Raw genomic sequence first — 144179 nt, 5'->3', positions numbered from 1 at the left:
TTCTATCTGTGCTTATACTTAGTTTTCAGTTATTACATTCCTTTTATTTAACCTTTTCTAATTTGTGAAATGTAACTATCATATAAAAAAGAACATAAAATCTTAATCCACAATATAATAAATAATATTTATATATAAATACCCATGCAACCACCTCCTAGGTTGAAAAAATGAACATTGTCAGTATCTCAAAAGGTACCATATTGTCATTTTCCAAATCAACCCTCCTCAGGATTTCCCTGACCTTTTCATGTGCTTGAATTTTATGGTAATTACAAGCATGTGTTCCTTTACAGTTTTACCACTAGGTATATATCACTAAATAATATAGTTAAGATTTTCCTGTTTTAAATTTTATATAAATTCTGCGTGTATTCTTTTGCATCTTGCCTTTTTTTTTTTTTTTTGGTAGGTGAGCTCAATATTATCTTTTCAACATTCTACCATGTTGTACTGTGCAATGGTACTTTCCTTATTTTTATTGCTATATGGTATTCTATTATATGAAAATATTATGACTTATTTAATCCAGTCTTATAATAAAGGTTATTTGTGTTATTTTAGGTTGAAAGTAATACAAACAATGTTTCTCTTGTAATATTCTTTACAATCTTCTGAGGTAAGCCTGATTGTCTTTGTTTTTCAGACAAAGAAATAAATAGAGAGAGGAAATATAATTTACTCAATATCATTCAGCTGAGCTTTAACTCAGCTGTGACTCCAGCATCCACGTTCTTCATTTCTTCATTAGGCTCTTGCAATAAGAGATATGAGATTACACTAAGATAATGGCAATTGAGATGAAGAAAATGTACAGATCCAACCAATTCTAAGAAAGCAAATTCACTAGGATTTGGTGTAGGAGATGGAACAATCAATAATAACATCACTGAATAAACATCTGGCTTGAATAGGTAGTTGGTGATGTCATTTATGGAAATAAATACAGAAGACCCAAGTTGGGAAATGGAGAATTTAGTTTGGACTTGAACATACTCCTTTTCATACTGGCAAGACAATCTAGTGATTAATAGTAATAGCTAACATTTCTTGAGAACTTAAAATTTTCCAGGAACTGTTTTAAATTCTCTATCTACATTAACTCACTTAAGTTCCACACAAACCTATAAGGTAGATCATAGTCATGTGTCCATTTTATAGATGATGAAGAAGAAGCAAAGGGAGGCTCAATAGTATCCCAAAGTTATAAAGCTAGTAGATGAGTCAAGGTACATACATGAGCAACTGCTTCTAGAGCTTGTGTTCTTTTTTTGTTTTTGTTTTTTCTTTCTCCTTTCTTCTTATTTTTTTAGAGTTCATTTTCTTAAGTATCAAAATAAAATGTCTCTTGATAAAAAGACACAGCCAATAGATAGTTAATTATACAGATTTGATGATTAAGCAACAGATCTGGGCTGGAAATATGGACCTAAAACCTGGCAGTATATACATGAGAATGGATGCATGGAAATGGATGAATTACCCCTGAAAAAGTGGATAGTGTGACCAGAGTCGTGGGCTTCATATGGGACTCGTGGGATGTGAGGAAGAAAGAATGACACATTACAGCTGTCCAGAATTAGAAGCAGGTGGGCTTTTATACTCTCGTGCCGGTGGTTCTCTATTGGAGGTGATTTTGCTCCCCCGGGGATGTTTGGCAGTGTCTGGGGACATTCTGAGGGCTGGGATTATTGGTATCTAAGTGGGTAGAGGCCAGAGATACTGCTAAACATCCTACAGTGCACAGAACAGACCCCCACAACAAAGAATTATTCTGTCTAAAATTATCAATAATACCAAGGTTGAGAAACCCTGTCCTGCACAGATCACCCATTGGATGTGGGCCCACCTAGGAAAGGAGAGCACTGCAGCTGAGAGGTGTTTGCTGACAGCAGCTGGGAGAAGTCATTCATCTCTCTAACTAGGAATGCAGCAGTGCATCACAGCATCTGCCATGGCTGCGGAAGGGAGATAAGGAAGCCTGCTTTGGGCCACCTGCTGGGATCAGCAGTGTATTAATCACACCCTTTCTGTAATTCCAATGCTTTGACATCTTGAAGCCTTGCTGACCCTGGAGAGATGTGCCTGGCAGGTGCTAGCCAATTCCTAGAGGTAGTAAATGATGAGGCCAGGAGAATGCCTTTCATATGCAAACCAACCAATCCAGAGTCTTCCCACCCCACCACCTTCTCCCTTACTCTCAAGGCCACTATCTCCCTACTCTAATCACCCCAGAGTTGGGTACTAAACAGTTTCTGACAGCCCCCGCACCCCAGAGCCCACTGAAATTATTCAGTCCAGTCAACCCTAAACCTGCTTGCCCTGCTATGTCTGTTCCTTGCCACGGAAACCACACTAAAGGCTCTTACCCACGTTTTCCCCTTGTAACCTCTGTTTCCTGACCAATACTGGTGCTTCCCTGAGGGACCCCATGAAGGCATGCCTTGCCTCCGTCCTGGGAACTGTGAGTAAAAACTATCTTCTCCATGGCAGTCATCTCTTTTACTGTTGGACTCGCCATATTAAATAATTATACCTACATTTTATAAAATAAGCAGATGATTGATTTTTCTTTATATTTAGTTTTATTTCTTCTTTCCTTTCTTTGGTGTGCTTTGTTTTTTTTTTTTTTTTTGTTTGTTCTTGTTTTTTGTGGTGGTGGTGGTTTGTTTGTTTATTTTTGGTATTAAAAGCCTTTAAAAATAATTTGGCTGCATTAATTTTTAAATTTAAAAATAAGTTTAAAATAATTTTGTTTTGGCTGCAGACTGCTTGCTACATTTTTAACTACACCCATGCACATTTTTCTTTTTTAAAAATCTGCTTGTTTTTTGGGTGCCTGGATGGCTCACATGGTTAGGCATCTGCCTTTGGCTCAGGTCTTGATCCCAGGACCTTGGAATTGAGCCCCCATTGGACTCCCTGCTCAACGGGGAGGCTGCTTCTCCCTCTCCTTCTGCCATCCCCCTCCCTGTGTTCTCTCTCTCTCTCTCTCTCTCTCTAATAAATAAATAAATAAAATATTTCAAAAAAAATCTGCTTTTTTCCATGATGAAAGAATATTCATATATTGTATTTTTTATAGATTTTTATTTATTTATTCATGAGAAACACAGAGAAAGAGGCAGAGACATAGGCAGAAGGAAGAAGCAGGCTCCCTGCAGGGAGCCCGATGTGGGACTCGATCTCAGCACCCCAGGATCACGCCCTGGGCCAAAGGCTCAACCGCTGAGCCACCCAGGCGTCCCCACATATGGTGTTTGACCATAAACATTAAAGGTGTATTTCCCTAGTGCTAATCACTATCTACCTAGCTGTTAATTCATCTCATCTTATAATTTTAAGCCAAATAATTTGTAGACATAAAGCTTCTATCAAATATTTAATAAAGTATTCTCATTTGTACTGCTTTGTAAACAATCAGTAATCCATCCCCCTTGATCCATGTTAATGAGCCATGCATTGTTTATTTCCAAATAATTAATTTTCAACTTTTGTTATTAATGACTATTATTATGTTCTGATCTAATACCATGGCATACCCAATTTCAGCTTTTCTGTAATTTATTTAAAATACTTTTCTTTGTGGCTGATTAGATGTTCAGTTTTTGTAAATGATCCATTGACTTTTAGAAGAAAGTGTATGTATTGCATATTTGAAACACATTTGGACTCTTTTAAATTATAAATTAAAGTATTATATACCCTGTATATTTTTACTTTTTTCTACATGGTTCGTCAGAACTTGAGAAATGTGTCTTCAAAGCTACTTTTTTCTTCTTTTCTAAGTTTTTCTTGTAAAGTTTCATAGGGTAGTTTTTACTCTAAATATTTTGTACTGTGTTATTTGTCATACAAAGGCATATGCTTTGAATATCTCCCGTAATTATAGATCCAAAACTTACAATTTTTATATAAAATGACAGTCAGTTTTTGATTGTATGATGACTTATTTACCTCAAGATCTAATATAATTGATTTTAATATTATACTCTTTTGTTTTCTTTACCCAATACATCTCTGACAGTTCTTTTTTCTTTCAATTTTCTGTGTCATATTCCCCGTAGCTATGTCTCTTGGGAATAACATAGATTGAACTTTGTCTTCAATAGAACAGTTTGATTCATCCAACCTCAAATCTTTTAAACCTGTTATGCCTGAAAAGCTTGTTTATTTGCCCTTTCAATTTTGACATTTTTAAATACATCTTTATCTTTCCTGTCTGATTCTTCATGGGCTATGGGGCTATGTTTTTACTATAATTTTTGCTAGCGCTTTATAAAACATATCTTATTTTAAATTTAACAGATATATACATGTTAAAAATGAATTATAATAATCAAAATAACAAGTAAAGTAGTGTTTTGATACTATCTGATGTAGTTCTGGATTCTCGCATTGCTTTATTTTGCTTCCTTCATCCCTCCTTCAGTTGTCTGTTGGATAATATGGGATTCACCTCTTTCAATTGTCTGTCTGTTATAATCTGGAATTTGAAGCCAGATCCTTATTGTTATTTTTACACTTTGTATATATGATTTCAAGAATTACTTTTGTATTTTTTCTCATAACCTATCAATAACATTTAATTCAACATACTGTGTACACTGTTTCTAATGCCTAATACCATGTATTATTGAGTCTTTTACTTGAGCTCATTGCTTAGCTGGATTTATGCATTTTTTAAAAGATTTTATTTATTTGAGAGAGAGAGAACATGAGCAGGAGAGGGTTGGAGGGAGAAGCAGATTCCCTGCTAAGCAGGGAGCCTGTTGTGGAGCTCCAACCCAGGACCCTGGGATCATGACCTGAGCTGAAGGCAGATGCTTAACCAACTGAGCCCCACAGGAGCCCCTTTATGTATGTTTTTAATATTTTTTTGTGTGTGTGGAGAGTCTGTTATTGCATTTTTGTTTTTAATTTCTACCTTCTTCTCAATTAGTGTCCTTTTCTTGTCAATCTATTGCATTTTCACTTCACATTTTTACCTTTTAAGTCAGAGTCCATGTTTTCTTAAATTATATTAAGGACACAAAGCAGATGCTCTAAGAAAAAGTGATCAATATTTCTGATAGAAAGCCGTTTCCAATCTCTTCCTCTTTCCAAAGATATGTCCTTGCAGTTTAAATACCATTATACTTCTTTTATGTCAATCATATCTTTTACATTTGCTTTTTCTGATAAGGAAGACTGTATCCAAATATGGTATTTGTCCATAAACATTGTGGATGAATTAATGGGCCATCTGACTCTATTATAATCTCCCTTGCATGGACTTTGAGACACAGAGTTTATGTGCAGAGTCTTTATCAAAATTTCTTACATTCAGAAAACATTTATCTCTTGTAGCTATCTGGTTGTCTTTTGAAAAGGATCATTTATACTTTAATGATTGAAAATATTATTTTTATCTTCCCTTGCTAGACAATGACGATAACAGCACACAGCATACACTGCTCCATTGCTTCCCATCATGGTTCCTCCCTCCTGATCCTTCCACATTCCTGAAGAGCACCAACACCTTCCATGTCTGCCTCTGGCTAAAATAGAAATTTTATTTCCAGAATGAACAGAGAGAACTACAAATGAGAGAAATTGGAGGATTTTGTGGTCTTGTATGTTTTAGAAAACAACTCTTTCCTCCACATTAGAGGAAAACAAGTTTCGTGTTATGGTTCATATAGACATTTGGACTCTGAGGCCAAGAGTCTACCTGTGGTAAAACTGTGAAGATGAATGATCTTTAGGTTTACACGTTCGTTATCTCCTATGATAGTTAATTCTATGTGCCAGCCTGACAGGAGATGCCCAAATTTCTGGTTAAACATTATTTCTGGATATATTTGTCAGATCATTTACAGATGTGATTAGCATTTGAATCTGTGAACTTGGTAAAGTAGATGGCCTTCCCCAAGTGTGCATCATCCAATCTATTGGAGGCCTGAGCAGAACAAAAAAGAGGAAAGAGAAATGTGCACCTTGTCTGTCCCACTGCTGGAGCTGGAACATTTCATCTCATCTTCTTCTCCTGGTTGGGATTTAACATCATCAGTTCCACTGGCTCTCAGGCTGTCAGACTTAGACTGAATTATATCACCAATTTTTCTGGATCTCCACCTTGTAGATAGCAGATTGTGAGATTTCTCAGCGTTCATCATCACATGAGCCGATGCCTCACAATAATTCTGTATCTGTATATCTATATCAGCTCCATCTTACCTATCTATAGCTATCTAACCTATTGGTTCTGCTTCTCTGGGGAATACATCCCTCAAAAAAGCAAAGTGTGTCTTAGCATCACCCATTAATTATAGTTTCTCATTCAGTTCAAAGAAACGTGTAATTTGTGTAGATAATATTAGTGCATTGATAATATTAGTGCATAGTTACAGATGCTTATGTTTAATTTCTTTATAGATATTATAGTTGGAAGTTGGGAAAGATTTGATCCGGCACTGCTAACTGAGGTGATTCTGGTGCTTGTACCCATCACTTTAAATCTGCAGCACACATCCTTGGCACATTTAAGTTTCTGTAGTGACATTTGTTCCATAACGCAGATTGCACCATATCATCCAGTGATTTAAAATACAAAGCATTTTTTTACCTGGAGGTACCTACCAGCTTCTGCTCTCTGATCTACCACCATTGAAGATTCCTAAGCCACACCCACAGCACTATGGGTTCTAAGAGAGAAGCCTAATGACTCCTAGCCCCACCTTCTGACACTAAGCCTTGTCACCTGTGCCACTGGTCTTGCCATACTTTTGAAACCTTTGCCTTGGTTTTATTCTTACATATGAGTTCTGAAGACTGAGCTGTGCCTTTTCCTCTGTGAGTTCAAATCCCTCTCATGGTTACCTACCCAGTACCATGGGTACTGGATCCTCTGGATTTACCTACTTCTGTAGCAAAGTGAGGGATTGTAATTCTTCCCTGAAGATCAAAACCTGCTGCCCAATCTGAGGAGGACAGTCAGCTGTTGCCTGGCTGCCCCTGCTTCCCTGCTGGAATTTTTAAACCTGTTCCTCTCAGTAGGCTCCCTCTGATACCACAGAGTTAACACACACTAGCTTTTCAACATTGTACTCTACTCTCTGAACTGCATTTTTCCAAACTCCTGGCGACAAATTTTATTTCACCATTATGGTGAGACCTAGTTCTAGGTCAGCATTTCTCCAGGATTACCCCAAGCCTTATTTCCTAGATCATACCTGGTCAAATTAAAAAATAAGAAAATGTCAGGTAAGCGAGATCTTTTAATCTTTGAGTTAGCTTGGCATTTTCTTTCCTCTCATTCCAGCCAACCGCACAGCTAACCCACCACTAATTTAGGTGGTAGCACATGTGAAATATGTTTTAAAACTAACCAATTCTCACCAACTGTGCTAGATGACTTTAAACAGGTCACTGCTATCTTTTACCCAGAATAAAATAGCCTCTAATGTTCTCATATTTAATGTTTACATCTCTTCTCCATGGAGGCAGCCAGGAGGATCCAGTCACCCTCCTGCTCCAAACCCTTCGGTGGCTTACCATTACCTTAGCACAAGTTTTTAAGTTTTTGCTTTGACTCATGTCTTCATATTCAGCTTCTTTCCAGCTACAGTCCCTCTCTTTATTATTATGCTTCAGCCACACTAGACTGCTTTCTGTATTTTGAAGAGAACTATTTAACCTCTCCATTGTCTGAAACACTTTCACCCTCACTCATGTGGACAAATGCTAACAAATTTATCTTTCAGGCCCCAGTACCTCCTCAAATAGGACACTCTCTGAGAGGCCTTAGTGACCTTCCTATCAGATTACTGCATTAATTAAATTATTGTGCTAATCACTGTATTATATTCTCTGACAGTACCGTATGCTTTTTTGTCAATACCATCTCCAAGTTTTTTAATTTATTTATTTATTTATTTATTTATTTATTTATAAAATCTTTTTTTTTTAAGGTTTTATTTATTTATTCATGAGAGACACAGAATGAGAGAGACAGAGGCAGAGACACAGGCAGAGGGAGAAGCAGGCTCCATGCAGGGAACCCGATGTGCGACTCGATCCTGGGACTCCAGGATCATGCCCTGGGCCAAAGGCAGGCATCAAACCGCTGAGCCACCCAGGGATCCCATCTCCAAGTTTTTAAAAATGTATTTGTTTGAATACTTGTCTGATATTTGTTTCCTTTGTTATCCTGCAAACTTTATGATGGTGTCTATTGAGTATATCATTTCCTGAATAGGGACTCCTAGCGACTTGTACAAGTAAAGACTCAAACATGTTTGATCAATGAATTAAAAAGAAAATAGGCGAACGTGAAACATAAATGTAAGAAATTTGCCAACAATACTAAATATTCCTTATTAATAAATTAAATGTCTGCTGACAATTCTAGGTATTGTATTAAAATGTTACTCTACAAGGAAGTCTATCAATATTTTCCCCAAAAAGAGTGGATGAAAGGGGGTAGGATATAGTTCAGTGAAAGGAAGAAAATTGATATAGTGACAAGTAGTGAGCCTAGTTAAGAAAGCACCAGTTCTATGGACATGCCAAAGCTCTTTGAAACATTTAATTGTTCACATAAATGTTTATCTGGGGCTGGAAGGGTGCATCCGTTATTTTTATTTTTTTTTTACTTCTGATGGCAAAATAGATATAAAAATATGTTTTTCCCAAAACTCATACAGCAGGTAGGAAGATAAGTATACATCTCTTAACTTTCATTCCTAAGTTTTATCTGCAAAACTGCTGATACATCAGGGACTTGCACCCTCCATGGTCATTCTCTTCTCTGCACCTAATGCTCGTGACATCTGTCTTCCTGATGCAGATCTCACAGAACCTACCGAGTCTTGCTTAGAGGCACCTAAGAACTAGGAAGTCAGCTGCTCTCAGAGAACCAACTAGTGGGCCCTTGTGTAGCATTTCATGCTTTTCCTTTTCTCCTCCTGCAGATTCTTGCCTCTCACCCTGTAAGCAGTGGCTTAGAGACCTTAACGTACTGGACTATTCGAAGATGTTAGTAAGGTTTTGGCCAAAATGCATATTCCTGAGTTTTACCTGGGCTAAATATCTGAATTCTTAAAAAGCAGGCAGATACTCCTTATGCTGATGGTCTACAGAAAAGAGGTTGAAAAACAACCAGCTAAGCTACTATTTCATTGATTTTCTTCTGGTCACCTATTTTCTGAAGTGGGCACAAGCATTCTGTTGTTTAAGGTGGCCAAATTTGTCACTAAAGAATTTGCCTTTGTATAGGGTCAGACCTATATAAAAAGAATAATGCTTTCTGTAAAGTGGCATTCATTAATTTAGTATTACTTTTGACAACCTATAACATAGGCAATTAATTTAGTATTACTTTTGACAACCTATAACATAGGCATTTTAGTTAATGTTTATTTTTTATTTTTTTTTAAGATTTTGTTTATTCATGAGAGACACAGAGAGAGAGGCAGAGGCATAGGCAGAGGGAAAAGCAGGCTCCCTGCAGGTAGCCTGATATGGGGACTCAATCCCAGGACAGGATCATGACAAGAGCCAAAGGCAGATGCTCAACCACTGAGCCACCCAGGTGACCCTAGTTAATTATTAAAAGGTTTAAGCTCTTCAATTCCTTCATGTTATCCAGCTATCAATATAATGAATATAGACAATATGGATTCAATTTTTGAATTTTTATGTAATTTTTCTTATTCTATCACTTTGATAGCATAGGTTTCAATGTTTTCAAAAAGCAAAAAAAGAAATGACTTAATAAACTTTAAGTGAATTTGGCAAGAAAATGAAACACGCATTGATTAAGTTCTTTAAAATTAAGTTTTAACAGCTAAGATATACAGATAAAATTAGCATTATATTACCTTTCAGTTTGACTACCACACTGTGCTGGATAACTTCCAAGAATCCCCTTTCCAATCAAAAATGATGATAGAAATGTGATGTTTTACATCAGACACTTGACTAAAATATCTCCACTCATCAGACTTCTAAGAGTCAAACTGCAGGTGGTCCTGAATTTATTTTAGATGTATGCTATTTTCCTCCATTTGAAGTCTCTTTCAAGTAAAACAACTTAAAGAAATATCAGGAAGCAATTTATTGGAGATTATGTATTTATTTTAATCAACAGGGAGAATTAACTCAATGGCTGTAATACATCATCTGGATTCAGCTACACTCTGTGTGCTCTCTTTTTAGATGAAAGACTGAAATTTTCTTCGGTTCATTAAGTGTGGTATGATTTCCTCTCTTTAATTAAATTTGAATCCAAATCCATTATTATTTTTCACATTAAGTACTATTCTTCATTCCAACTCAAGATATACGGACTTATGTTCTACCTCATAATCCTGTGATGTCTGATATATTTTTCATGCTTCTAAAAATCCTTATAAATTCTACTATAATTATGCATTTCAAAAACAAAATTAAACCTATACTTCTTTAATTATCTATGTCAGAACTGAACCACTGTATATTTATTTGCTTCCTTTTAAGAGGAAGAAATGGGTATACTTGTGGTTCTACTTTCAAATTTTTAGTTCTATAATCTTCATGTTTGAAACAATTTACTATAACTTTTAAACATTGTTGATTCTTTTCTTTTAGAATTTTTTATGTCATTTGTCCTATTTGATGACATATTAAAATTATTTTTGCAACTACATACAGACAGTCCCCAACCTACAATAGTACGACTTATAATTTTTCAAATTTATGATGGTGTAAAAATAATGTGTTCAGTAGGAACTGTATTTTGAATTTTGAATATTTATTTTTTCCCAGGCTACTGCCAAATAGTAGATACTCTCATGATGCTAGACAGTAGCAACAAGCCACAGAACCTAGTTAGCTGCGTGATCATGAGGGTAAACAGCCAGTACACTTACAACCATTTTGTATCCATACAACCATTCTGTTTCTCACTTTCAGTACAGTATTCAATAAATTACATGAGATATATTCAACACTTTATAAAATAGGCTGGGTTTGATGATTTTTACCCAACTATAAACTATAATGTAAGTGTTCTGAGAACATTTAAGTTAGGCTAGGCTAAGCTATGATGTTTGGGAGGCTAGGTATATTATGCATTTTCAATTTATGATAGGATGTGTTTATTCACCCCATCTTGAGTGAAGGAAGGCCTGTATTTCAGTATTTTAATGACCACACACACAATTAAATAGACTGATTCTTATTAATTTATAATGAAATGTTTTTTTCTTAATTTTACTAGGAATAAAAGGTCATTGTTAAAAAAGTAAACTATCAAAAGTATAAGAAAAAATGAAAATTGCCCATAATCCAGACAAAAATATCTTTGTATTTTTCTTTTCAGACGTTTTATATATATATATATATATATATATATATATATATATATATATATATATTTTTTTTTTTTTTTTTTTTTTTTTTTTAAGGGATACTGAAAGGTCTTTATTGCCCACCGGCCACCATCAGTGTCCTAGCCCCATGCTGGGCCTTCTGGATAGCTCTTCAACCAACTCTGAGGGCCCATGAGACAGCCACAGTCCAGCTCTCTCCTTCTGGGGGACCAAGGTGCCTGGGGCAGACAGTGTGGCAGAGGGGCCTCAGAGTGAGGGGTGGAGGACTCAGCAGCACTTCCTGCAGACGAGGATGGAAGAGAGGGCCCTTCTTGGCACCTGCTATGAAGGGTTGCTCTAAAGAAGAGGGCAGAGTGGGGGGAGGGGCTCCCTATGTGGGCATGGCATGGGTGGCAAAAAGCATGTGAAGAGGATGATGATAAAAACAATCACGCAGATGAGGACAATCATCTTCACGTTCTTCCACCAGAACTTCTGAGCCACCTTCTGTATATATATATATACACATACACACACACACACAAAGTTTTCTATAGGTACCTATAGCATTTCACTCTCCTTATTACATAGCTTGTTTTTCACTTGGCAGTAGATCATGGATATCTTTCCATATCACTGTATATACCTTTATATATCATATGGGTATGTTTATGCAAATGTACAATTTGTATAACACTTCAAGTTATACAAATATAAATGCATCTTTAAATTTATAATCAATGATTTTATGCACATTAAATGGTTGAGCTTTTGCTGTTATAAACAATACTGTGGTAAATATCCTTATTTTTACATATTGGTTCTGTTAGTTTCTGTAGATCTATTTCTGGAGGAAAAATGGCTGGATCACTTTAAGTTTTGGCATATGATTCTAGAATGTTTGCAATTGACTGAACTAAAATTTTATGAATTTTGCCTTATCTATACTCTTTTCTTTTTAAAGATTTATTTATTTATTTTAGAGAGAGAGCATGAGCAGGAGGAGGAGAGGGAGAGAGAAAGGGTTCTCAAGCAGACTCGCCGCTGAGCTTAGAGCTAGACACTGGGTTCAGTCCCAGAACCCTGAGATCATGACATGAGTGGAAATCAAGAGTCAGATGCTTAACCAACTGAGCCACCCAGGCACCTCCCTTATCTACACTCTTAATAGTTACGTTATATCATCAAGATTTTTTATCTTCTTCAAACTGAAAACAGTTTTTAAAATTCATGTTTAATTTGTATTTCGTGGACTATATGTGAAAATAAATCAGGACTAGTTACGTAAATTGCAAGGTCCCATGCAAAATGAAAGTCCAGGACCCTTTTTTAGAAATTATTAAAAATTTCAAGAATATGACAACAGAGTATTACACTGAGCATGGGGCCTTTATAAGCTTGGGGCTCTATTGACTCTAAAAGTTTCACACTCAGCAAGCTAACCTCAGCCTTAGCTTTTCAATTGCATATTTAGCCCTTTTTATTTAATTCTGATTCCTGTTTATGAATGATTTTCACCCAGTTTTAAAAATTCTAGTCTTTTTATTGATTTGTACAAATTTTTTATATACCTCATACCTAAATTACTAAAACGTTATTTAATTTTTCTTATATTTTATGAGGTTTTATTTACATTTACATTATGTTTAAATATTTAATCTTATAATGTTTTTTACTCGGGTCAGATCTTAACTGCATTTTCTTTTAACCAAACTGGTTATTCAATTGACCTAGTATCATTTATCTTATAATCTATATTTTCCCCAGTGATTAGAAATGCCATATTTTTCATGGGTCAGTAAGAATGTAGAATCAATTTCTAGATTCTCTATTCATTTTTATTGACCTGAGTGATATTTCCCTAAACCTAATCTATTTTAACTACTTTAGTTCTATGATTCTTCTTCCTTCAGAATTTTTCTGGTGATTTTTTTTTTAAGATTTTATTTATTCATTCATGAGAGACACAGAGAGAGAGGGACAGAGACACAGGCAGATTGAGAAGCAGGCTTCCCATAGGGAGCCCGATGTGGGCCTCGATCAGAGATTCCAGGATCACGCCCTGGGCCGAAGGCAGGTACTCAACCACTAAGCCACCCAGGTGTCCCTTCTGGTGATTTTCGTACTGGTTTTCTTTTTCTTTTCTTTCTTTCTTTCTTTCTTTCTTTCTTTTTTTTTTTTTTTACTGGCTAATTTTCTAACATATATTTCTGAATTGTTTCATGAAGTTGGGAAAATTCCTGAGATTTTGATTGCCAAAACAATGAATATGTTGATCTAGCTGGAGAAATCGATGTCTCTAAATATTAATTTTTACACTGGAAAACAAGATATGAACTTCCATTTATCTAAGTCATTGTTCATGTATCTCAGTAAAATATAGCTTTCTTCATATAAATCCTGCACATTCTTAAGTTTACTGTTTTTTATATTTGATCTTTTCAAAAGATAGAAAAGCTGTTAGTTTTGTATATTAATATTGTTAGTGGTCATTATGCTGTTTTCTTATTATGATCTATTTTTCCCCACACTGTGGTGTGTCAGAGGACAAAGTCCACTGGGTACTGAATCAATCAGGTTCCTTGTCTCCTGGTTTTCAGTTGAAATCACAGGGAAAGGATATGTTTTAATATTTTGTCAGCCTAGAGATAATGTCATTTATAATTTGCAGGTAAGTTACTTATGTGCTACAAGAATTTGGTTGAATTCTTCTTAAGTCTTCTGTTTACTGGGCCTCATTTGATCATCTATGCAGAACTTAAGTTTAAGGGATTGGCAGAGTGTAAGGTTTTATTACCTGTTCAAATATTTAGCTGTCTAAAGAGAGTGAGAGCTATATACTCTCAGATCACTAAAGCCAAAGAATTTTTGTTTTTAAAATTATGAGGTATTGTATTGACCTATTGTAAGAATGTGTATTAGAGATTGCTTCTCTACTGTGTTGTGAACCAGCCATATTGGTAAGAATTTAAAAGAGATTAAAAAAAAAAAAAAAAAACAACTTTCTGATGGCTTTGTCTTTGTCACATAGATGCATGTTTTCTCTGTACTTCACCTGTAGGCCTACTTCACCTTCACCTGTAGGCCTCCACTAATGGAATTTGGTCTTTTAAGCAATTTAGATGTACCCTCACAACCATGTGTTACACATCATCTAACGACATACTTTGCTATTAGCCAACTTCCAGAAGAGAAAACATGACAAAAAGTGTCGCACTGGGTAGTTTTCCATCTAGCTACCTTTAACTGTCTGAGGTCAACAGTCTCTTATAATTGATGTGTGGCAGGGAGTAAGGCTTCAATTATAGCTCACATCTTCAGTCCAAATTCCTTGAAACTAAAATATTAATGACTGTTATAAGATTCAAACTTAGTATTCTGATTATCATTTCATCTTATGTTTTGCTTCAAGAGTCCACGTGAATTCTTTTGATGGTATAAGACATTTTTATTTTTTAATCTCATTTGACCAATTAATAGGACATGCTATATATATCCCACTGTGGAGATAAATTAAATGTGTTGCAATGTACTTTTTTAATGTATTACTAATTTCTTTTTGTGAATTAATGAATTAAATAATTTAAATGAAGGTATAATTGACTTATAGCATATTAACTTCAGGTATGATATTTGTATATATTGCCAAATTATCACCACAAAAAGTCCAGTCAACATCCACCACCATACACAGTTACACATTTTTTTTTCTTGTCATGAGACGTTTCAAAATCCATTCCCCCAGCTACTTTACAATATGCAATACAGTATTATTAACTATAGTCACCAAGCTCTACATTACTATACCTTAAAATTATACCTTTTGACCCCCTGAACCTGTTTTCCCCACCCACCTCTGGCTACCAACAATCTTTGTTCTATACTCATGAACTAAAGGTTTGTTTTGTTTTTTTTTTTTGGATTCCACATGTAAGTGAGATCATAATGGTATATATCTTTTTCTGAGACACTTTAAAACAGATTTTGTTTCCCAGGGAAGGTTTTTTTTTTTTTTTTTTTTTTTTTTTTTTTAAAGAAAACAATTTTTAATGTTGGGTTCTACTCCTTTTATTAAAACAAACTATTGCTTCAACGTGGATGGAATTGGAGGGTATTATGCTGAGTGAAGTAAGCCAGTCGGAGAAGGACAAACATTATATGTTCTCATTCATTTGGGGAATATAAATAATAGTGAAAGGGAATATAAGGGAAGGGGGAAGAAATGTGTGGGAAATATCAGAAAGGGAGACAGAACGTAAAGACTGCTAACTCTGGGAAACGAACTAGGGGTGCTAGAAGGGGAGGAGGGTGGGGGGTGGGAGTGAATGAGTGACGGGTACTGGGGGTTATTCTGTATGTTAGTAAATTGAACACCAATAAAAAATAAATTAAAAAAATAAAAAATAAAAAAAAAATAAAACAAACTATTACCTTCAATTTTCTTCATTCTGTTTTCTTATTCTGTAACGTAGAGAGGTCATTTATGGCCTGCAATTTGTCTAAGTAGCACATGGGAAGATACATTTTGGTATCTTTATTATGCACTTAATATATTTTTCAGAATTCGTTTTTAACATTTTAAACCTGAAAGGCAGTTAGCATAAATTTAGTAATCCAGCACTCCAGAAAAGAACTGGAAGGACGTTAAGACATGGGCAGGCCTAATGGAATAGTTTAATCTGTGTATAATTTCTCATCATAATTTATGAGGCTGCTATCCAGGCACCAGCTTTCTGTGTCTCATCTTCCATTTGCCCTAGTCTTAAATCTACAGATACGATGTATCCTGTTGCCTCTCCCCTGTTACTACCCAATCATTGTGAAGAATCCTAGTAGATCAGGGAGTAAACCACCACCTACTGACTTCCTCCTTGAGTAGCTTACATTCTTATATGCCTCCCAGGGCAGATAATTTAAAAATGCTGCTGATCTGAGCAAGTAAAGGGATCTCAGGTGCTCCCTGCTTATTTTATGCTGTGCCATTGCCTCTATCTCTCTCTTCTGGAAATTGTGAATGCCAGAATCTCCTAAATTTATTTTCTGTAATGTTCCATTACAGTCTCAGGAAGAAGCAATGAGTCCTTTATTTGTTTCCAGGTAAATTAACTCAGTTTTGAGGTATATTGATTAGTCATGGTTTCTAATATTACACAGGCTTTTCACCATTTTTATGTTTCTTTGGGCATTTTGTTATTAATTACTAGGTAACTAAGAACATTGGATTGGCAAAGGTACTAGATGTACTAATACTCAAGGCATTCACTTGTCTGGAAGTCATCACCAAAGCTTCTCATTCACAAATTTAAATCCTCATCAAATTATGTTCTTCTGAAGTCTTTAATGGAGATTTTACTCATCAGAGACCAGGTGTTCTGTGCTTTTACCTAAAAATAAACCTAGATATTACCTAATGTTTTATCTTTGATTCTTTTATCTTTTTCTCTATATTTTTATATACAATTTCATCTAGCTCTGTGGCTTCAGATATCTCTACTTTATGGATCTTACTATCTACATTTGCATTTTCTGTAAACTCTGGTTTAGCCATCCAGATGAATACCTGCTCCTGCCTTGGATAGTATGGTGACGACTTTAAGTTAAAGCAACATGTCCAAACTTCAGTGCATCATTTTATACCTTTCTAAATCTATTTCTCTACTTGTTCTTTCATCTACTCATTTATATATTCATTGCTGTATTTATTGAATACTTTCTTTGTATCAGTTTCTGTTGCTGGGTGTATATTGATGGAAATGGTAGACAAGGTCTCTTCTCTGAGGGAGTTTATGCACACTAGTTAGCAGAAAAAAATATGAGATGGCATGATAAGTGCCAAGTTATGATGAGCTTGTGATAAGATGAAGGAACAAAGGGGTCACCTAATCCTGATTCGGTGTCAGGAAAAACTTTTTTAAAGGAAATAACATAATAGTCAAAAAGAAGTCAATGGGTCTGGATTTTAGGAGAAAAATCTGAACTAGAAACTTTTCTTTGGTGATTCTTAAGATACTGATGATTATGAAAGCCAAGAAACTGAACAGAGGTTGCCAACAATGAGTATATTGCATGAGAAAAGAGAGGACTGAGAGAGAAGAGAGCCTACTTAAGGGCTAAACCAAAAAAAGACAAGTCTACAAAGGAGATTGTGGGATCATCAAAAAAGTAATAGGAATAATCATAGGATTAAGCTAACATGTATGTGCACTGCGTATGAAGTACAGTGCAGTTTGCATGAATTGCCAACGTAAAACTGGAGAGTGTGGAGTCAAGAAAGTCAGAAAAACAAAGTGTTCAGGACAGATGGAGCTGAATATAATCAGGAAATCAAATATGGCAGATACTACATTTTTAAAAAATTCTATTTAGTCCAAGGACATCACTAGAGACCTTGAAAAAGCAATTCCTAAGGAGTACTGAGAGCAATAACATCATACAGAAGGTTCAGGAAGTGAAGGAAAGTAAGGAAATGTTTCCCATGAGTATTGCTAACAGTTCCACTATTTTCTGTATCCAGAACAGAAAATGTGGATTCATCTTTGATTCTTTCCTCTCATTTGTCTTCTGATGTTAATTCTATGCACAATGACTCTTGCTTCTTTCTCATTTCTCCTTGTCATGGCTTTTAATAGGACTACTCTTATTCAACCCTGGGCTTATACTCTCACACTCCTGCTTCAATTCCTGTTTATGGAAAATCATACCATTTGTATTATTTAAGGCTCAATCCAAATACTGCTTGTTTAATCAAATTTCCCTAATGATCTCATTCTCAAGCAATCTACTTGTCTCTGAACTCTTATAAAAAACTTCATTGGTATTCTTTATATAATGCTAACGACTTTCTGCTTTGAGTATGACCACCCACATGCATGTCTTACCACCCCTTCTATGCTGTTAATTTCATTAGGGAAGAAATTATCTTTATTTTTACATTATAATAGTTCCCAAAATAGAACACTTAAGTACTAATTTTTGTTCTGCATAATTTTGAGTTATTGGAACTTCACAAAGTTTACCTAGGCCTTTTGAATATTTTCCCTTCCAAAATATGATGATAATGTTATCCTTTCTATTTAGCATTATATGATAGTTTTTAGAATTAAAAAAAAGTACTTGAAAATGTAGCATACAAATCACTAAAATATAAAACAATTTATTATTTGCCTTGTTATTACCATTTCAGAAGAGGGTTATTATTAATAATACTAATATGATTATTTGAGACTAAGAACATTTAGATATGCCACAAATCAGCCAATTACTAGTTTAAAGGTTAATTTCTTCAATTCAGAGCATATAACACCTGTGGTGAAGTGTCTGCCAATTTATTTTGATGAATAATTCAAGGAGCATTGATTTTACTTAAAGACTGTTTCTCTAGGTGTTTATATTAGGGGATGTAGCAAGTGATTTACATCAAGTGTCTTGAGGCCAATTGGTCAATTTATTACTTTTTTCAGTACAAAATTAATATGTGCTTATTGTATATATACAAACCACTCTTAAAAGTATACATAGAAACTGAAACCCCAATTCCCAGAAGTAACCAGCTAAAAATATTTGGTATATTTATTTCTAGATATCTGTTCTACATGAACACATATTTATTTTTTGTTGTTGTCAATGTTGTCCACCCTCTGTCTGTCTCCCTTTCCTCACCTCTGTGGTTGTATGCATATAAATATGCATATAAATATATGCATAAGTACACAAAGGAATTTGTATATACATACATATATATAATGTACTTATAGATATTGTGGTAGGTGGAATGATAGGTCCTGGAAGATGTCCACCCTATTCCCCAGAATCTGTGACTATGTTACCTTATGTGACAAAAGTGCACATGCGATTAAGGTTAAGGATCTTGAGATGGGGAGATTATCCTGATTTACTTATTTGGGCCCACTACAACACTACAGTCTCATGAGTCCTTAAAAGTGGAAGAGGAAAGCAGAAAAGCGGGTCAGATGAATGTGACATTAGAAGGACTTGAACTGCTTCTGCTTACTTTGACAATGGAGGAACAGGATCATGAGCCAAAAAAAAAAAAAAAAAAAAAAAGGCAATGAATCCAGGAACTGGAACCTGCCCTCAGTTTACAGCTAATAGAAAAATAAAGACCTCAAGTCATTAAACTGTGAGACACTGAATTCTGCCAACAATTGAATAAGGAAAGAAACTAAATCACCCCTAGAACCTCCAATAAGTAAGGGAGCCCAGCTGACACCTTGACTTAACCCTAAGGAGAACTAAGTCTGACTTCAAACCTCAAAAACTGTGAAATAATAAAGCTGTGTTGTTTAAGCCACTAAATTTATGGTGATTTGATAGGATAGTGATAGAAAACTATACAAACTTAAATGTATTTCTATAGTTATCTACATGACTTGCAACTTCATTTTTCTTAAAAAAAATACATGAACATCTCTTTGTGCCATTTACTTATGTGTATAGTTTGCACACTGTGGGTGTAATTTGTAGGAGAAACTGCCACAAATAGCTCACACAAAGAATAGACTTTACCAGATGTACCTAAATTACCTTTCAGAAAGGTTTTCTCAACTAACATTTCCACTAATCATATATGAGTGTCCATATTCTGTGTCCTTGCCCAAACTGAATATTATCAGTCATTTTAATGTCATGGCCTTTGCATTTACAGGAATGAAAACTGCTTTTGTGTCCATTGAATACCATTATTTATTCTTTGTCTGAATCTTACATGAGTTCCAATGTGACATACTAGAAGCTCACACATGATTTTACAAGGCTGGCCTTTTAACCTAGTAGATTTTCTTTGTGTCTATGAGAAATTGGCAGCATAAAATTCATTATTAAGTCAGAAAATATTTAGATAATTTTGAATAAAAGGTCCATATTTCTGAGTCCCAAAGCTTTGTGTTTGGACTTAACTGAAGGGTAGCTAACTGTTTACATTCAATCAGATACTTCATATACCTAAGTTGATGGTGTTAGCAGCATTTACCCAGATTCCAATGCCACTCTCCAGTCTCTTCCTATTGCCACAACCCTTCCCAACCCAAGTTCTAAGAGTATTATTTCCTAAATAACTTAAATAAAAACATAGGGGGTGTCTTGGGACATTTTCTGAATGTACAATAGTAAGTTAAGGTAAATCTTTAATCAATGAGGAATTCACTAGAAAATAGAACAGCTCAAAGAGTAGATACACTTTATCAGGGACGATTCTCATAAGGAATCTATTATGAATTACACTTGCTTAGGGAGGTTGGGAAGATGGCAGAGTAGGAGGATCCTAAGTTCACTGGGTCCCATGATTACAATGAGGTAATGCTCACATCAGTGTAAATAATCCAGAAAATGACCCAAAGATGGGAAGAACAAACTATATAACTAAAGGTAGAGAAGAGGGCATATCAAAGTATTTAGGAAGTGTAAGACACTGGAAGTGAAAAGGACCATGGCCATCTGTCATGGAGAGGGAGGCGCCCCACAGCATGCGGAAAGGCATGGGAAAATAGACTATCATACTAGGGAGCCCTCATGGGGAAAATAAATTCCTATAATATTATGCTTTGAAAATGGGTGGCTAAATCTTGTGAGTTCTTACAACAAGTAAGACTTAAAACCTAGAATTTTAAAAATTGGCAGGCCTGCCTGAGAGAGCCTAGATGGTATTAGAAAGTAGAGTCTTCACCCTTAAAGAGATGGCATGACAAACACCCTGCAGGGATATAGCCTGGAAGCAGAACTTTAAAAAATGCCAGGCCAGAGTGAAGAGAAGTTATTTATTCATCACAGACCTTGGCCCAGAGAGTCAGGGTTCATGGGAAAACCCCCCTGCCCCAGGAACAAAGGAGCTGGCAGGTGCCCTTTCCTTCCCCCACCTCCCAGTACAGATTCCCAGTGCAGATTCCACGCTTGTTACCAAACTTGCTTATACCACCCCCTGACCCAAACCTTGTCTCAGTAAGTCCATCCTTCCCAGCCATGCTTGCCTCAATTCTGGTGATGTGGGCCCTATTGCCTAGAAGACTGGTGCAAATATCGCCAACACCTCATCTCCCAGCCTGTGTGGTTTTTGGGACCTCAGTTCCACTAGTGGTGGCAACAGCAGGGCAGGTCTCATTTTGTAAGCAGAGCAATGCACACCTTCTTAAAATGTACCCCACCCAGCCAGGAACCAAACACTGCCCACAACAGGCAAAGAGAGCCTCTGCACACAACCAGACTGAAGGAAAAAGTGACCAGAATTCAATAGCAGGTCACATGTAATATACAGAGGAGACACTTCTGGAAGCATAGGGTCTGGTGAACAGAGGACACTACTGCAGGACACTACAAGGCCTCTTTTTAATAAAGTTATTATCTTCAAGAGCAGGAGATATAACTGAGTTTCTAAAGCACAAAAATAGACACCTAGAGTTAGACAAAATGAAACAGAGGAATGTCTTGCAATGAAAGAATAGGACCAACCACAGTAAGAGACCTGCAGGAAATGGAGATAAGCAATATCCCAGATAGATAATTTAAAGTAATGATCATAAAGATACTGAGGTTGAGAAAAAAAGTGGAAAACAACAGTGAAACCCTTAACAATGATATTTTTAAAAAGCCAATCAGAGATGAGACACAATAAATTAATTTAAAAATATACTCGATAGAACAAATAGGCTAGAAGAAGCAGATGAATGAACTAATGACCTGGAAGACAGAGTAATGGAAAGTAATCAAGCTGAGAATAAGGAGAAAAAAGAATTATGCGACACAAGAATAGACTTACAGAACTCAGTGACTCCATCAAGCATAATAATATTCACATTATAGGGATCCCAGAAGATGAAGACAAAAGGGGGCAGATAATTTATTTGGAGAAAAATAGCTGAAAAATTTCCTAATCTGGAAAAAGAAACAGGCATTGAGATCCAGGAGGCACAGAAATTCACCAACACAGTCAACCCAAGGAGATCCCCACCAAGGTACATAGTAATTAAAATGACAAAAAGTAGTGATAAAGGAAAAAAAAAAACTTTAAAGCAGCAAGAGAAGAGAAGACAATTATGTAAAAGAAAACCCCAGAAGGCTATCAGCAGAATTTCAGCAGGAACTTTGCAGGCAAGAAGGGAGTGGCATGATATAATCAAAGTGCTGAAAGGAAAAATTCTGCATCCAAGAATATCCTATCCAGCAAAACTATCATTTAATATAAAAGGAGAAGTAAAGAGTTCCTCAGACAAACAAAAACAAAAGGAGTTCATGACCACTACAGCAGCCCTACAAGAAATGTTAAAGGGGACCCTTTGAGTGGAAAGGGAAGACTACAAGTGAAAGTATAAAAAGTTGGAAGCACGGAATGCTTGGATGGCTCAGTGGTTAAGCTCTGCTTTGGGCTCAGGGGGTGATCTGGAGTTCAGGGATCGAGTCCCACATTGGGCTCCCTGAGGGAGCCTGCTTCTCCCTCTGCTTCTCACTCTGCCTCAGAGTGTCCTCTGTCTATGTACCTTGGTGGGGATCTCCTTGGGTTGACTGTGTTGGTGAATTTCTGCCTATTGCCTCTTTCTTTCTCTGTATCTCTCATGAATAAATAAATAAAATATTTTTAAAAGTTGGAAGCACAAAGCTAGTAAAAATAAGTATCTATAAAAATCAGTCAAGAGATTCACAAAATAAAAAGATATAAAATATGACAATATACCTAAAATGTGAGGGGTGGGAGAATTTAGAATAAGTTCAAATTTAAGTGACCATTAACTTCATATAGACTGCTATATGCAGAAGATATTACATACAAACCTAATGATAACATCAAAACAAAAACCAGTAACACATATACAAAGAATAAAGAGAAAGAAATTCAGGTATACCACTAAAGAAAGCCAACAACTATGAAAAAGAGAAAGAAAAGAAAGAATCAGAGAAAAACTACAAAACAACCACAAAACAAGTAACAAAATGGCAATAAATACATATCTATCAAAAATTACTTTGAATGTAAATGGACTAAACGTTCTAATCAAAAGACATAGGAAAACAGAGTGGAAAAAAAAAAAAAACAAGACTTGGGGCACCTGGGGCTCAGTTGGTTAAGTGACTGTCTTCAACTCGGGTCATGATCCCAGGATCATGGGATGGAGCCCTGCATCAAATTCCCTCTGCTCAGTGGAGAGTCTGCTTCTCCCTCTCTCTTTGCCCCTCCTCCCTGCTCATGCTGTCTCTCTCTCTCTCTCTCAAATAAATAAATAAAATCTTTAAAAGCAACAACAACAAAAACAATACTAATCTATATGCTGTCTACAAGAGACTCATTTCAGACCTAAAAACACCTGCAGATTGAAAATGAGGGAATACAGAAACATTTATTATGCAAATGAACTGCAAAAGAAAGCCAGAGTGGCAATACTTATATAAGACAAAATAGACTTCAAAACAAAATGTGTAACAAGAGACAATGAAGGACATTATATAATCAGTCAGGGGACAATGCAACAAAAGGATATAACAATTATAAATATGTATGCACCCAAAATGGGACCACCCAAATACATAAAATGATTAATAACAAACATAAATGAAGTAATCTATACTAGTACAATAATAGTAGAGGACTTTAACACCCAATTTAAATCAATAGTCACATCATCCAAACAGAAGATTAACAAGGAATCAGTGGTTTTGAATGACATACTGGATCAGATGGATTTAACAGATAGATTCAGAATATTCCATCCTAAAACAGCAAAATATACACTCTTTTCAAATGCACATGGAACATTCTCCAGAACGGATGACATATTAGGCCACAAAACAAGTTTCAACACATTCAAAAAGCTAAAAGTCATACCATTCAATTTTGTGACCACAATGCCATGAAACTAGAAATCATCCCCCAGGAAAAAAATATGTAAAGAGCACAAATACATGAAAGTTAAGTAATATGCTCCTAAACAATGAATGGGTCAAAGAAGAAACAAAAGAAAAAATACATGGAAATGAAAATGAAAACGTAACAATCCAAAATATTTGGGATACAGCAAAAGCAGTTGTTAGAGGGAAGTTTATAGCAATGCAGGCCTACCTCAGAAAGCAAGAAAAATCTCAAATGAACAATCTAACCTTACCCAATAGGAGTAAAAAAAACAAAACAAAACAAAACAAAAATCCAAATGCAGCAGAAAGAAAGAAATAATAAAGATTAGAGCAGAAATAAATGATATACAGACAAACAAAAATAACTGATCAATGAAACCAGGAGCTAGTTCTTTGAAAAGAACAACAAAATTGATAAATGTCTAGCCAGACTCATGAAAGAAAGAGAGAGAGAGAACTCAAACAAAGTCACAAATGAAAGAGGAGAAATAACAACTCGACCACAGATATACAAACAATTGTAAGAGAATAGTTTGAAAAGCTATATGCCAACAAATTGGACAACCTAGAAGGAATGCATAAATTCCTAGCATATAGCCTACCAAAACTGAAGCAGGAAGAAATAGAAAATTTAAACAGACTGATTAACAGCAATGGAATTGATTCAATAAGCAAAAAACCTCCAAAAGTACAGGACTAGAGGGCTTCACAGGCGAATTCTACCAAACATTTAAAGAAGAGTTAATACCTATTCTTAAACTATCCCAAGAAAAGAGAAGGAAAACTTCCTAATTTTTTCTCTGAAGCCACTATTACCCTGATACCAAACACAAAAAAGAGAACTACAGGACAATATGTCTGATGAGCATAGATGCAAAAACCCTCAATAAAAGACTAGCAGAACAAATCCAATACATTAAAAAAATTATTCACTACAATCAAGTGGGATTTATTCCTGTGATGCAAGGGTGACTTAATCTTCATAAATCAATCAGTGTGATACATCAACAGGAGAAATGATAAAAGCCATATGATTATTTTAATAGATGCAGAAAAAACATTTGACAATGTACAACATCCATTTGTGATAAAACCCTCAGCTAGCTAGACTTAAAGGGAGCATATCTCAACATAATAATAGGCATATATGAAAAATCCATAGCTAGCATCAACCTCAATGGGGAAAAACTGACAGCTTTCCCCTAAAGTAGGGAACATGATAAGGATGTCCACTCTTGCCGCTTTTATTTAACATAGTCCTGTAAATCCAAGCCATAACAGACAACAAAAATAAATAAAAAGGCATCCAAATCAATAAGGAGATAGTAAAACTATTTGTACATGACATGATACTATGTATAGAAAGCCCTAAAGCCCTAAACACCAAAACACTACTACGGCTCTTAAATGAATTCAGGATATAAAATTGTTGCAGGATATAAAATAATGTTCAGAAATCTGTTGCATTCCTATATACTAATAATGAATTAGCAGAAAGAAATTCAGAAAGCAACCCCATTTATAATTATATCAAAAATAATAAAATACTTAGGAATAAACTTAACCAAAGAGGTGAAAGACCTATAATCTGAAAACTATAAAACAATGATGAAAAAAATTGAAAAACACACAAAGAAATGGAAAGATATTTCATGCTTATGGATTGGAAGAAAAAATATTGTTAAAATGTCTATACTACCCAAAGTAATATACAGAGTTAATATAATACTTATTAAAATACTAATAACATTTTTTTCATGAAACTAGAACAAATAATCCTAAAATGTGTATGAAACCACAAAAGACCCTGAATAGATAAAGGAATTTTGAAAGACAAAAGCAAAACTGGAAATAATCACAATTCCAGATTTCAAGCTATGTTACAAAGCTGTAGTAATCAAAACAGTATGCAGTGGTGAGAGTGGACATACCTGTCTTGTTCCTGATCTTAGGGGAAAGGCTCCCAGTGCTTCCCCATTGAGAATGATATTTGCTGTGGGCTTTTCATAGATGGCTTTTAAGATGTCGAGGAATGTTCCCTCTATCCCTACACTCTGAAGAGTTTTGATCAGAAATGGATGCTGTATTTTGTCAAATGTTTTCTCTGCATCTAATGAGAGGATCATATGGTTCTTGGTTTTTCTCTTGCTGATATGATGAATCACATTGATTGTTTTACGGGTGTTGAACCAGCCTTGTGTCCCAGGGATAAATCCTACTTGGTCATGGTGAATAATTTTCTTAATGTATTGTTGGATCCTATTGGCCAGTATCTTGTTGAGAATTTTTGCATCCATGTTCATCAGGGATATTGGTCTGTAATTCTCCTTTTTTGGTGGGGTCTTTGTCTGGTTTTGGAATTAAGGTGATGCTGGCCTCATAGAACGAATTTGGAAGTACTCCATCTCTTTCTATCTTTCCAAACAGCTTTAGGAGAATAGGTATGGTTTCTTCTTTAAATGTTTGATAGAATTCCCCTGGGAAGCCATCTGGCCCTGGACTTTTGTGTCTTGGGAGGTTTTTGATGACTGCTTCAATTTCCTCCCTGGTTATTGGCCTGTTCAGGTTTTCTATTTCTTCCTGTTCCAGTTTTGGTAGTTTGTGGCTTTCCAGGAATGCGTCCATTTCTCCTAGATTGCCTAATTTATTGGCGTATAGCTGTTCATAATATGTTTTTAAAATCGTTTGTATTTCCTTGGTGTTGGTAGTGATCTCTCCTTTCTCATTCATGATTTTATTAATTTGAGTCTTCTCTCTCTTCTTTTTAATAAGGTTGGCGAATTGTTTATCTATCTTATTAATTCTTTCAAAGAACCAACTCCTGGTTTTGTTGATCTGTCAACATAGTACTAGAAGTTCTAGCCTCAGCAATCAGACAACAAAAAGACATTAAAGGCATTCAAATTGGCAAAGAAGAAGACAAACTCTCCCTCTTCGCTGATGACATGATACTCTACATAGAAAACCCAAAAGCCTCCACCCCAAGATTGCTAGAACTCATACAGCAATTTGGTAGCATGGCAGGATACAAAATCAATGCCCAGAAGTCAGTGGCATTTCTATACACTAACAATGAGACTGAAGAAAGAGAAATTAAGGAGTCAATCCCATTTACAATTGCACCCAAAAGCATAAGATACCTAGGAATAAACCTCACCAAAGAGGTAAAGGATCTATACCCTCAAAACTATAGAACACTTCTGAAAGAAATTGAGGAAGACAGAAAGAGATGGAAAAATATTCCATGCTCATGGATTGGCAGAATTAATATTGTAAAAATGTCAGTGTTACCCAGGGCAATTTACACGTTTAATGCAATCCCTATCAAAATACCATGGACTTTCTTCAGAGAGTTAGAACAAATTATTTTAAGATTTGTGTGGAATCAGAAAAGCCCCCGAATAGCCAGGGGAATTTTAAAAAAGAAAACCATATCTAGGGGCATCACAATGCCAGATTTCAGGTTGTACTACAAAGCTGTGGTCATCAAGACAGTGTGGTACTGGCACAAAAACAGACACATAGATCAATGGAACAGAATAGAGAATCCAGAAGTGGACCCTCAACTTTATAGTCAACTAATATTCAACAAAGCCGGAAAGACTACCCACTGGAAGAAAGACAGTCTCTTCAATAAATGGTGCTGGGAAAATTGGACATCCACATGCAGAAGAATGAAACTAGACCACTCTCTTGCACCATACACAAAGATAAACTCAAAATGGATGAAATATCTAAATGTGAGACAAGATTTCATCAAAATCCTAGAGGAGAACACAGGCGACATCCTTTTTGAACTCGGCCACAGTAACTTCTTGCAAGATATATCCACGAAGGCAAAAGAAACAAAAGCAAAAATGAACTATTGGGACTTCAGCAAGATAAGAAGCTTTTGCACAGCAAAAGAAACAGTCAACAAAACTAAAAGACAACCTACAGAATGGGAGAAGATATTTGCGAATGACGTATCAGATAAAGGGCTAGTTTCCAAGATCTATAAAGAACTTATTAAACTCAACAGCAAAGAAACAAACAATCCAATCATGAAATGGGCAAAAGACATGAACAGAAATCTCACAGAGGAAGACATAGACATGGCCAACACGCAGATGAGAAAATGCTCTGCATCACTTGCCATCAGGGAAATACAAATCAAAACCACAATGAGATACAACCTCACACCAGGGAGAATGGGGAAAATTAACAAGGCAGGAAACCACAAATGTGGGAGAGGATGGGGAGAAAAGGGAACCCTCTTACACTGTTGGTGGGAATGTGAACTGGTGCAGCCACTCTGGAAAACTGTGTGGAGGTTCCTCAGAGTTAAAAATAGACCTGCCCTATGACCCAGCAATTGCACTGCTGGGGATTTACCCCAAAGATGCAGATGCAATGAAACGCCAGGACACCTGCACCCCAATGTTTATAGCAGCAATGTCCACAATAGCCAAACTGTGGAAAGAGCCTAGGTGTCCATCGAAAGATGAATGGATAAAGAAGATGTGGTTTATGTATACAATGGAATATTACTCAGCCATTAGAAATGACAAATACCCACCATTTGCTTCAACATGGATGGAACTGGAGGGTATTATGCTGAGTGAAATGAGTCAATCAGAGATGGACAAACAGTGTATGTTCTCATTCGTTTGGGGAATATAAATAATAGTGAAAGGGAATAGAAGGGAAGGGAGAAGAAATGGGTAGGAAATATCAGAAAGGGAGACAGAACATAAAGACTCCTAACTCTGGGAAACAAACTAGGGATGGTGGAAGGGGAGGAGGGCGGGGGGTGGGGGTGAATGGGTGACGGGCACTGAGGGGGGCACTTGACGGGATGAGCTCTGGGTGTTATTCTGTATGTTGGCAAATTGAACACTAATAAAAAATAAATTTATTATTAAAAAAATAAAAATAAAAACAGTATGTTATTGGCACCAAAATACATACATAGATCAACAGAATATAAAAGACAGCCCAGTTGTAAACCACAAATATATGATCAATTAATCTTTCACAAAGGAGGTGATAATATGCAATGGGAAAAAGTCTCTTTAACAAATGATGTTGGGAAAACTGGACATTTACCTGCAAAATAATGAAACTGGACCAGTTTTTAAAGCCATGCACAAAAATAAACTCCAATTGGATTAAAGACCTAAATGTGAAACCTAAAACCATAAGAATCCCAGAAGGCATCATGGGCAATAATTTCTCTGACACTAGCTGTAACAGCATCTTTCTAGGCATGTCTCTTGAGGCAAGGGAAACAAAAATAAAGTATTGGGATGACATCAAAATAAATAGCTTCTGTACAGCAAAGTACACTATAAATAAAACTAAAAGTCAGCCTACTGAATGGGAGAAAATATATGCAAATGCCATAGCTGATAAAGGGTTCGTGTCCAAAATATATAAAGAACCTATATAATTTAACACCCAGGAGCACTTGGGTAGCTCAGTAGTTGAGTGTCTGCCTTAGGTTCTGGTTGTGATTCTGGGGTCCTGGGATCAAGTTCCATATCAGGCTCCCAGCAGAGGGCCTGCTTCTCCCTCTGCCTATGCCTCTGCCTCTCTTTGTGTCTCTCATGAATAAATAAATAAATAAATAAAATATTTTAAAATATATTTAACACTCAAAACACAAAGAATCCAATTAAAAATGGACAGAAGATGTGAACAGACATTTCTCCAAAGAAGACATACTAATGGTCAACAGATGCATGAAAAAAAGCTCAACATCACTCATCGTAGGGGAAGTACAGATCAAAGCCACAATGTAGTATCATCTCACACCTGTCAGAATGGTTAACCTCAAGAACGTAAGAAACATCAAGTGATGGTGACAAGTGGAGAAATAGGAACCCTTGTGCACTGTTGGTGGGAATAGAAACTAGTAGAGCCACTGTTGGAAACCATGTGGAGTCCCCCGAGAAAGTTAAAAATAGAACTCCCACTATGATCCAGTAATCACACTACTGGGTATTTACCCCTGAAATACAAAAACACTAACTCAAAGTGATATATGTTTATTGCACCCTTATTTATAATAGCCAAGTGATGGAAGCAGCCTAAGTGTTCATTGATAGACGAGTGGATAAAGAAAGTATAATTATGGGCAGCCTGGATGGCTTAGTGGTTTAGCGCTGCCTTCAGCCCAGGGCATGATTCTGGAGACCCGGAATCAAGACCCATGTTGGGCTCCCTCTGCCTCTCTGTCTGCTTCTCCCTCTGCCTATGTCTCTGCCTTTCTCTCTCTCTCCCCCTCTCTGTGTCTCTCATGAATAAATAAATAAAATCTTTTTTAAGAAAGTATAATTATATATGCATATACGCATATATATCCAATATTCCATTGGATATTATTGTCATAAAAAGAATGACATCTTGACATTTGTAACAATAGGAATGGAACTACCAAATATAATGCTAAGTAAAATAAGTCAGTCAGAGAAAGTCAAATACCATATGATCTCACTCATATGTGGAATTTAAAAAACAAAACAAATGAGCAAAGGAAAAAAAAAAAAAGGAAACCAGGAAACACTTAACTAAAGAGAACTGATGTTGCCAGAGTGGAGATGGGTAAATTAGGTGAAGGGGATTAAGAGTACATTTATCATTTTGAGCACTGAGTAATGTATAGAGTTGTCGAATCACTATATTGTACACCTGAAACTAATATAATACTGTCTTTTAACTATACTGGAATTAAAGCTAAAAACTTAAAAAATAATTTAAAATTTTAAAAAATTTAAAAACCAAAATTACACTTGCTTACCAAGATTCCCAAGATTCCTCTGAGATTCTGCTTAGATTTTTTTTTGATGTATGTATGTATGTATGTATGTATGTATGTATGTATTTATCAGAGAGAGTGAGTGAGAGAGAGAGAGAGAGAGAGAGAAGGAGAAAGGAAGAGGGGCAGAAGCAGACTCCCTGCTGAGCAGGGAGCCAGATGAGGGGCTAGTTAATGTTTTAAGTGACTATACAAACTCATGTTCCTATAATACATAATACTAAAAAAGTGCAAAATGTTTACCATAAATATATCATTATGAAACTCAATACCCACAATGATTGCATCATTAGCCCAATCATTTTGTTCATTTAAAGAAGCCACGGCTTTCTCTGAAAGCTTGTTGGACATTAACAGCTCTTCATCTTCTTTTACTTTCTCTGCTCTGAACTGGTCCAGGTTGCTCAGCACATATCCAGCAACTATCCACAAAAAGTTTGTAACAATTACCATGAGTGCAACACTCCTGTCCAGACAACTTTGGGAGCAGGAGGCAGCAAACTGTGGGTACATGCATTTCATATTTTAAGTATGTTAAACATATATCCTTAGTTTTTTATATTATAAAATATTTCCATATGCTCAAAAATATGAAATGCATATAAGTACCATCTATTTATTTATTTATGTATTTACTTACTTACTTTTCTACCATCCATTTAAAATTTAGTTGTATTTGCCTGACTCTTCAATCTTGTTTTCTTATTTCTTTGAACAGTTTTCAGTAGCTCTTCTAAAACAGTCTGTGACTAATGGGTTGTTGCTATTATTAATTGAATTGTTGCCTTTGTTGTTTGGCTTCAAATTCTCTTTGTTTTTGAAACTTAAAAGTTTTCTCTTTCTCTTTCTCTGCTCTGTTATTAAAACCAAACAGTTTGGTATTACATTTTACAGAGCATTTCTATGTGTGTGAGAAGGGGGCTGTCTACATTGGTTAATTCATCCAACATTGTGTTCACCAGGAACTTGATATTTAAAGTAAGTTGATGTGAAAAATTAGGGCTTTTTCTTTCTTTATGATACTGACATCTTGGACTAAATTGACAAAAAAAATAGAGTATATTCTTCACTGGCAACTCAGTTCTTTATTCTGGCTGCAAAGTCACAGAGAATGTTAAAGAGGTCAAATATTTCTCTCTAAAAACTTGGAAAGAAAATTAGAAACATATTTATTTTCAGGGCTTTCTTATAGAAGAGGGATCATAGCATTTTCTGTAACTCCATAAAAAGAGCTAGGACCAATATATTTAAGGGATAGGCTTAGTTTTGGCTTAGTTCGAGGAAAATTTACAGCAAGTTGTTCTGACTTTGTGGGCATCAGTTGCCTATTCTTCACTATTCCAAGCAAACTATAGTAACCATGTGTTTGGAATGTTGTAGAAAAGATTGTTCTACCAAGAGAAATACCGTCCAGCTGAACTTAATATTCCTTCACACTCTAAAATTCTGTGAGTTGCCATAACTCCAACAAAGCCCCAGTAGATGCAAGCCTGATGTAATCAAAGGGGAGCCAATGAGCCTAAGCTAGGTAATTCCAGTCAGAATTTTCAGGACTACAGATTAGTCTGTGAGGGATATCACAGAGCCACCCACAGTAAGAGCTGGAGGAAAAAGAAATCTCAGGCTTGGAGCTAAAGATACCCCAGGCAGAACTAGGAAGATAAGAATCATCTGGGGAGCCTGAACATACATAGGAGAAAATCAAAACTGAACGAGAGATTTTCGAGAAAAATTTGGGGAAGCCAACGTACTGTTCCTTGGTAAACTCAATCTAAAATTTCCTTATCTCATTTTTTTTTCAAATGGACTCAATATTATTGACATTCACTTGAAAAAATAGTTGAAAAATAGTTTTTGAAGTCAATATTTTCTCATTCTTTTGATATGTTCTATACTTTTTCTGAACAAGTACAAAATAGAAAAATTAATGTTGCAAAATAAGGCTATTTCAGACGTTGAAACAAGTTTTAAACATACAAAAGCTGTTCAACTACATGGTAAAACAATTTCTAATCTTTCTGGTAGCGTATTATATTTTTCTAATGAATCATAAAATATTAAGAGAGTGTTTAGAGAATACATGTGTATTTCTTTTCTCTGCTGTGGAATCATAAATAGTAATTTGGTAAGTTCTGCTTTTATTGTTGCATTTTTTATTCTAAAAGATTATTAAGCATCATACTCAAAGAATTTATTTTGAAAGAAGCAGGAGCATAAAAATGTTATCACCAAGTTTTCACACATGTGAATAAACATGCACACACACACAGTGCTTTATTCCTTATTTAGTCAATAAAGAGTAAATTTCTACCCACCAGGTACATTCAATTAAAGAAACATATTTGAAGACTTGCTATGTAAAGGCATTGAGCTAGGTGCTATAAAATATAAAGATGAGGGACGCCTGGGTGGCTCAGCAGTTGAGCATCTGCCTTTGGCTCAGGGCATGATCCAGGAGTCACAGGATCAAGTCCCACATAGGGCTTCCTGAATGGAAGCTGCTTCTTCTTCTGCTTATGTCTCTGCCTCTCTCTGTGTGTCTCTCATGAATAAATAAAATCTTTAAAAAAAATGAAGAAAAACCCACCTTACAGGAACACAAACTTGAACATATATAGACATCTACAAATATAATTGCAGTAGCCCATACAGTGGTAAGTGGGTAATTAATATAAACCACATAGTGTGTATATCTGTACCTTGTAGATAGCAAGCTCCCGGAAGGCAGGTATTTCTTCTGAACTGATGTATTCTGACCAGAGGCAGCCCCCCCAAAAAAAATTGTGAATAAATGCATAATCAAATAAAACCAATTATCATAAAACTACCATGTTGAGCAAGCTCAACCAAACAAAACAACCAGAATAAGACTTGATGAAGGAAAACCCCAAGTTAGATCAGCATGATTAATTTTAACTCCATGCATTTATTTGAAAGACAATTCTCTCACATCCAAAAAGCCATTTTAATGTCCACAATAAAAAGAAGAGTAAACAATACATCTACCATTTCTCTTCTCACACATTAGTTTTAGACCAACCTGGGTGTCTTGTAATGTAACATTTACTGAATCCCTACTGCTCGTTGCTTTACTTATTCAACGCATTTCTTGAGCACCATATTAGTCTCCTTTAGTTGTGGGAACCAATTAGTACAAACTTGATAGCTTAAAAAAAAAACATTCATTTATTTTCTTGCAGTTTCAGTAAGCTGAAGTCAATTTCACTGGGCTGGAATCGAGGTGCTGGCTTGGTTGGTCGCTCTCCCTTTGGAGGCTTAGGGGAGAATTTCATTTTTTGCCTTTTCCAGCTTCTATAGCTGCATTCCTTTCATTCCTTTCCTGCAGCTCTTTCCCAATCTACAAAGTCAGAAGCATAGCATTTTGCTTCAGCAGCCCCATTGCCTTCTCTGTCAAATTTCCCTTTCCCTGCCTCTGATAAGGACACTTGTGATGATAGTTAGGACCCACGCAGACAATCTTAATCTCAAGATACTTAATCACATCTGCAAAGTCTTTTTTGCCATGTAAAGTAACATTCACATTTTCCGAAGATTTGGAGCTAGTTCTCTTTGGGGACCATTACTCATCCTACTTCAAGCACCTACTACATGCTGGATATAGGAGCCCCAGCAGTGAATTAGACATCTTTGTATCTGTGCTCATGGATCTTGATATTATGGGAGGTAGAAAAGATGTACAAGGCACAGACCTGTTTTTTAATTAGTTTGTATAATAGAGGAATATTTTATTAGAGAAAAAATGCACGTTCTTTCTTTTCCTCTTTTAGCAAGAGAAATTGCCGGCTACTTCTTAGAATAAGCAGGCACAGAAAATCACCTTGCAGCACTCACTGTTGAGAAAAATTACTTGTGTTCTCTCTTACATAAATAGAGGATGAGTGGGCTTATCTATCTTAAGCAATAAGCCTTTTTTTCTTTAGTGACTTTGCAAACTTTTTTTTTGTACATAAGGAGATGTGATTTTATGGCAGAATAAAGGTTAGGTCGATTTGGTTAAGCAATCTGTGTTATCCTGGAAAGGAAAAACAAACAAATAAACAACCTAATGCCTTGGAAAATAACTGTAAAATCTGGACTATAGGTAGTACAACATTTGGAGGTTTGCTAATTAGGATATGAAATTAATGCTCAGTCACAACACATGAAACTTCCTTCCCTCAAAACACTGTCAGGCTCTGTATCAACTTGTGGAGTAGTTCCCCCACTCAGGAAGGGCCTTATTCTTCTTCTGGCCCAGCTTTCAATTAAAGACAAGCCTCTGTCTCAACTGCCATGTGGAACAGGGTCTTGCCAGGAGAGATGGCCCATATCCAGTCATCAGTACATTCAATCTAGCAGCGCCAATTAACCAGAAGTGTAGGAAGATGATACTGGAACTCTCTCCCATCTCCATCCACTTAGAATTCCATGACCTGGTCTAGTGCTTGAATCAAAAATGAACTTTTGTCAAGGGACATGGCCTTTTTAGTTCATTTCTTAGTCTGCTTAGGGACACTATATCAAATAATGATAACCAGATGATTTATAAACATTTAGCATCTATTTCTCACAGTTCTGGAGGCTGGAAGTTCAAGATCAAGACCAGCATCATCAGGTTAAAGCCTTCTTTTGGGTCATAGATTTCTTATTTTATCCTCACATGGCAGAAAAAGGCTAGGATCTCTCTGGATCCTCTTTTATAAAAGCACTGTACCCATTCATGAGGGCTTTGCTTTAGTGACCCAATCACCTCCAGAGTCCCCACCTCCAAAAGTCTCAACCTCCTGGTACGACAGTACGACCTGAGGAGTTTGGTTACAGCATATTTTAAAGAGATGCAAACATTGAGACCATAGTAGTTGGGAAATACCTACGCTGAGTCAATCCTAAATCAGCCTCTACTAACGAATAAAGAAGGCATCTTAGCTCCTGTGGCCACACAAGACCAGAGAATTACACAGCTCTGGGTTAGAGACATGATCTGCCAAGGCCAGTTTCTTCTTTGACCTGTGTCACAACTCATCAATTTATGTAAGATAGAGTGGATTCTTTGTTGTCAAGACTGGTAGGTACTTATGGTCTTTGGATATACATGGTGAAAATTAGAGCATTAGGTGATGGGTAAGAGTTTGGATCTCTGAATTATCTGTTGCTATCAACTGGTAGAGGCTCTGGTATTCAGAGGATTTCTTGGGAGTTATATCTTTGCATTCTAAATGATATCAAGAGATAGCCTAGTTACACCTTTATCAAGGAAAATTTGATGTAAAGAATGGTATGACAATTTAATTAATGAAGAAATTATTCCTGCACTTCACAGTACTGACTATAAGAAATAGGGATCAATGTATGTATATAATAATAATTATGTTGTATGAAATACCATAGCATTAGAGAAGGTAGACTTGACATTGAAGCATAGTGTAATAGATAACTGACCTTTTGTTTTGGGATTTATTGCACTTGTTGTTTCTTGGCTATTTAGAATCCAAAAATCCTTCTGGTTTTGGAGGAATACCAGACTGTGTGTTTTTGCCTGACTTCTCATGAAGGAAGCTAAAAGGACTGACTCCCATTTCAAGGTAGCTTGGGAGATACAGACATATAACTTAGGCTTAGGTAATTAGATTTTTCCAACCAAAGATTTGAATCTTGGATAAGGCAAACCTTGCAGGCAAGAGTGATAAATTCTTCATGGTTGTGTCAACAACATTGAGAGTTCAATACACACTTGAAAATATCAGTGCCTTAATCTATATCATTGTATGAAGCTGTGATCCCAATTGTCCAGTCCTTCTGGGTTCCTGCCCATTGTCTAATTTACTAGGCTTTGCCTTCCTGCTATACTCTATAACCTTTTACATGAGGTCTATTTGGGCTTTAGTGTGCCAGATTGTTTTCTATTGCTTACAAAGAAGAACTCTCTAACATGAGTGGAGATGATATAGACAGGAACTGAGAAGACATGTCAGGTGAGTGGAGTGATGAACAAAGGTATAAAATGACATAATATGTCTAGGAAATTCTAATGAAACTTCAGGGACTGGAGAGGAAAAAAGACATCAAGAATTCAGATGACAGACAGTAAGGACAGTTGTAGGACTAGAGCAAATAGTACGTATCAGAAAGTAGGATTAAATAATAATGAGTAAGTAACCTCTTAGTCTTTTATTCTTTTATCCCCTGAATAAATTATTTGTTGCATTCTTGTTATATGTCAACAACTTTTGATGGCTCTGGACATATAAAAAGGGCAAAATCCATGCTGTCAAGGAGACACTCATCTTTTACAGTGCAGTCGAGGCTTTCAGGATACAAATTCTGGATTTAAATTCTATTGCTACAATTCTGATAGTCCTCTTTTCTAATCAAATAGAATACAGAGTTTAAAGAATGAAGTGGTGTAAACTCACTAGCCAAACAGAAAAGGGATATGACAAAATTTATCTGTCACAGTCAAAAGGATGTTGATATCTCACTCTTTTCCATAACCTTTGTTGCTTCAAGGAAAGTAAAGGGCTAGAAAGACATGCACTAGTCTGTAAGATATAATTACAATATGCAGAGTGAAGTAATAACCCTCATCTATGGAAGACTCACAGGGACTTATTTATACAGCACTAATAAGGAGATTGTCCGAACCTAGTCTTCTCCCCCAGATGGATGACTTCCCATGTCATCCACAAGCCACAGTAGCATGCACTGTGGTCTTCTATCAACCCACTGGCACACTTGTTGGAGCCCCAGTTTCTCTTTGTATGGCGATGTGCTGTGATGAATTGAAATTAATTATCCAGGGAAGAGTTTGCCATTCAGGGTGCCAGTAATGTGTTACAGGTATGCATGATATTGATCTCCTTGACACCCTAGAATTTACCATTTAGAGGCTGGGATAGTCAGAACCACAGAGCCCATTATATACACTCTAAGCCGGCTATTTGCCTCAATTTTATGAAAATAAATAAATAAATAAATAAATAAATAAATAAATATTCTCTGTTTGACAAAATGTGAACTGCTGAATATTGTTTTATGCAACTAAAGCTTATCCTAACTGGTGTACCTCCTTACATACTGTATATTTTGTATATTTCTGAGGTTCACTGAAATAGAGTGAAAAGGATGTCTGTAGGTATAAAAGTTTGCACAGGCCTGGAAAATAAGAAGGATCTTTACTGATAATGCCAAAAGAAAAAGGGATGCTATTTAGCTAGTAGCAAGAAGAGATCAACCCCAAGGATCTCGTGGAGTAGAGACTATTATAATAATAGATGGTAATTAGGAGAAGCCAAAGGCTAATATTAGTTTAATGCGTTAGAACAATTCTCAACAAGAATTTAAGAAGCAAAATTTGTATTTTTTCTTCCATTATTCCCTGTTTGGATAATTTTTTTTCTTTGGGATCTCAGTGACCACGCTGATACAACACATTTAAAATGTCTATTTATTACATAAAATCAATTTATATGCAGCTCTCACTTTTTTCCCTCTGGGAATTCATCTATTAGATGAATGGCATATTCCTCCAATGCTACTTTTTCAGTTAAAACATCTGAAAAGTAGACAATTGAACTTGGTAGAAATTACAGCCATTCTATATTTTTTTTTTTTTTTTTTTTTTTTTATGATAGGCACACAGTGAGAGAGAGAGAAGGCAGATGGAGAAGCAGGCTCCATGCACCGGGAGCCTGACGTGGGATTCGATCCTGGGTCTCCAGGATCGCGCCCTGGGCCAAAGGCAGGCACTAAACCGCTGTGCCACCCAGGGATCCCAGCCATTCTATATTTGAAAATGTCAGGATTTAGTATGTAAAAATATATATGATCATTACAACAAAACACCGTTCCCATTCCTCCCAATAATTAATCCACAAAAAAAAAACACTTTGAAAAGAAAATGTAATGTGGAAAAAAAAAAAAACAATGACAATACTGTCTCTATAAGTGATATTTCAACATTTCTTGCCATTAGCAAGGGACCAACAGAACAGAGTTATAGGATGGGGCATTATCTACAATCCCAATCCAATTTATAAATAGTATTATGTACTGAATCTGATGGATAGAAAAAGGCATGCAAAGAGAATATATTTGTCCTAATTTATTTATGCTGGCAGGCGTAATCAAATAGTTTTTAAGAAGTAGGTATGCACTGATATATTTATAAAATAAAATATCCTTCCTTTCATTCAACATCAGAATATTTATTAATACAACTCCTGTAAACATACTAAAGAAGGGAATAATGATTATTTCAAAAAATGCAAAAAAAAAAAAAAAAAACATTCCTGATTAAAACAGTAAGCAACTAGAAATAGAACCCTTAATAATCCTGGTAAAGTATCTACCAAAAGCAAACATTATACTTTATAATAAAATTTTAAAAATACAGCAGTAAAGTTAGGGACAAGATAAAGATGCTATCACTACTTCCATTAACATTGTATGTTAATACAAAACAAAGAAATACGAATAGGTGGTTTAAGAAATAAAAAAGAAGGAAAGAATTACTTTTATTTATAAATGATATGATTGTTTATATAAAATATCCAGAGAGGTAACAAAGCAAACACACACAAAAAATCAGCAAAGTTTTGTGGATATGAGACCAATATACAAAAATTGGTACAAACTTAGGTCTTTTTTTAATAAACCATTAATAGCCAATCAGAAAATATAAAGAAAGATAGCTTCAATTTTAGCAATAAAATTATGAGCTATGTAATGAAAGTTGTTCAAAATTTTAGTAACTTATAAAGCATTGCAGAATATAAAAGACCTAAATAAATGACTATTTCTACCATGTTCACTGATAAGGAAACAACTTTTGCTAAATTAATCTATAAAGTCAAATCTATTCCAAACAAAATCCAAAAAGGATTTTTTATGGATCTTGGCTGATTCATCCTAAAGTTTGTATGAAAATAAAAAGAGCCAAGAGTAAAGACAATTTAAGAGAAGAATCATAAGAAAGAGGAGCTTGCAAAATTTTTCAATATGTAGAATTGAATGCATGGGTGTTCATCATGTTATTTATTTTTCTGTGTGCAAAAATATTTCATAATTAAACTTTAAAACTTTTAGAAAATAAAAAAGAATATGGCTTGGGACTCTTGTAAACAGGAAAGAAGGGATCTCTGGGTGGCCGAGCGGTTTGGCGCCTGCTTTAGGCCCAGGGCGTGATCCTGGAGTCCCGGGACCGAGTGCCACATCAGGCTCCCTGTATGGAGCCTGCTTCTCTCTCTGCCTCTCTCTGTGTCGCACATGAATAAATAAATAAATAAAATCTTAAAGAAAGCAAAATGCATGAAACTATAATGAAAATATTTGTTAAATTCAACTAGCAGTACTTAAAATATGCAGCTTTTGGTAATCAAAGGTACTATAGAAAGTTAAAGGAGGGGAGCCCGGCTTGGCGGTTGAGCGCCTTCAGTCCAGGACGTGATTCTGGAGACCCAGGATTGAGTCCCGCATAGGGCTCCTTGCATGGAGCCTGCTTCTCCCTCTGCCTGTGTCTCTGCCTCTCTCTCTCTAGATGTCTCTCATGAATAAATGAATAAATAAATTAAATATTAAGAAAAAAAGAAAGTTAAAGGACAATCCATAAGCTGAGAGAAACTATTTGAAACACATATAACCAAGAGAAAAGTACTTAAACTTAAAAAATATATAAAGATTATATACAAATTAATTTCCCAAAGCAACAAGCCTATAAAAAGTGAGTAAGGGGCAACCCCGGTGGCTCAGCGGTTTGGCGCAGCCTTTGGTGGAGGGCGTGATCCTGAAGACCTGGGATCCAGTCCCACGTCGGGCTCCCTGCATAGAGCCTGCTTCTCCCTCTGCCTGTGTCTCCGCCTCTCTCTCTCTGTGTATCTGTCATGAATAAATAAATATAATCTTTAAAAATATAAAAGAGCAAATTAAAAGATGTTATTATCAAACAAAAATTTTAAAATCTAACAATAATAGGTGTTGTGGATAATGATGCGCCAGCCTAATCTATTTATGGGAAATGTATCTGTGCATAGATGAATCTCAAAACCCAAATGTGTAGTAAAAAAAAAAAGGGGCTGGGAGGGGAAAATGCTGTAGGATTCGTTATATATATGCTGTAGGATTCATTATATATATATATGAAGGTTGATTGCCTGCCTTCCTCCCAGGTCGTGATCCTGGAGACCCCGGAACCAGTCCCGCAGGCTCCCTGCATGGAGCCTGCTTCTCCCTCTGCCTGTGTCTCTACCTCTTTCTCTGTCTCTCATGAATAAATAAATAAAATCTTAAAAAGAAAAAATACACCACCAGAATAACATATTTTTAGGCAGTCATACATATATAACTGTGTTCAAAATGCAAGGAAATAAGTAATACAATATTTAGCATAATGTTTATTTCTGTCTGCGGAGGAGATGGCGAGGGCTTTGGAAAAGCCTTCAAAGACATTGGTATTCTTCTGCATCTTCAGCTCTGCAGTGGATACCAGGGTATTCTTTTCATTATGCTTAAAAATGTGCGCATATGGGATACATTCATATCCGCATAGTTCACAACGAAAATTCCTCTTAAAAATCCAGTGTGATTTTTAAGGCCCAGCCTTTAGAAAATTGCTTACGTCAGCAAGTTCTAGACTGTGAGTCACGACTTCCTTGTTACTACGTAACCAAACAAAATAGAGAATTCTGGCTTCTCGGGCTGATGTAAGACGGAAACCTTCAGCTGTAACCCCTCCTTCGAAAATTCTTGTTCTTTACATCTGCCTCATTGCTCCCGATTATTTCTGTACTTCCACTACAAATGTGATCTCATACGTTTGCAAATCCAATGTCGTCTTCATCTACTTAGGGGCTTCAAGCGAAGTTCCAGTGTTCTATTAATGATAAAACGGTCCCTTCCAAGAGTCTGAAAACAAGTGGAGTTTGCAGCAACTTTGGAAGGCCTCCCCCTTGCAGGCCAGCTGTCCTCTGTCAGCGAGAGCTTCCCCGAGGAACGTGAGAAGGACAGTTTTAACGAACGAGGGGTGGTGGGAGGGGAGGTGGGCGGGGGGTGGGGGTGACTGGGTGGCGGGCACTGAGGGGGGCACTTGACGGGATGAGCACTGGGTGTCATTCTATATGTTGGCAAATTGAACACCAATAAAAAGTAAATTTATATATAAAAAAAATAAAAACAGTTTTTAAGAGAGGTGGGTCACCTCCAATCGGAGAGGGAGGGTGTGCGTCCAGCCAGAGCTCCACCCGCCGCGGACGCCCCGACGAGCTCTCCGCTCCTTCCCCCCGCGCCGCTCCCGACGCTCACAGAGGAGGGAGCCCGCGCGGGGAAAGCCGGTGCCCCGCCCCCTCCTAGAGCCGGAGCCAGGCCCCGCCCCCGGGGCCTGCGGGAACGCCCAGCGCGCGCCCTCCGGGGGGCGGGGCTCCACATCCGGTATCCGGTACCCGCGCTCCCCGCCCGGCTCGCCCCCCACGGCTCTGGCTGGAGCGTCTGCTGGTGGCCGGATTCGCAGACCCGGGTGAGTGAGTAGCCGGCGGCCTCAGGGCTCCGCAGACGCGGCTGCGGCGCGGCCGGACCCACCCGGCGCCTGCGCGCCTGCCGGCCAGCCAATGCGCGTGCAGCGTCTGCGGGCGGCCTCTGACCCCGCGCCCCCCGGCCGGCGACAGGCGCGCGCGGGCGGCGCGCGGGACCCGGGGGTACCTGCCGGCGGCGCCGCGCTCTCCTCTGTGCCTCGGTTAGTCCGGCCGCCTTCTCCGGTTGCCGGCTGTCTCCCGACCCTGGCGGCCTGGCGTGCGCCGCTTCTGTGGGGCGGAACCTCCCGTCGCCTCGGTTTTCCCTCCTCTCCCCGGCAACTTGGAAATTCCCCGAGGGACGGACGCCGTCGACCGCCGCGTCCTTTTGTGTGCAAACTGCAGCCGCGCCGTGAGCCTGCGGGGAGAGGAGGAGGGTCGAGGCCTCCCGCGCTCGGGGGGTCGCGGGGGGGTCGCGGCCGCCGCCGCCAACAGCGCCTCGGGCCTCCCGGAGGAGAGCGGGACGGCGAGGCCGCGCAGACTTGGCTGTTTTGGTTTTTTCTTTCTTTCTTTTTTTTTCCCCCCCGCTCACTTGTCAACACGTTTGGCTCTGTCAGCGTAGACTTAACCTTTTGCGAAGTTTCAGGATGCGGCTCTGCCGGACTAACGTCTTTTTTTCTTTTCTTTTTTTTTTTTTTTTTCCATCTGCCACAGGAGCAAACAAATTCAGGCGTTGATGATAGTTTTCCTTTTATGACCGTAAGACCCTATGGATAAATGTCCAGAGAAAACGTGGAAGTATTTAAAGAGGAGTCGAACAAGGGAGGATACTATTACAGTAATAAAACGAAAACTATGATAAACGCCTGAATCTCAGTTTGCTCCTGTGGCAGATGGAAAAAAAAAAAAAAAGACATTATAGGACTATAAAAGATTATTTCCTTTTAAAGACCGTAAAGACCCTATGGATAAATGTTCAGAGAAAACGTGGAAGTAACTTAAAGATGAGTCGAACAAGGGAGGATAATATTATAGGACTTTAAAAGGGACAAAAAGGACTGGAGTGGGTTGTTTAGGTATTTTTAGATAATAGTTTGAAAGAAAGAAAAGCAAAATGTAGGTCTGGTAATCCTGCCACGTTACAAATCGTTTTCGTGACAAAGTGTTCAGTTCCTCCTCCTTGAACTATATGTAAGCTTAGAAAACCGGTGGGGCGCAGTGAATCTTGTAAACTTTGACGCCCTGTGCATAAAACCGTCACCAGAGCTGTTTCTGGTAGTCAGGTGATGAATAGTAAGTGTAAGATCGGAAAAGAAACGGTCTTCAGATTAGAGTTGAGCTGCAATTTATTAGTAGGGAGTATAATCCTTTTTTTCTAAGCCCATACTATTTATTTATTTTTTAAAGATTTTATTTATTTATTCATGAGACACACACACACACACACACACACACACACAGAGGCAGAGACAGAGACACAGGCAGAGAGAGAAGCAGGCTCCATGTAGGGAGCCCGACGTGGGACTCGATCCCGTGACTCCAGGATCAGGCCCTGGGCCAAAGGCGGGCGCCAAACCGCTGAGCCACCCAGGGATCCCCTATTTAAATGAAAACATGACCACGTGTCACAGTTTTCATCTGCCACCGAAAACAAAAAAATCTCTAAACTTAATTTGTATATTACGTTCCTTGTAGGACAGTGAGATAGAAGTCAGGAATTTCAGTTCTAGAGCCAAACAGCACTGCTTCTTCCCAGTTCCTAGCCTCAGGCAAATTGCTTAGCCCTTCACTAGCCTACTGAAAACTTAACAATTAATTGCTTTGTACCTCTGTTATGTTATCTATAAAATGGTGTTAAAAAGTTGTACTTCGTAGGTAGTTGTGAAGGCGAAAATGGGAGGATGCGATTATGCCTAACTGAATTTCTGTTAACCAGAGTCTGTAGGTGTCAAACCCCCTGAGCCAGAAGCCTTGGTATCGAAACTGATTTTGAAAGTCCCAGGTGTGTCTTCTATTATTAGTTGTGTTTATCTACAGTGGCTTCTAAGTTGATGCTAAAAAATTACTAGGAGTCCATGTAATTTAATAATAATTAAAAAGTGAAATCTTTTGGCCTAACTGGATCGACAGCAAATACTTCTCGAAATAAGTTGATATTACACTGCTCTGGATCTCTTAGACCTCCAAGTCAAAAACTAGCATTTTGAAGATTAAAAGCATAAAACACAAAAGTAGAAACCATAGAGTTTCAAGAGAATCCGTTTGGTATAACTTCTGTGTATCCTATTATGTAATGAAAACTGTCTTTGGAAGTAAACAGGCCTTCAATAGCCAATATCTTGAGTAGATTGCAACTTTGGAAACCCATACATCTGCGATTATAATTTTATTTTCTCATGCGACTTCTGAAACTTCTTCCTTATGTTGAAGCCAAATAATTCCTCCACTCCTTTCTTGCTACATCATTAGACTTGTTACACATCTCAGGGCTCATTGTGGTTTTGCTATCTTGAACATGATAATTTTATTAAAATGAATTTTTATAATTATTGGATCTGTATTTCCTCCTAAATAATATTCAGTATAGATTATGGAAAGGTCAACCATTTGTACAGTCAGAGTCTGTTTATACACAGACTGCCCAAATATATACCAATGTTAAAAACAAAAGGGCCTCAAATCCATTAAGCTGAATATTTGATGGTCACTGACTATAAGATATATGGGGCTCTTCCGCAGTGTAAAGACAAGGACTCCATTTTTTGACATTAAGGAACAATGTAATAGTGGATACAATGCATGTAAGTAAATAGCATAATGCAATATGTAAAGAAATGCTATTTTAATAAGTAGGTAGTACTGTAACAATAGAATGAATGAGAAAATGAGTACTTTGCACCCTGGAATCACTAGGGAAGGTATCAAGAAGAGGCAACGTTTCAGCTTTATCTTGAAGGATGAGTAACATTTTAAAAGTTAGTCATGTAGAGAATAGACATTTAGAGAAAATTAACCATGAATTGGTTATTAATTGCTTGCCAGATGCCCATCTTTAATAATCATCTTCATAATAAATACTCATTTTTATTCAGTGTTACCCTAAACAGGAAGTGATTCTAAAAGTTTTATAATAACTTATTTTATGCTCAAAAATCTGTGAATGAGGTAATAATTCATTGTAAAGATGAGAAAAGCAGAGAAAGATGAGGTCATTTGAATAGGTGAAATAGCTTTCTAAAAGGCACAGCTGGAGGTTATTTGCTTTTAATCACAGTGTTCTAACTTTAGGTTGAGGTGACTTACTGTTAATTGAGATGTGAGAATTGGGCTAAAGCCAGTGAATCATCTATAATGAGGTAATAAATGAACATTTTAAGTTAGTGAATTAAGTAATGTTAGGAAGAGGGATCGACCTCAATTATATTTATGGGCAAGGACTGCGGGGGACAAGGTGGCTTTTCCATAAATGTCCATTTTGCTTCATATTCTTGTGTAGATATGAGAAACGAATCTGAGAAATGAATCCAACAAACATGAAAGTTTCAGAACTATTCAGAACTATTTGTTTTCTATATTTCTTCACCTTTAACTTCACCTTTATTTTTATTTTTATTTTATTTATTTATTTATTTATTTTTAAATCCAGTTGCTATTTAGCATAGATTAAAGCTACCCTTTCAGACTTCCACGTATGTTAGCTTGTATGATTCACAGAAAGACTGTCAGAAAACACAACAGATAATGTTTTTTAAAGAAGAGATTACATGACCTAGGGTCCCACAGGAAGGCAAATATGGCTGATTTGGATTTTGGTTTTTAGATTGCAAGGCCAGTATTCTGTTATATATCCTGACTCTTCCAACATTTCACCGCTCATCTGGTCAGCCTCTCAAAAAACAAGGTCTTGCTAATTTCTAAATCATGAAGTTATTGTTCCCATGCTCTGTGACTTATATAGTGTTCATTGCTGCTATTTCCTAAACGTTACTTTTGAAGTATTCTAATTTTAGAAGGTAGAACTAGAAAATACCACTGGATTTTATCACCCAGAGGTAATAATTTTACATGTTTAAGTACTTTTCTTTTTTCATGTGTGTATCTTTAATGTAGTTGAGATCCTATATATCAATAATTATTTTTTTCTATTTCATGGCTTGTGAAATTTCTTACTGTCTTTAGGGAAGGATTTGTTTTTATCTTGATAACTTGGAAATTTCAGGACAATAAATAGTAGAGGCAGGCCAAAATTGTTGTATCATCTCTATTCTTCTCTGTAGGGCTGCCACATTCCATACATGAGAATTTCACTCCCAGGGGTCATGTATTGCAGAGCTTGAAAGATGATATGAGTTGGCCCTTCCCAAAAGTAAGTATTAGGTTTATCAGCTCATGTCTCCAGTTTTGGTGGTATTCATTTTTTTTTTAAATTTTCAAATTTTAGACTTAAAAATGTCCCAAAAATAGTACAAACAACTCAGTTCCTGTGTATTTTTCCTGTATATTCACCAAATGGTAACATCTTACCATATTTGCTTTATCATTATACTGATGTACACACACTTATGTATTACAGTGTGTGTGTGTGTGTGTGTGTGTATATATATATATATATATTACATGTAATATGTATATGTGTACCTAGATAATGTATTTTGGATATATTTGTGAATGACTAATATATTGTTTGATGTTTCCTCATGTTTTGATCCAAGTTAAATTTTGACAGAAATACCGTAGCAGTGCTTTTGGTTCCTTGTTAGGGTATCCTCTCAGGAGACTCCTAATACTTAACCAAAATTAACTGACAAAGTTCATTTTGATCACTCATTTAAGGTGGTGTCTGCTAGGCACTGAGTTATTATTGTTCCTTTTGTAGTTAATCAGGTGTCTTTGGGGGAGATTCTTTGCCCATATATGGCTATTCTGTTTCTCATGAGACTTTTATTCCCTCATTTGATACCCATTGATGATTTTTGCCTAGGACAATTATGGTAGTTGCCAAATAATGATATTCATCTGAATGATTCCATCTGAATTTTATTGGTTGGCATTCTAATAGGAGTTTTCTTCATTCCTTTTATTTTTGCATCAAAAAATACTAGTATAAAAAAATAAATCAGTATGGATTCATGAATTCTTATCTTAATACCTGTCATTTATTACTCTCTGTTTTGATGCTGAAATTGTCCGGGATTTAGCCAGTGGTTGCACCTTCACAGTAGCTTCTCTGTCCAATGGAAATGTCTCCAACACCTTTTGAGTATTTCTTACTTTCTGGTAAGATGATCAAGGCTCATTTTGTACTTTCCCAGCCACAGTTTGAGAATCAACATTTCAACGAGGGACCTATTTCTAAGTAGAGAAGGATATTTAAAAACAAAAATCTTGGCATCAGATGTGTTCATTGCTGCTGGGGTTTCTTTGCTTGTAGACTCTGTCAGTGGAGAGAACTAGGAAATAATGTGAATATATTAATGCATATACATACACAAACACACACCCCTTGTTACTGAAAAAAGCCACATATTCATATTGCTAATTACAATCTGACAACAAAAGTTTCATTCCAGCCTCCCACTTTATACATAACTCACTTTTTTGTCCATGGAAAAATCTGGGCCCCAGTTTCCAACATACATTATTTGCTTACCTGTAGAATTCACATTAAGTGTTAAGAATTGCTAATATGTATCATTGCAAAAACATACTAACTGGAGTTTAACATTTAATGTTTGAATTTTGGAGTATGTGAAATAGGACATGGCTCAAAAACCCAAAACTGTACAAAAAGAAGAGTCCCTTCCATTCTCCAACCTTTTACCTGTTCTCACCCCACAGTCTCCGTCTTGTTTCTCCTTACCCCTATACATAACCTCCTTAAGAGTCTTGTTTATTCTTCCACTGTTTTTTTGTGCATTTGGGAAAATGTATGTTTCCTTATTTTCATTTTCCTTTTTTCACTTAGCGCAGTATATCTAGAAAATCAATTTGTCATTTCAGAGAGCTCTTCCTCATTTTATTCAGCTGAATATCCCAGTATTTTAAAATTACAGTGCTGTATATGGATTTATGTGTTATTTATGTGGTTCTGTATTTTTAAGGTAATTTCCATGAAGTAGGACTTCTGAGTCCAAAGATAAATGGATGTGTAATTTTGTTAGATATTGCCAAATTTGCAAAAAGGCTGTACAGTTTGCATTCACCTAGCAGTGTTTGGAAGTGCTTGATTTCCTATCATCTTGCCAATATAATATATTTTTGTTTTTGTTAGTCTTACAGATAAGAAATGATATCTTTATGTAGCTTTAATTTGCATTATTTTGAAGATTTACTAACTTTAGGGGGAAACAGGGCAGAGAAAATCTCAAGCAGGCTTGAACTCATCACCCTAAGGTCACCACTTGAGCCAAAATCAAAAGTTGAATTCTTAACCTACTGAGCTACCCAGGAGCTTCTTTAACTCACATTTTTAAAAAATTTTGAGTGAGGTAGAAGATATGCCAATATTTTCACTGTTCATCAGTTGTCCTTTGTTTATAGTGTTTTCCAATATACATAATTCTATATTTATACAGTTAATTTAAGCCTTTTTATTTATTGCATCTGAATTTTAAGTCATTGTTATAAAGCTTTCCATTATATTCAGATTATAAGGGTGGAATTAATCATTTCAGTGGCTTTGAGACCTGCAACATATGTTATTCTTTGGGAGACTGTGGAGGAAATAGGGAAGGGTTGTTTAAAACCCCTGATTCAAAAGTAGCGGAGAAGCTAAGAACATTAAGTAGAACTAAGTAGAACATAGAAAGTGGTAGGATGTTGATAAAACCCATGGCTTTAGTTTCATTACCCATGCCTGTAAGGGAATAGGATTAATCAGAAATAGTTCAAATATTTACAAGGACTTTAACTAGTTTTGAAGATTCCACTCTGATTAGATCAAGATAATCTTCTCCACCCTAGCAATCTTTAAGAAGCAAACAAGTTTTCTCTGGAGGAAAATCATATACAGAGCTTCATTGTCTCTAAAAAAATTTCATACACAATGATTGGCATTCAATTAAAAACTCTACCCAGCATACAAAAAAAGTGTCCAGATATTGAGAGAACAAACCAAAAAAATACAGGCAATAGAAACAGAATCCCTAAGATCCAATTCAGATTAGTAGAAGTGGACTTTAAATAAGTGGGATTAACATACTCAAGGAATTAGAAGATCGAAGATTTTAGCCAAGAACTGATGTCTTTGAAAAGAATCAAATGAAAGTTTTAAGAGTAAAGTTATAACAAACCACAGATGAAGAGCATTAGGAAATGAGTTCAGAAGTACTCAGACTGAGGCATGGGGAGAAGAGGGAAGTTTTAAAATGCTTAAAAACATCGGGAATAAAATTCTAATGTGTATTGTATTTCAAGATGAGAAATGAATGAACGAAAAGGCAATAATGGAGCAAAAGCAATATTTGAAGAGACTGTGGTCAAGAATTTTACAAAACTAGGGAAAGCTGTAAACACACAGATTGAAGAAGCACTTTTGACCTAAAGCAGGATAAATACTAAGAAGACCATATTCCATGTATATATTCCATAGGAAAATGCTGAAAAACCAAAGATAATAAATATTAAAAGGAGCTAGAATAAAGAAATCCTTTGAAGTCTTTAAAGAACAAAGAAAAAACCCCACAAAACAGTAATTGAGTTTTCAACAGAAACAACGGCAGAAGATAATGGATTGTGCTGAAAGAAAATTGCCAATGTAGAAGTATAGAGATGCATGTTACAGTGAAGACAAAATATATTTTCAAAAAAAATAAGGAACTTAGCAGCAGCAGGCTGATAATAAAAGCCCCATTAAAGGGAATACTTTCTTCACCATAAGGAAAGTTGCTTTGAATGTAAGTAGGATGCAGGAGGAAGTGAAAAGCAAAAGAAAGGGTAAATGCAATGAATGTTGAGTGTGTAAAAATCCTATCTGGTGGGGTTTAAGATTTGTGCTTTATTTTACTTTAAAAAGTAAAATACAACAAAACAGAGCACAAAGTTGGGCCAAGGATAGAGGAACTAAAATCCTCTAAGTGTGCTTTTATTGTTTGAGATCTAGTAAAAAAAAAATTCTAATTCATCCTGGATTTTGACAAGTAAGAATGCCTGCTATAATCACAAAGATAATAAAAATAATGGCAAAGAGAATGTAAATATACAATTAACAAGTAGGGAAAAATTAAAAAAAAAATAAGAGAAAAATGGAGCTTGTAAGAAGGCCAAAAAGGAAAAATATGGGTAAGATGTATATTTATATGTCCATATTTGCAGAACTGTAAATGCACTGTATCATACCATTTCTGGACAGACTATAGATTAGATTAAAAACAGCAACAATAATAAAACAATGTGATATTTTTAAAAAACTAACCATATAAGGTGATGAAATGATGAAAATGATACTCTTTCCAGCATGAACCAAATGAAATCCATTGTAGCTATATTAATATTGGAGTAAAATGTAAGAGAACCAATCAGTAGAAAAGGAAATTTCATTATAAGATTTAATGCTTTAGGAAAATAGTCTTCAAATCTGTCTCTACATAATATCAATTAAAATTATGTAATGTAAACATAGAGATAAATATGGTAGTGGGGGATTTTTAACATGGAAGAAAGTGAGGATATGAAAAATAGAAGCAAAACAGCATATTTGGTTTGGTAGACATGTGTAAATGTTATAAATATATTCCACTAGCTGTGGAATATGTATTCTCAGGTGTATATGGTACACTTAACAGAATTATAGGTCAAGCCTTAAAGGAAGTCTCAACATATTTCAAAGGGCTGAAATCATATAGGGGATGTTTTCAGTGGAGTCACACTATAAATCAATAACAAAAACTAGGAAGTCTCCCAAATATAATATGTTTACAAATAAGTCATTAGGAGAAAGGATGGAAATCTGAATATATTTTGAACTAAGTGGCCGTGGAGATACAGGGGTCTAAAACTCACAAGATAGTGTTAAAGATGTACTGAGCAGTAAAATTATGGTATTAACAGATTTTTAAGGGAAGTATACAGTTCGGGGTCATGGCAACAGCAACAGTATAGTGTTTGAATCATTCTGAAATCAAACAAATAGCTAACAAAAAAATGACAAGTTATCCCCATGGACCCCCAAGGTATGAGTGGAAGGGGACTACTCAATAACAGCTATAAGACTTGTGTTCTAATTGTTTTGCTGGAGGAAGGAGAGGAAAGCAATAATGCATCTGCTTCAACTGGAACAGGAACCTTCCTAAATATACTTATATGAAAGAGTGACAGCCCACTCTGAGAATAATAGCTGCAAGGACGAGGAGGGGGAACTTTGAAGTTTTCTGCCTGAAGGTGCTAGAATATCTTGGTTTTTAGGACAAAACCCCGTATTGAAGACTAACTTTTGGAAATAACTTTAAAGTTGAGCAGGATAACAAAATAGAAGCCAAGGAAATTAAAACATCTGGATATATGTGAGAATGGAGATAAATCCAGCTGATCTCAGAAAAAAAGTAAGTCCATAGTAAGATTTCACAAAAACAATGGAAGTTCTCTGGAGCATGAAGTTTGAAAAACTATCATGATAAAACACTCACTTCTAAAAATTGAGATTATTTCATGCAATATTTAGCAACAGAAAAAGATTAGCCACATCCCATACAAAGTCATTATAGGCAAAAAAGTAAACATACTTGTAAGCACTGAAGGCATGCCAGAGAGACATGTTTACAAAATATGACCACTGTAACCTAATATTTAAATAGAACTAAAAGTTAGGAGATATGAATGAATAAGCAAATTACAACTATGAAAAATCAGAAATGAGCTAATTAAACTCTGAAAAAATCAGAAATGAGCTAATTATTTCATAAATGACTACAAGATAAACACAACAGATCATGCCTTATGAGAAGGAGGGTAAAGAAACAAAAAATTGAAAAGAAAATGCAATTGAAAAAATTGAGCAAAATTCAAGAAAACAGAATTTTTGTAAAATTAAAAGCAGTAGTGAGGGACGCCTGGGTGGCTCAGTGATTGAGTGTCTGCCTTTGGCTCAGGGCTTGATCCCGGAGTTCTGGGATCGAGTCCCACATCAGGCTTCTTAACATGGAGCCTCCTTCTCCCTCTATGTCTCTGCCTCTCTCTCTCTCTGTGTCTCAAATAAATAAATCTTAAAAAAAAAAAAAACTGAAATATTAAATATTTAATTAAATATTAAAACAATTATAATTGGAAATATTTTGTTGGCAAAGTTGATGCCAATAGGTTAATTTCTTAATGGGAAGATAAGGGAGTTCCTGTATGATTGCTTATGTTTTCTCTATGAAGTACTGTTGACCCTTGAAAACTATGGAGGTTAGGGGTGCTGACTCCTGTGCAGTTGGAAATCTGCATATAAGTTTTGACTCCAAAACTCAATAACTAATTACCCACTGTTGACTGGAAGCCTGACCAAGAGCAAACACTTCATTAAAATGTTTTGTATGTCCTACATGTTATATCTATATTTGTACAATAAAGTAAGCTAGAGAAAAGAAAATGATTAAGAAAATCTAAAAATGTGCATTTTTTAGTACTGTACCATATTTATTGAAAAAATCCACATGTGAAGGAACCTGCACAATTGATTGCAGCATTGTTCAGTGTTCAACTGTATGCGACATAACTATCTGAAGATAATAAAGGAAGTTGGTGACATAGCAGTATGTTTGATGAAAACTGAAAATGAAATTCTGAGGTTAGAAAAGTGAACATATTAGAGTGTGGTAACAGGATAGTTAAGCATTATTGAGTGTTCATTTGAAATTTATGGTCATGAATTCATAGGGAAAAGTCATGGTTGCATGTTTTTGTCTGGTATAGTTTTGTGGTTCTGAATCAAGATCAAGACACACATCATTTATTTAAGGTTTTACCAGGTATGTGTCAAGAAAGGCGAGAAGTGAAGGGTTATACTAGAGACAAAACATGACAAAAAGGAGAAATAACAGAAACAGTGGACTCAGTAGATTGGACATATCAATAAGGTCCAGGAAGTGCCAGAATGAGAATACTGAATTAGAGGGCCTCGAAGCACAAAAGATTGTTTGGAAAATGGGGAAAAAAGATTTTGAAGTGGTAAGTAATTTAATAAAAAAATCAAGAGGGAAGAGTATGATACCTGAATTGGTGAAGTGGGAATGGAAGAACAAATCTTTAGAAGAGAGGCAAAGAATTAGGACGTTAAACTACTAAATGGATCATCCATGTTGGTAGAATCACTAAAAACAGTAATGTAGGAAAAGAGAAAATTAGTTAAAATTATCAGTGAATGGGAGATTATTAGATTGAGAAATTGGTTAAATTTGATGTCTTGAATATTCTTTATAAGGGCTCTATCCTTCTAATCTGTACTCTCATTATGCCAATATTTTATTTACAAGTCTTCAGTGTTACCTTATTTACCAGAAAAGTCCTCTTTCTTTGGTACAGTATGGCTCCAGCATGGCCCTACAGCTTTATTTTTCCTCCTCATCTTGTTTTCTTGGCTGCAGCCTACAGAGGACTTTTTGTTTCACAGTATCTTTCATATCCAGTAAATATATCTCTGGGCACATCCTTTCTCTGACACTGTGGCCATTCTCTTTTTCCTTTCCTTTTACACCAGCTTATTCATATTGTGCTCCTTCTTCTAAGATTTTACCTTTTTTTTTTTTTTTTTTTACTATTTTTTTTCAACGTCCTAATTTATATAAGGCATTTTGTTGTTTTATTTATGTCTTTCACTTCTGAGACTTTTCTTCTTTGAATTATAGTTATTTGTGTATATGTCTTCTGCTTTCCTCATGGACTCTAAGCACCTTGAACATAAGAACTATGTGTTACTAATCAAGCAATTTCATGTGGTGCTTAGCATACTAGTTTTTACACAAGTTTAGTTGTTCAGTTAAACTGAGTTACACATCTTTTTAGTTTTAGTTTTTAGACTTTTTTTGATATTTCAACCAAATGAAATAAATTTTTGTTTTTTCGTTGAACAATAGTAAGAATTTAGCTGTTTCTCATCTTAAAGTCAACTATGTCTACTTTCATAATACTTAGGTCATGTGTAATGTTATCGATTGGTTACATGACACACTTTAAGGGGTCTAGTTTATTGGTGTGGTCACAATGTATCCATGTAATAAAACTTGGGGGAGGGGGGTCCCTAAACTAGAGTCTAGGGACAGTAGAGGAAGGGTTACTTTCTGTTTCCAAAGTTTAAGAAGGAAACTATTTGACATGAAAGCATTTCCATTAAACTAGTGAATTAATAGAGTTGTAAAACAAAATTCTCCAGACCTGTCTACCTATGCCTTTCCACTTTCGTGGCTTTTTAAATTAAGAGCAGAAGGACTCATGTGGTGGAATGCAGGGATGAGAAAGAGGATACAAAGTAAAGTGTCAAGGTTTAATAATGTTTCCCAATATTTTTGTGTATTTTATGTATATCTAATTATATCTGATTATATGTATTTATAGCATGTAAGTATATGTAAAGCATACATAATCTATGTATAAGATTAATAAGCATATTAGTAATGTGTGTATGTGTATGTATGTAGTTTATATGGATATACCATATATACTTAAATAAAACTTTGAAACTGGCAAAACAATTAATATTGGTTAGGTATGTTTATGTTTATACTATACTGTTTAAACTATAAAGAAAGGTGAGAATGGTAAATTCAAAAGTCAAGTCATTCTTAAGCAAGGCAAAGGGGAAGGGCTGGTGATTGGCAAGGGGCACAAACGATGGAGATGGGTTTTAAACTGCCAATTTCCTTTGCCAATGTTTGTATTTCAACCTAGATCTAAGTCTTATATATTAATCTTAAGGTGTCATATGCTTCACAATTAAACAAGGTTAACTTCAAGAAAAATTTATGACTTATTTTAGCCTTAAAAGAAATATGTTGGCTCATCTTAGTAATTCTTGCATATATGCATAATAGAAGTAGCAATTTATAGAAAGTATTTGTGTGTGCCTATGTGAGAGACACAATTACTTGCTGGTTAGATTAAGTTTTACTTGTTTTTTTCTATTAGGGTTAATTTGTTGTAACTTAATTCTCTGGAATAACAACAGCATGATTTATTATAGAAAGTCATATTTTGTAAATATAGTCAATGTCAATTTTTCCTCAGATACCTAATAAGAAATTTGTACAAAAATTTTATTCTTATGTATGTATATGTATCTGTATATGTACATAGATACGTAACATATACCTATACATATGTTTATATACATAGTTATTGAAACAAAAATACAAACACAATACTATTTTAGAAGTTGTAAGTCCATATTTATAACCTCTGTTCAGTAGTAAGATTTTCAAAGTTATAAAGTAGTAATATATTTTTAAATTAGGAATCTCTCACTTGTGATCATTATTTATCTCATTCTTTTCATTTCAAAAATGTGTGGTTACTCTCTTGTAAAATCATTATTTTAGTTAAAAGTTTGTTGAAAATTCATATATTGACTAGGCTTTTAATCTAATTCATGAGTATTTGCCTTTTTAAACTATGAGCCTTTAATTTTATATATTCAGCATACACAAAATCTGTTTAAATAATGAAAAAACACTTTCTTAAATAAAATTCCTAAGATGTTTATCCGACAAAACATAATTGTGGTATCTCCAAGTAAATACTGCCATTTGGTCTAGCCATATATTTTGTAGACCTTGATTGATGATACAACTAATATGTACTTTTAAAACTTCAGTGTAATGAAATTTATGGATTTTAGTTTTCATTTCAAATACATTGAGAAATATTGTCAATACCATTTACTAATTACAATTTTTCAATAAATTACAGCTAAACATTTACCATTTTGGAGTTTAAAGTATGTCATCATGGCAAAGTTTCGAAGAAGGACTTGCATCATTTTGTCACTTATTATTCTATTTATTTTCTCCCTGATGATGGGTTTAAAAATGCTGAGACCAAATAAAGCTACTTCCGGAGATCCTTTTGGACTTGAACTTCTTCCAGAACTTCATCAACAAACTCACTTAAGGAAAAGCTTTGATTCCCAAAACAATGACAAAGTCAACAGTGAAACAAATATCAAGAACTTAAAAAGTGTTGAAATCACTATGAAACCTTCTAAAACCTCTGAACCTTACCTGGAAGAGCTGCCACCCCTGAATTATTATTTACATGCATTTTATTACAGTTGGTATGGAAATCCACAATTTGATGGTAAATATATACATTGGAACCATCCAATCTTGAAGCATTGGGACCCTAGAATAACCAAGAATTATCCACAAGGGAAACACAGTCCCCCGGATGACATTGGCTCCAGCTTTTACCCTGAATTGGGAATTTACAGCTCTCGGGATCCTTCTGTCATTGAAAGTCACATGAAACAAATGTACTCAGCTTCAATTGGTAATTATTTTTATATGTGTGTGCTTAGGTATGTGATTGTGTGTGTATATAAATGTAGAACATTTAAATAGCTAATTACTCTTCACATTGTTATTAATTATAATTTTAAACTTATAAATACCAAATTAAGCTGTATATATATTCTTAAACACCCAGGACACCACTTTTTAACATTACCTTAAAGTACATTGTTTAATTTCTAATATTTGGAACATTTCTGGATATATTTTTATTGGGTTCTAATTTAATATCCTTAATTATATTAAATTATTATTTACATAAGATACAATGAATTCTCCCACTTGAAGTACAAAGCTCAATTATGTTTCTCTAAAGTATACACCTGTTTAAATATTACCCCAACATGAAGTAAAACATTCTATAGCCCAAAACCTTTCCTCATGCTTCACTTATATACCCCGTATTCCTCCCCAGGAAACTGATTCTATCACTGTAGAGTAGTTGTGAGTGTTCTCTTATTGTATGAAAATAGAATCATCTAGAATTGTGTGTGTGTGTGTGTGTGTGTGTGTGTAGTCCTTTGTTCACATCATTTTGAAGTTTACTCATGTTGTTAACTGTGTCAGTAGTTTAGTCATTATTGCTGAGTAGTATTCCATTATATGATTATAGCAATTTGTTTCAGCATTCATCTTGATGGACATCCGGGCTGTCTCAAATTTTAGGCATGTAGTATATAATTTGGTCTTGTTTTTCTGTTTTTTTAAAACTAGTCTAATGATCTCTTTTAAAATATGTGTTTATTTATATTTAATGTAATAATGATATGGTTTATTTTAAATGTTTTGTTTGCTGTTTTGTATTTATCCCATCTGTTATTTTTTTCCTCTTTTTCTGCCTTCTCTTGTATAAAATAGGCTTGTTCCATTTTTTCTCTTCTCATACATTTTCATCTTTGTTATTTTATGATTGCTCTAAAATTTATAATACGCACTTTATCTGATCAGAAGTCTCTCGTTATTTTTGTTCCCCTTTCCCCTTAACTTTCTCTTCCCTCTAACTTCTGGCACTCCAATTGCACACGTTTACATAAAGCCATATTATCCCATCGGTAATTAGTAAAAAAAAATAATAATAATAAAAAAATAATTATATCCCTGAGAATTCTTCAATTTGTTAATCTACTTTAAAAAAACAAAAAACAAAACAAAACATAAAAACCCTCTGTTGTGTTTCCTCTGTCTTATTAGTGACCCTAACACCAGGGCCATAAAAACAAATTGAGTATTCTCACATTTTTATAGCTGTACAAACTATAAGCACAAACTCACTATTGAGCTGATATGTACATCAGAGGTGTGCAAGACTTACTCATGAACAAAATGTAGAATTTTATGAATCTACATCAACTATGTGTAAGATGACTTGTTTTTCTTCTGTAATTCTTATTTAAAAAATCTACCTTTCTAATATATACTTAAAGCTCCAGTTTCTATGGTCTGTGATAAAGACATAAAATATCAGACAGCATTGACTACCATCTGTGTTCACAATTTACTTTTGGGGAGAAAAACCTTTCAAATGGCTTTTCTTATTTGTACAAAGAGTTTATATCACATTTAAGTCATTTTTGTTATTTCAAGGTTGATTGTAACTATAAAGCTATGCTTTACGAAAAAATGGATATCCATGAAAGTTTCAGATTTTTTTAAGTGCAAACTGAACTTTATGCAATGAGTGTTCCCCCCATATATGTTCATATAAATAAATAATATGTAAATGACATACTTTGTATGTTATTATCTAATCGTGATTAGGAAGAAAACTTTCAGTTCATATTTAGTTTTATGCCTGCGTTATCTTGTGAATACCTTTTTTTTATTTTGATGGTATTATGAATTGGAGTTTTCTTCCATGCTTTTCAGAAGTTTTATGGTTAGTGTGTTAGTGTATGTGTTAAATGGAAGTGGTGAAAGTAACCATTCTGCCTTGTTCTTGATTCTCTAGGAAAAACTTAGTCTCACTCTTAGCTGTTCACTCTGGTATTTTTATATATAACTTTCATTGTGATAATTTCCTTCTCAGTTTTTGAGTATTTTTATCATGGAAGAGTTGAATTTTGTCAGGCCCTTTTTCTCATCAATGTAGATTTTTTTTTTTCCTTCTTCACTCTGTGGTATACTACATTTATTTATTTCCACATACTGTACCATCCTTGCATTCAGGAATAAATTCCACTTAATCAAGGTTTGTAATCCTTTTACTATACAGTTGACTTTTTCAGTAATGATAGATCTTCCTCGTCTTCTGATGGGTTTATGTCCTGTTAAATCCATAGTAAGTTGAAAATATCATAGGTCAAAAATACATTTTTTTAAATTTTAATTTTTTTTAGAGATTTTACTTATTCATGAGAGGCAGAGAAGAGAGGCAGAGACATAGGCAGAGGGGGAATTAGGCTCCCTGTGAGGAGCCTGATGCAGGACTCGATCCCAGGACCACAGGATTATGACCTGAGCCAAAAGCAGACACTCAACCACTGAGCCACCCAGGCGCCCTGAAAATACATTTAATACATCTAACCTAACATAGCTCAGTCTACCTTAAAGGTTCTAAGGACACTTATATTCACCAGTAGTTGGGAAATCATCTAATATGAAGCCTCTTTTATAAATAAGGTGTCAAAAATCTCATGTAATTTATTGAATACTATATTGCAGGTGAAAAACAGAACAGTTGTATGGGTACAAAATGATTGTAGATGTATGGCTTGTTCACTTTCATGATCACCTGGCTGACTAGGAACTGTGGCTCACTGCTGCTGCTCATCATCAGGAGGGAGTATTGTACCACATATTGTTAGCCCAGGAAAAGATCAAAATTCAAAATACGGTTTCTACTGAATGCCTATCACTTTCACACTATCATAGTATCATAAAGTTGAAAAATCTTAAGTTGAACCATCTCATATCTGGTACCATCTGTATTTTGTTGAGGAATTTTTACATCAATATTCGTTTGGGATAATGGTTTAATTATGTCTTTGCTTTGGTGTTAAGGTAATGCTGACCTCAGAATTAAAAAGTATTCCCTCCTCTTTAATGTTTTGGATAGTTTGAGAAGAATTGGTTTAATTCTTCTTTAATGTATATTGATAGAACTCACCTATGAAACCTTTGGGTCCAGGGCTTTTCCTTGTTGGGAGATTTTTGATTAGTGATTTACTTTGCTTGCTAGTTATAAGTCCATTCTATTTATTTCTTCATGGTTTAGTGTTGGTAGCTTTGGGCCTTCTAGGAATTTGTATATTTCAATATGGTTGTCCAATTTTTTGCCTTATATTTTTTCATAGTACTCTCTGATCATTATTTCTGTAGAATTATTAGTAATGTCCCCACTTGTCTTTCTGATTTTAGTACTTTGTATCTTCTTTCCTTTTTCTTAGCCCATCTGGCTAGAGGTTTGTTAGTTTTGATGATTTCTTCAAAGAACCAACCTTTGTTTTCATTGATTTTTCTGTTTCTTAATTCCCTATTTCACTTATCTGTGCTCTATAAGTTCCTTCCTTCTAGAAGTCTTACTACTTTTTTCTTCTTGTACTAATTCCTTAAGTTGTAAAGTTAGGTGGTGGTTTTGAGATCATTCTTGTTTTTTAGATGTAAGCATTTATGGCTGTCAGTTTATCCCCTTAGCTAGTATCACCTCGTCCATATCCAGTTTTGATATGTCATGTTTGTTTTATTTTTTTCTAAGTGTTTAGAAAACACTTGGCTTATGATTTCTTTTTTGATCTACTGTTGTTTAATCCTTTAGTCTTTAATATAGTATATTAAATATAGACTTGAGAGGATTTATTTTTTAATGTTAAATCTTATTCTTCATTCCTGGAATAAACCCCATTTGTTGATAATTTATTATCTTGTTTATATAATAGTATATCCTGTTTGCTAATCTTTTTTAAAAGATTTGTCTATGTCCATGTTCAGCTTGTAGATTGGTCTGCAATTTTTCTTTTCTTATCTGTCTTTTTGTTATTAAAGTAGTGCTGGTGAAGTGCTCAGTTAGGTGTCTAGCATTTGGTTTTGGCTTAAATCATGATCTCACAGTCATGAGATCCAGCCTCACATTAGGCTTCATACTCAGTGTGGAATCTGCTTGATATTCTCTTCCTTTCCCTATGCCCCTCCCTTCACTTACACTTGTACTCTCTTTCTAATAAATAATTAAAATGTTAAAAAAAACAAAAATAAAAAGGCTAGCCTGATAAAACTAGTTAAAACTTCCCTCTTTTTTTCTGGAAGAGGTTAAGTAGAGTTGGTGGTATTTCATATTCTGTATTTGATAGAATTCTCCAGTGAAACCATTTTGGCCTGGCGGTTTCTTACTTCATTTAAATTCAAGTTCATTAATAGGACTATCCATGTTATCTATTTCTTCTTGAGTGAGTTTGGTCCTTTTTTAGTTTTTAAAGAACTGGTCAGTATCATCATATTTGTCAGTTTTATGTACAAAAATTTGTTTATATTATGCCTCCATTACGCTTTTAAAATATATGAGGTCTTTATATTCTGAATGTTTTACCTCTTTCATCTGTGCTTTTAATAGTTTTTTTTCCCTCTCTCTCTCTCTCTCTTTTTTTTTTTTTTTTAATTTTGTCAAGTGTATCTAATATTACTGATCCTTTCAGGAAACCAATACTTGGTTTCATTATCTGGAAAAATATTAATTGCTGTGGAATTATATCTTACAAATGTCAGTTGAAGTTCTTGATAGTATTGTTCAGGTCTTTTCTATGCTTGCCAGTTGTCTACTTGTTCTATCAATTATTGATAAAACAGTGTTGATGTCTTCAAGTGTAATTGTGGACTTAATCTGTTTCCCCTCCCAGGTCTGCCATTTTTTTTGTTTTCTATATTTTGAAGGTCTTTTGTTAAGTACATGAACATTGAGAACTGCTATATCATTTGGATGGAGTCCTTTATTATGAAGTATCCCTTATTTTTTTTTTAAAGATTTTATTTATTTATTCATGGGAGACACAGAAAGAGAGAACCAGAGACATAGGCAGAGGGAGAAGCAGGCTCCATGTAGGGAGCCCGATATGGGACTCGGTCCCAGGACTCCAGGATCACGCCCTGAGCTGAAGGTAGACGCTTAACTGCTGAGCCACCCATGCCTGTCTGAAATATCCCTTATTAGTGCCGGAAATATTCTTTGTTCTAAGGTCTTCCTCGATGTTAATATAACAACTCAAGCTCTCTTTAATTAGTGTTTACCTGGTAAATCTTTTTTTTTGTTCTTTCTTAACCCATCTATGTCTTCATACTTAAGTTGTGTTCAAGGAAATCAGTCTGATCAGGTCTTGCTTTTTTTAAACCAATTTGAAAATTTTGTCCTTAAAATGGTATGCTTAGACTGTTTGTACTCAGTGTGATATAGGATTAGATGGATTGCAGTCTGTCATTTGCCACTCCCTATTTATTCCATTTCTTTGTTCCCCTCTTTTTTTTTCTGTGTTCTTTGGATTAATTGAATAATTTTTATGATTCATATGCTCTTCACTATTTGCTTCTTTTTTCTTTTTTTAGTTGTTGACATAAGGTTTACCAAGTACACCTTTATATGATCAGTCCACTTGCAAATAATACATACTTTGTATATAGTATAAGGACCTCATCACAATATATTCCAAATTTTTCCGTCCCATATCTTTTGCTATTGTCATAACTGTCACATAAGACACTGTACATTATTACTCTTTTTCTTATAGATCAGAGGTTGGCTAACATCTTCTTTAAAGGACCAGCCATATTTTTGGTTTTGCAGGCCACATTGTCTATTACAACTACCCAACTCAGCCATTAAATGTAAAAGTGGCCATATGTAAACAAATGTATAGAAAACTTACAGAGGAGAAGATTTGGCTTGTGTGCCATAGTTTGTTGATGACAGCTTTAAACAATCATTCAAAAAAAAAAGTAAAATAAACAATCATTCATCTTATAAATAATTAAAAGACAAATGTTAATTTTATCTTTTATATTTCCAGTGTTCTTATAATACTAATCTGCTTGTGAGGAATTCTTTCAAGTGTTGTTTATATTGTTTTGAATGATGTTTCTTCTGCTATAGAATTCTCAGTGGGCAGATTTAAGAGGTTTTTGTGTTCTTATGGAACTTTAAAAATGTTACTCTATTATCTTCGATCCTGGTTTCTGATAAGTATACTATAATTTTTACAAATCTTTTCATATCTTTTCTGAATGTTTCTGTCTTCTTGCATTGACTTAAAATGTTTTTTTCTTCGTTTTTTATTTTTAGCAGTTTAAAGATTTGTATATGTTGGTTTTGGTATTTATCCTAGGTATTCTGAGCTTCTTGAATTTGTCGTTTTGTCTGTCATCTGCTTTAGATAATTCTTAGCAATTACTTTACATGTATACCTTCTGCCTCTTCAGAGTTTACAATGAGATGAATGGTAGAATGTTGATGTTTATCCTAGAAATGTTGGATGTTTTGTTTTAAACTTTATTATTATATTTTAATTATTATAATTTTTGTGACTTGCTTGAATTTACTCTCCTTAGCTCTGTTCATTCTGTTCATGAGTTTGTTGAAGGTATTCTTCATCTTTTAACATGTTTTTCATACCCAAATTTCTTATTCTTTTTATTGAGGTACAACTAACATACAACAGTATGTTGTATTGTATACAACATCAGTGTTGTATTGATATCAAGTGCTCAACATACTTGTTCAACATATGTGGCTTAGTGCTACTATAAGTGTAGTCACCATCTGTCACCATACAATGTTATTACAATATTATTGATGACATTCCCTATGCTATACCTTTCATCTCTCTGACTTATTTATTCCTTAGCTGTAAGTTTGTACTTCTTAATATCCTTTATCCATTTCACCCATCCCCCCACCGTTCTCCCTTCAGGCAGCTACCAATTTGTTCTTCATATTTATGGGTCTGTTTCTGCTTTGTTTTTTGTTTGTTTTATTTTTTAGGTTCCACATATAAATGAAATACCATGATATTTGTGTCCCTGACTTATTTCACTTAATACGCTCTGGGTCCATCTATGTTTTTCAAATGGCAAGACTTCATTCTTTTTATGGCTAAGTAATATTCCATTGTGTGTGTGTACGTATATACATGTATTTAGACACACCACATCATATTTAGCAATTCATCTATGGAAGGGTACTTGGTCTGCCTCTATATTTTGGCTATTGTAAATAATGGTGCATATATCTTTTTGAATTAGTGTTTTCATTTTCTGTAGAAAAAAATAAGTGTTTTCATTTCCAGTAGTAGAATTACTGGATCATAAGGTCTTTTTCTTCCTTCCTTTCTGAACGCTTTCAAGATCTATCTATCTATCATCTATCTATCTATCTATCTATCTATCTATCTATCTATCTACCATCTCTTTATCTGTGTGAGAGTGTGAGCATGCATGAATGTGGAGAGGAGATGGAGGGAGAGGGAGAACAGACTGCCAACTGAGCAGGGATCCCAATGTGGGGCTTGATCTCAGGACCCTGAGATCGTGACCTGAGCCAAAGGCAGACACTTAACCACCTGGTGCCCCCGATCATAAGGTATTTCTATTTTTAGTTTTTTGAGGAACCTCTATACTGTTTTTTGCACAGTGGCTGCACCTATTTACAGTCTTTCCAACATTGTATAAGGGTTTCTTTTTTCCCATATTCTTGCCAAGACTTGTTATTTGCTGTCTTTTTTATTCTAGCCATACTAACAGATACAAGATAATATTTCATTTTGGTTTTGATTTGCATTTCCCTGATGATCAGTGGTGTTGAACATCTTTTCATGTGATTATTGGTCGTCTGTATGTCCTCTTTGGAAAAAATATTCAAGACTTCTGCCCAGGATCCCTGGGTGGCGCAGCGGTTTGGCGCCTGCCTTTGGCCCAGGGCGCGATCCTGGAGACCCGGGATCGAATCCCACATCGGGCTCCCAGTGCATGGAGCCTGCTTCTCCCTCTGCCTGTGCCTCTCTGCCTCTCTCTCTCTCTGTGACTATCATGAATAAATAAATAAAATCTTTAAAAAAAAAAAAAAAAAAGACTTCTGCCCATTTTTAAATCAAATTATTTTTTGTTTTTTCTTTTTTTATTGGTGATACTGGTGTTAAGTTATATGATATGACATATGATTTATAGATACCTTCTCCCATTCAGTAGGTTGCCTTTTCATTTTGTTCATGGATTCCTTTGCTGGGCAAAGCTTTTTATTTTGGGATAGTCCCAATAGTTTATTTTTGCTTTTGTTTCCCTTGTCAAAGGAGACAAAACTAGGAAAATTTTGCTAAGACCATTGTCAAAAGACATTACTGTTTTCTTCTAGGGAGATATTGAGTTGCAGGTCTCACACTTAGGTCTTTAATCCCTTTTGAGTTTATTTTTTTTGTATATTGGGAGAAAGTTGTCCAGTTTCACTTCTTTGCATGTAGCTGTAGAGCTTTACCAGAACCCTTTATTGACAAGTCTATCTTTATCCCATTGTATATCCTTGTTTCCTTTGTTATAGACTAATTGACTATGGGTTTAGTTCTGAGCCCTCTGTTCTGTTCCATTGATTTATGTTTCTTATTTTTTATCCAATACAATACGGTTTTGATTACTACATCTTTGTGTAGTGTACCTTGAAATCTGGGATTGTGATACCTTCAACTTTACTCCTTTTAAAAAAAAATTACTTATTAGAGAGAGAGAGAGAGAGAGAGAGAGAGATCACAGAGGCAGAGGCAGAGAAAGAGGAGAAGCCAACTTCCCGCTGAGCAGAGAGCCTAATGCAGGACTCCCAGGGCCCTGAGATCATGATCTGAGCCAAAGGCAGACACTTGACTGACTGAGCCACCTAGGTGACCCAACTTTATTCTTCTTTCACAGGATTGCTTTGACTGAGGTCTAGTGGTTCTATACAAATTTTAGGATTATTTGTTTCAGTTCTGTGAAAAGTGCTGTTGGTATTTTGATAGAGCTTGCATTGAGTCTATAGATTACTTTTGTTAATATGGACATTTCAACAGTATTTTTCCAAACCATGAATATGGAACATTTTTCCATTTATTAGTGTTCTTTAATTTTTTTCATCAGTGTTTTATAGTTTTCAGAGTATAATTTTTTTTACCTTCTTTATTAAGTTTATTCTCAGATATTTTATTATTTTTGGTGTGATTGTAAATGAAGCTGTTTTCTTTATTTCTCTTATACTTTGTCAGTAATGTATAGATAATGCAACAGATTTCTTTTTATTAATTTTGTATCTTGCAACTTTACTGAATTCATTGATCAGTTCTTAGTAGTTTTTCGGTGGAGTCTTTAGGGTGTTCTATATATAGTATCATGTCATTTGCAAATAGTGACAATTTTACTTCTTTACCAATTTGGATAACTTCTATTTCTTGTCTGATTACTGCAATTAGGACTTCAGTACTATATTGAATAAAGATAGAGTGGACATCCTTGCTTCATTCCTGAAAAAGGAAACACTTTCAATCTTTCACCATTGACTGTGGTGTTAATTGTGGGGTTTTACTATGTGATTTTTATTATCTTGAATTATGTTACCTCAAAACCCATTTTGTTGAGAGTCTTTATCACAAATGGGTGTATGTTTATGTCATTTGCTATTTTTGCATCGATTGAGCTTATCATATGGTTTTTATCCTTTCTCTTGTTATTGTGATATATCACATTGATTGTTTTGCACATATTGAAACACCCTTGCATCCCTAGAATAATCCTACTTGATTGTGGTGAATGATCCTTTTAGTATATTGTTGAATTCTGTTTGCTGGTATTTTGTTGAGGATTTTATATCTACATGTTAATCAGAAATACTGGTCTCCAGTTTTCTTTCCATGTATTGTCTTTGTCTAGTTTTGGTATTAGTCTAATGATGGCCTCATAGAATTAATTTGTTAATTTTCCTTCTGTTTTGGGGAATAGTTTGATAAGAGTAAACATTAACTCTTCTTTAAATGTTTGGTAGAATTCACTTGTAAATCTGTTGGGTTTGAACGTTTATTTGTTGGGAGCTTTTTTATAACCAGTTCAATTTTATTACTAGTCATTGGCCTATTCAAATTTTCTATTTCATCCTGATTCAGTTTTGGAAGATTATGTATTTCTAGGAATTAATCCTTTTCTCCTAGGTTATCCCAATTTTATGGATGTGCAAGTGGTGGGGAAGGGGAGAGGAAAGGAAGAATCTTAAGCAGGCCCCATGCCCAGTGCAGAACCCCAAGTGGGACTTAATCTCATGACCCTGATATGACCTGTACCAAAATCAAGTTGGGTACTTAACCCACTGAGCCACCAAGCTGCCTCTTGCACCAATTTGTTGAAACATATTTTTTCATTATATTCTTTTATAAATCTTCACATTTCTGTGGTATTGGTGGTTATTTCTCCTTCATTTCTGATTTTATTTATTTGAGTCCTCTTTTTTTTTTTTTTTCCTTGATGAATCTGGCCAAAATTTTATCAATTTTGTTTTTCTTTTCAAGGAAGCAGTCCTGATTTCATTGATCTTTTTTTCTTTTTTTCTGTTTGGTGGTCTTTATTTACTTATCTATCTATCTATCATCTATCTATCTCTGTTTCTGCTCTGAACTTTATTATTGTCTTTGGACTATGTTTGTTCTTTTTCTAGCTCTTTTAGGCCTGGGTTTGGTAATTTGAAATTTTTTCTTGTTTCTTGAGACAGGCCTGTATTGCCATAACTTCTCTCTTAGAGCTTAACTGCTTTTTATGTGTCCCAAAGATTTTGGATAGTATATTTTAATTTTCATTATCTCTAAGTGCTTTTTAATTTTCTTTTTGATTTCATGATTGACTTACTCACTGCTTAGTAGCATGTTGTTTGGCCTTGCTGTATTTATGATCTTTACAGATTTTTTTCTTGTAATTGACTTCTAGTTTCACATTATCATGGCAAAAAGATCCTATATATGATCTTAATCTTCTTAAATTTATTGACACTTGTTTTGTGTCCTAACATATTATGTGTCTTGGAGAATGTTCGATGTGCATTTGGAAAGAATGTATTTTTTTCTGTTTTTGAATAGAATGTTCTGAATACATCTGTTAATTTCCATCTTATCTAATGTGTCATTCGGAGCTACTTTTTCCTTGGTATTTTTCTCTCTGGATTGTCTTTCCATTGATGTAAGTGGGGGTATAAACACCTCTACTATTATTATAATACTGTCAATTTCTCCATTGCTGTCAATGGTTGCTTTATATATTTAGGTGTTTCTATTTTGGGTGTATAGATATGTACAATTGTTATATCTTCTTGTTGGATTGACCCCTTTATTATTATGTAATGCCCTTTTTTGTCTCTTGCTACAGTCTTTGTTTTAAAGTTTATTCTGTCCCATTAGTATTGATAACAAAGTTTGTTGTTGTTGTTGGATGGTCTAGGTTTTCCAGGTCTCCTTCTTTTCAGAATGTGTGTATCTTTAGGTCTGAAGTGAATGTTTTTTGGGCAGGATATAGATGGGTCTTGTTCTGTTAGCCATTCAGTAGCCCTGTGTCTTTTAAGAGCATTTAGTCCATTTATATTTAATATTGATAGGTATGTACTTAATGCTTTTTTGGTTGTTTTAGCTTTTCTCTGTATCTTTCTTTTAATTTCGTTTGATGGTTTTATTTAGTGTTATGCTTGGATTCTGTGTGTGTGTCTCTGTGTATCCATGTATAGGTTTTTGATTTTTGGTTTCCATTAATTTATATATAATGTGCATACCAGTCTTGGTTCATGATTGCTTAAGTTCAAACACATTCTGAATAGTACTAAATATATATATTATGTTTTCTTAGTTTGTATATGCTTCAAGTGACTTTTGTAGGTATAATTGATCTTACTGCTTTTATGTCTTAACTTCCATACTGGCTTTATAAGTAATTCATTTACTTCCTTTACCGTATGTGTGCTTTTACCTGTGAATTTTTTTCTTTTATAATTTTCTTACTTGTACTTATGGTTTCTTTTGATATGAAGAATTCTGTTTATCATGTAAGGCTGGTTTAGTGGTGATGAACTCCTTTAACTTTTGTTTGGGAAGCTACTTCTTTTCCCTTTCCTTTTCCTTTTTCTTTTCCCTTTCCTTTTCCTTTTCCTTTTTCTTTTTCTTTTCCTTTTTCTTTTCCTTTTTCTTTTATTAATATTTTATTTACTCATCAGAGACACAGAGAGAGAAGCAGAGACATAGACAGAGGGAGAAGTAGGCTCCCTTTGGGGAGCCCGATGCAGGACTCAGTCCCAGGATCATGACCTGAACCAAATGCAGATGCTCAATCACTGAGCCACTCAGACATCCTATTTCTATTCTGAATGATAAACTTGCTGGGCATTCTTGGTAGCAAATTTTATGTTTTGTTTTGTTTTATTCCCCGCCCCCCTTTCATCCTTTTGAATATATCATGCCACTTTCTTCTGACCTTTACAGTTTCTGCTGAGAAATCAGCTAATAGCCTTAGGGAGTTTTCCTTGTATATAACTTTTTCTTTACTCTTGCTGATTTTAAAATTCTTTTTATCGTTATGTTTTGCCATTTTACTTACTATGTGTCTTAGTGTGGACCTTGGGTTCATCTTGTTGGTGCCTGTGTGTGCTTCCTGGATCTGATGTCCATTTCCTTTCCCAGATTAGAAGTTTTCAGCTTTACTTTTTCAGATTTTCTCCTGCCTTCTCTCTTTCCTTTTTATGTTTTCCCTATAATGTGGATGTTACTACACTTGATGATGAGTTTCTTTAATCATCTTCTCCTCTTCCTCCTCCTCCTCTTCCTCTTCTTTCCTTCCTTCCTTCCTTCCTTCCTTCCTTTCTTCCTTCCTTCCTTCTTCCTCCTCCTCCTCCTCCTCCTCCTCTTCCTCCTCGTCCTCTTCCTCCTCTTCTTTTCATTAACCTCTTTCTCTCTTTGCTGTTCAGCTTGGATGCTTCCTCCCATTACCCTGTCTTCCAGATCACTGATCTGTTCTTCTACATCCTTTAATCTTCTGTGTATTGTCTCTGGCTTTTTGTTTTGTTTCATAATCTAAGCAATTGAGTTCTTTATCTCTAACTGGCTCTTCTTTTATACATCTCTTTGTTGAAGTTCTGAGTTCATTCATTCTATTTTCAAGTCCAGTGACTATCTTTATGATCATTACTTTGAATTGTCTGTCAGGCATATTTGCTTATCTCAGTTTCATTTAATTCTTTTGCTATGATTTGTTTCATTTGGGACATATTTCTCCATGTCCTCATTTTGTCTAACTCTGTGTTTGTGTCCATGTATTAGGGAGATCATTTATGTCTCCTGCTTTTTTAAAAGTAATGGCCTGTAGAAGAGGTCCTGTGGTACCCTGTCAATCCTCCCTGGTCACCAGAAACAGGTACACCTGGGGTGTCTCCTCTGTAGGCGGTGTGTGCCCTAATGTTGTGGTGGAACTGCTTTTGTGTTCAGCTCAGCCAACTGCAGTGACCCATTGTAGGCACACTAGGCAGTTTGTGCAATTGAGAAGTCTATTTGAGGCCTTGGCAGGCTAGTAGGTGGGTAGGGTCAGCAATCAGGCTGTTTGCCCTTAGCCTTTCTGCCACAGCTGTGGGATACCAAACAGCAAACGTTCTTTCTGTTCAGCCAGTAAAGAGGCTTTGATGCTGGAACTTTGGGCATTCTAGTGTAGGATTATCTTCCCCTTTCCCCAGGGCAGGAATCACTTTTGAGTGATGCTGGTCCCTGCTGGGGTTGCTTGAGGGTTATGGTGGGGCAGGAACCACTTTGGTGGAATGCCTGACAGGGCGGTAGGAGGGTTGGATGGTAGGTCTGCAGGTGAATGTGGGGACAGAGCACATAGTACTAGCAAGATAGGTAGAGAGTGTTAGTACTGGCTCCTGCAAGTGTCCGACTACCTAGGATGGGAGAGGGCAAGAGAAATGACACCTTACCAATACTTTTGTTTCGAAAGAAGTCTTCTGATGATTCCCCCCTCGCCCCCTCCCCCTGGCATATGTTCTAAGATTACTGAATAAATCTCCTTCATGTATACCCCAGGCACTTTTCAGACTGCTGTTGTGCTGTGTCTCTGGTTGAGTTAATAATTATGCTGGATTTTTAAAGGCAGGACTCTGTTCCCTATTGTTATCTGACCCTGTTGAAGTTAATCCCAGCTGATTTTTAAAGTATGCGAAGTTAAGTCTTGCTGATATAAAGTTCCTAAAGTTAAGTCCCATTGGTTTTCAAGGCTTGATGTTATGGGAACTCATCTTCCCAGTGCATTCCCCAGTGTCCTGCGTGCTGGTGTAGGGTTTAATCCTCTTCCTTTTCTTTAGTTGTGGTATAAGTCCTGTTTGTGGTTAATCTCACCTGGCGTTTTGATTCCTAATTGTGCCTCCACCTCTTCTATCCTTTTTGATGTGACTACCTGTCTGTGATTTAACTGTGGAAAGTCTTCTCTGCCAGTCTTCAGATTATTTTCATATATTTTACATATATGTGGCTATAATCTTGGGAGGAGGTGAGTTTGGGATCATCCTACATATCTTTCCTGAATTTCTATTTGATTCTTAGTTTTCATCTCAGCTGATCTACATATGATGGCTCTCTTTTCCATTAGACCTTTTAATGTTTTAATCATAATAATTTTATACTCATTGTTTAATTATTTCTGTTTCATATCTTAGTCTAGTTCTTTTGACTGCTTTGGCTCTTGACAGTTATTTTTTTCTTGCTTTTTTATATGCCTGGTGCTTTTTGTTGAACATAGGTTATCTTATATAGTGACAATAGTATTCATGTCTAGAACTGGGCTTGCCTTTCTTCTAAATCTTTAGTTTGGAATAATGTTTGATATGTTAGAAAGAAACAGTAAATTATATGAGAAGCTATTATAAACTTTGCGGAGTTAAATGCATCCTACTTTATTTGTCATTGTCTTTTTATTTCCTTGTAATTATGTGGGGGTCTTATTTTATTCATTCTCTGTACTTTTTAAAACATAACTTTTAGAGAATGAACTGAACTTATATCCAATTTACAAATGGAAATTTAAGTAAAATAAAAAATACCTATCAAATAATGGAATGGGAACTTGATTCTCTAGGTCTGATTTCATGTCTTGTGTTCTTAACTATTATCTGTCTAGATTCATTATTTGACTACATTGGAAGAAAACATAATTGAGTTTCATTTATATTGAAGGCCCTGTGATATGTGCTTTGGAGGGACAACATAATCAATAGGACATCTGTATTTAATAAAATGCTAGGGGTGCCTGGGTGGCTCAGTTGGTTAAGTGTCTGACTTTTGGTTTCAGTTCTGGTTGCGATCTCAAAGGTCATGAGATCAAGCCCCACATCAGGCTCTGAGCTCAGTAGGGAGTCTGCTTGAAAACTATCTCCCTCTGCCCCACCCCCTGCTTGGCACACACTCTCTGTCTCTCAAATAGATATATCTTAAAAAAATAAAAAATAAACTGCTAATATTCTAAGAATAGACCTTAAAGAATAGTTCTTGTCACTAAACAGTTGAAATAGTAGAAATACACAGTAATCATATTTGTAAATGATACTTAGTTTATGTGTTTAGGGAAAGTTTTCTGGTTGCTGTGATGATTCGTTACCTCTGTAAGTGGTCCAACCCTCCTCATGAGGAGGACCATCATCATTGGCTTATTTCACAGGCCATTACTTACTCGGAACTCATGAGTCATATAGTTCAAGAGACACTGTACAAAGATAAATTAGACTGTGGAACACAGTATGGGGATAGAATTAGACATGTGGAAAGGATAATTTGATACAATAAAAATCTGAAAGAAAATGAGGAACAAAGAACATTCTTCTTAAGCCTTAGTATATAACTTCAACGAGGAAAATGAAGAAGAAAAATCAGTAGGGAAGAATGAAATGGTTAGAGTATCAGGAGAATCAATAATCTAGCAATGCTGTCCAATAGAACTTTCTTGATAATGAAAATGTTCTATATCTGTGCTGTTCAATACAGTAGAAAATACTCGTCACTTTAAAGCTAGAGAATTTCCCAAGTGTTTTCAACCTGGGACTTAATCCACAGTTTTGAGAATTGGTTTACTTCTGCCAACTCTTTTGGGCAGACTGATTTCCTTGCTCATTTACTTCTCTTCTTCATGATTTTGCCTCAATTTGGACAAGTAATTCCTTACTCTCCAGCTCTTTGACTTTAAGTTTTTTGTAATCCATATTTTATTTAATAAGTTTTTTTCATTGGAAATGTTCTGTGTAGCCTAATCTATTACTAGAAACAGGAATCTTTTGTATTTCATGGAAGAATGCTATGCCTACAATTTTCCTAGGCTTCACGGCATTTTCTTTCTTTTGTATATTCTTCCTTTACTATTTTGTCTCAACTTTGTTTTCTTCATTTATTTCTTGCAGGATTTTTTAATAATTTCCATGTTGAGAATATTTTGATTGTGACTTTTCACTGATAGTGTTCTTTTTATAAGCTAGGCTGGTAGGCAGCTTAGATGTTTGATCCATTGTTTCCAGACACTTTCTTACCAGCATTTTTCTCTATATGGTGGACTCCCTTCGTGGCTAGCCATAAGCTTCCCTAAAGCATCTGATGTATTTTAGATTATTTTTTCTACTTCTTGTGTTCTTATTGCTATTTTTATTTTCAGAGTAGATAGATGATACAGACATCTCTTTCTGTAAACTTTGATGACAGTTCTGTTTTATTTCTCTAGATGGGGCTGCTCTGTACATTGCTGGTTCTACTATAAAGTTTAAAGCTTATAATTTAGTTCTCTGCCGGTTTCTAATCTTGCACTTCTGTATTTCCACATGCTTCTCTTTTGGTACCATTGTATTTATCTCTATGCCTTGAAGAGTATTTTGATTGATTTAGAAATAAGTAGCATTTTATTAATGGCCTCTCATTTCTTTATATATTAGTGAGGCTTTGAATTAGTTGATTTCCAATATTCCTTCAAAGTTAGTGTTTTTTTTTTTTTGCAGGCTTATGTTTCTAAAACTTATTTTGTAATATATCATTTCAAAAGTAAGTAAGTAATACAAGGAGAAACTAATTTTTTTCTTGAATTTTCGTAATTGTGCCAAATGGTAAGTATCCATAGTATCTTCCAGTATGTAAATGGATAAACTGTGGTACATTTGTGCAATGAGATATTATGCAGCAGTAAAAAGAATGCTCTATAAATTCATAAAAAGACACAAATGAACCTTAATTAAGATGGCTGACTGAAAGAGTTACTGTGTGATTCCACCTATGTAACCTTGTGGAAAAGACAAAGCAATAGAGATATTGAAAAGATCAGTTATTATCCAGGGAATTGAGAGGGAGAGGAAGGAGGGATGAATAGATGCCAAAAGATTCTGAGGTTGGTAAAACTATTCTGCATAATACTGTAATGGTGGGCACATATGCTTTTGTCAGAAGCCATACAACTGTACATCATAAAGAGTGAACCCTAATGTAAATTGTGGACTTTGCTTAATAATGTATCAATATTGGTTCAAGTGTGGCAAATATACTACATTACTGCAAGATATTAATAACAGGAACCCTGTATGTGAGTTGGAGAGGGGTGTAGGAGGAGAATATATGGAAACTACTTTCTGTGTAATTTTTCTGTAAACCTAAACTTATTCTGGAAAGTAGAACCTATTAACTAAAATATATTCATACCTGATAAAAAAATTCACAAATATGACTATATAAAGTAAATAACCATACATAGTATCTAAGTAAGAAAACAACTCATATGATAATGTATTTCTTTTCTATTATTAACAATTTGATCTTTATTCTACCTTTTTAAAAACTTTTTTTAGAATACCTCTAGTTACTCCTGTTCCTATATTTATTTTTCTTTTTGGCCTTTTCTATTAGGTGTACTAGCCCTATCTTGGTACCCACCTGGTACAAATGATGAGAATGGAGAAAATACTGATGACTTGGTACCAACTATTTTGGATAAAGCTCATAAATATAATCTGAAGGTATTTAATTTTATATTTTTTTGAGATATCATTGGCATATGACATATTCAGTTTCAGGTATTCAACATAATGATTTGATATGTTTATTTTGTGAAAGGATCATCACAAAAACCTAGTTAACATTCATCATCACATTTTTACAAATTATTTTTTCTTGTGATACAAATTTTTAAGATCTATTCTTACTGGCTTTTAAATGTATAATACCATGTTAATTATAGTCACCATGCTATACATTATATACCTAGGTATATTTTTATTTTATAACTGGAAATCTGTACCTTTTAACCATCTTCACTCATTTCACCCTCTACCCCCTCTCACCTTAGAACATCTGTTCTCTGTTTCTATGAGGTTGTTGTTGTTTTGTTTTTAATTCTACATTTAAGTGAGATCATACGATATCTGTCTTTATCTGACAGACTTATTTGTAGCATAATGAACTCAAGGTCCATCTACGTTGTAACAAATGACAAGATTTCCTTCTTTTTGTAGTAAAATAACATTCACCTTGTCTATATAAATTTTCTTCATTAATGGACATTTAGGTTATTTTCATTTCTTGGCTGTTGTAAATATAGGCACACCTTGTTTGTGGTGCCTAGCTTTTTGTGCTTTGCAGATACTATATTTTTTTAAAAAATTGACATTTTGTGGCAAGGCTGCATATAGCATATATATATCAGCACTATATTCCAACAGTATTTGCTTCATGTTTTGCATCACATTTTGGTAATTCTTACAGTATTCCAAACTTTTTCATTATATTGGTTAAGGTGATTTGCGATGAGTGATTATGACTTGTTGAAAGATCAAATGATGGCTAGTGCTTTTTAGCATTAAAATATTTTTTAATTAAGACGCATACATTGTTTTTTTAGACCTAATACCATTGTAAACTTAGACTACAGTGTAGTGTAAGCATAACTTTTTTATGCACTGGGAAGCCAAAAAAAATTCATTTGGCTCACTTTTTTTTTGCCATATTCATTTTATTATGATGGTCTGGAACCAAACCCGTAATGTCTCTGAAGCATGGTTGTAAGGATACAGTAAGCATAGGTATTTTTTCAAGCTTGTTTTTGTTTCCTTTGGATAAATACCAGAAAGGAGATTACTGGATCATATGGTAGTTTTATTTTTAATTTTTTAAAAAACTTCCATAAAGTTTTCTATAGTGGCCTCATCAATTTATATTCCCACCAATAGTGCACAAGTGTTCCCTTGTCTCTACATCCTCTCCAACACTTATTATTTCTTAAAGATTGATTTATTTTAGGGAGGAAGGGGCTTGCACATGAGCAGGGCAAGGGGCAAAGGGAAAGAAAGAGAATCTCAAGCAGATTCCACACTGAGTGCAGAGCCTAACACGGGCTTGATCCCACAACTCTGAGATCGTGACCTCAGCTGAAACCAAGTGTTGGATGCTCAACTGACTGAGCCATCCAGGTGCCCAACATTTGTTATTTCTTATATTTTTGATAATAGCCATACTAACAGGTGTGTCTCATTGTGATTTGATTTGCATTTCCCTGATAATAAGTGATGATAAGCTCTTTTTTATGTACCTGTTAACCATCTGGATATATTCTTAGGAAAGATAGTCTAAACTACTGCCCCTTTTTAAATTGGATTGTACTTCCTTTTTTTTTTTTTTTTTAAGGATTTTATTTATTTGAGCAGGGGGAGGTATAGAGAGAGAGGGAGAAGCAGACTCCCCACTGAGCAGAGAGCCCCATGTGGGACTTGATCCCATGATTCTGAGATCATGACTTGAGCCAAAAGGAGACACTTAACTGACTGAGCCAACCAGATGACCCTGGGTTGTACTTTTTAAATTGATTTTGGATATTAAACCCTTATTAAATATGTACTATGTAAATATTTTCTCCCATTTGCTATTTGCCTTTCACTTTGCTGTGCAGAAGCTTTTTAGTTTGATGTAATCCCACTTGTTTACTTTTGCTTTTGTCTTTCCTTTATGGTGTCAGATCCAAAAAACCATCACTAAGACCTGTGTGAAGGAGTTTACCACCCGTGTTGTCTTCCAGAAGTTTTATACTTTCTAGACTTATGTTTTAGATTTTAATCCATTTTTAAAAAGATTTTACTTATCGAGAGCATGAGCAGAGTGAGGTGCAGAGAGAGAGAGAGAGGGAGAAGCAGACTTCCTGCTGAGCAGAAAACCTGATGAGGGGCTCCATCCCAGGACCCTTAGATCATGACCTGAGCTGAAGGCAGATGCTTAACCAACTGAGCTACCCAGGTGTCCCAATTTTAATCCATTTTGAGTTACTTTTGTATATGGTATAATTTAGTGATTCAGTTTTTCTTTTTTTGCTTGTAGCTGTAGTTTTCCCAACACAGTTTATTTGCAGAGACTGGCCTTTCCCCATTGTGTGTTCTTGGCTCCATTGTTGAAGATTGATTAACCGTATCTGCATGTGGTTTTTGGGGGAGAGGAAGGCTTTCGATTCTGTTTGTTCTATTGATCTGTGTCTAGTTTGTTTGTTTTGTTTTGTTTTGTTTTTGCCAGTACCCTACTGTTTGGATTACTATAGTTTTATAATACAATTTGAAATCAAGGACATTGATGCTTCCAGGTTTGTTTTTCTTTCTCAAGATTGCTTTGGTTCTCTCTAGTGGTTCCATTACAAATTTTAGGATTTGCTCCATTTCTGTTGAAAATGCCATTGGAATATTCATAGGGATTGTATTGAATCTATACATTACTTTGTGTAGTATGGACATTTTAACAGTTCTGTTGCACGGAATGTCTTTCCATTTGATTTTCTTGCCTTTCTTTCACTAATGTCTTATACTTTTCAGCATCCAGATCTTTTGCCTTTTTGGTTAAATTTATTCTGTGGTATTTTATTATTTTTGATGCAACTATAAATGGGATCTTCTTAGCTTTTCTTTCTGATAGTTCATTACTATTGAATAAAAATACCATATTTCTGTATACTGATTTTGTATTCTGCAACTTTACTAAATTTTGTTTATTCTAACAGTTTTTTGATGAAGTTTGAGTTTTCTATGTCATATATCATCTGTAAATAATGATAGTTTTGCTTCTTCCTTCCTAATTTGCATTCTTTTATTTCTTTTTCTTTCATTGTTGCTCTGGTAGGGAATTCCATTACTCTGTTGGATAAAAAGTGGTGAGAGTGGGCATCCTTGTCTTATTTGTGATCTTAGAGGAAAATAATTCAGCATTTCTCCATTAGGTATGATGTTAGCTGGGGGCTTGTTCTATACAGCCTTTATGATGTTGGGTACATTTCCTCTATACCCACTTTGTTGAACCTTTTATCATAAATGGATGTTGAATTTTGTCAAATGTTTTTTTTTTTCTCCATCTATTGATGATATTCTTTTTATTTATTAATGTTGTGTTTCACATTGACTGATTTGCTGATGAAATAACTCTTGTGTTCCTGTAATAAACCCCATTTAATCATGGTGTGTTATCTTTTTCATGTGTTGTTGTATTCAGTTTAATATTTTGTTGAAAATTTTTGCATCTATGTCCCTCATGATTGTGGGTTGCTGCACTGATACTGGAGTTTATGGTTAGATTGTGTCTCAGCCTGTCGTATCCATTTCAACATGGGGTTTTCTCTTGTTAGCCTGATTGTATAGAAGTAGCTCAGCTACTTTTTGGATTTCTTACAGAGGAAATTACTCTGTACTTAGTTGTATTTGTACTCTTGTACTTATTTGGTATTTTCATGGGAGGAAATGAATTAAGGTCCTCCTATGTCACCATCTTAAGCTGGACCCTCTGAAGATATTTCATTTTATTATCAAGCTACTCATAAGTTAATTATTTTGGACATGAGGATATTAGTTTCTGGAATATTTATTTTTATTAAAAGTATGTGAAAATATGAATGAGAATCTTTTCCAATACTGTATTTTTTGTAAAAAAAATCCTATCATGAATTCCAAAACTTGTACACATTATAATTTATTAAAGATCCATTACTATTTTATATGCATATATTACCTTCATTTACATATTATTTACTTAGAAAAGGATTGAAATGTTCTTTTATGAAGATAATATAGTAAGTAGATTTATATTCTTAACTCTAGATATCAAAGATATACTAAAAATAAGTGTTAACTGTGTGAAATTAAGTATTTATAAAGTAGTTGGAAAACAAACTGCTGCTCAAAAATTTGTCACAATCTGGTAATTTAAACTGTATTTAATACGTATACCCTCTACACACACATATCTACTTACATATAAAAGCAGGTGAAAGTCTGAAGACAGGTGTAAGACGAAGTAGTAGTAGTAGTAGTAGTAGTAATAGTATTTTTTATTTTTTATTTTTTTAGATTTTGGTTTTTTTTTATTTATTCATAGAAACACAGAGAGAGAGAGAGAGGGAGAGAGAGAGAGAGGCAGAGACACAGGCAGAGGAAAAAGTAGACTCCATGCAGGAAGCCTGATGTGAGACACGATCCTGGGTCTCCAGGATCACACCCCAGGCTGCAGGCGGCACTAAACTGCTGCGCCACCGGGGCTGCCCACAGTAGTAGCATTAAAGTCTGTTACAAATGGATATTTTTTCACAGTGTAAGATTTTATTTCTTATGGAAATCAATGAATCATGGAAACAAATGATGTTTTAAAGGATTTCAGTAGCACCGCAAAGGAAAATTTTATACTAAATAGCAAGACAATACCATTGTTTTTATTTATACACAGATACTTTTCAAAAATTGGATATGTAGTAGGTGGCAACATCAATCTTAATAAATTCACAAGAAATATAACCATAGATTCTGTATTATTTGACCATATTCAGTATAATGAAACAATAAAAGGCCAAATGAACCATTTAAAAGTTATCAAATAAAAAAATTAATTGTAAAATTCTAGTTAAAATACTACTTGAAAAGAAAAATCAAGAGCGAAATTTAAGATATAAAAATAGCCCTGATAAGGATCCCTGGGTGGCGCAGCGGTTTGGCGCCTGCCTTTGGCCCAGGGCGCGATCCTGGAGACCCGGGATCGAGTCCCACGTCGGGCTCCCGGTGCATGGAGCCTGCTTCTCCCTCTGCCTGTGTCTCTGCCTCTCTCTCTCTCTCTCTCTCTCTGTGACTATCATAAATAAATAAAAATTTAAAATAAATAAATAAATAAATAAAATAAAATAAAAATAGCCCTGATAAAATTACTGCATTACCAATACTACTGGGATATTGATAATAAAGGGGAAGAGGAATTAATAAGGATGAAGCAAGCAATTAAATAGAATACAAAACCTTCAAAACAGTATCCTGGATAAATCCATCATTTTTTTCACTTACAACTAAAAAAGTCACTGGTGAGATTTAAAAAGGAAAAAAAAAAAAAAAAAGAAACTATAAGCCAAATATTAAAATACCCCATACAGAAGAGAGTTTAGATTTTATATCACCATATTTAAACTGTATGAGAAATGGGCTATCTTCTTATAAAATACAAAAAAAAAAATTATGTGCAGAAAGAAATTTAAATAATCTAAATTAATTGTGTCCTATAAAATTCTAAAAGTTTATTGAATCTTCCCATAGCATCAGATTTCACCTGGCACTTCTAGTCAACCTTTGAGAAACAGTGGATTCTTATGATACTGAAATACAATAAGAAGTTTCCGTATTGTCTACTACTGCATAACAAATTACCCTAAAATTCTGCAGTTTAAAGCAACAAGCCTGTATTATGGAATACATTGTCTAAAAGCTGAGAATCTGCAAGTGGCTTACCCTGGTGAGTCTGGTTCAGGCTCTCCCAAGAGGTTATAGGCAATCTCTTTACTGGTACTGCAGTTATCTGAAGGCTATAGATACTTCCAAGCTTCCTCATGTGAAGGTTAACAGGTGTCCATTCCTTTCAGCTATTGAAATGGGAGTTTTGGTTCTTTTAAGCCTCTCCACAGCTACCTGAGTCTCCTTAGGACATGGAAGCTAGTTTCCTCATAGTGAATGATCTGGGACAGAATCCAGTGGAGAAGCTGCCGTGTTTTCTTGACCTAATCTTACAAGTGGCTCACTTTTGCCCTGTTCTATTGGTTTCCAACCAAACAAGTATAGCATGAGAGAGATTTATATCCTGGGGTGCCTGGGTGGCTCCTTTAGTTAAGTGTCTCCTTCAGCTTGGGTCATGATGTCAGGGTCCTGGGATGGAGTTCCAAGTTGGGCTCTCTGCTCAGTTGGGAGTCTGCTTCTCCCTCTCCCTCCCCACCCCACCGCACCAGTGCTTGCTCTCTCTCTCTCAAATAAATAAGTAATCTTAAAAAAAAGATTATAGACTGATCTTACTAAGGAAAATATATGCAAAATTTCTGAAGAATACTTAGGTAAGAAGCATTTATTAGTAAGAATCTAAGAATAGTTTTAAGAGTATAAAATCTGCATCTGTATCTCAGCATTCAGTCCTAGCTCAACCACTTACAAGAACTATGTAACTCTTATGCCTCAGTTCTCTCATTTCTCAAATGGAAGAAGTAAGAAACTGTACTTTACAGTGAGGTAATATTTGAAAAGTACTCAATGTCATACATAGCACTATATAAGTGTTAAGTAAAACTTAATTATTTGCTGAAGATAAAATATCATCTTAATGGATACTGAAATTTCAAGGAAATAAAAACTCATTCATCTTTTAATAATGTGAGTTCAACTTGATATAGGTTATTAAAAGACTTCACTTATCAAATGCCATCTTTTTTTTTTAAGATTTTATCATTTGAGACCAAGAAAATGTGCACTAGCAGGGGGAGGGGCAGAGGGAGAAACAGACTCCCCACTGAGTAGGGAGCCCTGTGTGGGGGCTTGATTCCAGGGCCCTGGGATCATGGACCTGAGCTGAAGGCAGATATTTAACTGATGGAGCCACACAGGGACACCTGTATTTTATATTTTAATATGATTTAAAAATTTAAGTGCAATGAAAAATTCTGATGAGATTTTAAATGCGGAATTTAACCACTTAATCTTAAAGTATATAAATAAGTTAGAAGTAAGACTTTTAGGGCTGTCCACATGGCTCAGTCAGTTAAGTGTCTGACCTTGGCTCAGGTCATGATCTCAGGGTTATCCTGAGATTGAGCGCTCTGTTGGGCTTTGTGCTCAGCAGGAGTCTGCTTTTCCTTCTCCCTCTCACTTTGCCCCTCCCCTGCTCTTGCTTCCTCCCACATGCTCTCACTCATAAATCTTTAAAAATTTTTTTAATGTTTATTAATGAAGGGAAAACTTCTTTTTCCAAATAACTGCATGTACTATAAAATGACATATTAGGAGTATGGCTTTAGTACTAGTATGCAGAAAGATCAATGAAACATAATAGTATAGAAACAAACCACTTTATATGAGATTATAGTATATAATTCAAGAATCACTTAGAATGAAATATAAAAGGAATGTTTATTAATAATATTTTTATGATACTGGTTTTGTTTTTTTTGCATTATCTGTTCTACTGTTTTAGGCAATAATTTTCATGTCTGATAATTCTTAGATTGCTCATTTTTCTTCAAGTTTATTCCTGTTTTTTAAGGTAGTGTGTTAGCAAATCTTAATGAAAATGTGACTCAGTGTCTTTTCACTACAGACTATTTACTCTGAATTCTCAGGTTGTTACTACTCTTAAAAATCACTGAGGGTTTTTATTTTGTCTGAAATGCCTTGCAGTTTATATATCCTAATGGAAGACAGGCTTGTTTGTCCAGTCAAGGTAAATTAAGTGAGTTCTTTAAGAGATGATATAGATCACTGTTGAAATATTTGTTTCCAAATAAAAATATGAAAAATTAGTTTTAATTCTTCTTTTGCAGCGTAAGGATTCAGTAATTTATTGGGGAGTAGAACTGGAACTCTGGGGAAACAGGATCAGCTAAATAGACAGGTTCTCCCCGCCCCCCATTCCTGTCCATAAAGCCTTATTTTTCTACTTTATAATCCTAAAGCTCTTAAGGCTGCATCTCCTAAATTAGCTGACTGGAAAGAGCTGTCATTTGCCATATCCCCCAGTACCATTCAGTAAGCTCTCATTGGCACTTGAAATCTGCAAATATACAGACCTTGCAAATTCTGGCACCAGGTCTGAAACTGGATAAATAATATGATTTATCTTCCACAAAACAGGTCCAGAGACCACTCTTCTGTCCATGTAATTATAGGTACTTTAATCCTGGGAGATAAGAGGGAAAAGGCCTTCACAACTCAAGAAAGCTGGCTTTTTAGTATGTACTTTCAGGAATTTAAAGGTAAAATGAGGGTGTTCTGATGCTTGAGGATAGGTTTGGTTTTCTCCTGTTTAGGAGAATGTGGCAAAGGTGTCTAATTGTCAACATACTTGGTCTCTCTGTACTTTAGCTTTTATATCTAATGGTCAGAAACACTTGGAACCAGACAGGCTAATATTTTACGAAATGTTTAGGATAATTTCTTGGCCTTGTGTCTGGCGAGAGACTATGCAGTGCTTACAAAAATAGACCAGGAAGAGACTAGAGTTATCTCAGTTACTTCATCTTCCTGGCTTATCTTCTTCATTTGTAGAATGACAGGATGAAACCATAAGATGATTTTATTTATTGGATTTTTGTGTGATTTCTGTAGTGTTGAACAGATTTTTTTTTATAATTAGATAAAGTGTAATATATCCTGTTTTTATAAAGAATGGAAACTTTGCCTGCTAATACAAAGAAAAGTTAATGCTTAAATAATGACAGTAACTTACTAAAACTAAAGTTCTAAGGCAATGATAGAAGAGATGAATAATATTGTGAGTTCTGTGCTAATAGACTGGGGCCTACGATGTGCATAACTTCCCACATCGGAAACTTTAAAATAAGTGGGTTTATTAGTAACAACACTTTTTACCTTGCTAATTTTTTAGCACAAGGAAATAATCTCCCCTTTCCTACAATTTGATTAGTACAGAGTTGCTTAGCCCCTTCCTGCCAAAAAAGCAGCCCTTCAATTTATCAATTTTATTTTTAAAATATTCAAATAGTTTTTATTAAATATTCTGATAGTTTTAATGTATTCGTTCTGTTCAATCTTGATTGATAGAATTAATCATTCTTTGGGTTTGTTATACTCTTTCTACTTTTTGAGCTGAAAATGTTTTTCCTTTTATCCTCATTCTGTTTTTGGTTTAGGAATAGAGAGTTTGTTAAAGAATGAGTTTGTCTCACAGTAAAGCTTTTGTCACACCTCATTAGTTCTGATTACATAATGGTTTAACTAGTATTAGTCACTAAGTAATTTGTAATTGCAGCTTTTATTTACTACCTTCAACCAAGAGTAATTTTAGGTGAGTGCTTTAAGTCAAATGACCAAGAATAACAAAAATGTTTGACACTTTAGTTACTTGTTTTGCTTCATCTTTAGCAAACATGGACCAATTAATTTCTTAGAGGGGCAGAGTCAATGAATAAAAGTAAAATATAAATTAGAAGTTTTCAAAGAGATTTAGATATCTGCTCTTTGATATATTTGTTAGCATATTCATTGGAACAAGGGCTGCTGTTGTACTTTTAACTGTCACTCAGTAGGCGGTTTTGTAGAAATCATATGATAAAAATCAGAGCTGGATCTTTTCCACTCTATCTTTGCCATCTTTCTGTATCTTTAAGAACACAGCAGTGAGGGGCTCTCCTGGACGGCTCAGTTCCTTGTGCATCAGACTCTTGATTTTGGATCTGGTCTTGATCTCACAGTCTTGAGATGGAGCCTCCTATGGGGCTCCCTGCCTAGTGGGGAGTCTGCTGCTCTCCTTGCCCGTCTGCCCCACCTCCCATTCGTACTTCTCTCCAAATTAAATTAAAAGGAAAAAAAAAAAAAAAGAGCTCAACAGTGAAACAGTGTTTGAGACATATTTTTGATGGGTTGTGTCATTGTTTAGTAGATATTCCTTTCCTCCTTTCCCTCCATGGAAAAGAATGAGTGTACCTCCTGACCCATTGATGTGGGGCTTGGCCTCATGGCTTACTTTAGCTAATGAGATGTGAAAGAATATGTACCATGTCTGAGCATAAACATGTCTATGCTTCCATGGTTTTATTCTTTTCTGTGAGAACAGCATGCTCCAGGTGCTCTTTCTTCCTAGGACCCAGAAGGATAAGCACATGGAGCAGATCTGAAACTGATCCACAGCCTGGAGCAGAGCCAACATAGCCAGTCCATATAACTATGTGCAACAAATGTTTGTCTCTGAAAGCCACTGAGATTGTGAGTGGTTAATTATACAACATCATCACATCACAATCTGACTGAATTAACCCATCCATCTAGGTAAAAGAAAATCAGCAGATTCAATGAAAGAACCAACTTAGCCACCAATGGTCTTACATTTTTAGTATTTAAAATAGCAAGTGTTGTTCTATGTTATATATAAATCCCATTTCTTATGCTGTTGGTTTATCAGCATCCAGTATTTATTTGGCCTATGGCTCTCAAGTCATCATTCGATCTGTTTCGCAGGCTCACACAGATTTTTGGCTATGTTAAAAGTTGTGTATAGTATGTGATTCCCTTTAAGATTATTTTTTAGCTCCATTTGGAAGATGTTATACTATCCATGGTCTCCTTTTTCCCCCTTTTTGTCTCCTTGTTCTTATTTTAATAGGGTGGATTTGTGGTGAAAACTTGGTAAATCTTACATAAATGGGGTATTTAATGGCAGAGCTGCACTTCAATTTGTTACCAATTTTGCATGGAAGTTACTCACTCATGTGTGCATTCATGCAGGGCCTGCTACTTGGCAGGTACTGTTCGAGATGCTGGCACTATTACAAATAATATAACCTCTGTACCTTAAGGAACTTTGCAGTTTGGTGGAGGTCAGGGACAAACACAAGTAACTGCAAGAAAAGGACAAAGTATTGTAGCACCATATCGGTGTAGGAAGACCCCATTTGTATTCTAGGGGGAGATGAAGGGTATAAAGGAGTAAAGGTAGGGAATGGAAGAATTGGAGGAAGAGGCATGATCTGACTTTTAGCTCCTTTTGGGGGGCTATGACTGGCATATAACATGAAAATTTGAGGTTTACAACACACTGATAAAATTTACACTACCACAGTATGATTGCCACTGTGGCACTTGCTAATACCTCTATCATGTCACATAATTATCTTCTCCAGTGGTGGGAACAATTAAGATCTAGTCTTTTAGCAAGTTTAATGTTTATAAAATAGTTTTATTGTGTATAACCACTGTACTACAGTTTATTAGATCTCCATGATTTTTATCTGCTAGTTACAAGTAAGTATATACCCTTAAACAAAATCACTCCCAATTCCTTCAGGCCCCAGGCCCTAGCAACCACCATTCTACTGTGCTTTTTGCATTCATTTTCTTTTAGATTCCACATATAAGAGATATCCTACATTGTCTGTCTCCGTCTGACCTATCTCACTTAGATTAATGACCTAAGATCAACCCATGTTGCCACACAAAGCAGGATTTATTTTTTTCTCATGGCTGAATAGCATTCCATTGTGTATGTATACCACATTTTCCTTATCCATTCATCCATTGGACACTTAATATTGTTTCCATAATATTGCCTATTGTAAATAATACTGGAAGGAACAGAAGGGTGCAGGTATCTTTTGGGGATAGTGATTTCATTTCCTTTAAATAAATAAAGTGAAATTTCTATATTATGATAGTGCTATCTTTAATTTTTTGAGGAAACTCCATATCCCACCAACAGTACACAAGGGTTTCCTTTTCTCCACATCCTCATCAACACTTCTTTTTGATGATAGCACCTCACATCTGTTTATTATGAGTATCTTATTTTGATTTTCCTGATGATTAGTGATATTGAGCACCTCTTCATGTACCTGTTGGCCATTGGATATTGTGTCTGTGTATTTAGACACAATGTCTCAGTTGTTCCTCTGCCCATTTTTTAATCAGATTTTTTTAACTGAATTGTAGGAGTTCTTTATAAATTTTAGATATTAACTCCTATCTAATACATAGTTTGCAAATTTTTTTTTACCATTCCATAGTTCTCTTTTCATTTTATTGTTTCTTTTACAGTGTAGGAGATTTTAAGTTTGATATAGTCCCACTTACTGCATTTTGTGGAGTTTTCTTGTGTTTTGTTTTGTTTTGTACTTTTGGTGTCACACAAAATATCACGTCAAGACTGATGTCAGAGAGGTTCTTACCTGTGTTTTTTTCCTAGGAGTTTTACAGTTTCAGGTCTTAAATTTAAGTCTTTTAAGTCCCCCTTGAGGCAATTCTTGTGAGTTGTATAAGATAAGGCTCCTTTTTTTTTTTTTTTTTTCCTACATGTGGTTATACAGTTTTCCCAGCATCATTTCTTGAAGAGATTATCCTTTCCTCACTGGATATTCCTGATCCCTTTACCAAGCAAGTACTTGTTGACCTTATATGCAGGGATTTAATTCTGGGCTCTTTATTTTGTTCTGTGGGTCCATATGTCTTGTCTATCCTATGCCAGTACCAAGCTATTATAATTACCATAGCGTCATAAGATAGTTTGAAATTAGGAAGTGTGATAGCTCTAATTTTGTTTTTTTCTTCATGATTGTTTTATCTATTTGGAGTCTTCTGTGGTTCCAGACAAATTCAAGATATTTTTTTCTATTTCTGTGAAAAATTACATTGGATTGGGATAGGGATTTCACTGAATCTATAGATTGCTTTGGGTAGCATGAATATTTTAACAATATTATCTCTTGCATCTGTGAACACAAGATATCTTTCCATTTGTTTATGTTGTCTTCAATTTCTTTTAGCAAAGTCATATACAGATCTTTTACTTCTCAGCTTATTCCTCTGTATTTATTACTGTTTTTGATGCTTTTGTGAATGAGATAGATTTTATTTTCCTTTTCAGATGTGTGTTAGTATATAGAATACACCTGATTTCCATGGATTGGTTTTAATTTGTGCAACTTTACTGAATTCACTGATTAGATCCAATACTTTGAGTCTTTAGGGTTTTCAATATATAAGGTCCTATCATCTGCAAGTAATGACTTATTCCTCTCCTATTTGGATACTTTGTCTTGCCTGATTACTCTACGTAGGACTTATACCAATTATATTGAATAAGAGTGGTAAGGTGAGCATACTTGTCTTATTCCTGACCTTAGAGGAAAAATTTTCAATTTTTCCCTGACTATAATGTTAGTTGTGGGTTTGTTGTATTTTAACTTTATTATCATTAGGTACGTTTTTTCTATATCATACGTGTTGAGGGTTTTATCATGAAAGGATGTATTTTTTCAAATGTCTTTCCTGTGTCCGTTGAGTTGATCCTGTTTTTTATCTTTCATTTTATTAATGTGATATATCTCATTGATTTAAGTATGAGCAATTTTTGATTCCCAGGGATAAATCCCATTTAGTCATGGTATATAATTCCTTTAATGAGTTCCTGAATTCAGTTTGTTAATATTGAAAATATTTGCCTCTCTGTTCATAGAGTCTATAGTTTTCCATCCGTGTAGCATCATTATCTGGCTTTGGCATCAGGGTAATGCTGGCCTCATAAAATGGCTTCATTAATTCTTCTTTAAATATTTGGTAGAATTGCCCAAATTCTAATTGCCCAAATTCTAGGTAAGACATCTGGTCATGGTTTTCCATTGTCAGGAAGTTTTTGATAGTGATTCAGTCACCTTACTTGCTACTGTTCAGACTTCCTATTTCTGTATTTCTAGGAAATTATCCATTTCTTCCAGGTTATCTAATTTGTTGGCATATAATTATTCATGGTAGTCTTTTATGATCCTATTTATTTTGGTAGTGTCTGTAATTTCTTTTTATTTGAGTCTTCAGTCCCATATTCTCAGTCTTCCTTTAAGAGTTGTAAATTTTGCTAATCTTTCAAAAAAAAAAAAAAAACAGCTTTTAGTTTCATTAGTCTTTTATATTGCTTTTCTGGTTTCCATTTACTTTTACAATGATCTTTATTACTTCCTTCCTTCTTCTAACTCTGGGCTTAGTTTGTTCTTTTTTTAGTTCCTTGAGGTGTAAAGTTAGGCTGTTTATTTCAGGTCTTTCTCATTTCTTAATATGTGCTTTCATCACTATAAACTTCTGTCTCAAATTAGTTTCGCAGCATCCCATTGGTTTTGGTATGTTGTGTTTCCATTTTCATTTATTTTGAGATACTCTTTGTTTCTTTTCTTTTAATTAGGTATAACTGACATGTAACATTATATTAGTTTCAGGTTTAAAATGTAAATATTTTATATTTATATATATTGTGGAATAATCACAATAAAGCTAGTGAACATCAGCTACATGTAATTATAAAGTTTTCTCATGATAAAAACTTTTAAGATTTCCTCTCTTAGCAACTTTCAAATGTGCAGTTTGAAACTATTAGGAACTGTAGTCACCATGCTGCATATTACATCCCCATGACTAACATTTTTTATAACTGGGAATTTGTACATTTTGAATACTTTTGAAATATTTTGAATACATGTGAATGTCTCAACCTCCCACCCCCCTGCCTTTGTAGCTGTTAGCTTGATTTGTTTGTTCCACATTTAAGTGAGATCATATAGCATTTCTCTTTTACTATCTGACATATTTCACGTAGCATAAATTCCTCAAGGCTTATCCACGTTCTCAGAAATGGCAAGATTTTATTCTTCATTCTTTATTATAGCTGAATAATATTCCATGTGTGTGTGTGTCTGTGTGTGTGTGTGTGAGAAAGAGAGAGAGAATATATACATACATACTGCTACATCTTTACCCATTCATCCTTCACTGGACATTTAGGTTCTGTTGTCTTGGCTATTGTAATTAATAGAGTTTAGTAATATTTTTTGATAATTTTTACATCTATGTTCATCATGAATATTGGCTTATAATTTTCTTTTCTTGTGGCATCCTTGTCTGGTTTAAGTATCAGGGTAATGCTAGCTTTGTAAAAACAGTTTAGAAGAGTTTGCTCTTTTCTCCTTTTCTATTTTTTGGAAGAGTGTGGATTGTTATTAATTCTTTGAATATTTGATAGAATTCACAAATGAAGCATTCTGTCCTGGACTTTTGCTTATTGGAAGTTTTCGGTTACTGACTCAATCTCCTTACCAGTAATTGGTTTGTTCAGATTTTCTTTTTCTTCCTGATGCAGACTCAGAAGGTAGCATGTTTCTAGCAACTTATCTATTTCTTCAAGGTTGTTCAGTTTATCAGCATATAATTGTTCATTGTAGTCTTTATGATCCTTTGTATTTCTGTGGTTAATTTGTAACATACCTTTCATTTCTGATTTTTTTTTTTTTTTCTGAGCTTTCTTGGTGAGTCTAGTTAAAGGTTTGTCAATTTCGTTTGTATTTTCAAAGAAACAGCTCTTCGTTTCTTTTCCATTGTCATTTAGTCTCCTATAAAGAACTCCAAACTTTTTAATTAATATATATATATTTATATATATAGCTTCAGATTTGTTGTCTCCTTCCTTCTACTAACTTTGGGCTCTATCTTTTTTTCCTGTTCCTTGACCCATAAAGTTAGTTGTTTACTTGAGATTTTTTCTTATTTCTGGACGTAGGCATTTATTGCTAAGAATTCCCCCTCTTAAGTTTTTGTATTTTTTTAGGTCTATTTTCATTGTCTCAAGGAATTTTTAAATTTCCTTTAATTTCTTCTTTGATATATTGGTTGTTCAGTATCATGTTATTTAATCCCCACTTGTTTGTGAATTTCCCAGTTTTCTTATAATTGTTTTCTGGTTTCATAAGACATCTTTTCTGACCATGTAGTATATGATTTCAATCTTATTAAATTAAATTTGGAGTTTATTTGTTTTGTGTGTGTGTGTGTGTGTGTTATGAGAGAGAGAGAGAGAGAGAGAGGCAGAGATAGGGGCAGACTCCCTGTGAGGAGCCTGATGTGGGACTTGATCCTAGGACCCTGAGATCATGACCTGACCCAAAGGCAGACAACTCTCAACCACTAAGCCAACCAGGTGCCCTCTTATGAAATTTGTTAAGACTTGTTTTATAGCCTAACATCTAATCTATCCTGGAGAATGACTATGCACTTTAAGAAGGTGCAGTCTGTTGCTTTGAATGAAATTTTCTGTAAATATCTGTTAAGTTTATCTGTTCTGACATGTTAAGGCCTATAATTCCTTTTACTAATTGATTTTTCCATTGATGTAAGTGGGTATTAAAATTCCTTACTGTTATTGAATTGCTTTTTCTCCCTTCAGATGTTTTAACATTTGCTTTATATATTTAGGTGCTCCTGTGGCTGAATGCATAAATATCTACAAATGCTTTTCTTCTAATTGAATTGATCCTTTTATCATTATGTAATCCCCCTTTTAATCTCTTATGATAGTCTTTGTTTTAAAAAACCTTATTTTGTGGGTATACATATAGCAAATCCAGATTTCCTTTTGGTTTCCATTTGCACGGAATATCTTTTCCCATCCCTTCACTTTCAGACTGCATATTCTTATATCTGAGTACTCTTATAGGTACCACATAGAATCTTTTTTTTTTTTTATTTTTAACCCATTTGCCCTATCTTTTGATCAGAGAATTTAGTCCGTTTACATTTAAAGTAATTTGATAGTTATGCACTTCTTGCTGTTTTGTTAGTGGTTTTCTTTCCATTCCTCTGTTTCTTTTGTCTTCTTTTACTTCCTTTTGTGGTTTGATGGCTTGCTAGTGGTGTTTCTAGATTCTTTTCTCATTATTTTGTATATGCTTATCTACTATAGGTTTTTGCTTTGTGTTTACCATGAGGCTCACATATAACAATTTATAACAATCTGTTTTAAGCTGATGAGTTTGAATGCATTCTAAAACTCTGCAGTTTTACTCTCTTCACATCCTGTTTTACGTTTTTGACATCACATTTTATATTTTTTATTGTGTGTATCTTTTAATTATTGTAGTCATTTTTATTCTTTATTTTTTAACTTTCATGCTAGCTTTATGATTAATTCACTACCCTCAATATATATTTATTTTTTACCAGTGAAATTTATACCTTCACAAGTTGTTACTATTTAGCACACTTTTTTTCCTACTTAAAACAGTCCCTTTAACATTTCTTGTAAGGCAGGTTTGTGGTGATAAACTCCTTTGGCTTTTGCTTGTCTGGAAAGCTCTTTATCTCTCCAGTTCTGAATGATAACTTTGCTAGGTGGAGTGTTCTTAGTTGTGACACTTTCTTCTGGCCTGCTTCCTTGTATGGTAACAACTATTTTTTCTCTTAGTCTTCTTAAGATTTTCTCCTTGTTCCTAACTTTTGACATTTTAATTACATTTGAAAACATTTGATAATGTCTAACTGTGCATCTTTCTGGGTTCATCTTTCTAGGAATTCTCTGAGCTTCCTGGATCTGGAGGTGTTTTCCTTCCTCAGAGAAATTTCCAGTCATTATTTCTTCAGATAAGTTTTCTACCCCTTTCTCTCTGTTTTCCTTCTGGGAGTCCTATCATGCAAATGTTAGTTTGCTTGATTTTATCCTGTAAGTCCCTTAATCGAGCTTCACTGTTTTTCCATTCTATCTATCTATCTATCTATCTATCTATCTATCTATCTATCTATCTATCTATCTATCGCTACTCTGATTGAGGAGTTTCTTTGTCCTGTGTTTGAGCCTTTCCTCTGTTTATGGTATTGAACCCCTCTTGTATTTTTTCCAGTTCAGCTATTTTATTCTTTAGCACTGACTTCTGCTTGGTTATTTCTTATGTTCCCTATCCCTTTGTCAAGTTCTCACTTTTTAACATTCAACCCTGCCCTAGCTTCTGATTGTCTCTCAATTCTTTGTGTTTGTTCAAGCATCTTCTTATTTCTAGTAGATCCTTGTAGTTGAGGTGTTCCAGTACCAGTTAGCAACCCAAAGTGGGGGAGGGCCTCAGTCAGCATCTAGATTCAGGCTGATTAGATGCCAGACCCTTAGGCAGTAGCTTTTAAACAATGCAAATATATATAGTCCAGTGGGACCACAAACATAAGACCCACTGGCCCTCAGAGCCAGGTGATCTAGAGGCATTGTCTGAGTGGTAGTTGTGATAATTAGGGCTCTAAGCAAATTTATAAGCTCCTTTCTTGAAGATTCCATAAGCTATAATGAGGCAGAAGGAGAGCACAAAGATAGCATTCCCTGGCCTACATTCCCTGAGAGCACTTCTGTAGGCTCTAGCTGGGTGCAAAACCTGAGGCCTGTCCCTAGGGCTGAAGCTCCAAGACAAGCAAGTCACCATTTTTAACAGAATGGGGATGTGTTTCAGTCTGCTGTGTGGTACCCCAAGAACTGTCTGATTATTACAGTTCTGGGAGACTCAGGAACTCAAGCTCAATTGCTACCAGAGCCAGGTAATGAAGGGTTATCCTCTGGGTTGTAGCCACAAAAATCAGGGCACTAGACACAAGTAAGACCTCCCTCCTAAGAGATGCTGATACTTTGGAGTACAAAAGAGGGAGAATGATAGATAATACCTGCCCTCTCAGGGCTCAGGGAAAGGTTTACAGTCAGCCCTTAAATGTGTGTTTAATTAGAAGCCTGCTTCTCAGATTGCAGCTGTGATGATAAACTAATAGGCCTCTTTCACAAAAAGACTGAGCTCCTAGTTCTCTACCTCTTGCTGTGCCCTGGGGGTGATAGCTGTTTAAGAACTCTTTCTCTGTTGGTTATAATCCTGTGGGATTTATGAGCATTGTCTCCACTGGCCTCCAGCGCCAGTTGATGTAGAGGTATCCCCCAGAAGCAGTTGTAAAAACCAAGGCACCAGCCAAGAATAGAAGTTCCTCTCTTAAGGGCAAGCTTGAGCAAGGCAGATGGAGAGTGTAAACATTGCATCAACTGGCCTCTGTGTACTGAACTCAATTCTGTGGATGTCTATAAATGTGCCAAACCAAGAACCTCAGATCAAACCCTCAGGTCAGAGCTCTTGGACTAGCAAACGGGCCTCTTTCTCAGACTGGGAGTGAGATTCGGTCTGCTACCTATACTCTGCCCTGGAAGTCTTGGTCTGCCAAACTGCCCCTTTGATTGTTACAGTCCTTTGGGGCCCACAAAAACAAGCTGCTCATTCTCTAGAGCCAGGTGATCAAGGGGTGTTTCTGGGTGGCAACTGCAAAACTGGAGCACCAGACATAAAAACCAGGATCCTGGGCATGGATAAAAGCTCTCCTCCAGAAGATACTAGTACTCTAGAGCACAACCAAGAGAGATCAGGAAGATGGCACTCACCAGAGTAGACACCTGCCCTTCAGACCACTGCTTTATTTGAAGGATTCGTTTGCTAATGTTAAAGTCTGGGCACCTGCCAAGGACTCCTTCCGTACTGGGCCCTGGGACAAGTGAATCTGCACACGAGTCTTTGAAGAGCCATTTTTCAGTTTACTGTATCCCCATTAATCTGGTAGGTGTAAACTCTGGTTTTCAAAGCCAGGTGTTTGGGAGTCTCATCTCTCAGGTGCCAGTCTTAAACGTTACGATGCCCCATGTGGGATCAAACACTTTGCTTCTCAGGGAGAGGCTCCAACTTTTAAAACCCTATCTGATTATGGGTCGGGGGTGGGGGTTTATGGTGAGATTGTGCCTCCACCTTTCCTGCCCACTTTGATGTGGTTTTGCCCTTGCATACCACATGCGAAGAGGTCACTGTACCAGGTTTTAGGGTTTTTTTTTTTTCCAGAGGAAATTGTTCTGTAGATAACTATAGACTCAGTGTGTCCATGTGAGATGAGTTATAGGCTCTTCCTAGGTCCCTATCTTGAATTGGAACTGTTTTTTTTTTTTCTTTTCCTACTAGAGTTATTATTCAACAAAATTATAAAGTAAAACTACAAAGAAACAAAACTATTTGACACAGAGACACAATTTTGTAAAGGCAAAAGTTAGCAGTAATTAGTGTAAGTACAATAAATTATATCTGTTGATATTTTGGGGGAAAGTATTACCAGAAGCAACACTAAAATATAGCATCATTGCCCAGCTAATGAAAATATTCCCATAAAATGTTAATGATTTTTCACTTGAACACTTAATTTTTCAGTCCTCTTTGAATTTATATGCTGATATTTGATGTTCTATTGCAGTTTCCACTTGCATGGAGTATTTTTTCCCATCCCTTCAAGTCTTATACACATCCTTGAAGCTGAAGTACATCTCTTATTGGCACCCAATGATTGGGTCATATTTTTTGTCCAGCCAACCAGGGTGCCTTTTGATTAGTGAGTTCAATCCACTTCCATGTAGAGTAATGATTAATATGTAGAGACTTACTAATGCTATTTTAATTGGTTCCTGGTTTTGTATTTCAGTTTTTCCTTTTTCCCTCTCTTTCTAGGTAGAAACCTTTGTAAATTGGTTATTTACCATGGTGGTATGCTCTGTTTTCCCCTTCTTTGTAGATCGGCTGTGGGTTTTTAGTCTTGTATGTACCATGGGGCTAACATAAAATATCTTAGAGATGAAACCATTTCAGGCTGAGAACAACTTATTTCTGACTGCCTAGAAAGTCTCTATATTATATTATTGATGTTACAATGTATGTATACCTTTTTTTTTTAGTTACATTAACAACTTGTAATTTTTCTCACTTTTCCTTTAACTTTTATACCATAGATGAATAGCTGACACACCATCCTAATTTACAGTTAGTTTTCTAAGTCTGAAAGGTATATTTTTTACGTTTACCTAGTGTGTTGTGTACTTTTCTGTTTTCATGTGGCTGGTGAGCCTGTCTTTGTTTTAGCTTGAAGAATCCCTTATTGCATTGCTTGCAAGGCAAGTCTGGTGGTGGTGAATTTTTTTAGATTTAGTTGGTCTGGAAAAGCCTTTATTTCTTCACATCTGAAGGAAAACTTTGCCAGATAAGTATTGTTGGCTGACAATTTTATATCTTTCAACACTTCAAATATCCTTATATTCTCTATTGGCCTGTAGAGATTCTACAGAGCAATCTGATAGACTAATGGGAATTCCTGTGTAGGTTACTTTTTTTTTTTTTTTTTTAACCTGAATGCCTTTATGATTCTTTAATACTGATTTGTGAGAATTTATGTCTTATACAAGGTCATTTTGTTTAGAGATAAAAGGATAATCTATGAGTTCAGTAGGCAAGCCTTTTCTCAGGTTTAGGAAACCCTCCGCTGTTTGTTTTGTTTTGTTTTTATTCTGATATTTGTCTTTTTTAAGGATAATCAGCACTCATTAGGCTTTCTTCACTTTTTTTTTTTTAACTCTAAGTTCCCTCTTCTGTGTTATGTCAAAATTCTTATACTCCATGTCAGTTATTCTTTCTTCCTTGTGGTATGCCTCATATATATGTTCTCTGTTACATTCTTGATCTCATTTACTGGATTTTCAGATCCAGAATTTGTTTGGTAAAGAACTCATTTTGTTTGTGTTTTTTTTTTTTTTTTAAGACTTTATTTATTTATTCATGAGAGACACACACAGAGAGAGAGAGAGAGGCAGAGACACAGGCAGAGGGAGAAGCAGGCTCCATGCAGGGAGCTTGATGTGGGACTCGATCCCGGGTCTCCAGGATCAGGCCCTGGGCTGAAGGCGGCGCTAAACCGCTGAACCACCTGGGCTGCCCTTATTTGTGTTTTTGATTCCTAACTTAATTGAATTGTCTTTCTGAATTTTCTTATAAATTGTTGAGTTTCTTTATTACAACTATGTAAAATTCTTTATCAGTTAAACTACTCTGTGCCAGTGAGCTTGATTGCTGAAGATTATAATTTTCTTTTAGTGGTGCCATATTTCCTTGATTTTTCATAACCTTTGTAGAAATTCATTAGTACTTTCACATTTGAAGTAGTACATACCTCTTTAATTCTTCTTATTGTCTTCAGCAGATGGAGTGTTATGTTCTATAGTACTGCTGTTGTCATCTTTTTCCTCTGTGTTTATGAAGATGCACCTGTTCCAGTTTTGTACCTTCTTTGTGGCAGTTTTTTAAAGCTTATATGTCTTACCTGGTTCTTATCATGTACCAGGCCAAAAATCTTTTTGTTTGTTTGTTTGTTTGTTTGTTTTCTAGAAGTAATGCTATAGCTCAAGTTTGTGGTTTCTGAGCCCGCTCTCTTATCTCCTGGAGACTGCTCTCATAGTGGCACATGGGATCCTGCATAAGGAATAACAGAGCATGAGGAGAGAGATGTGGCTTTAGCATCCGGTACATTCACACCCAGTAGGATGATCCCAGCAGTAGTATTCCCTGCTAAGCACAATCCCTTTTACTCCATTTGAAATTCTTATCTGCTGCTTTCCCAATATCCTCCCAACCCCCAGTTATAGATCTCCTACCTACTCCAGTGCTGAGGGAGAGAATGGATTTCTCCAGTTGCCATAACTAGGCACTCACTGCTTTTCTCTTTTCCCTGCAGGAGAGGTCACCACCACTAGATAAATTAGCACTCTTCAGTGTTTCCTGGCAACCACCCCACTGCCCAGTGAAAGTTTCTCTTACTATCTCTCAGGCAGACAAACTCCTCTATTTTCTCCCCTTTACAGTGGTGTGCCAGAGTCTCCCTTAGAAAAGGCTAAACTTGGGATCCCTGGGTGGCTCAGCGGTTTAGCGCCTGCCTTTAGCCCAGGGCGCGATCCTGGAGACCCGGGATCGAATCCCACGTCGGGCTTCCAGTGCATGGGGCCTGCTTCTCCCTCTGCCTATGTCTCTGCCTCTCTCTCTCTCTCTCTGTGTGACTATCATAAATAAATAAAAATTAAATAAAAAAAAGAACAAAAAAAAAGGCTAAACTCTGGCAAGTTCTCTTTCTGATGCTATTCCCTCTACACTTACCTGATTTTTGTCCTGTAGGTACAAGAGAGGTCTAGGAAGTTTGGCTGGCTCCTGTGGTTCCCATCCCATACAGAGGACCCTTACTGGTTGGACTGGTGGTTGAGACTCCTGCCAGATTCCTTAGAGTATAAGATAATAGGGCTAAAAACACCCACGAGAGTCCTTTTGTTCATGTATGAATGTCTAATCCTTTGATTTTGGTGGGAGGATAAATAGGAACATTTTATGGCAAGCATGTTGCTTGACCCCACTCTCCAGAATCATCAGATGTTCACTTTAGAAAGTTCACTTTGGCTGCAGGGTGAGGAAGAGCTAAAAAGGTCAAAAGTGTAGAAACATGAAATGAGGGCATATTTATGACTGTCATTTCCTAATCTAAAGCTAATGCAAACATTTGATTTTATATAGAGAATATTTTGTCATTTACAAGGTTACTTTAGTATTGGTCTAATTGGTTTTTCCCAATGAAAGAGGACTAGAAACTAGATCACATCATAATTTTATTATAATAAGTTTGAACTATATGAGGGAAAATTAAAATATTGTATTTCAATAACAGCTTTTTTTGATCTATAATTTGCAAAAGAAGGTAAGGATGCCATGGTACTATTTGCTTAAATATAGTACCCTTTATATATAAAATGGAAGCTTAGAAAATACAACATTCCATCTAAAGGGAGAATTACCCGAGGTAACATTAGATAAGAACACGAAAATACCTATACCCATGCCAATCTGCTTCACTTGAAGTTAAAAAGCAAATATCAGAGCTACTGAAAACCATGACTGTCCTAGCAATGCTTCCGATACACAGAATTTTTTTTAACCTTCGTTACTGATAAAACTTCCCTTTTAATAGAAATGGGATTTCAATAATACTAAGAATATTTTCACTAAATGCTGTCTGACTTTAAAATTCTGTGACAAGTAGTAAAATTCATTTTATTATTCATAGTATTCATATTACTTATTTATTCAATTTACATTAATTGGGTAATTGAAAACAAAAGCATTTTAAAGATTTATTTATTTTAAACAGCATGAGAGGGAGGGGCACAAGGAAAGTGAAACAGAATCCCAAGCAAACTCAGTGCACAGCCGCAGCTGAGGTGGGCCTGAGATCACAACGTAAGCAGAAACCAAGAGTGGGATACTTAGCCAATTGTGCCACCATGGTGTCCCGAAAACAAAAGCATTTTATGTTGCACTAGCATAGAAGTTTTTAATTCCATACATGCTTCATAGAGACTAAACCCTAAATCAGAGTAACATCAAGAAGTTTTTTAGATTGTCATAAAGATGTTCAATGGCTACTGGTCAAAATTTGATTTACAGATCTAAGTGACAATCTACGCTACTAGTTAGAAGTTTCATACAAAATAGTTTTACTAGCCATAACCAATTTTTCTTGATTTATATATAACTAATGTTTTTTAGTTTAAAGAATGAATCTTCTGTGCACAGTATTTAAAAAAATACTTTTGATTACTGCTTTCTACAATTATGGTAGACATCTATAAACCATAATAATAAGCATTCATAGTACTAGTGGGTGTTATTTTTCCGGTAATTTTATGACAAATTCTTTGAGTAATAGTACACATTAAATGTAGATTATTTAAATGTTGATTACATTAATTGTAAATGTTTTAATGATAGAGGACTTTGTCATTTTAAGATATTTGCTAATGGGGATCCTGCTTGGCTCATTGACTCTTGATTTTGGCTCAGATCATGATCTCAGGATGGTAGGAACTAGCTCCTAGGCAGGGCAGCCTCTGAGCCCAGTGGGGAGTCTGCTTGAGATGCTCTCCCTCCTCCCACTGGTATACACTTACTCTCATATCTTAAAAAAAAAAAAAAAGAGTTGCTATTGATTTCATTTAAATGTAAACTTTATTGATCACACCTGGGAATAGAATCCAGATTTTTCTGTACCATATTCTTTTTAAAGAAACTTCTCTGGATGTAGAGTACATCCCTATTTATTCTTTATAAGAAATAAACATATAGGAAGAAGTATTGCATAGTAGTCAAACATTTGAGTTTTGAATTCAGATTGCCCACTTTGCCTCCATCTAACTCATTTAGTACCTCCCTTCACATAGTTCCCTAAAGTAGTTAAAAAGTAGACTCTTGAGCATATTATTTCACAGTAACAAAATTGACTAAGGGCTTTTTCTGCTAGAATTCTATTAATAACATTTATGTTCAATAAGTATTTATCTTAAAGCTATTAAATCACTATTAAAAATATATACTTTTACTTTTATTTTTACATTATAGATAATTTTTTCTCTAATTGATTTTTTGGTTTTGTTTTGTTTTAGGTCACTTTTCACATTGAACCATATAGCAATCGAGATGATCAAAACATGTACAAAAATGTCAAATATATTATAGACAAGTGAGTTTCTTTGTTTACATTACTGTTTTATGATCCAATGATAATGTACAGTTATAAGAGTACATTTAAATTATATTTGAGTTTGAAGACTTATGGTCTGATATACTAAATTTTATAATAAATAATCATTTTGAGGAACATTTCTGAAATTCCTTATGATTCACTTTTTGTATAGATTCTATTTACTGATTTTGTGTTTATTAAGCTTTATTTATGATTTGTTGGCTGATACTTTAAATTGGTATTCCATAAATCACTAATATAGAGTTTTGCCTTTTCAAAAGAAGGTTCAAATTATAAAATGTGAACTGCTTTTATGTCTGTGGGCCCACATCCATTATTTTCATTTATAATTAGTCTGATTACAAGAAAAAAAATTCTACAGCTTCATTGTGTTCAAGGATTTTTACTGATAGGAACCTGTGACAGATACTGTACTCTTAAAAGGAAACCTACCAGCAATAGTGAGACATTTATCACTGGTAGAAAAAAAGCAGTTGACATATTCATATAGAAAATGGGCTTTTTAGAGTATTGGTCATCATTTGTAAACTTCAATATAAGATAATTAATTTCTTGTTAGGTAATGTCTTGATGTATCCAGTGTCTCATTTTTCCAATCTGCAAAATTGAAAATGCATTCTTAATGATTACCCTTAATATAACTGATCCCCCAAAGAAAGTGAATAGCGTGTTTTAACTATTTTCAATATAGAAACAGTTACTGTCTGTGGAAAATGAGTTGCAGATATTCACTTCACTTTTACATATTTTTGTATTCTAGATATGGAAATCATCCAGCCTTTTATAGGTACAAGACTAGGACTGGCAATGCTCTTCCTATGTTTTATATCTATGATTCTTATATCACAAAGCCTGAAAAATGGGCCAATTTGTTAACCCCCACAGGATCTCAGAGCATCCGCAATTCTCCTTATGATGGACTGTTTATTGCACTTCTAGTAGAGAGCAAACACAGATACGATATTCTTGAAGGTGGTTTTGATGGAATTTACACATATTTTGCCACAAATGGCTTTACTTATGGCTCATCATATGAGAATTGGGCAAGGCTAAGATTTTTTTGTGATCAGTTCAACCTCCTGTTTATCCCAAGTGTGGGCCCAGGATATATAGATACCAGCATCCGTCCATGGAACGCTCAGAACACTCGGAACCGAATCAACGGGAAGTACTATGAAACTGCTCTGGATGCTGCACTCCATGCCCATCCCAGTATAATTTCTATTACCTCTTTTAATGAGTGGCATGAAGGAACTCAGATTGAAAAAGCTATTCCCAAAAGAACCAGTAATACAGTATACCTGGATTACCGGCCTCATAAACCAAGTCTTTATCTAGAACTAACTCGCAAGTGGTCTGAGAAATATAGTAAGGAAAGAGCAGGTTATACAGTTGATCAGAAGCTGCCTCTTTCCTAATGCATAAATAATTATAGAAATCACCTAATTTCAGTAAACACCTTTCGTGTTATTTGGCAGTTATCCCATCAGTATATATGTAATAAAAAGAATTTGTAATTTTTTTAAAAATGCTAACTAATATCATCATTGTCACCCTTCACAATTCTGCACTGAAAAAAATCTGAGAGAAAAGTTGTGCAAATGTTATTTGACATGATTACATAGAGAATGCACAGTTAAATCCTGATTGTATTCTGGGCCCAACGAGAGAGAATGTGTATATTTGATATGTCTAGTGAAGAAAATAAGATCTACAAGATAGTGTATATTTCATTAGTTTTTTTTTTCCAAAGATTCATTCATCCAGAGTCTGTTCACTAATACAGTACAGTCTCCAATAAGAATTCTTAAGGAAAATAAAATCTTAACTTAAGCCTTACTGTGAATCATATTGTGTTAGGAAGGCCTGCTTTCTGCAGCACAATATGCATCATTCTTTGAATATTTTTTGATAACATAGCATGCTAGGTATTTTGCATGTCTACTGTGTCTGCTTTAAAAGCTATGAAAAATTCTGTCATAGAAGTTAATGATTGCTTCTCTGTTAAGAAAACCTAGTTGGTTTATAGTTATTATGAAGATAGAATGACCAAAATACAAGTTTTTGGATACCTGTCAATCTTTGCCTTGTCATTCATGTTTTTATTTTAATGTTAATCAGAGACCAACTGTTAGTATCAATCTTTTTCTTACTTACCAACCATTAGCTTTCCTTCTTAATATTTTAAGCTATTTTAACAAAATAGAGAAAAATTACTTTGCATTTTAAGGACATAGAAATGAAAATTCTTTTATATCTTAAATTCATTCCTGAAGTTTGACTTTTAAGTTTAACACTTAGTGATGGGAATAATCTCATTTAAAAGACAAAATATCCCCATGTAAAAACATTATACTTTGACAGTACCTATCATATTCAATATTTGTGATCAGTTGTTAATCATTTATGACAAATTAATCCACCAATATGCTAAAAAATGAATCTCCTTAATAGATTGTTATTCTTCAATTCTTAGAGTTAAGTAGAACTATAAAATATATATATACTATGACATGATTATTCCTTAGATATTTAATTTACTAAAGAGAAGCAGTAGGGCGTACTAAACAATAATACCTATAAATCTTCAGGTTTTAGAGATACTCATTCAGAAATAAGGTAACAGTAGAATTTATCATAAAATAGCCCATCAGGTGGTAAAATTTACTTTTAGTTAGTAATTTTGAAATAAAATATCTTTTATTTGAAAAGAGGCATGATTAATATAAAACTTATTTAAACCTTAACAATTTGCCATTTCTCAGAGAATGATCAGGCCATGGGAAATGCAAATAGTAGTAATCTACTTTCTAGAAGAAATTATCAGAATAAATCACTATAACAATATAATGAAGCCTCTTCCTAACCTGTGGATTTTTTTTCTTCTATCCAGTTAGCCACTGTATGTTATCATAGGATAAACTGTAAATATGTCTAACAATAACTTTTACCATATTTTATTAAATTTCAAGAAATAACTACCACAGAGGAATTTTTGTCATTGCTTATACTGCATATCTGAACCTACTGTAACAGAAAAATTTTTGAAATAGTTCTGAAATTATAAAACCAAGGTCTACAAAACCTCAGCACAAATACCACCACTTTCTATCTTGCTCCCCTTGCAAGCCTAGATAATCTAGTACAGCAGTACTCTTTACCTCTGAACTTTGTTGTGCTTCCCAATACATTACTCAAACTAGCCTGTAATGATCAGATTTCAAAGTAAAACAAAACAGATTTGTTCTCAAGGGAAAATGTTTGGAATCTGATCTCATAGTGGTTTAAGAATTTATAATTATATGACTATCCTGTGTCTTTTTGCCTGTTTAATAATTTCATTATTCTTAGGGAGGAATGCTCTCAAAAATCTTCCTCAGGTATTCATTACAGCTGCCTTTATCATTGGACTTATAACACAGTTTGGATCATTATGATCACAAGTAAAAGCAAAGAACTGGTTACCTAATTTAAACTATCTAGATGTGAATTCAATAAACTAAAATAACTGTCAAACAGTGTAATATATGCAATGCATGAATCATAATTCTTTTATGGTTTAATCAATCTGTTTTGACTCTATAGAAAACAGTCTTTTTTTCATTGTTCCATTGAGGATTAATATTGTCAAAAACTGCTGTTATTAATGTTTAAGTTATACATTAACTTTTTTCTGTTTTAAAAGTAATTAAAAGGCTATTTTGTTATATGTAGTAACTAACTTTTCATTTAATAAAAGCATACATGAAATCGTGTATCTTAGATATAAAAATGTGTTCCTATTTATGAAATACGTTTAATTTCTGATTAACAGATGAAAAGTAATATTCAGCACTCTGTATATTTTCTCTATTTAAATATGTAACACAAAGTGTGTCTTTAACTATATATACATTTTAAATCTGTGAATTTGTTAAACACTGGGTGTGTTTAACAAATTCATAGAAAAAAATGGGGTTTTTTTGGGGGGTGGGTTGGAGATGTTGTATTTTTTTTATTCTTTGGGCATAATCATATGTTAGCTCTAACAGACCACCAGAGAATCTACCAAGTTTCTAACCCTACACTTTTTCAAACTGATCAGTTACTCAGTTTAAACATGAAGACTGTTCCTGAACTCTACAGTGCCTACAGAAACAGCTCTTGAAAGTCTGTGTCTAAATATTGAATTAAAGTCAAACACTTTTATGTCCCATAGCATAGCAATACTTTATGACCAGCAAAATTTCAGTTGTTTTTATAAATATCTACAATTTCAAAATGATAAATGGGCCTAGCCACAAGCAAAACAATTTTTTTGGCTCAGAACTTCTTTTTAAAAAATGTACTTCAAATTAAATTTTGTACTGACTTTATGTGGATACATAACAAAGTCTAAATGTTATTGTATGCTTCCTGTAAGATCATCATTCTTGAGAATTCAATTACTACATTGGCTTAATTACTTTATAAAGACTCATTCCAGTCTGATCAAAGAACTTAGAGTAGTGCTGTTAGATTTCATCAATGAAGAGAGGAACATTTTTTCAATGTGGTTTTTGTTGTTACGTAATTTATAGTATCAAAAGAAAAATAACTATATATGGTAACAGATATGAAATTTAGTGAAGTTAAAACAGCACTTTTTACTTTCTTTGTTCTAGATTTCATTTAAAAGCATCTTACTTTGTTTCTCAATTTATATTAAAAAATTAGCCATAAATTTAATCATAAATTATCATAAATCATAAAGAGACTTTCAGAAAATACCCCATGAAATAAATATTTCATGAAATAAGACAATGAGTTTCTATGGTTTGATAATTCTATATACAGAACTCAACTTATGACTATATCATCATGGTTTGTTTTTGACATTTTGAAAGAATTGGTCAGTCTGGCCAAAGATTGTTGTAAACAACATGAAATAAAGGGATAACTACTTAACTATTCAGCCACATTTAAGATGCATTAATTATGTTCATGCATGAAAGTGTTTCAGTGCTTTTTACAAAAGGCCATTATGAAAACAGTACTATATTAATTTGATAATGTCTAATGTGATCTTTACCCTGATTTTGAAACTATCAAATACAAAAGAGAAAAATATTTAGAAGAAATCAATTGTAATAAATGCAATAAAGTTTAGAAATTTATATAGTCACCTAAGAAGAGCGTGCCAGAACATTTGTTATAGTCAAAGTTTGTATTTATTGAATGCTGCCATTCTATGTATTGTTTTTTAATTACTTAGATTCATTAGCCATGTGGCAGGCTATTAAGCCATTAATATTAAAAGAGAGCAATCTAATCTCTGGCTTCTTGTAAAAAGTTAACTGCAAGGCTGCTGAATTCTTATTTGAAAACTTGGTGTTATATTTAATTAAAGTACATTCTTGAAAACTACACTCTTTTTAGCTGTCTTGTAAAAAAAATGTTGAGTGACGATCATTTTATGAATAGTAGCTGAGCTCAAATTCTATTTTTCCTCATGAATATTATGTATTCTTAGCTAAAGACAATATAATCCCCAAATAAAATATTATTTTAATGTTTAATATTTTATTTCATTGTTTTCTTTTTACTTGAGTCACTCCTGTATCAAGTGTAGGTAATGTTTTCTCTTTTTAAAATGTGTACTCGGGCAGCCCGGGTGGCTCAGCGATTTAGCGCCTTCAGCCCAGGGCCTTATCCTGGAGACCCGGGATCGAGTCAGGCTCCCCGCATGGAGCCTGCTTCTCCCTCTGCCTGTGTCTCTGCCTCTCTCTGTATGTCTCTCAATGAATAAATAAATAAAATACTTAAAAATAAAATAAAATAAAATGTGTACTCTATTTGAAGACAGGATTTAAAGTATTGTTTCCATAAAGAAAGTTTAAAAATACATGAACAATGAAAAATGGGATTTTGAAAAAAATATATATACAATGCTAGCATATATGATTGACTACATATTTGGTATCAAGCTTCTGAGTAGTTAATACAAGATATTATATGGCCTTTTTTTTTTTTTTTTTTTTTTTTTTTGCCAGGAAAGAAGCACCTCCTTTCCTCTACAAGGTAAACTTTACCTTGTCGTCACAATTTAAAGTAAAAAAGCATAGGGAATATAGTCAACAGTCCTGTAATAGTGTGGGACAAATGGTAGTTAGATTTATGGTGAGCATAGCAATAATGTATAGAAATGTTGAAACACTATGTTGTACAGCTAAACTAATGTAACATATATTAACTATACAAAAAAACAAAAATACTTCAAAAACAATTTCGCACATTGGCATTATTATACCTCAGAATAAAAATGTAAAAACCTACAGGAACCTGTCAGGCAATGTAATGTAAATAAATGCATCAGGTTGAAGACCCTAGAGAGTCCAAGGAACTTTGGACCACTCTCACCTAAAAGGAGTAATTGCTAGTTAGCTCTGTCAATGTTCATTTTGTAGTTATGGGTCACTGAAATGAAGTATGCATGCCCACGTGTCTATAAATTTTTATAATTATAGCATTTTGGCAAATATCAGAAAAGATTTTAAAAATATTTTCTGGTTGGGGTCACTAATTTGTGACCTCTGACATAAAGAATATAAAACTATTGAGAACATTATTTATAAAATTACAAAGATTTTTCATGGGACTAGTTATGGTGATGATTATTGAGTAAATTCTAAGTATGTAACAAAACTCAGTGAAAGTGAATCCATGAGAGTTCTGAGTATATGATGTCTTCCCAGATTTTATGGAAGATCAGAAATAAAGTACCCCAACAATGAGGTTCATATCTCTTAGCCAGTATTCTCCCTTTAACCTAATTTGGCTTTTGAATAGCTGATTTGAATTAATTTTATTTATTGAGAAGGACTTGAAGTCCTTTGATTCTTTTACTTACTAGATATGAATCCATGTTTAAAGCCTGGAAAGTAAGTAGAGAACCCCGTAATCGTATTTAATTATAGCCCCCACTTCTGCAACCTATTTTCTGCCTTTTTGAGGCCTGCTATTCAACCTTTCTTTCTTGTTCTCTATTTACCTGCCTTTCTTATCTGCTTTGTTTCAAAGAGGATATTAGTGATCTGTTAGAATATATAGCATGACAAAAAGTCTCAGTTGAACAAGAATAGGAATACATGTTGAACCCAGCATTAAAAGGAAAACAATATTATGGGAAATACACTGCTATACTGGTGATTACAAATTTAAGCTTTTGAGTAGCCAGTATGAAACAAACATCATCTACATGTTGTGCAATGTTCATAGAGTAAGATAAAACTTATTTATATCTTAAGGGTGTCTACTCTTACCACATTTTTTCAAATTGGTAAGAAAGAACGAAAACTATTTGCAGATGACCTGGTACAAAACACAGTAAACTCTATAGATTCCACTAAAAAACTATTAGAAATAAGTGAATTCAGTAAAGGTGCAGGATACAAACAATATATAGAAATTTGTTGTCCTTCTGTATGCTAATGACAAGAAAGAGAAATTAAGAAAACAATCCCATTTAAAACTATCGAAAATTACCTAGGAACAAGCTTAACTAATGAGGTGGAAGATCTGAATTCTGAAAACTCTTAAACATTGGTGAAAGAAATTGTGAAGATAACACAAATGGAAAGATACACCAGGCTCACCAATTGGAATAATATTACTAAAACGTCCATACTACCCAAAGCAATCTACGGATTCAATGCAATCTCTATCAGAATGCCAACAGCATTTTTCATAGAATGAGATATATATATCTTAATAATATTAAGATATATATGGGACCACAAAAGGTCCCAAATAGCCAAATCAATCTTGAAAAACAAAACTTTCCCAGATTTCAAAATATACTACAAAGCTGTATAATCAAAACAGTATGACACTGGCACAAAAATAGACATATATCAATGGAACAGAATAGAAGATATAAGCCCATGCTCATATGTCAACTAATCTATGAATTCAGTTGGAAAAAGTCTCCAATAAATGGCGTTGGGGAAACTGGACGACTTTCTTGCACAATACCCCAAAATAAAATGGATTAAAGACCTAATTGTGAGACCTATACCCATAAGACTCCTAGAAGAAAATATGTAGTAATCTCTGACCTCAACTCTAGCAACATAGTTGTGGATATGTCTCCTTAGGGAAGAGAAACATCAAAATTAAACTATTGGACTACATCAAAATCAAAAGCTTTTGCACAGCAGAGGAAACCATCACCAAAATGAAATGGCAGCCTACTGAATGAGAGAAGGTATTTGCAAATAATATATACAATAAGGGGTAAATATCCAAAATATATCAGAACTTACACAACTCAACATCAATAAAACAGATATGGTTTAAAAATAGGCCAAGGACATGAATAAACTTTTTCCCAAAAAAGATATACAGATGACCAGCAAAGACATGAAAAGATGCTCAACATCAACTAATCATCAAGAAATGTTAAAACCACAATGAGATATCACCTTATACCTATCAGAATGGCTAGAATTAAAAAAAAAAAAAAAAAGTGTTGGCAAGGATGCAGAGAAAAAGGGAACTCTCATTGACCATTAGTGAGAATGTAAATTGATACAGCCACTATGGGAGTTTTGTACAAAATTAAAAGTTGAAACACCATAAGATCCAGTAATTCTAATACTGAATATTTACCCACAAAAATGAAAACACTAGTTTGAAAAGATACACGCATCCCTGTTTATTCAGTATTATTTACAGTAGCCAAGATAAAGGAAGCAACCAAAGTGTCCATCTATAGATAAATGGGTAAAGAAGATGTGGTAAACAGAGTCAAAGGAATATTACTCATCTATAAAAAGAATGAGGTATTGCCATTTGCAAAGACATGGATGGACATAGAGGGTACTATGCTAAGTGAAGTAAGTCTGAGAAAGACAAATGCCATATGATTTCACTTATATGTGGAATTTAAAAAACAAAAGTGAACAAGAAAAGCAGAAGCAGACACATGAATAAAAGTGGTGGTTTCCAGAAGGGGAAGGGGTGGAAGAATGAGCAAAATGGGTAAAGGGGAGTGGTTTGGAGACACAGGCTTCTAGTTCTGGAATAAAAAAGCCACAGGGATGAAAAGTACAGCACAGAGAATATAGTCAATGGTATTATAATAGTGTTGTATGGTGAAAGATGGTAGCCATACTTGTAAACATAGCATAATATATAGATTTGTCAAAGCACTATGTTGTACACCTGAAACTGATGTAACATGTCAATTTTATATATATATATAATTATATATATATCAATTATATATAATATAATCAAATATATATCAATTATATATAATATAATTGACAGATATATATATATGTCTTAATATTAAGAAAGGAATTTCTTTTTGATAGTTCTCATAAAGGAAACTGTAATATAATGAATGATACCTTTATCAAAATCTTCATTATCAATGTCAAGACCAAATTTCATAAGGTTTTTTCTTAAATATCTTTATGTGATTGTAGTATCATGCTAAAACACAATCATTAAAAGCATTTATATATCTATCTATCCACCCACACACACACCCATCCATTTGTCTCAAAAAGTCCATGTATCTTTCAAGCAATTCTTCCCATTTTAAAAAAAATATTAATTAATATTTCTTGAATTTTTGCCAGAGTGTATAATGGTGAAGGGGATTACACATGAATAAGATGCTAGCCTTCTGCTTTCAGAATACTTAAAAGTGTTTAACAAAGCATTATGTTTCAGGTGATGCAGTTAACATTTTTTGATCCCTCATACCCAATAAGCTATATTCATAACAGAAGTTTTCTTATAAATAATCAAAATGAAAGGCTGAGTCAAATATATATTAGTTCCAGAAGGGAAAAGAAATTATATTGCTTACAATTTTATACAGAAAAAGATTTATATTTGCTGAATTGGTAGTATATCACCATTCATTTACAAAAAAGGAGACTAAATAAAATGTTTACTGATAACTCATCTGCCGGGTTTCCATTATCTTTAAAATGAAGGCATTGGGTTGGATAACAGCTAAGATTGCTATTTAGAACTAATATTTTATGTTATCAGTAGCATCAAAATCAAAATGAAAAAGGGTCACCTGGGATCCCTAGGTGGCGCAGCGGTTTGGCGCCTGCCTTTGGCCCAGGGCGTGATCCTGGAGACCCGGGATCGAATCCCACGTTGGGCTCCCGGTGCATGGAGCCTGCTTCTCCCTCTGCCTGTGTCTCTGCCTCATTCTCTCTCTCTCTCTGTGACTATCACAAATAAATAAAAATTAAAAAAATAATATTCCATTGTATATATGTTAAAAAAAAAAAAAAAAGGGTCACCTGGGGCTCAGGGCATGATCCCCGGGTCCTGGGATTGAGTCTCACATCAGGCTCCTTGCAGGAAGCCTGCTTCTCCCTCTGCCTATGTCTCTGCCTCTCTCTCTCTGTCTGTCATGAATAAATAATTAAAATCTTTAAAAAAAAAATCAAAACAAACATGTAAAAGCCTGCATTTCTACAGATATATAAGCTATGTGAAAAAAAGCAGATTTGATATAATCATATAAACCTTAAATTTAACATCTGTCATCCACCCTGGATTTTATTACTCCAATGTTTGCCTTTCAAATAACATCATTGTGGGTATTAAATATGTTAATACAAATAAAGTGCCTAAAATAGTCCTGAAACATGCTAATGATCAGTAAATGTCAGCCACCCCTGTCATTTTTATACTCAAAATAAGGACAACCCAAATGTCCGTCAGTAAGCAAAAGGACAAATGAACTGTTATACATTCATATAATAAAATATTGTTCAGTAGTAAAAAAAAAAAACTGATACATACACATAGATAAATCTCAGTGCATTATGCTAAGTGAAAGAAGTCAGCTGCCAAGGATTACAGGTTTTCCCCACTTATCTGAAAGAATGTTCCTATGAAACCTTTGTGAGCTAAACTCATGTGAAGAAAGAAGCAATTACCATTTCACAAAAGTGAAAATCCTCTTCGAATTTCTTCTGTTTAGCAAAAATTGATACTAATGTAGGTCTTTCCTGAAAGAAAAGTGGCATAAAGCAAACCCTCAGGTAGCAGGGGAAGCCTGTATATACTTTATGATTCTCCTTCTATGATATTCTGGAAAAGGCAAAATAGATTGGTGGTCCCCGAGGTCTAGGATTCGGAGACAGGACCTTCATTACAAAGGAGCGGCACAAAATTATTTTTGGTTACTCAACAGCACTATACGTTTGCCAAAATTCAGAGCTATACAGCTCCTCTCAGTCAACACAAAGATATGCAAGAGAGAGAGAGAGAGAGAGATGAATTGTCTGTATCTTAGTGTTCTTTAAGCCTACAGCGTGGTACTACTACACTCATACAAATGACTAAGATTAAAAAGACTTAACAATGCTAAAGGACTCATACTTTTATGGTGCTAGTATAAAATATTTCCACAACTTTCAAACACTGGCAATTTCTTATAAAGTTAAACATATCATTTTTTTTAAGATTTTATTTATTTATTCATGAAAGACCCATTGAGGCAAAGACATAGGCAGAGGGAGAGGCAGGCTCCTCAAGGCAGCCTTATGTGGGATTCGGTCCTGGGATCTAGCACCACACCCAGAGCCGAAGGCAGATGCTCAACCACTGAGCCACCCAGGCATCCCAAGTTAAACATATCTTTACACTATGGCCAAGAATGTCACTTCCACTAGTAGTAGAATTTCACATCTTCCCTCATTTTTGCTTCCCTATCTCAATTCATAACATTGTCATTCATACCACACAACCAGAAATGTAGAGTCATTCTTTGCCCTACTACACACTCTCGGTGCCCTAAATCACATCAGCCAGTTAAAGTACTGCTACCTTTTTTCCCCTAGATATTTCCAAAATATTTATGCCATTCTCTGCCATTCTCTATCTGTATAACCTCTGACCATACCCAGGACATCATCATTTTTCACTTGGCCTGTTAGATTTCCTCAACTGGTTTACATAATTAGAGTATTGCTTAATTCAAATCAATCTCCAGACCCAGAATCTAGGTCATTCTCTTGCTTTGAATCCTTTAAGTGACAGCTAATTTCCTGTAGAATAAAAGCACAAATTTCAAAGGTATAGAAGATGCCTCATTACTGTTCTATTCATATAGCAACAGTCTCATCATCTCCTGGTTAATTTTTTTCCCTCAAAATTGTTGCGACAATATTATTTTACTTCAGTGGGATTATTAAACACAACTTGCTATTTCATTAACCCATGGAAACATATGAGTGTGTATGTGTGCATGTGTGTGTGATGTCTTTCTCATTGTCCCTCACTTATTTGCTCCTACTTGGAAAAAAAAAGGATGAGACTGGATCAGAAAAGCAAAGGAAGAAAGGAAATAAATATTTCTAACAAATATCTAATATCTATCAAATGTTGTGTTAAAGTGTTATACATGTTATTTAATGTAATATGCATCCAACCCTGAGGTAGCTTTTATTTACTTTATAGTTAAATAAAGTATATTACAGAAGTTGCCAATGTCCCACAGCTGAGTAGAGGTGAGTCTGACTAAACTATCTCATTCTCCTATAGGGCCGACTTATCTAGAAGTATTTTCCCTACACCCAACACTTTCCCTGCAATCACCCAGTTCAGGTACTCTGCTACTTTGTTTTGAGATAAGCTTCATGACTATCTTTCTGGGGGTGGGAAATATCTTTGGTTTCACTTTTTTAAGAATATAAATATATCACATATAGAAAAAATAACATAATAGACATATACATTTTCTTAAAAGGCAGACATAGGCCCAATACTAAATGTAATGAAATGTAGCATTCTTTATAACTTTGAAACCTCAGGGAATGAGTCTTTTCCACCTTTACACTCACAATGTCTGACAAAGAGTAGATGCCAATTAAATTATTGTTGAAGACAGATTTATATGAAGCTTTGCATGTATAAAACAATGTGTTACACAGAAGCTTCTGTTCATGAACATTTATTATTGTTATTCTATTCCTTGAGCTACTGGCAAGAAAATTATAGATGTGTTCTATGAGTTGATGGCTATAACCAAATAATATTGGCAGATACAATTTCTTTTTATCTTCATTAACTAAAATACTAGAAATAAGATTGTAGTTGTGTCTCATAAGATTTTTTGTTTGTTTGTTTTCTGACCCTTTTTTTTTATGAAGTCAATTTCAGGAAAGTTGTGTAATGCAAACAAAACCAAAAAGACAAAAAAAAACTACATTGCTTATGTAAAAGTAAAGCTATTTTGTTGATTGAACACATTAGTGGCAGAAATTCTAGAAGTGTCCCAATTAAACAGACTCGTAATCAGTCATTTACCCTAACAGTATAATGTTTGAGATAGTCATAGCTTCTAAGCTATTTGCATAATCCCTGTGCTCTTTCCACTAAATGTTTTGCTAAATTTAACACAGCTATTAAAAGAGAACATGCACCAGAAATTTTTTAAAAGTAAATATTGACATGCTTTTCAATCAATATTAAGATTAAGAAAACCATGTGTTGAATATTAACCTCATTTCTCCATTAATCATAATTCCTCATAGATCATTCAACCTTAAGAAAGACAGTAGAGTCAATTTTTTCTCAACTATTTGTGAAATACCATTCAAAATATTAAGTAATTAATAATAATTACTTAATAATATTAAGTAATTATCATACAAAAGTATGATAATTGGGTTGAGTAAGCCATTATCCAAGGAAACCACATTTTGGAGAAATATTGAAGAGATTGTTTAGTCAAAAGGTACACATTTTTAGATGTAGGTCATCCTTTTTCCCATTTCCTGAAACCTCCACTACCTTTTCTATCCAATTTGTGACCTTGCTTCCTACTTAACTAAGTAGAAGCAATTGAAGATGATGCCCAATGAGCCATGCTCTTATATAATCCCCTCCCCATAAGTGTGAGCAGGCTCTCTAATTTATTTCTAAACAGAATACATCACAGTTAATGCACTACCATTCCCACAATTATTATATGGCAAAGGTGAAGGGATTTTTGAGGATATAATTGAGATACCTACTCAGTTGATTTTAAGTTAATCAAAAGGCAATTAATCCTTGGTAGGCTAATCTAATCAGGTGAGCCCTGTCTACAGCTACAAGGAAATGAATCCCCTAACAGCCCATGAGCCGGGAAGACTCAGCTTTACATTTGCCTCAGCACCAGCTGACATATTAAGTACAGCCCTATGAGACCCTGGAGCTGAGAATCCAGGTAGGCCATGCCAGGTATCCTGACTCACAGAAATTGTAAGATCATAAAATATTCATCTTAGACTGCTAAATTTGTGATAATGTGTTACATAGCCATGGAAAACTAACACACAATCAAAAGAAAATGCGCATAAGCTACTGCCACCACGTGCACTGCCCTGCAAGCCGCTATGCTCATAAACTCTATCAGACCTTCTTTTAATTATGAATAAACCATCCTTGTTTCATCTAAGGCCAATTTCTCTCTCCAGGTTCGAAATCCTATTTTTTCTTGTGTGCTCAAAGGCACGACTCTGACAGTAAGTAGTCCTTTCTCACTTGAACAGCATTAAATCTCCCCTTCTCTGCTGACTCATTTCATCAGCAAATAGGATCTGTTTTCTTCTGACTTCAAAAAATACACTGCTTCTGTGGTCCCCTCTTCAAGAAACAATAATCCCAGTCTAGTCCTGAGGGACTTTCAACAAAATATCTAAGCAATACTCCACAAAACTCCCAAGGTCATGAAACAAAAAGGCTAGCTGTCCTGGGCCAGCAGAGACTGAGTCAACTTGGCAACTACATGCAAATGGTTTCTGGGGCTGGACCTTGTAACAAGAAAAGGACATTAAGGGAACAATTGCTGAATAAATTGATAAATAAAGCCTGAATAAAGTCTGAAGTAATCAGTGTTCCTTTCTTAGTTTTGACAAATATACCATGGTGGTCCCTCACCTTCTTCAATTTGCTGAAGTATCAGTGAGGGCTTTCCAGGCAGGCTGCCTTTGACTAGTCTATTTTAGTTTAGATTACACCCATTATTTTCATCAAACACATATATAATGTACCTACTTTTAGATAATGAGGAAATAAAATGAAGGTAATATCTCCATGCCGAAGGAGTTCACATGTTAGAAGCCAAAGAATAATTTCTTCACAATTGTCATTTCTGCCTGCCCAGTGTCCCTTGACTCTTATGATAAAAGGTCTGGCTTTGTATTTGAGGGACAACCGTTCCCTATTCTGTGTGGTCCTGGCAGTATTATTAATCCCTGTATCTTTGGGTTAGTATAAACTAGCAAATGAATCTACTCTCTTTGCTTCAGTGATTGCTCCAGGGCTAGGCATGTGAACCAAGCTCAGTTGTGCTCTAATAATATAGGCGTGGAGCACTCCATAGATATATTTTGTCCTACATGGAAGTCTTTGATCTGAGAAAAAAATATGCAGAGGGATGCAAGAAGTGGAAAAAAATAGCCTTGATAACATATTTGGAACTCTCAAATTCTACCCTAATCTATGTCTGCCTTTCGGCTTCATTCCATAAGCCAGTAAACCTTCCTTTTTGATTAAGCTAATTTTAGTTAGATTTCATTCACGGAACTGAAATAGTTCTGATTAATACAACTGCATATACTGTTGTAAGTCTCAACATAGAGGTAGATAAGGAAAAAGACATCCTCTCTGAAAGGCTAGGAAACATTCACAAAGGAGTCACTCTTAAGTTTTAAAGCCTAAGAACCCAACACATGGGCTAACCAAGAAAATACCTTATTGAATTTCTGAGTTCTTACTATGAGCCAGCTTTGTCTTAAGTACATCACATATGTTAGGAAATAGATTCTGTTGTTGGCATCAATTTCTTAATGGAGAGAGAAAGCAGTTAATAAATTGCCCAAGTTTACATCAAATAACTGAATCAAGAGCCAAATTCCACTGTGCGCACCTTTTAGGAAAACAAGTTTTATTATATATAATTTTTGACATTTTGCCACCTTCTGAGAATTATAAATTAATACACAAAAACTTTATTTGTTGTGGATTGGATTTCCTGTAAAGGGTATATAATTTGAGCCCTGAAACCATCAAACTTTGGCTTAATTAAGGTGACTAATATACTAAGGACTGATGGATAAAACAGAAATGGGGCTTTAAGAAGAATAACTGAGTTTATTGGCTAGTGGTCTACTACCTGTGGACTGCTGATCCCTAGGTGGAGCAGTTATTTCTAAGCATCTACAATTTGAAAAACTTCTTATGGTAATCAAGTATTTGCCCTACAGTGGTTGAACCACGGAGTCAGGTAGAGTTGGTGACAACTGCTTGGATGAGTTAGTGGGTGTTCCCTCCATGAGTGAACTTAGTCAAGCAAAAAGGAGTTTGAGACACTTAAGTGTGCCAGTTTTAAAGTGCTTTATTTCTGAATAATAGAATAGCAAGATACTTTTTACCAAAAATATGTTGATTTCTATAAGGAAAAGTGGCAAGTATTTTTGAGGATGCATGAATAATCCTCTAAGAATTGGCAGTTTTGAGAAAACTTCAGATTGATTTGCTCACAAAATCTAATAACATCTAACACCAAGTGATATAGAATTTTCTACATGCTGCAGCTTCTTGAACTTTTTCTCTTATGAATATTTTTCTTATAAATCCATTTTAAGCTTAATATGTAAATTATTCATGATTTATTTATTTAACCATTGTATATTTTTACAAAGAGGAAAAAAACATTTAAATTAAGTATGTTGATTTTGTTGCCTCAAGTAAGCATGGCCTGTTTAGCTTCAATAAGGACATTATTTCTTAATATGCTACATTTACAATATAACCCAATAATTTTCTGCCCATGTTAAAAGGGGTGCTTATTAATGAATATTAAATTAATTCAATAGTAAGGAGGACTGAATAACAAAAACATACACACAGATCTTTTGTTTAAATCTGTGTTAATTGAAGAAACTGTCTTTTTTCCATTGGATATTCTTTCCTGCTTTGTAAAAGATTAGTTAACCAGAGAGTTGAGGGTCTGTTTCTGGGTTCTCTATTCTGTTCCATTGATCTATGTGTTTGTTTTTGTGCCAGTACTATACCATCTTGCTGATTACAGCTTTGTAATAGAGCTTGAAGTCTGGAATTGTGATGCCTCCGCTTTGGTTTTCTTTTTCAACATTCCTTTGGATATCCAGGGTCTATCCTGGTTCCATACAAATTTTAGGATTATTTGTTCCAAATCGAAATAAATTGATGGTATTTTGATAGAGATCGCATTGAATGTGTAGATTGCTCTAGGTAGCATAGACATTTTTAACAGTATTTGTTCTTCCAATCCATGAAGATAGAACATTTTTCCATTTCTTTGTGTCTTCCTCAATTTCTTTCATGAAGGTTCTATAGTTTCTGAGTACAGATCCTTTGCCTTTTTGGTTAGGCTTATTCCTAGGTATCTTATGTTTTGGGTACAATTGTAAATGGGATTGACTCCTTAATTTCTCTTTCTTCTGTCTCATTGTTAATATATAGAAATGCAACTGATTTTTGTGTATCGATTTTATATCCTGCCACTTTGCTGAATTCCTGTATGAGTTCTAGCAATTTTGGGGTGGAGTCTTTGGGATTTCCATATATATTATCATGTCATCTGCAAAGAGTGAGAGCTTGACTTCTTCTTTGCAAATTCAGATCCCTTTTATTTCTTTTTGTTTGATTGCTGAGGCTAGAACTTCTAGTATGTTGAAGATAATACTAGATAATGGACATCCCTGTCATGTTCCTGACCTTAGGGGAAAAGCTCTCAGTTTTTTTCCATTGAGAATTATATTCACTGTGGGCTTTTCACATATGACCTTTATGATATTGAGGTATGTTCCTTCTATTCCTACACTGTGAAGAGTTTTAATCAAGAAAGGATGCTGTAAATTGTTTTGTTATAATTAAAAAACCACATAAAGTCAGCTGTTTTTATAAAGTTTCATTCAATAATTTATAAATTGAGAAAATTTAAAAAATAAGAAAATACATTTATGCAGGGATGACTAATAATTGAAAACCCATTATTTTATATATTTTTCTCCGTGTCAGCTGCCACAGACTCATATTTGGGAAATTTCATGATTATAGTATTTGATAATTATAGTATTTGATAATTATATGAAACACATTTAATAATGGATATTTTCACATATAATAAGTTTCTTTATCCTTAGATTTCTTACATTACATAAGTATGAATAAACTTAAAATTCCTTCTTTTATGGTTAAGTGAGACCTGGATTCACTTAAAAATGGTTTTATTTTATTCTATTTTATTTCATTTTAATTTAATCTTTCATTGACATATAGATGATATACAATATGATAGCAGTTTCAAATGTTCTAACTTTGGCTTAACTAAGGTAATTTAAATACTTTAGAAAATGATGGAGTTTAAGTCTAGTTACCATCTGTTACCATATAGTTATTATACTATAATTGACTATATTCCCTATCCTGTACTTTACATGACTTATTTATCTTATAACTAGAAGTTTGTACATTTTAATCCCCTAACTATTTCACCTGTTCCTCATCCCCCCATCTCCCTCAAACATCAGTTTGTTTCTGGTATCTGTGAGTCCTGTTCTGTTTTGTTTCAAATCATATAGTATTTGTCTTTCTCTGACTTATTTCACTTAGCATAATACCCTCTAGGTTCATGTCATATCAAATGGCAAGATTTCATTGTTTTTTTATCACTAATACTCCATTGTGTGTGTGTGTGTGTATTACATCTTCTTTCTATATTCATCTATGTATAGACTATGGATATATCCATATCTTGTCTGTTGTAAATAATGCTGAAGTGAATATAGGGGTACAAATATCTTTCTGAATTAGTGCTTTTGTTTTCTTCAAACCAATACCCAGAAGTGGAATTACTGGATCATATAGCAGTTTTATTTTCAATTCTCTGAGGAGCCTCCATACAGTTTTCGGTAACGGCTATACCAATTTACATTCCCATCAACAATGCGCAAGGGTTCCCTTTTCTCCACATTTTCAAACATTCACTTTCTTCAAGTAATATCTGATATTCTGCAGATGTATTATAAAGTCATGGAGATTGATCTCAGTAATCTCTCTATCCTTAGTGAAACACCCAAAACTTTTCTTTAATTAAGGTATCTTTCACTAATTGACAACTGTTCTTTTGTTGCTCAGCATTATGGCATTATATATTACTAAGATAGCTGAGAAAATATTGATTTTCTTTAATGATACCCTGGAACATTTCAGTCTTTTTGACTTTTTGCCTTTTGCAGGCATCAATCCAAGAATTCATAAACTGAAATATTTCTACTTTATTGTGCACTGATTTCCAAGAACTCCAGAGAAATGTGTTTTTATTCACCATTTATAAGCATCATGCTTTCTTAGTGGTAATTACTGTGTTCTAAGAAATAAAATGTTTTCAACTATGAATTTGAGAAACCTATTTTAACTAACTAGTTTCAAGTGAGCTGACAATTTATAGTGACACTTTCACTGAAAGCTTGATAATCAAGTTGGAAATAAGCTTACATGTACTTCATTTTCAAAGTTTTAAAAATTTCTCTAGGGTCTCCTCTTCTTTTCTTCTTTTTTCTCTTCACTTCTTTCTTGCTTTCTGTCTTTCCCTTTTCCTTCCCTCTCCCTTCCTCCCTTCCTTCTTTTTTCCTTCCCAGTTTCCTTCCTTCCTTCCTTTCTAAAAATAAAATGAAATAAAATAAGACAAAATAAAATAAAAACTAAATGCTACAAATAACATCTCTCCAGATCAGATTTTTTTCTTATAGATAGAATTATTGGGATACAAAGTATGATGCCACACATTTTTAAATTCTCTTTTCAATTGTTAAATATAAATACCAAAGCAACTTTCACATGTTATAAACTGCCTTGAACTTTGTGGTCTTTGAAAGTAAGTTTTAGTGGTAATGATCTATCATATTTTTCATAAGTTACAAACTCTAAGTTAGGTAATATTTGAACTTGTATTACTCTTCCTACATGTAATTTGATTAGAGCATGTTGGTCCATCTTGGATGAGAATAACATTTATGACTAGTAGTTTTTTAGTATCTACTGGCTCTATTTTAAGTTTGTTGTCTCCTTAAGCTTCAAATCATTTGTGTGAGGTTAAAGGAGCTAAATTTAACTCCAGTTTTAGTTTCTTCATCTGTAAAAATGCAAATAATAGTAGCACTTACCTCCTGGAGGTATGTGTATTAGTTGAGGAAAATGATTCACAGTAACCTGCACAGGGTTCTAGAGCTAACAATTATAGGACCAGGATTTAAACCTAGACATGCTCAACTCTAGAGCTTCCGTGCTTAATTGTGCTATAATGACATACTAAAAGCTAACTGCTGCTGGAAAGAACCATCCATTAGATCAGGTATTGTCGGGGTAAGGGGGGGAGATGACAGAGTTGGCTTAACTTTCACTATGACCATAACTTTCCATCCTCCAATTATCCAAACCTAACCTTGACCCAGTTCCTAGATAGGTCTATAATTAGACCTAATCATCCATCTCTTCATAAGATACTATCAGTATAAATAACATGTGTCTTTTTCCTGTTTATCTTAGTCCCCCTGACAAAAAGTGCATACCCCATATCCCCTCTCAATTTGTCTGCACATGGGACTAAATATTTTTTAATCTGACACAAACTCCCATTCTTTCCTGCGGTCCACATACTCTAAGACAACCTCAGCTATCCCAAGTTCCTGATACTCAAATTTTTGTATAATCTCCTCTTCAGTGTGTGTGGGGGCCTGGGACTTGCTTCTAACCAAGAAAATACTGCAAAAGTTAATAGATGTTCATTTCCGTGGTTATGATATGAGGTTATGATTTCTGCTTTGCTAGAAGACTCCCCTTTGCTGGTTTTGATGAAGCAAGCGGATTTACTTGGAAAGTCTACATGACAAAGAACTGAAGGGAATCCCCTGACAGAAGCGAGAGACTAACAAGAAACTAAGGCCCTTAATCCATCAGCCTGCAAGTATCTGAATCCTGCCAACAGCTACATGAGTATGAAAGTGAATCCTTCCCTAGTCAAATCTTGAGAACACAACTTTGGCTGGAACCTTGATTGCAACCCTTTTTGTTTGTTTGTTTGTTTTTGTTTATTATTTTTATTTTTATCTTATTGCAACCTTTTAAAGGATCAGATAAACCATGCTTAGACTCTTGACCCACAGAAATTGGAAGATGATAAATCTGCATTGTTTCAGCTGCTAAATTTGTAATATTGTTATACAGCAATATGCAACTAATGCACCCCTGAATCCCCAAAACTCTTTGTACATGACCTCTGGAATTCATTGAGGAAACGGAGGCTGTCTAAAGAGAATTTCTACATCCAATAGCAAGTATTCCAATCTACCTAATTTTTTATTCCTTGATTATTCAACTGTCTTTCCTGTTACAATGTATAAACTTTCCATGCTCCTAAGGCCATCTTTTGAATTGTGCAATTAACCCAATTCCTTCTCTTCACCTCAAAGACTTTGCTTCCAGAATTATTTATACCCTATCTTCCATTTTTTTAATCTATTGGATGGTTCTTATTTTCATAAAAGAATATATAATATACCCATCATAAAACAATAAAACTTTCCTTTGACTTTCTTTCCTACCAGTTATAGCCCTCTGTTCCTTTATATAGCAAATAACTCAGGAAGTTGTTTATACTCTCTTATATAGTTCATCTCTTGATATTCTCTTTTAGACCCAATTAATCTTTCTTTCCACTAAAAATGCTCTTATTAGAGTTTTTAATGGCCTCCAAATTGCCAAATTTAAAAAGTAATTCTCAGTCTCCATCTTATTCAAATTCAGCAGTGACACAGTGAATCACTTCCTCCTCCTTGAAGAACTTTTTTTAAAAAAGATTTTATTTGAAGGAGAAAGAGAGAGAGAGAGGGAGAGAGAAGGAACAGAAGCAGAGGAAGAAGAAGAAGCAGACTCCCCGCTGAGCAGGGAACCTGACATGGGGCTCTATCCCAGGACCCTGGGGTCATGACCAGAGCGGAAGGCAGATGTTTAACCAACTGAGCCACCAAGGCACCCCAAAGAACTTTCTTATCTTAGTTTTCGTGATATCATCCACTTCTGGTTTTCCTTCTAACAATCATTGCTCTTTAGCATTCTACCTTGCTGCATATTCATGAAAGTTACAAGGCTCCGGGCTCTGTTCTTGTACATCTCTGTTTTTTATCCACATTCTTTTTCTAGGCAAACTTGTCTAGTTCCATGTCTTTAAATCTCATGGATATGCATATAACGTCCAAAACTATATCTATAGGATATAACTTCCAAAATTGTATCTATAAGCCCTGACTTTTCACCTGAATGACTAAGCTTATATAGCTAATCTGATTTTGGATGTCTAATAGGTAACTTAAATTTAACTTTTTAAAAACTGAATTCAATTTCCCGCATCCCACAAACATTTGCTTTCCCAGCATACTTTCTGTTCTTCATACCAAAATCCTTAGACTCAATCTTTACTTCACATCCCACATCCATTTTTTTTAATGGAGAATATGCCAATGCAGTCTTAAAATATGTCCCAAATATGAACCTTTCTCACTCATTTACTAGGGCCACTTTGGATAGGCACCATCTTTTCTTTCCTGAATGTAATTTCTCACCTTGTTTCTATTTCTGGAAGCATGCAGTCTATCTCCTCCCTAGTAGCTGAGTGAGTGATTCTTTTTAATATGTTAAGTTATATCATGATATTTCATAAAACCATCCAAAGACTCCCCTCACACTAGGAATAAAATCTAAAGTATTTAGTAGGCATCTAACCCTACATGATCTAGCCTGTCCTGATCATCTTTACTTCAGTCTTACTTTGCTCACTCCACCCTAGCCACACAGACCTTTTTTGCTGTCTCTAGAGTGCTCTATACGGGTGTGCTCCTCAGGCTCCTCCTTTCTCTGTACTTGCTGTTTCTTTTGTCCAGAATGATCTTCCCCAAGATATTTGTAAATTCCTTCCCTGACTATACTATTTAAAATAGCAGCCATATCACTTTCTATTTCCTTGTAGTATATCACTTTGCTTCAAGGATCTTTTACCAAAAGACAATATTGTATAGCTGTTTTATAGTCTGTCATTCCTTCTAGAATTTAAGCTCCATGTCCTGTTAGGTCCTCTATTTGTTTACTCACTACTACATCTCAATGCATAGAAGTTCTCGGGGTTAGGTGAAGCATTAGCAAAGCAGCAAATCATAAAAATTAAAATATCAAAATACTACCATTTTTTGGGTTGTAAAAAAGACAGTTTTCCATTAAAATGTTTATATCTTGATAAAGAATTTTGTTATGCAATAGATCTATCACCTAGTGTTATGATTTATTTGTAGCTATATACATGGTTTTGATGATTTATCACATTTCTGATAGATTCATTATTTTTCTTCTGGGAAATAAGGGACCTTTTCTCCATTCTCCTTTTTCAACTATCATAGCAGTATTTATCTAGGCTTTTAAGAAATTCTCATTAACTTATCCTTTTCTGAAAACTTCACTAGGAAAAAGAATTATTTAGGACATTTTATAACATTCATCACCTATTCACTAATCCTCTAGTTGGCTTTGATCTTTCACAGATGGCAAGAACATTCAAAAGACCTTTCAAAACTTTTGAAAGACATTTTGTCTTAGCTAGCAATACCTCATATCTCCTTCCAACTTACTTTTTAAATGTGCCAACATACGTATGAATGTTTTTGAGACTATCACAAAGCTTTTCCCTTTTCCCATTTCTTTTTCATTATTAATATTACAAAAGAATCCTACTCCTTTATTCTAAGTCTTTATTTATCACACCCTGCCCATCCTTGTAATAAATTTTTAACACACAGCCAATTTGTCATTTAGTGCCTAAGAATGGTGCTATATTTCCACAGAGATGAGTTTATGCCAAACTTTCATAGCTTCATCGTGGGTTACTGCAAAAGTATCCCTTCACAGAGTTCTTCCTTTTAAATAGCTTTCTCAAATTCCCTCCAAAATTGAAGATGAGTCTCGTATTAAAATGCTTCATTTTAAATCAATGCACTTGGACCTCTGACAAAATCAAACTTGGATGCACTATTAGCAAACTATATACATACAACAAATATAACTTTAGGATGAGGTTTTAAATTTGCAAAGAACAATCATTTTGTGCATTCAAATTAGCATTTTTTTCCATCCCTCCATCTCTCTTCTCCATTTAGAATGTGTAGTTCTGTGCTTCTTGCATTTGAGATTAAAATCTGGCTCTAAGAATTTTTCTTAAAACTGCAAGTAGTTTCCATGGAAACACAGCATGACTTCTCAAATGTCAGCTTTCTCAAACTAGCACTTGCAGTTTATGAAGGATCCTTCATTGAAGTGTGACAATCTCTTTCACCTCTGTGAAGTAAGTAGGGAATATTGGAACAAGAAGAGATATCACTGGCATGCTATATAGTTAAATAGTATTTCCACACCTAAAAATACAAAGTAAATACCAATCAAATTAAAAATTGGTGTTTTAAGAATAATTACCCTCCTGCATACTAATAAAAAAAAAAGCAGTAGCAGAGAAACAAACACAGGATGCATATTGGTTTCCTTTCCCACAAAATAGGTTAGAATAGCTGTGTCCTGCCTCTTCCACTTGCTCTCAAATCTACTTCACAAAACAGAGGGGCTACTTCACGCAGCATAGCCTCCTCCCTTAGCTGGGAGCTCCTAGGCCAGGCCAACCATTGGGTTAAAATATAGAAACTGGACACCTACAAAGTTGAAAGAAAAGTGAGCAATTCAGCCTGTGAATCGCACATACCAAGCAGGCCACTGTGTTAGAGTAAGCACGTAAAGTGATAAGCTGGGCCTGGGCTCCTGGTTTTCCCTGGTTTTCATAACGGGAAGGAGATGAAACATATGGATCCACGTACATGTGGATTTCCTTTCATGAGCACAGCCATATGCTCTCCACTGGGGTCCCAGACCATTAAGTGAGTCCCTCCTCTCCATCTGGTGACTGTGCCATTGTTTCAGACAGATCTGCCACAGTCCTTGCCAATTCATACTTCTAATACACCCATTTACCACAATGTTCTGAGAATGACAGGAGTAAATCAGTGGGTCCCCCAATGTATGTGTGGTTCAAACACCTGGGATTGCCCTTGTTAGTCCCCAAGAGGACCTCTAGAGATATGAAAGAGACTTCCCTCTGAATCAGTTCCAAAACAATCAGAGAAAGAATTCAGCATGTTTGTGTCACTGCAGCCAGAATTTAGCTAAGAGAATTGAGTAGAAAATTGAGACAATGAATCCAAATAACCATGACTAAAACAGCCTTTTAAATAAAAGTTCATTGTAAGTTCTTATTTTAGGATCTTATGTTTGAATACTCCTTAAGCTTGAAATTTACCTCTTGATTTCTTCATATTAAAGAAAGGAATGAATTGGTCAATAGCTTAGAAAGTTTCCTTTCTGGGTATTGATTGGTTGAAATTCGGCTCAGTTTACTACATCAGTTATCCAGAGAATGGCTTCTCTTCCCCCTCCTGCTCTTCATCTCTCTATCCCTATACTTCCCCCTCATCTTTTCAAATCTTTTTGGTAATTCCTTATCACGTTGCTTTTAAAAAGATTGTTTTTTTCCAAATTATCCTTTTATTCTGTTTCTGTGTTTATTTTTGGCCTTCCCTTTCATATTAAATGCATCCCTAAAATGTCACATTACTAATCCTTGGCTGTCCATTTATGTTTTAGAGTAGAAAATAACACACTGATAGGGACATCTAGGTAAGATTGTATTGAGTGTAGCTTTAATGTGGGATGTTCATGTGGACTATTTATTTATTGAGACATTTTCTGTCAATATCATTAGGTTTTTCCTCTTGATTGATCAAGAGTAGTTGGATTCTTTCTATCTCCTGACTTGGCTGCTAGCATTCTAGGGACCAAGTGAGGGATAAAATTTGAGGACTTAATCAATATGTGTACTTTAATTTTCTGCCTCTTTTCTGTATAGAATCTAACTTTCAACTTGGTCTGCTCTCCCCCAGTTCAGAAACCCTCACTATGATTCAATCCTTAAACAGAACTTCAGTCACTCTCTAGATAGAGGAGGAGGCATTGTTCAGTTGTAAAACTGAGAAGGGCATGTGGAAGTCTACCAATATCTTAAAGAGATATCCGATCAACCTTGTATAGCCCTACTATCTGCCCCATTTTCAGAATTAACTAGTAAAATGAATTCTGGAACCTTTTCAAGGGTCACAGTATAAATATAGTTGCTGTTCTGCTTTCCCTACCATTGCTTAGGGTTCAGTTTTCTTGGGTGTACCAAGTCATTTGCTCCTTCCACCGTAATTTTCCAACTTCCAAATTTTGTTGCTATTGTGTCTTTTCCCATTCTCATTGTTCTTGTCATTTTCTTATAAGATTTTCTTTCCAAATCTTCAAATCTCCAAATCTTATAAACATTCTTTTGGGGTCATTTAATGGGATTTTAGGAAGAAGCAGAACATAATACATCCATTCAACATGCCATTGTTTCTGGTTTCATTCTTTATTTTGCTGCACTTGTAATTTATAATCCTTAATGTTACATTTGAAAAAGCCTATAGATATCAGATGCTTCTTTCTTTTGTTTCTTTTTTTTAAGATTTTATTTATTTATTTATTTATTTATCTATCTATCCATCCATCCATCCATCCATCCATGAGAGACACAGAGAGAGAGAGGCAGAGACACAGGCAGAGGGAGAAACAGGCTCCATGCAGGGAGTCCAATGTGGGACTTGATCCCGGGTCTCCAGGATCACACCCTGGGTGGAAGGCAGTGCTAAACCGTGGAGCCAGCCAAGCTGCCCTTTCTTTTGTTTCACAGATGAGAAACCTAACCCCAGGGAGATCAATTGGCCAATTAACAGCTTATCAGAGTAGATTTGGGATTTGAGCATAGGCCTTTAAAATTTCAGTCTCAGAATCTCAGAATTTTAAAGCATGTAGATCCTATAAATGATCTCATCAAAAACCTCATATTTTGAACCAAATACCAGAGAAGTTAAGAGGCATGTAGCTGGTCAAACTGCTAGACAAAACTTTGGTCTCTTGACAACCAATCATATTGTTACAAATTCCTTTCAGAATATTTTCTTCAGTTAGTAAAGATGGATTTGAAGAGACAATAGATATGGCTTATGTTTGGAAATTAGATGGAAAGCAAATAATATCTGTGCTTTGTGTTTCTCCTGGAGTCTCTAAATTTAGTAAGACTGGCAGAGTCAATATTGGTGTCAGCCCTTAGCAAAGTTCTGGGAGAGTCTATTTCCATTGGAAGAAGACACTCAAATAGTTAGATTATTCAAAACGCACACAAATCATATGATGGTAGAAGTGATTTAAAATAAAAGGTTTTATTTTATAGGAATATAAATGGAATATAGGAAATATTGCATCAGATATATGTAACACAAACTAATATAAAGATAAAACAACTATTAATGAATATGTGCAATCACTGTGAAACACGTGAACTAACTCTAAGTTAAGTAATGAAAACAACAAAAATGCAAAACTTTCTAAACTTTACCATCCTCACACTTGGGTAAACACACACACACACACACACACACACACATACACATGCATCCATCTCAATACATAAAAAGTAACTGCAAATAAGTGGGTAGGTTAATATTAGCTTCAGGAAATATTTACTGTCATGCTATAAAACTTAGAAAATAGGATTTTTATAATGAAGTGCTAACTTTAATTATAGCAAAGAGATTAGCAGCATAATAATTAACATGTAAACATATGCAAATAGGCCATTATTATGTAAAAGTCAAGTTGAGGTTCAGTGCTAAAAATCTGCATGTTTAGTGAAAACAAATAAAAAATTATGATTAAGTCATTGTAGCTGCAGAGTAGCTTCAGAGACTATCCTGTCAGAAAAAGGACTAGGCTTGATGACTAGTAACAGGAATAATGCTAGCTTCTGGTTACAACATGTAAAAGTGACCCAAGAAATAAAAAAATGATTTCTCAAATTGTTTAAACCCTTAATATAGGATCAATCTTCTAACTACCTCACCATTTCTGGTTAATAAACATTAGCCAGTTGCATAAGGGTTTCCTATTTATTAAATTTGCTTTATTCCAAATGACTTGGAAATCATTTGTCCTGAAAAAAAAAAAGGAAAATATTAGGGGTCACCCAGCCTGGACCTTGTAGTGAGCCCTGGTCTTGGCACCATCTGAGGCTCGGAGGCGACCAACACTCAAGACCAGACTGATGTGAAAGTTATGTGTGTTACTTATCTTGCTGTTCATTGCACAATGATCTGTTGTCACTTACCAAAATGTATTTGGGTGCCTAAGTAGGACTGATTTTGTCTTTCCTGGATCTGAGATCAAGGTGCTATTGAGAGTGATGTACAAACTAGTCAAAGAAAGCATTCAGGACAATTCTGATTCCTTTCATCCGATGGGTCACTCTCTTTTTGGTCTCTATTATTGGTTTGGTGGCTATTTGAAGTGGTCAGGACAGTTTTCTCTCTTTTTTCTCTTTCTTTCTTCCTTTCTTTCTTTCTTTCTTTCTTTCTTTCTTTCTTTCTTTCTTCCTTTCTTTCTTTTTTTTTAAAGTCTCTCTAGTCAGGAATTCTTATTTATAACCTTTTCCAAACCCTATGTCAGGGAAACTTTCTGGGTTATTTCTATGGTCTGAATGTTTGTGTCCCATCCACCACCTACCCATCCAAATTTATATGTTAAAAATATAAAGCCTCAAAATGGTGGTATTAGGAAGTGGGGACACTGGGAGTTGCTTAGGTCATGCAGGTAGAGCCCTCATGAATGAGATAGTGTTCTTAAAAAAGAGTCCTCAGGAAGTACCTTTGCCCCTTCCACCAAAGGAAGATACAATAAGAAGTCTGTGATAGGGACCCTGCCTGACCATGCTGGCACTAAATTTCTGTTGTTTATAAGCTACTCAATCTGTGGTATTTTGTTACAGCAGCCCAAACTGACTAAGACAGTCATCCTAATAGTGGTGATATGATTATATAATAACAAGTCTGTTACTAGTCTTTTTACTGGTGCCAGTCACTGAACTTTGGGCATTATATGTATTGTCAAATTATATCCTGAAGTATTAATTAATATAGGTATCTTCCATGCTTCTCTTCCCTCTTCTCTCACACCTGTAACCCAGGGGTTATTTTCTTTCTGTCTATCTTACACTAAAGGGAAAAGAAATATAAAAAAACTGCCAGGGATCCCTGGGTGGCGCAACGGTTTGGCGCCTGCCTTTGGCCCAGGGCGCGATCCTGGAGACCCAGGATCGAGTCCCACATCGGGCTCCTGGTGCATGGAGCCTGCTTCTCCCTCTGCCTATGTCTCTTTCTCTCTCTGTGACTATCATAAATAAATAAAAATAAAATAAAATAAAATAAATAAAATAAAATAAAAAAACTGCCAATCTAAATATAAAAACATGTTTTTGTTTTTTTGGTTTGTTTTGTTTTTCAGAAACAGGCTTTTTATGAGATAAAATAGCCTGTGGAAACGAGAGATAAAAAATGATGTGACATTAAAACCTAAAGGAGAGACTGGATTGTTTGGAGAGACCTCTAAGATGGAAATTGTGGTTGGTTATTAATTTCCCCTATTCCTACCAATGTATCAACGGTAAACAACTTGCTCTTTCACAGTTTGGATGTTTGTAAGCTCCCTCTTAAAATGATAGTAGGAAATTTGGACATCCTGATGGAAACAGGGCCGAAGCAAGACCCTTACCCCTGACCAAAGCAGCACTAAGTTAAGCCAGCATATTTCCCCGTGAGCATAGGTAACATTAGACTCATTATAATGTATGTAATTAACATACTATTTTCATTAAGAAACTGAGATTAAGTAACTTGTGCAAGATCAACTATTCAGTCATTTTTGGACCTGGGATACAAACCCATGTAGTTTGGCTTCAGAGCTTTCATGTATCATAATGTTCTACTACTTCTAAATATCCACTGCAAAATAATTCAGAATAAGGATTTATCAATATAGTGACATTCCCTTGCCTCTAAAAAATATCCATCTTCTCAGAGGATAATGCTGGGCTTCATTCTTTTTCTCTGTTACATACTTATTTTCTTCATATAGAGATCTGGAAAAAGGGCATTTCTGACAATGAAAAATAACTCACCCACCCTTATGCAGCCAGAGCTTTAGAATGTCAATATCACTTGCAGGTGTTCACATTTCAGATTTGTGGGAAACCTAATACAATTTAAATAAATGGGTTTTTAATTAACAAAAAACTGAATTCCAACCTAAGGGAGAGTACTTGAACCTTAGAATTAGCTGTATAATAAATCTAGTTTTTAAAATGTCAGCCATGCCCACCCACCTGCGTTTCTAACTGTGCTATGGTTTCCAAAGAGCTGTCTATCAATCTGACCTCCTGGTATCAATTGCTGAAGTAAGATTTGCACAAGAACAAAGTAAATTTCATTTATATAATCAGGTCAAGCTATTTTGTCTTTTCTTTAGCATAAAACCATTTATAGGATTGAACCTCAAACATGGCAACTAAGGATACAAGTGTATGCCATGTAGAACACACCACTACCTTCTACCTTCCTTCTCCATGATACAGCCTTAAAAATTCAACCTAAGATTTTAGGAGCCCTCAAGTTCACCTAAAGCCAGAGAAGATCCGCATCCAGAAGCATGGAAGCATGGACAATGAGCAATGGACTGGAACTCTGGGGTCTCATAGCACCAAGTTGGAGCTTGGTCTTGGCAGCCAACACAGCTATCACACTTAGAGGAAATGTTGCCGAAGTTTTGGTACATGTAATTGAGGTCAGACAACTCCTGGAGACAACTTTTCTTTAATCCAGCTCAATCCCTGGTGGCTGAGCCCTTGGTAAAAATGTTTTGGAATAGAAGATCCATCTTAACAAAACTAACAACAAAAAACAAAAAGATTTTTTCCTTGATGTATATCTTACATAAAAAATGTAGATACCAAATGTAAAATGAAAAATTACAGAACTGTTGGAAGAAAATATATGAGAAAGTCTGGGTGACCTTAAATTTGGTGATTAATTTTTGATGCAACACTAAAAGCACAATCTATAAAGGAAAAAACATGGTAAGCTGGTCTTTAATAAAATGAAAAGCTTTTCGGGCAGCCCAGGTGGCTCAGCAGTTTAGAGCCACCTTCAGCCCAGGGCGTGATCCTGGAGACCTGGGATTGAGTCCCATGTCAGGCTCCCTGCATGGAGCCTGCTTCTCCCTCTGCCTATGTCTCTGCCTCTCTCTCTCTCTCTCTCTCTCTCTCTCTGTCTCTCATGAATAAATAAATAAAATCTTTAAAAAAATAAAAAGCTTTTGCAAGAGATAATATTAAGAGAATGAAAGACAAGCCACAGACTAGGAGAAAATGTTTGTAAAACACATATATGATAAAGAACAAATGACAAATATACAAGAACTCTTCAAACACAAAATTAAGTTAAATTGGTACATAATGAGCACAAGAGCTGAACAAATACCTCATCAAAGAAGATATAGTAATAGCAAATACGCACCTGAAAAAATGCTCAATGTTGTATGTCATTAAGACAAAGAAACTAAAACTATAATGAGATACCACTATACACATATTAGAATGGCTAAAATCCAAACAAGTGACATTTACCAATGCTGGTTAGGATATACAACAACAGAAACTCTCATTCATCACTGAAGGGAAATCAAAATGGCACAGCCACTTTGGAAGACATTTCAGTTTCTTTCAAAGCCTAACATAACCTTAATTTGTGATTCAGCAATCAAACTCTTAGACATTTGCTCAAATAATTTAAAAATGTATATCCACAAAAAAACCCACATACAATTTTTTATAGTAGCTTTACATATAATCACCAAAGACTAGAAACAACTAAGATGTTCTTCAATAGGTAAATTGAAAACAAGCTGTTTTATGTTCATACAACAGAATACTCTCAAGAATAAAAAGGAGCAAAGTATCAAGCCACACAAACACATAGTTGGATCTAAAATGCATATTACTAAAGAAAAGAAGCCAGTCTGAAAGGCTACATACATATACTTACAATTATATAATATTCTGGAAAGGGCAAAATTATAAAGACAATAAACAGATCAGTGTCTTCTAGGGGTTCAGTGGTTGTGGGGGAAGATGATGGGGGATGGAATTTTGAAGGGGAGGGGGATGGAATTTTGAGGGGAGGCAAAACTGTTCGGTATGATACTGTAATGATAGATATATGAAACTGCATATTTAGCAGAACCCATAGAACTTTATAGCAAAAAGAATGAACCTTTATGTATGAAAATTTTTAATCATTTAAATATTTAAAAAGATACCATAGGATAGAATGCAGAGTTAAATGTATAAAATAATTTCACTAAAGGGGATGGAGTGACAGGTGCTGACTGAAGTGACTTTGGAAAAGTGTGAAGTCTGTAAGACAAAAGGCAAAAGAAACTGCATGTAAGTACTGTACCCTAATTGATAAAACTGTTTCACACAGCATAACTGGTTAATAATTCTGATAATGTTTTACATGTATACTTCAACTGACCAATTAATAGACTGCATACATTGTGAACCAAGATTCTTATTATTAGAGTGAGAGGTTACAGGTAAGAAGAGCTGGAAGGATTCATGGAGTAATAGAATAGAGTTTTCTTATATTTATGTTATATTTATATTCAGATTAATGTAGATATAGGTGATGACATATAGAAATATTTATGGATATTTAAACATGCATAAACTGGTACACACACACGTTTTTGTGTAAGCTGAAAAGGATTAGAATCAATGACATCCTAGTAATAGTGATCACGTTTAGCTCTCAAATCTTGGTTTTATTTTTCTCCAATAAAAAGAGCCAGTTGCTCCTTGAAGAAATAGCTGATTCTACACCTGAGGCAGGAAATATATGAGGAGCCTGGAGCTTTTTGTCATGCCAGGAAGGAAGGAAATGCTCACCAAAACAAATAAACAAATGCAACAAAAACAAAACAAAAAAAGGTACACTGTATGGATACATATAAAGGGCACTGGAATCAGCTAAAATGCGTCCCAGTGACCAAAGCTGGTAAAGTTTGAGCAAATAATAAACAAAGTAATATTAGTTCAATCCAAAGTATAATATAAATATTTATGAGTTTATGTTGATATAATTAACATAATAAACAAATAAACAGAAGAAAATAGATAAAACTCCTGTGTGGAAGAATTCCAAATAATTTATTTAGGATACCTAAAATAATTTAGGTATACCTAATAATACCTAAATAATAATTTAGGATACCTAAATTCAAGTAGTTAGAGCATAACTTCCTACTCATTAAGTGTGGGTACACATAGTGACTTCCATCATAGAGCACAGTAGAGAAAGGAAGAAAAAAAGATGACTTTACAGTGACAATAACTATCTTAGACAAGTAAAGATGGTTAACATCAACTGTGGTAAATCAGGTTGATAGTATGTACTCTCGATATGATGTGATGAGAATGGCACTTTCTCCCCAAAAAACCCATAACCTCAATCTATAATGAGAAAAATGAGACAAATTCTAATTGAGGGTAGTTTGCAAAATACTTGACCATATTCTTGAAATTGTCAAGGTCATCAAAACTCAAAAAACGTTGATAAACTGTTACAGCTAAGGAGACATGATGTCTAAATTCAATGTAGAATTCTGGATAGAATCCTGGAACAGAAAATCTGAATAAACTAATTATGGCAAATATAAGATGTTACTAATAGGGGAAACTGGTTGTGAGGTATATGGAAATTCTCAGTACTATCTTTATAATCTTTCTATAAATCTAAAACTATTCTAAAACAACAACAAAAGTTATTTTACAAAACTTTTTTTAGAAAGTACACGTGTATCTAGCTCCCAGATCATGAAGTAGAATATCACAAGCACCACCAAAGCCTCCTCATTCTCCCCAGACCTCCAACCCCAGTCTCTACCCCTCCAACCACAATCCTGACCTCTAACAATATAGATTAGTTTTACCTGTTGCTGAATGTAAAACACAGAAAGAATCACACAGTGGGAAGAAAATTCTTTTTGAAATGACAAATTGGCTCATGTCACTTGAGGCTCCAATGGGAACATATTTGCCCTTGATTATGCACATTCATAGGTATAAAATTAAGGTACATGTGAGCAGTTAGCACACCTCGTATTTACGTCAGGTATAATGTAGCTATTTGGAAATTAAATACTCAGGAAGGGTAGAAGAAAGAAAGATATGAAATTTTGTCTTCATTTCATTGTAATATTTCTTTGTAATTTGTAATTTGTAAGCTTTGTAAGCTTTGTAATTTGTAAGCTTTGTAAGCTTTGTAATTATACAGAGCTTGCATTCTCTAAAGTATTTCAACTTTTTCTGGTTATCAGTTAATACAACCAATGTTAGTTATCAGGTTTTTAGATTGTGAACAGATGGCATTTATATTTTCAATGATTTATTCCCCTCTTTCCATACCATCTAAAATCTGGGCTTGTTATTCCCTTGTGGAATAAGCCCTGTGAAAATGCCTTCTTAATTTGTTGGTACTACCAGTTTGACAGATCTTTAACGCAAAGAGTTTTAAGTTTAGTCCTCATGCAGCCTGTCTGTCATATGACTGGTCATTGAAAGAGTTTTTTTTAAAACGGATTTCCAAGCCTACTCAACCTTACTGAATCAGACTATTTGAAGTTAAATACTGCATATCTATAGCTGCATAATATTACCATACAATTATTTTACCTATTGAAGTTTGAGGACCTTTTCCTTGGTGTTAGATATGGCATAATTGGTGAATTTTTTCATAGAATATTTTTTAAAATCTTCAAAATGAGTGTATTTGGGTGCATCTAGAATTTCAAAATGTATATGTTATAATACATTCACAAATCCTGTAATCTTATTTCCTATTACTGATTTCATCATGCTATCTAACCCTAGTTTCAAAAGACTGAAATAAAGTAAAAAAACAAACCTTGAATTTGGCTTATCCATTACTTCTGGTTCAAAATAGTGTTTTTCATTTGTACAAAACCACTTTCGGAAAATTATTCAGTCTTTTCATAAGCTAGTCTAAGGAAATTCTAGCATTTACCCATCTTGACCATCTTTCATGTCATTATGCATGGTACTCCATGAAGAATCATCACTGCCTCCTAGACATTTTTCTTAGGCAAGCCTACATCACCCCATGATTATGCCCAGTTTTTCAGGGGTCTTGCTGATAGAAACATTTCAAATTTTCCCTTTCTACGTAAAGATAACAAAGAATATCCACCACCACTCTCTTTTCCTCTAATTACTAGCATCCCTAATTTTGAAAATGAGTAGTAAAGATATAGGCAGTTTTCATCTTTTAAAATAAGGCCATATTTCTCCCTAATTTGACAAATCTAAGTTCATTGAGTGCTTGTTAATCTGAGCTGTGTTCTAGGCATTTAATCTTCACAATAATGTTGAGTTTTTTTGTTTTTTTAATCAATTCCATATTGCTGAGGCATAATGAGACCAAGTAAATTGCTTATGGTGTATAGCTAGTGGGCAGTGTGGCTGATATTCAAAACCAGGCAGTCTGATTCTAAGACCCCATCCTCTTCCTACCATGCTATATACTGATTTTCATTGATTTATTCAATATAGAATTACTGAATACCCCCTGCTATGGGAAGATCAAGAGGGATATAGCAAAAGACACTTCTGCTTTAATGGACCTAATGGAGGTGGAGAGAGACATGGAAAATGTATAATAATCAAATAAACATGTAATTTAATGTTAGATTGTAAAAGGTGCTGTGAAAGAAATGATCAAGTATGGTTTCATTAGATGCAATTATAGGGGAGAATTATCTTAAGAGGATAACATTGAACTGATACTGATGGATAATAAGGACTCAGACATGCAAAAAGAGCACTCCAGATAGAGGGAAGTAAGGTGAAGATCCCAACATGAGAAAAAACTGGAATGTTAAAGAATACTGGACTGTGTGCCTAGCACCATAATCAACAGTGAGAATGGTATGAAACCTGGGAGAGACAAGAGTCAGATGATACAGAGCTATGTAATTTGGGTAAGAGGTGGATTTATTCTAACATTCCCTTTTTTAAGCAGGATGATGACATGATCTGATAGGCATTTTCAAAAATATTTTGGCACTGTGTGTGGGAAATTAATTTTAAGTCAAATGAGAACAGGGAAAATATTTATACCTTATAACTCTTTAAAATGAAAGATGTTGACTTTGTGAAGATTTAGAAAACAGACCAACCAAAAGATAAGGAGTTTTTTTCTAGAAATCTCCTTCATTACAGCAGAACATTGTGAAACACAGGCAAAGGGAAATGATAGGGCTGGTTTCTATGTTAAAATAATGCTTTTCAATTTTATATTAATCTGGCTATGCTGTAAGTTATTTTCTTTCTTTTGTGTGTGTGTGTGTGTCATAGAACACAGCCTCAGATGATTCTCCCAAGATGTCTGGGCTTTATTAAGTCCTTAAAAGCCCTGAAAGTTCCCCATAAATCTACAGCTATAATTTGCCAGAAGAAATGCCTCCCAAAATCCAAACTGCCAGAGTTTGCATCTGTTTTGAGAATATAAACAAGTTGAAATTGACTTGTCTCATTGACTAAATGTTATAGTGCACATTTCAGCGAAGTTACTTATCTGGTTTTGTGGACAACATGCATATGTATTCACTATGTCATCTCCTTTTAAGGAATTTAAGAGTTACGTCTTCATTCAAGAAATGATTAAAAACCTATGATGTTAAAAACACTGGGGTAGGCATCATGGCTGTGAAGATAAATGGCATACTGTTTCCACTTTAAAAAATTTTACAGCCAAGTACAGGGGGGCATAATAAGGACAACATAGAAGACCTACTGTGATAGAAAAGAAAGAAGTGATTGCTTTTCATTATCACCAAGTAGAATGTCTTCCTTAAGCTACTGACCTAGAAACAGAAGTAGAGAATATTGCTAAGAGATAGTTTATTTTCAGGAATAGTCACAGGGAAGAGGAGTGTCAGATCAGGCTGAGGGAAATAAGGAAGAAGGAAATGCTAACCCCAGAGTACATTCTTACATCAGTCACTACTGATGGCAACTTGGCTTGATTCTCCCTTGACCTTCTGTGGAGCCATGGAGGGTATGTCCCAGAACTGCCTGTCTGAAGGACAAAAGAAGTCAGAACTTAATAACAATTATTTCCTCTCTATTAATAGTGGCCCATTGGGACATTAATGCTCTCATACTCCCAGGTTGCCCAGATTGGTTCCAACAGGTGTTCTGTGTCAGAGAAGCTTGGGACCGAAAGTAAAAGATCACTGGTATAGCTCATGGGGGTACCTGTGTGAATCTGTGGCAATGGCTGAAATAAAGGGTAGACTGAGAGAATATAAGAGGATGAGAAAGGGGGGGTAAGGTACTCTTAATACAGAGCACCTTAATATGAGATAGTATTTGAACTAGAATTCAGAGATATATTAGGATTTTATACATAAAGATTAAGAAGATATAGTAAGATGAAGAAATTATTTAGAAATGTATTTCAGGCAGGAATCTAGTGGACAAATCTATAGATTTGGGAAAGCAAAGAGCATATTGGTAAGGGGATTATAACAAGTAAGTATAGACACATCTCTTGGGTTGAAGAGTGGAAAAGCTTTTGCAATAAACTCTAAAATGCACCATCATTGTCCAGTGGATGGAAGTCACTGGCTTTATCTGATTACATAACTCCTGGGTTCAGGAGAGCATTATGAAAATCAAATGCATTATTATGGCAGAAAAGTAGTTCTCTGGAGGAGGGTGTTGTGGTTTCAAAATATATCCACAAATTATCTGATGTCCCCCCTTTAGAGAAGTAAAGCTTACTTCCCCCTCTCCTTAAATGTGGGCTGGATTTAATCACTTGCTCCTGACAAATAGAATATGTTGAAAGTGAAAGTAATAGCCAGTCACAGTTCTGAGACTAGATCATAAAAGGTATGCAGCTTTCTCCATGTCATAAGAACACTAGAGCTTTCCTATGGCCCCTATCCTGAGGAATGGAGGCCTCTGACAAACAACCGCAAGGAACTAAGGCTTCTTGCCAACAGCTGTATGAGTAAGGTTCCAAGCAAATCCTTCAGCTCCAGCAAATCCTCCAGACAACTGCAGCCTAGCTGAAATCTTGATGGCAACTTCATGAGAAACTTTGAGCCAGAAGTACCCTCAAGGGCTCTCCAGTTCTTGATACACAGAGTGGTATGATAATGTCTTTCGTTTTAAGAACTAAATTATGAGGTAATTTGTTACTCAGTTATTGAAAACTAATACAGAAATTATTTTGAACAGATACAAATAGGTATGACTGGTACAGGTTATAAAGGTCAAATTTAGGGTGAAGGTGATAAAGAAAACACAGCCATATGAGAGACGAATGAGGTCTAGGTTTTTGTAAGAACAGTAACAAAGGTAGACAATTAATAGACATTAATAGAATCCTACCATACATCAAAAAATGGATTCTTAAAATTTTGTTTTTTCATCAGGTAGTGGATCATCTTAGAGTTACAGGTTCTCAAGGATAGCTCATGCTACACAAGGGAGTCAATTTCTGATTTGGTAATAGGGAAATGATAAAATATGAATTCTACTTGCATGGTTCTCTCAATCCAAAAGAAGTTAGTGGAAAGTCTGGAGGAAATTAGTAGATAATACATTCCAAATTCAAATCAGTTCCACCCTAAGTCTACAGTTTCACTTTTAAGTGTAGTGGATCTGATGTTTTGAAATATATTAAGGCACCATTTTTTTCTGTAATAGGTTTGTAATTGTCTCACTAGCATATCAAGGCATTCTTTTCAGTTTATGTGTGGAGAGTAATAGTTGATGCAGCAGGAATGCAAAGGGAATTAAAGAATTAATGCTGTACTCAGTTTATAATGTTCAAAATAGTATTTTGATGAAAAACAATTATCTAGATATCTAAACTTTTCCAGAGAGACATAATTTTCTAAATCTTTTTAGTATATTAAACAATAACCCTAATAGACTCCATTCATATTTTTCTTTCATATTGCAGAGAAGATAATTGTTTTTCATCAAAATACTATTTTGAACATTATAAACTGAGTTTATAGGAAGGTAAGATAGTTTCCTAAGGAAGATAAGGTAGTTTCGAGGTCAAAACTCCTTTCTTTATCACTCAGTACCCAAACTTTAAGGTGAGGGTTTTAAAAAACATGCATTCCTGTAAGTTAGAATTTGGAAACATTGTAGCAAATGGCATAGTTCCATAGGAATTGTGATGGGAACTGTAAATCCCTGGTAAAATGCCCTGGATCCAATGGGTCAAGGTGGTATAAAAGTACTGGTTCAACGGTGATGGCCAGAGGTATGTAGACAGACTTGAAGATGTGCATGCACATGTTCCTCTAGGCTTTTATTTGTTGTACTAAGGCTCTGTGCCTTCAGACATACCTTGAAAGGGAAAGCAGATGTGCAAAGGGGGATAGGATATGTCGTGTCCAACCTGCAGTTTTCTGACAGAGCTATTACAGATTGAAAATTTGAGATCTAGAACAAGTATCTGTCACCATAATCCAAAAGTGGGTGCCAGCACGACACACATAGAGTGATATATGATTAGTCGTACTTTACTGAACTCGAGAGTTGACCAGTCTAAGACCCTCCACAGCCAAGATCAGAGAGGATGCATGGGGCACAGTTAGAAGGTAGAGAAGGGAGAGTAAAAAATTCTCCAGACTGAGAAGTCACTTTGAGATTAAAAAAAAAAAAAAAAAAAGTAATCAAGCCACTCCATACCACTTACACAGAGTTTTGTTTAGGGTAACTTACGGAAAGATTGGGTGGACAATGGGCAGGGCAGTACACAGCTATTCTCCACAAAGTCTGGACCTTAATATCCGGATTTTGTAGAGTAGGGGCATTATGGTGAAGTCAAAGGGTAGTTATCTAAAGTGGCACGGTCTGTGTGCCAGAGGGGAAGAAACTATGTTCTCTCTACTAGTTATCTAAACTTTAGGGAAGATCAGAACAAGCCTTCCTGAATTCTGGTCAGGTATGCATCAACCTCCAAAGAGCCTGGAACACTTAGTCCCAAGGGAGGTCATGGTTGAGACATGAACAAAGTGGAGTTAGTATTATCAGAACTCCTACATATAACATGTGAGTTTACAGCCTAAATCTCTTCTGCTGACATGAGAGTGCATAAATGGCCACCTTCTCTCAAAAGGGAAGAGATGGCCATTTGAAAGAAAACCTTTTGGTCCAAAGAAATGGAATAACTTGAAGAGTCATTTGATATTATTGACTCAAACTAAGATTACTGGACTAGGTAAATTTAGTTTTCTTTCTTTCACCTGCCCAGCGAGGGGTCGGGGCTTCTAAGGAAGAACAGATCAGAGAAAAAGAATAGAAGGTTTATGCACTCTTTTTGCTTTTGCACTGCAATGGAAGTGAATATGTTACCCTGCCAAATTTATGTCCTTGTGAGTGTGATTATGTACCAAATTTTTCTGATCCTAGGAAACCATAGATAAAAAAATCTGCTCATCTATTTCTATTTTAGCTACACTATTTTGTTCTAGAATGAGAACAAACATGAGCACAATATAATTTTTGAACCTGGATCCTAGTACTATCATTATGTAGATATGACCTCATGAGTTTCCAGACTTGCTGACTGTGTTGTGATTTTATACCATTTACTGCGTCTATATTACAAGAACATAAGAGGCTATCTTTCTTAATGGGAGATGTCTGTAATTTTTGCCAGTTTAAAATGTGTTCCTATGAGTGAATAGCATTATTTACCACTTTCTGAATGCATATCCACTGAGATAATTTATTTTTATGACAACAATTTCCATGCATTGAGGCATGTTGTATTTTCAGTTAGCTTGCAATTTCTGAGACATAAATAAATCAACTTTAATCCTTTTTTTAAGGCCTGTTTTTTTTCTTAGTTTTTGTAATAGCTATTAAAGAATTCCTTAGAAACAAATTAGCTTTCCTAAGGCTCTGTATATTCAGCCTATTAAAATTTGCAACAAAAGTTTATAATGAAAACCACTCAGATAATTCAAAGATGAGGCACTGTTACAGAATTAAAATAACCCCTTAGCTCCTAATGTGGTTTTATTATAGTGAGCAGAGCCACTAAGAGAGACAGAAAAAAAAAAAGTGATTACTTCTGTTAATGTCAGCTGCCTGATATTAGCTCATCTCTCACCCATCCTTCAGTAAAATTAAACTACTTTTCTTTATTTGCCAAATCCTTGAAACCCATAGTATTAGCATTGTTTCTTCTGAAGGAGAAAAAATTCTATTCCTATGATTTCTCCAGCATTCCACCGAACACATCTTTAGATACAATTTCCTATTTTCAACCTCCCATTCATTCCATCCTATTAAACCTACCCAACGCCAACATTATATTAACTTTTATATTCTCTCCATCATTCCCTACTTGTTTGCATTACCAGTAAGGTAGAGCTGCTGCTGTTGTTGTTGTTGTTGTTAGAGCACTTAAAATGAAAAATACCTCTTAAATTTTTAAGTGTAAAAAACAGTATTGTAACTATCAATACAATGTTGTATAGCAGATCTTTAAAATATAATCATCTCATATAATGGTAACTTTATACCTGGTTGAACAGCAACTTCCCATTTCCCATTCCCCCAGCCTCTGGATAACCAGCATTCTACTCTGTTTCTTTGTATTTGACTATTTTAGATACCTCATACAAGTTGCTAAGTGAAATAAGCTAGTCAGAGAAAGACAAACACTTTTCATTTTATTTCAAGATGGCTTAGCAACCTATTTTAATGAAGGTTGAGACCAACTGGCATATTCAACTTCTCTCACCCATAACTCAGAAAATATATATATATAATATATATATTTTTTATATTATATATAATGCAAATTAAATGCCCCAACCCCTTTCTTTTTAATCCATTTTCTTCCAAAGTCCTTCACAATTTTTCCAACTATATCTATTTTGTTGTGTAGCATCAACTTCCCCCCGTTCAACAGAATATGCTCAAATCTTTGCACTTGAAAAAATAGTACTTCTAGTCTCAAACTTCAACAACTATGTCATCATTGCCCATTCAACCACTGAACCATAAACCCTTTACTTTGTGCTCTATCCCTATCACACTATTCTGTTTATGAATTCCATAGCTTATATTTTATAATCCCTTCATCCTTGATCACCCTATAATTAATTGTAGATATTTCTTCAATGCTTTTTTCTTGAAATGCTTTTTTTCTCCCTCACTGTTAAGGTCTGATTGTATTCCCTCAAAATTTATATGTTCCCAGAATGAGCCTATATTTGAAGATAGGGCCTAAAAGATGTAATTAAGTAAAAATGAGGCTGTTAGGGTAGGCCCTAATCCAATCTGACTGGTGTTTTTATAAGAAAGAGCTATTAGGACATACAGAGACACAGCGGGGATTTTCCTTCACAGAGAAAAGCCCCTAAATGACAGTGAAAAGGCAGCCATCTGCAAACCAAGGACAGAGGCTTCAGAAGAATTTCACACTTGGCTGACACCCTAGTCTTGGACTTCTAGCCTCCAGAAGGTTAAGAAAACAAATGTCTGTTGTTTAAGCCACCTATCTATGGTATGTTGTTACAGCAGCCTAAGGGTATTATACCCAATTAGTGTGTGTGTGTGTGTATTCCCCATACCACCACCAATTTTCTGACAATAGCTAGGAGTCCTACTCAATTCTGACACTATCTACCTAGAGATAGCATCATATTCCATAGGTTAAGGGCTCAGTCCTGCAAGATTGCCCTGCTCCCCCATGCTTGCTTCAGTGCCAACTCGCAGTGTCATCTGACACTTGTCATCTGAGTTCTGACTCACTGGCTACAGATTGGAGAGTCCCATGACCCCCTCCCTTGGGTTTGATCAATTTTCTAGGGCAGCTCACAGAACTCAGAGAAATATCTTACCTACTAGATAACCAGATCGTTATAAAGCAATATAACTCAGAAACAGATGAAAGAGATGCATAGGACAAGGCATGGGGGAAGCATGTGGAGCTACCATGCTTTGCCACTCTGCTAATATCATGTTCATTAACCTGGAAGGTCTCCAAGCCCCATCTTTTGGGGGTTTTTATTGGAGGCTTCATTACATAGGCATGCTTGATTAAGTCATTGGCCATTGGTGACTGAACTCAATTTCCAGCCCCTCTCCCTTCCCAGGATGTTTTTTTGGGGAGTGGGACTTAAAGTTCTAACCTTCTGCCTGGTTCTCCTGGCAACCAGCCCTCTTCTTTAGGTGTGTTCCAAAAGCCATCTCATTACCATAATGAAAACACATTTGTTGCTCCCATCACTTAGAGAAAACCTAAGGGTTTTAGGAGCTCTGTGCTGAAAGGATGTCAAAAACATATATTTCCTATATATCACAATATCAATATCACACAAGCAAGCTAATTTACCCACTGAACACTGGAAATCTCACTTCTCACCACCCTTTATCTATGTTGGCCAGCTCATCTTCCATTTGACTCAGCTGTCCAATTTACTCCATATTTTATCTCAAGCTTTCTTTTGTTTCCTTTAATGTCAACCTCTTCATTGATTACCTTCTAAATATCTATAGTCACCTTCAAGCAGATCACTTTAAAATCTATATATTCCATTCCAACAGCTCACATAATATATGTCTCTTTATTCTGTTATCAGCTGCACAACTTCACCTCAGTGCTACAGTAGCACTTCCAATTCAGTACATGCAAAATTAGACCCATTTCCACACATCCAAGACATTTCATATTTTTGTATCCTTGTCAATTATATATAAGTTCCATATACCATAAATGGTGCCACAATTTTCTTTCGTTTTAATTCTTGAAACTCCCATCTTTAATTTATCCCTCTGCAGCATCTCTCAATTTATTTCCTTTT

The 144179-nt window shown here is 35.1% G+C and overlaps 1 protein-coding gene across 8 annotated transcripts; it reads left to right on the top strand.

Annotated features, from left to right (window-relative positions):
• The first annotated feature begins 32531 nt into the window (after nucleotides 1-32531).
• Nucleotides 32532-105700, top strand: MANEA (mannosidase endo-alpha). 8 transcript variants are annotated; one of them, XM_072832036.1, is made up of 7 exons: nucleotides 42646-42706; nucleotides 44419-44484; nucleotides 46760-46848; nucleotides 56361-56939; nucleotides 74827-74936; nucleotides 100063-100139; nucleotides 100924-105700. In XM_072832036.1, the coding sequence occupies exons 4-7, from the start codon at nucleotides 56399-56401 to the stop codon at nucleotides 101579-101581; spliced, it is 1386 nt and encodes a 461-aa protein (XP_072688137.1). In that variant the 5' UTR covers nucleotides 42646-42706; nucleotides 44419-44484; nucleotides 46760-46848; nucleotides 56361-56398; the 3' UTR covers nucleotides 101582-105700. The 8 variants fall into 8 exon arrangements, with proteins under 8 accessions (XP_072688134.1, XP_072688140.1, XP_072688139.1 ...); XM_072832033.1 differs by lacking the exons at nucleotides 42646-42706; nucleotides 44419-44484 and adding an exon at nucleotides 32532-32744; XM_072832037.1 differs by lacking the exons at nucleotides 42646-42706; nucleotides 44419-44484 and adding an exon at nucleotides 42365-42490.
• The last annotated feature ends 38479 nt before the right edge of the window (nucleotides 105701-144179 follow it).

Source organism: Canis lupus, chromosome 7 (genome assembly GCF_048164855.1).
Source record: "Canis lupus baileyi chromosome 7, mCanLup2.hap1, whole genome shotgun sequence".
Lineage (NCBI taxonomy): Eukaryota > Metazoa > Chordata > Mammalia > Carnivora > Canidae > Canis > Canis lupus.
The sequence above is the reverse complement of the archived record's forward strand: the minus strand, read 5'-3'. Positions and strand labels throughout refer to the sequence as shown.

Coding starts and splice junctions, on each gene's coding strand:
- MANEA (XM_072832039.1), top strand. CDS start 56,399: ATGGCAAAGTTTCGAAGAAGGACTTGCATCATTTTGTCACTTATTATT. Junction 74,937..100,062: donor CTCATAAATATAATCTGAAG/GTATTTAATTTT, acceptor GTTTTGTTTTAG/GTCACTTTTCACATTGAACC. Junction 100,140..100,923: donor GTCAAATATATTATAGACAA/GTGAGTTTCTTT, acceptor TTTGTATTCTAG/ATATGGAAATCATCCAGCCT.